At 38.4% G+C, this 121896-nt stretch overlaps 4 protein-coding genes across 4 annotated transcripts; 2 read left to right on the top strand and 2 right to left on the bottom strand.

The window, feature by feature from the left end:
* Positions 1-1373: 1373 nt before the first annotated feature.
* On the top strand, positions 1374-61352 carry LOC140245771 (stabilin-2-like). Its single transcript, XM_072325295.1, has 45 exons — positions 1374-1505; positions 2160-2363; positions 3407-3475; positions 4169-4327; positions 5034-5180; positions 5663-5797; positions 6411-6479; positions 7276-7404; positions 10342-10470; positions 10961-11053; positions 11711-11822; positions 12300-12489; positions 13249-13351; positions 13964-14131; positions 14817-14909; positions 15699-15794; positions 16102-16149; positions 16935-17069; positions 19559-19684; positions 20136-20228; positions 20549-20680; positions 21268-21396; positions 21861-21882; positions 22516-22592; positions 23392-23583; positions 24926-24976; positions 25319-25411; positions 25935-26093; positions 26717-26845; positions 27299-28030; positions 28185-28274; positions 29000-29143; positions 29567-29620; positions 30098-30227; positions 31114-31263; positions 31580-31783; positions 32248-32444; positions 33116-33248; positions 33789-33898; positions 34443-34562; positions 35392-35529; positions 35936-36064; positions 37145-37309; positions 53085-53189; positions 59310-61352. The coding sequence occupies exons 1-45, from the start codon at positions 1374-1376 to the stop codon at positions 59373-59375; spliced, it is 6081 nt and encodes a 2026-aa protein (XP_072181396.1). The 3' UTR covers positions 59376-61352.
* Positions 61353-61502: 150 nt separating this feature from the next.
* On the bottom strand, positions 61503-70964 carry LOC140246315 (ER membrane protein complex subunit 3-like). The gene is made up of 7 exons (XM_072325787.1): positions 70808-70964; positions 67193-67250; positions 66459-66552; positions 65425-65529; positions 64579-64740; positions 63328-63407; positions 61503-63048 (listed from the first exon to the last, which is right to left on the bottom strand). The coding sequence occupies exons 1-7, from the start codon at positions 70954-70956 to the stop codon at positions 62929-62931; spliced, it is 768 nt and encodes a 255-aa protein (XP_072181888.1). The 5' UTR covers positions 70957-70964; the 3' UTR covers positions 61503-62928.
* A 1342-nt stretch (positions 70965-72306) lies between these two features.
* LOC140246067 (protein UXT-like) lies at positions 72307-79427 on the top strand. The gene is made up of 6 exons (XM_072325512.1): positions 72307-72467; positions 74020-74101; positions 75022-75095; positions 75756-75863; positions 77066-77129; positions 77616-79427. Exons 1-6 carry the CDS (start codon positions 72394-72396, stop codon positions 77682-77684), a joined length of 471 nt encoding a protein of 156 aa, XP_072181613.1. The 5' UTR covers positions 72307-72393; the 3' UTR covers positions 77685-79427.
* Positions 79428-114242: 34815 nt separating this feature from the next.
* On the bottom strand, positions 114243-117967 carry LOC140246066 (uncharacterized). Its single transcript, XM_072325511.1, has 2 exons — positions 117707-117967; positions 114243-116144 (listed from the first exon to the last, which is right to left on the bottom strand). The coding sequence occupies exon 2, from the start codon at positions 116119-116121 to the stop codon at positions 114505-114507; it is 1617 nt and encodes a 538-aa protein (XP_072181612.1). The 5' UTR covers positions 116122-116144; positions 117707-117967; the 3' UTR covers positions 114243-114504.
* Positions 117968-121896: the final 3929 nt, after the last annotated feature.

Raw genomic sequence — 121896 nt, 5'->3', positions numbered from 1 at the left:
TCATGGTTTGGCGAGACCTTTTCCATACATATATGGAAACAATGTCTGCTATAATCGTAATCATTGTTCTAATGATACATAAACAGGAAAATGACTGTGAAAATGAACCTGTATACTACCTCAGGGACCTGTTCTACTGGACATTTTATGGTCAGGTTGCTTCTACAAATACATGATACATCCCAAAGAAAGATAAAGGAAGACATATGATAGATATGTTTATATTATATGTATCCCTAGTAATATATTAAATCATAATGCCCCAGATGAGACTATATATATATGCGTACTTAATGTTCTGCTCATCTCCACTGCCATGATAAATGCACCTGTTGCTGTGATCTCCCTCCAGAGTGTCCAGGGGGTGGTGGGGCCCAAGCCTGCTCCTCTCTAGGCCGCTGTGATGATGGTAGGCTTGGGACCGGGAGCTGCACCTGTGACGAGGGCCGGACTGGGCTGGCTTGTGAGATGTGCACGGGACAGGCGTGTGGTGGTGGTATGAATCCCTCATTCACAGCATACAGGTCTTTTGTGAAAGAGTAAACATTTCAGTCTAGCCTTTCACAGTCAGAGAGGAAAAAAAGATAAAAGCTGGAGGAGAGATCCTTTATGCCTTGTGGAAACAAAATATGCTTCACGCACACATATATGAACAAGTGGATGGAATTATTTGACCTAAATGGCATACTAACAGAGACTTTTCAAGTTGAACATGCAGTAATGACTTGTCTTCTGAAATGGTTGTTATTATTGAAACATGCCTGGGAATGTGCTTTTTATGTTGCAGGGAAAAATAAAATAATCAGGGGACTGGTTGAACAGTTCTTATTTTAGGCAAGGGTCCATTAAGTTATTGTTTTGTGTTCCTTATCCATCTATAAGTATAGACTGATAATAATCTTTGTACAGGTGTTCTTTTTGTCAAAACATTATTTTTGGACGATCTTTAAGATTCAACAGGAGACTACATTTGCACTCTACATTTTTTTTTCATTCATATTCGGGCAGTCCTGTCATTAATATTATGTTAAATGAAATTATAATATCTCTCATATCTGCGTGTAAATGAACATCAGAACTTTCCTGCTACATTGATAGATAGAGGTCTTGAAGAAAAAACAGATTAAGAAATAGATAAATGATGTACTGCCACTTTCAGATAAGGTACAGAGCACTAATTCAATTGTACAGAGAGACTGCCTCCACTGTGTCAACTAATTCATGGACCAATTAGGATTTACAAGAGCTGAACAAAATTTCCTTGGATATTCCGCTTCCATATTCCACTTTGACTGTTTTGATCCTGTACTCTAGGAATGGTTAGCTGTGGAGCATGTCACCCTAATGCATTCTGTTCTGAGTTTGCTCCTGGAATGTCTGTTTGTGAGTGCCAAGATGGTTACCATGGTGACGGTGTAGTCTGCTCTCCGATAAATCCTTGCCTGTCCAACTATGGGGGATGTCCAACCAATTCATCCCTCTGCATCTTTGATGGCCCAAATCAGGTTTGATTCCATCTGTTGTTTTATCTTTTTAACCATGAATTGCATTGTATTATTTTCTCTTATCAAATACTTGGCCAAACTTTAGGAAGCAACATACTTCTTATAACCAACATATTATACAAATATGTAGAAAAGAAATTTGCATGACAATTAACCTCTTTTTGGGTAAATGAAGATATTGCATCATGTTATGATTATCACATTCTACTGATTACTTGGTGAGAAACTTACCAGTAATACTGAGTAAAGGTATATTTACTCTTAATATTATCATCTGTTAAACTAGATGATGACAGATAATTTAGCAGTTTCAAGTTTGTCTGCAATTCAGTCACTGACTTTAGCTGAAAGTTTGTAAAACAAAAGAAAAGATGGCTGGGCAAGTCCCAAATTTACACATCAGATTTCCAAACATTCTTAGCCAAAGCTGTCATATGAATGACATATGACAGACATAAATATCATCCCAGCATTTTATCAATCAATCAATAGTTTAGTCTTTTAGTATGATGATGAAATGACCATAGTGGCCCTCAACTCAGAGTTATAAATGTCTTTTATTATCTCACAGAAATAATTGGCTTGTACGAAAGTTCTTCCCTTCCCTGTATAAAAATGATATGATAACGGATGATTTGAATGATCAATTCTCAGCACCACTGTGTGTGCAAAGATGGCTATGAAGACTTCCAACCTGGCATGGGATGCTCACTGATAGACATGTGCCAACCCCACCCTCCATCACTGCAATGTCACACCGGTGCTGAGTGCATCACGGATGCTCCTGGTCATCCTGTCTGCCGATGTTCTGTGGGACATGAGGGTGATGGGCAGACTTGCTATGGGAACATCATTCAGGTAGGGAGATGTAGCAAACTATGTCAGTGTTAGCAACAACAAATATATATATGCTGTATATATTTGCTGTCGCGTCATGCTGTATTTAACTGTGCTGTTATAGAAAAAAGATAAACTTGAGGCAACAGACTTCTTATCTGAATGGTGGATTGTTGAACCCACAAATGTAAAAACGCCCACAAATGTAAAAATACATCGCCCACAAATGTAAAAAACACCGCCCACAAATGTAAAAAATTTCAACCACAAATGTAAAAACGACAGCGCCCACAAATGTAAAAAACGCCCACTAATGTAGTAAAAAAATTCAAACATCAACCACAAATGTAAACATTTTTTTACATTTGTGGTTGACGTATTTCTACTAAGTGGGCGTTTATGTAGACCCTTATTTCGTGCGTCTTACCTGCTACTAGACGCGCGCTACTTAATTGCATGTATTCCGTGTACTGTGACCTGTCGAAGCCGATCCGTTTTCAGCTACGAGCGACATATATACGGGGACTGGAGCTCTAAAACTAAGGCCTTGTCACATCGTGTCTGGGGAAGCCTGCGGGTTGACTTGCGGGGAGGTTTTTTTGTTTTGTTTTGTTTTGTTTTTTCCTCCGGAGCTCCCCGCAGTGGTGTTGGCCCGCACTAGTACCCGGAGATGCGCACGCAAGTCTGATTTGCCAGTGTCGCTGGTCATCTGCGTGCATGTTGAGGGCCAGTTACTGCCTCTCTGTGGGTTAGTTGAGAGTATAATAGACATTCTGTATGACTTTCTGCCATTTCAAATTACTTCGAGAGGGATTCCTTTGCAGATAAGTCATGCAATCCTCACCCGCCACCCAGAAACAGAAACTTGCAGGAAAACATACACACACACACACACACACACACACACACACACACAAACTGACAGAAGACAAGCATGTTATCACAGTAGTACATGCAACGATACTCCATGGCAGGCCGGCGTGCAAATGGCACTAAGTGGCGGCACGCGTCTAGCAGGTAAAACGCAATACGGAACTCTTTAACATATCTTTGTCCACCCGCAGAAATTGTACTGCTCGTACTCGCAACAAGCCCGCGTAACTTGCCCGGAGGCGCAGCTGCCCGCCGGAAAGGTGTGACACGCAGCACACCGTAACACACAGACAGACACAGGCACACACATCCATCTCCCCGGCTCACTGAACTCTCCACGACTATACCACCGACTATACCCACACACACGCACTCGTCTCCGTACACGTACACATTATTTTACAAGAAGTGCACTACTATCGAGAAGTGAGTCTATTTATATCAACCTATTATAGTACTTGTCGTTTTTACATTTGTGGGCGACGTTTGAAATCATTTCTACATTAGTGGGCGTTTTCTACATTTGTGGGCGATGTATTTTTATATTTGTGGGCGTTTTTACATTTGTGGGCGTTTTTACATTTGTGGGTTTAACATGGATACTCTAATCTTGTGTGTACTTTTAGGATCGACATATTGATCAATACCAGCCCTGTCTAGCATCTTCCGAGTTGCTAACAAACATCATCAGCACATCAATAACATAAATGCCTGGATTCTTTTATGACATCATTGACTCATGACCATTGTTGTGACAATGTGTTTCCAACAGGACACCTTATGTTATTTTTGCCTATCAACCAAAGTTCATTCAATCATAACTTTGATCTGTGTTTTCCAGGTACACAAGCTTTGTAAAGTCCTCAAATTATCTCTGGCACTTCATAGCTCCAATTCAAAACGATTAACTCTAGAGAAAAACCTTTTCCTTTGATTTGAAAATGGATGTACAGAGACTTGAAGAGCTGAATGTGGATGATACCTACCTGTCTGGCAGACTCTGGTTTGCACTGGGCCTCTTTACTCAGGATTCCATGCTGCATCGTCATCTCATGGATACAGGTGTCTACTACACAGTCTTTGTACCCATCAACAGTCTCAACTCCTCACAGGTATGATATTACTGCCCCTAAATATTGTTGTATCTGGTAGCAGTGGATAACCAAATTCAGGTCAGTGACCACATTGTCACTTATGGGGCTAATATGGGGTAGAATCAAAACAAATGAAGAACATTTGTGGAATTTTGATGATCAAGCAACAATGAAATAGCAATAATTTGTTGTTGTTTTTTTTTTCTGCAAGCAGAATGCACTCAGGTTCCAGGTAATCAAATCAGTTGAAAGCAATTTAGGCATAATTTATGCATAACAGGCATTTTGTGTTATACAGAAAAAAAGTTTTGTGTTAATTATAGATTGCCCAGACATCTTTTTGTGTGTCACATGGCACAATGTCATACGCTCGATAACACTGGGGTGAAATGATTTTGTGGTGCCAGAAAGAAGTACCTATTCTGGTATCATTAAATTTTGGCATTCTCTCCCATACCAATATCTTTATGTGTAGATGATGTATTGTATTCAGTCATAGAAAGTGCCATTGACAACAGCAACAAAAACAGTGGCATTTTATCTTATAAAGTTTATCTTATGGCATATAATGGTGATATGTCTGAAATCTTTTGAATGGCTTCCAAACTATTTTGGAGTAAAGTCACTGCAACACAGGCCTATTCTTTCTACTGAAATGCCACCTTCTAGTTGTCAAAGTTGATTCATAAATTTAACCCCATTTTTGTGGACTCAATCTTGGCAGACAAAGCTCCATGTGGAGAATGGGATGTTGAATGGATACAATGAAACAGCCAGGATCCATGTTGTTCCAGGTTACATGGATGCACACCTGCTGAACTCCACAACTCACCTCTACACCTTGACGGGTCAGAGGGTCATTGTTGGTAGGGTGAGTATAATTAACCCTTTTGTGTCCTGAATTGTGAATTGCCAAGCTGTTTAATGGACAGTGGGTTAATCCTCCTAATATCAGTATGAAGTCTCAACCTATGAATCATAACCCATCTCAATTGGAATCAGTTTTATGTATGCACACAACCTTTGTACCAAATGCAATCTGTTTTTGGAGCGAACTCTCCAAGCTCTCAAATATCAGTATATATAATGATTAGCTATAGAAAGAGATATTTATTGTTACAATGACATACATTCAATTTTGGTATATCTATTATCACAATTTGGGAAAAGAATTACAAGTTAAATCTGTAGCCATGAATTATCATGAGTAAAGCAAAGTTAGCAGAAATCAGACATTGAAGAACTGAATCTTTTGTTTGCTATTAGGACTGATGGCAGCTCTGTAAATGCCAAAAAGATGTAGATGTGGTTAACAATGATGATATTTTCAACCCCCCCCCCCCCTCCCCATAGCATTCTTCTGGGATAACATTGCGGACGGAGGGCAGTGTGGAAGAGGCCAGGTTACTACAGGCAGATCTCCCTGCCTCAAATGGAGTCATTCACATCATAGACAGAGTTCTCAACTCGGACTCTAGGAGCCGACAAGTAAGTGAAAATTAACAAACACAATGTATTCATGAAATGGAAGAACTGGAAGGCACTTTGCAGGAAACAACCCAAATGTGGGGATTCATGGATTTGTTTAATGATATTTCACAAATATTTTATTTTGCAGTAATATTCTTTATTGTAAACTGGGAATATTGAATGATTTGTAGATCCTATTGTTATTGCCAGCTGTGCCAGATTTATGCATATAATGTTAAAGTCTTAAATCAATGACTGATCTCATCTGTGAGTGTATCTTGGTGACATACTAACATAGGACAATAATTATATCTTACCATCCACTTCAAATTTAAGATATCTCAAACCTGAGAAAAAAGACACATGTATAAAAATATATAAAATACACAATATATATGTGTATGTATGTATATACATGCATATATCTACTTTGATCAACTTTGAGAGCCTAATTATCAGTGCAGTGTAAGTATTTAGTGAAAATGCCAGAATATCATGAAAATAATTGGAATACTGTGGCAGTAAGAACGTTTATCAATTCCCACTAGTTCTTCTTTTCTGCTGCCTTTGTTGTCACCATGATATATATTTTTCATCCATTGCTGATTATGTTTTCTCTCCCAATACTTAGGAGTCGATTTGGAATACCCTGTCTGCCAATAGCAACCTCCATCAGATGAAATGGTTACTTGAAACCTTCGTAAGTTTTGATGTCACACTAGAAAGTGACATGTCTGACCGTTGAGGTCACTAACCCTCATGTGCCTGGGATCATTATATCTAAGGCAGTGGCTTTGTATCCATAGTAACCAACAATGACAACTCACTCTACCCGTGCCATCCCTTTTGTCAACCTCCCCTCCCCATCTTTTCTTTGATACCTATTATTGCAATGAAGTCATCAGGCCAAAATATACTACATAGTTTATAAAGCATGCTAGAGATGAACCACTTTAAGTGTAAATAGAAGCAATAAAGATACCAGAACTCAGATGACAATCTGGTGTCAGTGGAAATGCTGAATTTTTGTGACTTCAAGATGAATAACTTGAGATATCAAAACTTTGTGAAATTAAGCAGCATGTTAATATACTACCTTTAGGAGAAGTGCAAGAAAGATTTTCTTATCTCTAAGCTTTCTGAAGATGCAGAACTTTCCTTTATCATGTTTTCACTGTCTGTTGGTCTTAGGTCTCTGTCAGTCATACAAAATATTCCTGCCTTGCTCAATAATGGACCTGATATATTTACTATATGTTTGGGGTTATATATTGTTGGAGCAAATGTGGCAAAATGTCTCTGTATGAAGAGAATGTTATTAAGTACCCCCATGGACAGACATTCTGTATGTCAAATATATACATGATTCTGCTCCCACCTATGTTTTTGTTTTCAAGTTTTACATGAATTCCAGTTGTAGGCAATATTGGATGTTGTAAAACAAAAACTGAAAAACTAATGCGATGATGATTATCTTCTATGGTCCACCTATCCAGTCAGCCATTGATCCAAGGAATAGGAACACATTGGAGAGCACCCCCATTACAGTGTTTGCTGTAACTGATGATGGACTAAGGGCCTTCTTCTCAGCACTCAATAGAGAACACACTGATGCTTCAGAAGAGGTTTGTAAAGCCATCATACTTACCACTAAAAGTTTTTAGTCAAAGTCATCAATTGGATTGTCACACAGCTTGAGTTCCTGTTTCAGCCTTCAACTTGCTAAAGGGATGATATGGTATTGGTTGAGGTAAGGATTCAGCTGTTAACTTTTTGTGAAATGCACCTCTTCGTAAAATATTAAAGAGCACACAATTCTAAGAGGAATTCAAAGTTCATTTGATGAAAATTGGTTTTGAAATGGCTGAGATATCCAATAACAAAGTAAATCAAAGCAATCCTGATAAAAGGTGGGTCCCAACTTTTATTAGGATTGCTTTGTTGTGGATATCTCAGCCATTTCAAAACTAATTTTCATCATGTAAACTTTGAATTCCTCTTAGAATTGTATGCTCTGTCATATTTCTTAAGAGATTTCTCATTATCTCACAAAATCATAATCTGTACCATCCCTCTACCATCCCTTAACTTGGCATCCTTACCTGATGCTGATGTATCACCTTGTTTAAAGAAAGGGACAATTCACAGAGACTCATTTACCTTGTATAAACTACACGGAAATTGTCATATACACAGTCAGGATACAGCAGTTTTTGCTGTAATCGATATTGAAAAAAAATGTTGCTGTAATGTGAATAAAAGTAGCACTCTTAATACTTGTATATTCATCAAAAGAAAATCATACTTCACAATATTCCATTACCAGAAAGGAGGAAATGAAAGCTGAGATAGATAAATCTTGACAAATTCCCTTTTGTAGAAATTTGTAGTATTTCACTGCTAAGTCAAGCATTTGTAAATGGGAAACCCTTCTGAATTGTTCTCATGGCTTGGCATCATTTATCTACTGTGCATTACATACAAATGGAAATAACTCTGAAATGAAATGCTGTTAAAACTGAAGTTGATTTCCTGTGATATCAGTCTTTGGAACATGTTTTGCAAGACATATCTTGGTCGTGGCCAAGATTATTAACATAAATATATTAACACAAAAACATCCATTGTAAACACTGTCATAGCAAGATTAGTGTAACTCAAGTTGTTTCGAGGTATATGTTTGTTTTCAGTTTTGGCTGATGATTTAAGAAAATGTGAAATGATTACTTGATATTGATTATTGCTTTCTTTTTACCTCTGATAACTAACAGGTGGTGAGGAATCTCATAAGTCGTCATTCTATATATCAAAAGGTATGATGATAATCCTCTGCACATAATAGTCTTCTTTAAACTATTCGGACTTTTAATGTTTAAGATTATTACTCTTATAAATATAAATAGATGTTTATAATGATAATTGAAATACTCTATTAGATGGACTATTTTCCGTAACTTTCAAGATACATAAACACTGGGATAGGCATCTTTTGATTGATATGATTCAAGTGAATACTTTTTCATGTGTATATTTCAGTGCCAGATCAAGACATTTTCTGAATACACCAGTGATGATGAAGTAAACAAAGGCAATCACTCTTGACTACTGGCAAGATTGTACGCAGTTTATATCCAAAGATTGATGTTGCTTGTTATACGATGTTTGACAAGTTAAGTCCAGTTTGATTAGAAATAAGCCAGATATTTTAGATGCTCTGGAAATTATGCCACTGCAGTTTATTCAGTTGACTAATTTGTATCATAGCAGTCAATCCAAGTATTGCAACATCAGCACTTAATGATATCAGTTTTATTTGAAGTAAATGATAGTAAGTTCGTGATAATATTAAGTGACATTATAGTACTAAAGAAAATGGTTAGTAACAGTTACTTCAGTGAGTAATATATGAGCAAGTCTCTCACTCCTTGTCTTTATTAATTCAAAGATAATTTTGTCATTGTCCCTCTCAAGACTGGTATCTGAAAATATCTTTGATGTGGTAATTAAACAGTATGGTGATGATAATGACAGTGTTCATGCATTTTTCTGAATTGATATTTTTTAGCTCAAATATTGGATAGGCCTTTTTGCATAACTACAGGTCATAATGTACACCAGGAGAAGATTTGGCTAATGTATTCTCCAAATCAATTCAGTCCATGCTTTGTTGGCCTACTTAGAGGTGTACAGTCATAATTATATACACACAGACCAGTCAGTCAGTATAAGTATGATAATACACCAGATAATGGACTATACTCCAACAGGAAGAAGAAGAAAATGAGTTATTTATGTTCTGGTTTAGTACAGCACTGCAGATCAAATTCTTGCAATATGTTTTGCCATTTTTTTTAAATGATGACTCTGAGAATGAAAGGAGACTTTGTTTCTAATCCACTCTTGAATATAAACAGCTTTCTGCTCATGATATGATGAAAGCAGGATCAGTAGTCATGAGTGATGGTACAACAGTGAAAGTTGAAATCTTACAGGGGGTAAGTAATCCAACTAACTTTTATATTATTCATTATGTTTTTCAGTACACTATTTGGTAGTCATGAGGGAAATGATTCTTTTTATTTGAAGTGATATATGTTTCTTTGTTCACCAAAGACTAATGACTAAAAGACTAATTAGACTAATGCTATCAATAGGTGCAAAGGAAATTTATAATTTACCTTTGTTTTGTATTATCTAAAAGTATAAGCATTTTGTGTTATGCATTCCTTTATGCATTTGTTTACGTGTTTTGTTCACTTATTTATTATGTCTATCAGTAGGCCTATATGAATGTGCACATGTACATAATGTATGTGTCCTTGTGTGTACATGTGAATATCATATGTATGTTTGCATGCACTTATAAATCAGTATATTGATTGATAGCTTGATTCAGATCCCCATTATTCTACATAATATATAATTCACATTCTGTCAATGCTATTAATTTTTTTCTAAGATTGGCTCTTTTAAATATATATATATCCATATTTGTTTTTACATGTGAATAATTTCCAGTTTTTATCTCTTCATTGTCTCATCTTTGTCTCTTTTTGCTTCAGGGTCAGATTAGACTTGGAAATATTGCCAACATGAGGACCCTTGATGTCCAGTCTTCCAATGCAGTCATTCACATCATTGATGCAGCACTCTATGCAAATGATTCAGCCTATCTTGAAACATGCGTGAGGGTATGTGAAACTCTTGCTCAGAGCTCAAGTGTTTAACCTACTCAGATGCCATGAACGTTTGTCATTCAGTGAAGCAACAAAAGGAAATCTAAATTAAGAAAAATCAAAGTGACAAATTATCCACACAATTTTCAGCCAACATGCTTATCTGAAGCAAGGTTTCAGTTCCAAGCAGATTTTGGCCAGAGAGTTGCATACAGTTTTTTCACAAAGAAATGTAGACATCTGCCTCTGCAAGTTTGATGTCCTTCAAAAAGGAGACTCACTTTAGAAAACATTTCAGATGTTCTTTTATGATTTCACTCATTTTTCATTCTAATGTGCTCATGCAATAATCTTTACTTATCAATTTCATATAATTATTGTATGTCTGCAGAAGACAGTTGTTATTTGTAGGAGATTGTAGGAGAGTATATGGAAAGAATAACCTGTGCTTACTTTCTCTTTCTGTCCAACCATGCTTTTCTATCCTGGATGAAAACCAACCCAGGCCCAGGATGAAGAGTGCTGTGAGGGGTTCTTCTCTCCCCTCTGCATCCCCTGTCCAGGGGAAGCTGGTGTACCCTGCTCTGGCAATGGTCAGGTGGGTGACTCCTATATCTCCTATTGTCTGCCAGATGCCATGATGGCATGAGAATCATGGTGATATGCAAGGCAGAAATTAAACATATACTATATTACTGCACTTAATGTAGCCTTTGACTTCTAACACTCTCGTGTTCACGCAAATAGTGGCATTTTATGTTATCACTATCAATAATTTGTGATGTACAGAAATTTGGAAACTTGATGATATTTTGTTAAGGATGTTTTTATCCATTTCAAACCTTTAGCCTCTTAAAAGAATGCAAAACTGACTTTTTATATTTCTTAAGTTGTGATTACAGCAGATAAATGTTAATTAAATTGAGTTGACAGTAATGTTCATTGAAATGATAGAAGTCTCTATTACCACAAACATGAATATGGAAATGATGCAAATAAGTTATTAATTCATCCAATCAGAAGAGGTGTTGTCAAGTAGAAAATATTTCATATGAAAGCATACAATAAATTATACCCATTCAATGGTTTCAGCTGCCATTATTTTCTTGATCTTTGGACTTTTCATTAAATAGCATGTCATCCAGGTTGGTTACAATCATGTGATTACATTGTTTCCTTTCATTTTCTGTTTACATGCATGCATTGGGTTGTGTAAATATTTTTTTTTTGTATGTGTCTCTGATTTCCTTCATAGTGTGATGATGGTAAGCAAGGTACTGGTCACTGCACCTGCCTTGACCAATTCACTGGTCAAGAATGTAACTTGTGTAGCAACCCAACCATGTATGGACCACACTGCAACCAGAGTACGTACCTTCTTAAACATGTATCTCTTTTTTTAAAATGATGTGTCACATTCAAAAAATATGTTGTTTAAAAATGATACATCATGTTAAAAAGTAAATATATTATATTCTTGTTACGACTAGTTCATCTAAAATCTCATCTTACGGCAATATTTTACTTTGTTCACATACAAAGTATTCTAAAGACTCATTGAGTTGTGAAACTCATATGACTGAGGCATGCATCAAACTATTTTAATAGAAAACTGGTAGGTAATATTATGGTTTGCAATTTTGCTGGAGAGGTTTATCTTTAGATTTTGGTGCTACATGCCAAGAACTGACATGTACTTGTAATGTTTTGAAATATGACAGGTCTTTTTTCAACATCTGGGATTATAATGAACTGTCTGCCAAGTTAGCTAATGGCATGAAATATTATCTAAAAGTCATTTCACAAAACTTTGATACTGTTGCTTCATCTGATCAAAATTCTAGCTTGCTCCTGTCTCCATGGCCAGTGTAGCCGTGGTGACATCACTCACCTGGGAGCCTGTGCACCAGACACCTGTTTCTCAGGATACCAGGGGCGTCACTGTGACCAGCCCACGGCCCCACCCTGCTCCCCTCAGGAGAACCAGTGCCATGCCCACTCTTCCTGTGTCTTGTCAGCATCTGGAGTCCCGAGGTCAGAAGGAAATATTTGGTAGCATCATATGTTTGTATCCCACTATATCCCATTCATCAACCTGTTTGGGAAAACTACATAGGTCCCTACATAAATGAGTATATCAGTGTTTATATGTAATTAGTTTTTATTAGAGCTTGATAGCATCATATATACCCCCAACTAAAAAAAACAAAACAAACAAACACAAAAACAAAAACTAACTGTATTTTTGTTGGTGAAGTAATATGACTGAAAGTGTTGAGACACACTCCTTTTGATTTATTAAAGTAAATATTAGGAAAGGAATAAGGAATTTCAAAATGGCTTACTGCTGGCATTAATCGTGAACTAGAATTACAGGTGTTACAATACCATATTTTGTGGGTATTCGTGAAATTTTACAAAGTCTCTTTTGAGACACTTGTTAGATTGAGGTAGAGCTGTCTGTTCCTTCTTGACGGTGTCAATTTGTGTTCATCAAAATATGGGTATTGAGGCCTAGCAACACCTTTAAACTAGTCAGTATATGAAAATGCAAAAGTTTTTTTTTTTTTTTTTAAATCAAGCATTTTTACTGATTGTGCCATATGACTTGATTTTATCTGTCTTCAAACTTCAAAACTTATCTCTTTCGTATAAATAAGTAATATCAATGTGTATGGACTCTGAAGACATCAAGCAATTAATTATTATTATTATTATTTTTTTGTATAGCACAATGCGTCACTATCTTATGTATATCTCTGCCTAATTGTGTGTTTTATTTTTCCGACCTAGATGTGTATGCGATGCAGGCTATGAGGCTTCTGGGTTGGAATGCCTTCCCATCAACCCTTGCAACAGAGAGGAGTATGGAACCAGAGGCTGTCATCCTTTCTTGGTACAATAAGCTTTTGATGTACAGATGAATAAAGAGTGATGGTAGAAACACATCACACATCACTTCAACCTCTTTTAGAGTGATATAGTTTTATCTTGATACGGTAATTGATCTTCTTCTTGTGACAGGATGTTTTAAAATGGAAATGCTGCATATCTATACATGGAGGTCATACTAAAGTGACATAGTTTTCATATGAGTTGTGACCTCACCAGGAAGGCTAAGTGTAGATGCTGTAGATTCTTCAATCCTGCATAAGTAGTGGAAGTGAATTTGAAGCTCTCAATAAAAGCATCCTTCATTGAAATCAGGTACGAAAACTAGTTATTAAATTGCTGCACCACCCAGAACCTTGGACCATTCATAATGATAATTAATTGTTCTCCTTTTGTTTTTATTGTTTGTTTGTAGTTGTTTCTTTTTCTTTGTTGCTTTTCAAGCTAGAAATGGAAAACAGTTCCAAAAATGAATGACTTTCTGTGCTGTGTTGTAGTTGTTTTTTTTTTCTTTGTTGCTTTTTAATCTAGAAATGAAAAAAGTAAAAAAAAAAAGAAATGACTTATTGTGCTGTGTTGATATTTTTATGTATAATATATTTGCTTCTCTGATTAGGAAACATGTGTCTATGAGAGGCCTGGCCAGAGTAGGTGTGTCTGTCTCTATGGAAACCAGACTGGTGCTCTGGAAGACAGCAGGTGTCACTCCAAGAGCAGCTGTCTCCGGGATAATGGAGGATGTCATCCTAATGCCACCTGCTTCCATTCACTCTTACTAGATCAGGTGCACGACCATTGTTGGTCTCCAGACTTTGGTTGTCTTGATTCTCTACTTCAGTTAAAAAAGAAAGAATTATGGGTCAGGCATAGCACTGAAGTGGAGTTCTGCAATGGTAATGCTCAGTCTTTATGGAACAGTCTTTGATGTCTGTCATTATCAGATGGTTCTGTAACAGTTTGAGTCTGTTTTGTGTTGATCCATTCTTGTGGAAGTAGGTCAATATCTTCAAGAAATCATCTGAACAGACATAGCATGATGTCCCATTTCCTGCCATCAGTACCTGTGTATGCAGGAGGAAAACATACTGCTGATAAGAGAGATAGCAAACAAGGAAACAGACAAGCAAAAGAAGTTGTCTCACAATTTTGGACAAATATTCCTCGACGGAGTCCAGAGTGATTGCTGACAAAGTAACAAAATAAATCATTAGTTATGAAGAAATTTTACATGATGAAAAATCAACATGCAATGACAATCTGTTTTTATTGTCATCAAAGCTAAATTATTTGATAGCTGACATGTAAAGCTTGATCTGAACAGAATGTCAAGAATTTTGGAGCCGTGCACGATATTGATAACAATTGATCCAAATGTTCAGTAAAAGGCAGTCATTTGTGTTATGAATGTACCAAGAACTTGAGGTGTTTGTGGTGAATAACTGACTGATATTGGTGCCTTTGTTTCTCAGGTTTCGTGTTACTGCCTGCCTGGTTTTGAAGGGAATGGTTTTTCCTGTGAACCCATCAATGCCTGCATACCAAACAACCCATGTGATGCTTCGGTAGGTCATAATCTTATTTACACACATGTATATTGTCAGGCATATTGGGAGATGCCATAAGTCAGAATGGAAAGTGAACAGATTTTGACCAGGGTTCACTTTTGCAAAATTATATGCAATTCGTTTAAGTTACAATATACCTCGTTACCATATGACAGCAATGAACTAACCATAACTGACATAGAAACTGCTATTATGAGGTGCTTCAATTTATAAACTTTTTTTTTTCAACCTAATCAATCATATGCTACAGGTTGTTGCTGGATGAAATCTATGATGACAGGTACCTAAAACTCTCCTCAGCTTATATACTTGGAAGTGCATGAAAGAACATAAAAGTTGAATTATTCTCTGCTGAGATGATATGTTGGGAACTTGTCCAGAACTAAATTGTCCAGAACTTGCACAGAGAAATGATACTTTAGTTGTCTCTGATTTGATTGTCATTCAGGCCTTTAATGGATCATACCAAAAGAGCAATACATGTCACTCCATCATGTATCTCTAATTCTCATGTAAAACATCAGTTACTCATGACAACTTTCTTGTATTTGCAAAGTTTAATAAACTTGAGTTTTGTGATCAAGCATTATTTTCCTTCAAATGTACAATTGTCAAAACTGAAGAGGCACTTTTATCAAAAACCATCCTTTTATTTGCCCTCAATTCTTGGGCATAGCAATGCTGAGGGGTAGTGTGGAACCCTCTCAAAGAATTCAATACCATTATTATTACCTTGTCAAGTAAAGTGCCTAATGATGCCACCACCACAATTCCTCTGTACCTCAGGCACTGTGTGTACCAAATGGACCTGGGACCTTTGACTGCATGTGCCCACCAGAACTCCATAGACTAGGTCGAAGGTGCTTTGCTAACCTAGCTGTGGTAAGCATGATGATCAAAGTTATTGTCTCCTGATGTATTGAACAATTTTCTCTTCTTGAAAATGAGAAATGTATGTCTGGATACTGCACCTCGAAATGACTTTTAGAAGTTGGTGATATATTTTCGTAAAATAATTTGCATAGAAATGTATATTGAAAACAGTCACTGCTGCGTGGATCTATTTCTTTGTCATGCTGCTATATGTGTTTGACAAGTGAAAACATTGTTTAGTTTTCTGTTTCATGAATTGAAATGAGATTGGTGTGTATGGATCTTTTACCCTAAAATGTCAAATTCTGGTTTGTAGGAGCTGGAAGAGATGGATGGAGCTGAGCCATTCTGGAGATTAATTCAGGTTTGTGCAACTTTTTTTTTCTTTTTAGTATGCCCTTTAGAATAGACTCCACTGACACATGAATTAAGAGTTTAGGATTGATATAGCTAACTTGGTGATTCAGCAATATAGCTGATTGCATATGTATCATGAAGCTGATATGCAAAATATGCTGCCAAAAAACATTACGATTTTCGAGCACTCTGTAATATAGTGACAGTGGCGTTGGACTAGCTTTAATTTCATCCATCGCATTTGGCTGCGACAAGAGAAATAAAATTGTTATGATATCTCAAAGTGCTCAGAAAGAGAAGCCAGCTAGAATATGCTGTAGTGCCTCATTAAAAAAACCCAACAAAAACAAAAACCCTTTAAAAACTTTTGTGTATATGTTTTATAACAAATTGAAAATGTCACCAGTTTGCTGCAGAATACTTACGCTAACAGTAGATAGCACAGATAGCAATATGTAGAAGTGCTGAGTCTTATCATATACCATATAAATATGTCAGAATGTGATATGTTCTCAGAAACATGCTTGTGATAGAATGGGTTAGTTTTTTTTTAAAGTAATAATTCTTTATCTGCTTTATATTTCCCAATTCATACATGGAATCATATAATTGGGTTTTTTTTATAATTATTTCATATCATCATAATTTCTATATAATTTCAATCATCACTACTGCTACAACTACTGCTACTTTTACCACATTAGAGATACTTTAAGACATAGCTATTCATGCTAAATCCTTTTCTTTGGCATAGCTCCTCTATAATGCCATGTGATTATGTTCACCTTACAGAGATCTCACCTCATTGGCTACCTAGCAACAACCAATCACAGTGTAGGGATCATCATTCCACCTGCGGAGGCAATTCTTGACCTGGAGAACATCACTGAGGGCGCTCTTCAGTGGGAGCCTGCCGCAGCCTACTTTGTAAGGTAATCAAACAAACAAGAAAACAAATGAACACAGGTATTGTCTCTTCTTTGCTTGCACAATTTATCAGAGCAACATGCAGAATACCACTCATTGCTTGGGGAAAATGCAGATATACATACTGGCTGCCGATCTGTTGACAGAAAAAAAAAAGTTTATCCACATATTAGGTATTCAACAAAGATCAAGAAATCATTAATGTTTTGAAAATGATTTGATTTGTGTTGGTTCATATCATATCTTATTATTTTTTGCAAGCATATTATGCAATATATAACATGTATGTCTTGGTTCATATCAATCTTGTGTATGAAGGTCCCACATTCTCAGCACAAACCATTCAGTGCGGTTTGAATCTGAGTCAAGTCAAAACTTCTTGAGTCTACAACCAGGGGAGACTATTACCATATCACAAGTAAGCATGTGTAATCTAGACAATGTTTGAATGTGTTATATGTTTTATAGTTCTATGCACGTATACAGATAGTTTCCAAAGTGATTGATCTCTTCAATTTCTTTCTATCAATGAATTGTGCCTCATTAGAATAAGTTATATACTGTATGTAACAGTAAAATATAACTGCCGATGACAGCTCAGAAAATCACCATATATCATGATACATCTTGTCCTGATGTCACTGTGTCACATATTTTGCAATATTTACTTACATGATTTTTTTCTTTTCTTGATAAAGAGGAAAAGCACATCATGAATTTATGTCGAAAAATGTTGCTGCTATAGCAAGTTTGATGATTCATACTGTGATGTGTTCTAGCTGTGCTAATTCAAAGTTTTCATGTTTGTACTCTGATCTATCTTTTGTGTAGGATAGTTGTAATTGTTGGTGCCTATGAAACATTTTTCACATTTAATTTCACTTCTCTAAAAGTTTCTTATTTCTCAATGCAAAAACACATTAGATATAACACAAAATTTGAGATTTTTGAGATATTTGAGCCAGGAAGACGCTGAAACTCTTGTTCACGCATTCATTAGCAATAGGCTTGATTATTGTAATGGGCTATTGTTTGGTTTACCAGATTCACAGATAACCAAGCTTCAGCGTGTACAGAATGCATGTGCGAGACTTGTGTTCAGTTCGTCAAAATTTTCACATATTTCACCTGTTTTGAAGAAGTTACATTGGTTGCCAGTAAGACAGAGAATTGTATTTAAAATTTTGATATTTGTTTATAAAGTATTGTATGGTCAAGCACCTGGTTATTTATCAGAATTGATATCAATGAAATCACAGTCATATTCTCATAATTTACGAAGTACACAGGATAAGTTGCTTCTAAAGCAATCTCACTTAAAAACGAAAGTAACTTTAGGGGACTGTGCCTTCAGCTGTGCTGCTCCAAAACTTTGGAATAAATTACCTGAGAAACTGAGGAAGGCATCATCACTTGTTGTCTTCAAATCTTTATTGAAGACTTATCTTTTTTCAGAAGCCTTTGATTAATTTGTTATTTATTTTCGTGTGTCTAATCAGTGACAGGAGCTCTGTTACATCACAGCGCAGTAGAGTATATTTACATAGTAGCTGCGCTATACAAATTTGTCTAATTATTATTATTATTATAAAATTGAATGATGCAAGGTATCCAGCTTTGATGCACAATAAAACGTTACTAACTATGTAAAGCATAGCTGTCGAACTATGAAAATTTGAATCTAGGTAAACATTTTTAGAGAAATATGATGGAACCTATTTAAAAGCAAGCTTAATTTCTTATGTTTGTTAAGCGTAGGTCCGGGTAGAAACCAAGTGTGAAGAACAAGATAAGGAGCATGGATACATTAACTTACGACCAAACTATCAAATGAAAAATAAAAACAATAATATTTTGGGATATATAGCAAATATGCCACTATTTAAATTATTGTTACATTTTCTGTAAGATATGGGTTGACTACAAAATATATGCATATGTATTTTTTGTACCAAAATTAAGTGAAATTTTGATAACAATTTTGACTACTTGTGCTTTTGTATTCCTCAGCCTTTGAATGACACATTTGTAGTCAACACTCGGCCTTCTCAGTGCAGTCAAACAGTGAATGGATTCCTGTGTGTGCTAAGTGTGAGTTCATCTTCCTCCTTTTCTACTTGTTTCCCTACATGTCTTGTATCAGCTACCATTATGAAAGGTTCTATGTTGGCACTCTGTGAAGAGTTTATGGCCATCTTTTGAAAACATCATCAGAAAGATATACACTCCTTCTTCAAATATCTGATTAAATTATATTTTCTTTGTTGATGAAATGTGCCTTCTCCTCTCTTTTAAACTTTGATCAAAGCATCTAATTCTTATTAAGTTTAAAAAGGTTGTTCAATAGTGGGTGTTATTGTTCTCAAAAAGTATTACTCTGATAATGAATAGACTAGTTACAAATATTAACAGAGATTGAAGTATTAATACTAGAGAGAAGCATGTACATGAGCAGAAATGCCCATTTGTATCTAATTCTGCCCATGTAGGACTTTGATGTGCCATATTGGGTCCAGAGAATTCAAGCCATTAGAAGGAAGACTGATGTACTGGCCTCAACTTCACGAGATGTACAACACTACCTCATGGCTTGGTCTTGGTTTACAAAGTTGAAGGTATAAATCAATATTTCATCAGACATTCACAAACTTCACAGAAATAAAAGCATCAAAATGATACAAAACAAAGGATAGCCAAAAAACCCCAACATATTATGAATGTATATATGAATATACAAAATATATGTTCCCGCATCATTCCAAGAATGTTACCGTAGAATGTCTTCATCTACTTTTTTTTTTTTCATCTCAGCATTTACACTGTAATTTTCCAATTACTTTGTGCCAGAATAAACACATGCATGAATTGTCATAATGACTGCACCTCTAGTAACTGGAACATCAATTCTTTAGTTACTTTAAATAATCATTTTGGTAAGCAAATATCTTAAAGTTACTGCAGATGGGAAAACATCAGAATTAGATTTTTCTCACAAGGTGAAGGAGTTACTGTACTTAATAATTTCATGTGGAAACTCTATAAAACATATTTTGTTTCTCTCCCCAGCCACCGCAGCTTCCGCCATCAGACTCGGATCTTCCATTTACCATATTCCTCCCCAGTAACCAGGCACTGTCTGAACTCAACTCATCAGTTCTGGTAAGCTGATGACTCTATGATTATTGTCATGGATTAGCCTGAGGGAGCTCTAAGCTGTTGCATCATGTACTGATTATAAAGTAATCTTTTTGTGCTTCATCCCTGCAGTCAACTTCTTGCTGATGAATAATTTTTGTAGTTCATTCTCCAGACTCCAATTTATGCTAATAAAGTCCTATGTAATATTGAAATATGAAGAAATTTGTTATTGATGTTCTTGTTGTGATGATTATTCATTCTTAAAATCTTCTGTAGCTGTGTAAAACTCTTTGATCATTGTAATCTCTGTTTGTGTGTTTGTTTGTTTGTTTGTTTAACAGATGGATGGAGGGGAAGTAATGAATCATCTTGTCATTGGTCAGACATTTTATCTCCAGAATTTGACAGGGACAGATCTCCATTTGACAACAGTGAATAATGACTCATTACAAATACACCGGCATAATGGCCAGGTAGTGTACCAAACCAGGACTGAATGCATATTATTATGTGCTATATCCTTTCTTCTTACATTTGGGTTTAAGCCTTTCATATTGAAGTCATAATCTCCCCTTGTCCTTTTTCTTTCCATCAAATTTATTTTCTGCTAACGCAAATAATCAATAGTTTCAAGATGAGGAAATGTATATTGATGCCCCAACTTGCCACATTGTCATAAGTTAAAATCATAGTTTTTGATACGTGTATACCCAGCAGGCCAATGATTACCCCCACAAACTCCCAATTTTTCCTTTGATTCCAATAACAGGCAAAGATAATCTTGTTTGCTCAATTCAGTGAACTTTTTGCAATTCTGATAGTCTTGTTGTGCTTGAGGTTGTCTGTTCTTTGCATGACATGTTACAATGGACTTGAGAAGGCTGTGCAAATTTTTTTTTTCATGGAATAGTTGTGCATGGAAAAAGTATCAAAAAAGAAAATAAGCAAATTAAAGCTCCATATTTAAATAAGAAAATACACAAATCTCAGTGATTTATTTCTTTATAAAGCACATAGGGAACTAGTTCGCTTGGATGACATTTTTTTTTTCTTGGAACAGACATACGTGAACATGGTTCCCATAGCAGCACCTGATATTCTCATCTTACCTAACGGTGTGGCACACGGCATCTTGCGTCTGCTGCAACCTGTCGAAAGAGGGCGTCCTTCAAATGAATCCACACCAACGGTATGCATGGTCCATCCACAATCTCTCCCTGGCCGTTCATTCATTCAAACTTCTTTTTGCAGGAAACCAAACTCCAAGATTTATATCATATGTTACATGAGTATGTGAAGGTATGAGTGAATACGGTCTTCTTTTTGATTGAGCACCAAATCGTCTTATGCAATGTTGATGGAAGCTAGATTAGTCTACAGACTTACAAAGAATGCAAGCTAAAAGGTAAAGTTTTTGTGATATGCTTGATTAATAAAGAGGAGAAACACAGTCATTTTATGCAAAGGTAATATCACTTCTTTGTGTTAGGATGTTTTCCACATATCTGCATATATTGGTAGATTGCCTTTGCTCCCTATCATTTGTTAATATGAAGTGTATTTTTAAAGTCATGTTAAATATAAATATTCCATGTTGCACTTTTACTAAAGCATGTATTATTAAAATAAAATATTTCTCATGCATTGTTTCAGGATGAAATCACACCATGTGATGGTGAGTATTACAAGTTACCTCCACAAATTTTGAATTAAAGAATTCATTAATTTGGAATCAATACATGATAAAATATAATGTGGGATTGTTTCTTTCAATACAAATTTTTCACTTTTAGATGGTGTCTGTGTTGTTATGAATGCATACTTCTGAAATGGATTACTGAATCAGAGAAAACCTGATTTTTATCCCTACATGTTTGAAGAAACACATTCATTTTCTGTTCACACTATCCTCGGGTTCCGTTAAGCCTGCACTATTTATCTTGAAACAATTCCTTCATTGTGAGTGGTTAATATGTGATTCGTAAACTGATGTTGTCTGTGCAAGGAGCAGTTTTATTTGTGCTTATTTATTTGTTTGCCAATGGATAATGAACATTTATTTTTATGTCATATATTATTATTATTATTATCATTATTATTATTATTATTATTATTATTATTATTATTATCATCATTATTATTATTATTATTATTATTATTATTATTATTATTATTATTATTATTATTATTATTATTATTATTATTATTATTATTATTATTATTATTATCATCATTATTATTATTATTATTATTATTATTATTATTATTATTATTATTATTGTACAAATGATTTTCTTTATGATAACAGGGCCAATGTGCTGCATGTCTGCAAACCATGGAGGCTGTAGTGATCATGCTATCTGCATCCAGGAATCACGAACACAGGTGGTTTGCAATCAGTTATTCTTATTTTTGCCAGTGTTTTAAGATTGCAAGACAAATGGATTTAAATTCAAACTTTCTGTATTTACTTACCTATTACCATGAGATTGTGATGACAATTTTTTTTTTTATAAGAGAATGGGAATAGAAAGGAAAAAAACACTTTAATTTTCTTTTTGTGTGATGCACCCCAAATTATGTCTCCAGTATTACACTTCATAGTTCGAAAGACAGAAGTTTGTGTTTGATGTGTTTGTTGTACAATTGTGCTATTATTGCAGGAAAGATTGCTAAAATATAGTGCCTGATCATGAGTTACCAGATGTTCAATTAATCCACCCTGTGTTTATTGTATATTCATTCTTTTGCACAAATGTTATATCTTTATAAAACACTTTCATTGTGCTTAATAGTAGAACCTATGTGTACTTTCCACAATATTAACCCGTTGAGGACGAGTCCTGAGTATACTCAGGCAAGTGTCTATGGAAATTGTGTTTTGTAGCAAAATCAGCCAATCCTCTACCGGTTAAGGCTCAATCAATAAATAATGTAGTACAAACTGGTTACCAGTGTAAGAAAATCTAAAAATCCCAGTGTGCTATGTTTAGAAGTAAAATTGATTCAAAATGAAATCATAGTAATTAAAGGTAAAAATTGATAGATATTTTACTGAAATAATGAAATAATTCAACAGAAAATGCACAAATGAATGCATAAGACACATATGCAAACAAATTCTTTTGAAAGTGCCAAATGTAGAAATGGAAACAATATCTTGAATCTTTCCTTCTCATCAAAGCGGAGCTGTCAGTGTGTAGACGGTTACTATGGCGACGGTATCTGGTGCATGGATATAAATCCTTGTTTGATTGACAATGGAGGTTGCCACCCCAGGGCAGAGTGCATGCAAACCGGTGTGCATCGGAGAGGGTGTTACTGTGACATGGACTCCGTTGGAAATGGCCTTGTGTGCTATAGCCATATCTATGAGGTACTGTCATATTGAACACAAAGAAAGTCTCAGTTGTGCGATGGCAAATAAATCACAAGTCCTTTGATGTTTAGTAGTAGTCTATACTATTCAACTATGGTAGAAGTGAAATATTGTAAGCTATACAAACTCATTCTTGCATACTTCTCTCGCTCATTTTGATTTGTTATTTTAGCTGTCATAGACAGATATTCTTAATTGCTTACTTATATAGATTTTGTTTTACTCTGTTACTTGAGTATTGTATCAGCTGTGACGTACAACTCTACTTCTTCAGTTGTGACAGAGTGTACAAGAGCAGTCAGATATAAGATCCTTGTGGAAAAAGACTTTCTGGTTAGGTTATCAATCTCATTTCTGTGAATCATATATACCTGTCGATAAATTTATCAATCTGTCTGTCTATATTCATAATCTTATTTCAATCTATCTATATTTCTGTCTGTCAACTCAGCTGTATCTGTCTATCTAATCATTCATCACACAACCAATTTATCTACCGATCCTATGCCCAAAACTTTGTATTCGGAGTACCATCCATCTGTAGAAAGTCTTACGGGGAGAGGGCTTTTTCTTATGCTGCACTAACACCTTTGAATTCTCTGCCAGACCCACTGAAAAGTCAGATGCCGATTGACAATTTCAAACAAAAAGTCAAATCTCATTCGTATAAAATGGCATATGTTTGTCAGATTTGACTTTATTTATGTAGTTATGTCAGTTGCATTGACAATTTTGAGTCTTATGTACATGTATTTACATGTATGTAAAATTTGTTTTGCAATTTTTGTTTGTATGCTTTGTATAATGTTATTACCTCCGCCAAGGGAGGAGGTTGTGTTTTCGTTACCATTGGTTTGTTTGTTTGTTAGTTAGTTTGTCCGTGTGCAAAATAACTAAAAAAGTAGTGAACGGATTTGAATGAAACTTGCAGGAAATGTTTAGAATGATACAAGTAACAGATGATTAAATTTTGGTAGTGATCCAGGAATTTTGGGGGAATTTATGAAGGATTTTTGATGTTTTTTTGCAGGTAGGGTCAATGAACTTGGGAGTTCATGCTGCGCGTATTTGAGGTTTGCGCGCACTAAAGTGCGTGCTCTAGTTTCTACTAGGGCGAGGCGCGCTGTGCAGCTGAGGGTTTATGATGTAACAAAGGCTTCTATATTGGGAAATCGGGCGATGTTCAGCACACAGTGCTATAAGTACGTATGGGTGGAAATCACCGATGTGATTATTATTACTATCTATTTAATTTCTATCTATCTATCTATCTATCTATCTATCTATCAATCTATCTGTCTAAATGTTCATCTGTACACCTGTTTGTTACCCTGTTTAGGAGCTAAGGGGTATCCCAGAGGCCAGTACATTTCTTTACCTCTTATCAAATGTGAGTATATTTCATTGAATTCTCAGAAAGCTCCTCTTTCCTAGATTTTCAGATTGACAGGCATGATTTTTTTTTTTAGTTGCACTTTTAGTCTTTGCGATTTTCTTTTAAGCTGTTTGATGACATGATGTTAAACCACAATAGTTGATTTCTTATTAAGAAAAGTTGATGTGTTTTACAATATTTTTGAAATATATCAAATGGACCCCCCCATCAATTTGATTTTTTTTTAATGTTCACATTCCAGCTTAAATTGCTATGAGTGTCCATGCTGAGTATCAGTGTATTGCTGCAACGAAAGTTCTATAATCATGCCTTTCAAATTTATGAATCTTTCTCTAGCTTCGGTCTGCTGACATGTTCCTGAGGAGGAGGGGTCTTTACACTGTCTTTGTGCCTACTAATTATGCAGTAGACACCTTTCTGAGGCAGCAGGTAATGTCAGCTTTTGCATCATTAATTTCTAGCACTTACTTCCACTAATGAGTAATTCCTTGCAAGTAATTGTGTAAATTCATGTAGATGAAATGCATCACAGCGTAAAACCTGCAAATGTTTCCACAAAGCAAAATTAGTGTTTTGTGTGAAGGATTAAAAGTGCAAAAAGTTTGTGGAATAAGGACAAAACTCATGCTGATCCCTGCATAATAAACTCAGGTTTAAATTAAACATATGCATTTAAAAGATTTAATCCTTCAAACTACTTTAAACTCAGTGTCATCAAATGTCCAAACACTACTCATCACAGATCCATTGTTAAAAATCTCTCGTACAATATTATCATAACATTTTGTAAAGTCAGGGGATTTAGCTGTGACTGAATGAGGATGGCTGTTATCATATAAGCTTGAAACATAGGACAGTATTTTTTTTTTTAAGGATCCGGATTGCTGATGACATAGTATACTGCCTCCTGTAAAAAGTTTTCATATTTGATATTTGTTTTCATTCCATGAAGCATCTATCGCTGGCTGGTCTTCAACAATCCTGCTACCTCCTGACTCAGTACATCACGTACCATGTCATCGGTGGCAGCCGATTCTCGTGGGATGACCTCCGTAACCGCACCACTATCGGGACCATGAATGGCCAGGATTTACGTATATCTACCACCACTGTGAGTTTAGACTCTCTCCAATTCTTGCTGTCACATATAAATGTTCAAAATCCAATGGCAGCAGCACTGTTTGATTTCTGTATGAATGTGTTGACTTACGCTGCGCCAGTGCACAGCGCATGCTTTATTTTGTCCATTGTTCTGCAGATTTTTTGCAGCAATTGTTATTTGTTAGGAAAAGAGATACTGAATGCAAGCTCTGAAAATGTGTTTCTGTTGTGCAGTTATAATATTTTAGTCATAAAATAGGGAACACTTAGATGGGATTACTTGACGCCCCTGCTCAGCTCACTTGCATGACTGTGACTCTGATAGTGAGAACAGAGCTAAGCCATAACAATTAAAATCATTACAGTATAAACTTTCAAACCAAGTAGATTATTTATTGAATCACAATGATGTAACAGTAAAATAAACAATTTTATTTTCCTCTCTCCATCCTTATAACACCTAAGCCCTCCATCCACCCATATCTCACCTTCTCTTTCTCCCATTCTTAATTTATCATATCGCTTCCTTGATCTCTCCCTTTCTCTTTCAATAAATTATTCTTTTCTCTATTTATCTCTCACTCGTTTTCTTTCTTCTGCTCTTGTGCTCTTTCTCTTGGCATGTGTCCACAGGAGGGTGATGTTATCTTGGGAGGTGTGAGTCAAGTCACAGAGGCAGAGATTCCTGCATCCAACGGAGTGATCCATCTAGTTGATACCATGCTAGTGCCTCCTACGGTGTATGACTGGCCTATGGAATGGGTACGTCAGTCACCAAGCACTGTAGTTCAAATTTTAGAGAGAATACAATCTTTCATCATAGATGTTGATGTTGCTTTCTTCTTCTTTTTTCCACCCTGATTTTGATAAATGACATCAATTTGCATAAGAGGATAGGGTGATATAAGAATCTATATGAGTGGTTTTATGTGTGCATCAAATTCTCTGATCACTTGTGATATGGACTTCTGGTCTTTCCCTGTCTTACTGATATATTGTTTCCTGGTATTCATACTCATTATAGATATCTCTATGATGCCTCTGGATTAAACTGATAGAAATGTCATTTCAAGTTGAACATATAATGTGTGAAAAGTGTAACTATGAGTGTATTGATAGGCTGCAGACCTGTATTGTTTAAATGGTCATTTATTGTTATTGAAAACTGCAAGTACTTGCCATCTTATATTATTTATTGTTTCTGATTCACACCAGGAATTTGGATGTGGCTCCCATGGGAGAAGGCCACCCCACCGCAGGCGGAACTCCAGTGAGATGCTAGACTCTTTAGCAGCGAGTCACAACCTGACCATCTTCCTACAGCTGATGCGACAGACCCCCATGCTGCGTGATCTTTTCTTCAACCCAAGCAGGAGACCCATGGGCCCCTCTGGTCCCATCAGGGGACCCAGATTTCCTCCGGAACGTCCAGTGTGGGATGAGGACATTCAGGGAGTCTCGGGTGACTTTGGGATGGGCGACTCCTCGGAAGAGGTGATGGAAGATGTCCCACCGCGTGGGAGGGGTGTAGACATAGGCATCCTGTCTAGAGGACCCAATGGTCCTCCGATACTAGACAAAAGGATGGCTCCCCCAGGATTGAGGTTAAGTCCTGGTTGGCCAACACGTAGGGATGGTAATTATCAAGGCAGAAATGGATATGGATCGATCCTGCGAGGAAATGATGACCGTGGTGTCAGAGGTCAAGATAATGATGATTTGAACAAAAAAAGGCAACGTCGACGGATTTCCCCTCATGGGCCCCCCAGACAGAGCATGCATGGCCATAGTCCCAAGGGCCGGCCTGGTCACATGGACAAAACAGTGTTTGCACCCACAGACGAGGCCTTTGACCTACTTCCTCCTGGTGTGATGGAGAAATTGGTTGCCCCCGGCAACCAGCTGCTGCTTCAGGAGTTCATTGCCCACCATGTCTTGTTGGATGAGGTGAGATGGCAACATCAGTGTCAATTTTTAAAATTTTGATGTCTACATACCATGTTGTCAGAAAGAGCTGTTGGGGGTTAGCTGGGAAAAACAAGAAAACTTTGTTTTTTCAATATATTTAGATGACGATTTATTTCTATGTGTCTTCCCACAGATCTATGTTGGTACCTTGTGGCGTGTCAGTAGTCACTTTGATCTCCCTACCCTCTCTGGCTTGGATCTTAGGCTCGAGGTTAACAGTGAGGTGAGGGCATAATGTATGCTGAATTATAATCCCTATTAAACAGCGTTAATTACTAGTACTTAATATTCCTCTGAATTAAGTAATTGAATAGTTTTGATCTCCTTGACAGGACACCCAGTAGAGAGAAAATATGTGAAATAGGATTCCAACACTTGACAAGGTTGTCAACTCCCCTGTTTGAGATATTTGTGTGCTCGTTCTGAAGCAAAAGCAATGAAATGTGTTTTTCTAATGAGATTTTTAAAAAAAGAAATATGATTTAAAGTGTATAGGCCTACTGTGGTATGAGCAGTTGCCCCATCTTAAGCCAGAGTATGACTTTTGCTTGCAAAATGGTTTGACTGTGTACCAGTGTGTTTTTAGATGTGCAAAGGTTGGCAGCCCTGCATCTGCAGTAGATGTAACATATGTTTTTACAGTATCTGCATCAGTTATAGTCATTGGATACTTGTAATATTAAGAAATATGTTTTATTCAGTATTTCCAGTGGCCGCTTTCATGCATACCAAACAAATCAAATGACATAGAACATGTTTTTGTTGTTGACGTTTAGCTTGATGTCTTTCCTAAGTACAGTGTGTGAGCCATCAATCATCCATTCATGATTATTTTGTTCATTAGATCTCTTGCAGATGAGGTATAGTTTACTTTGCAAAACCCATATTTACCCTTGTATTTTCTTCAATCCTCTTAATTTGGGGGATTCTTCATCTTTTTGCCTGTAGGGGGAGCTCCTCTTGAATGAGAAGAGTCGAGTGATTGGCGTCGGGATGGAGTTTATGGGCGGCATACTGTACCCTGTCACTCGAGTCCTCTCTCTACCTCGCTTGGAGGGAAGATGTGACAGGGAAACATCTACCATTGAAATGGTGTGTAACAGAGACTCTGACTCTCCCGCTTTGAGACCATTTTTGCAAAATATCCCACTCTCTTGCTCGAGTTTAAATTTCTCCCCTTCTAGCTGTGTGTCTCCCATTTAAGATTAAGTTTCTCCAGTGTAAGATTTAGTTTTCTCCTGAAGAAGTTAGATCATCAAGACTACCATAAATATGTTCATCCATATTCAATTTTACAGTGCTTTCTCTTTTAGTCAAAGTAAAAGTATGACCAACACTTACATATTTCTAGCACATCAATTAGATCCATGAAATTTGTTTGCAGGAACTTAATGGCCATAGCTTAGATATTGCATCCAATTACTGCATTTTTTTCCACATATATATATCTCTAGGCCTAACAATATGAATTTTATGAAAGTAAAGTAATTGTCTCTAATAAATGTCTCCCTGTAGGGCCGCTGTAGGAGATGTGGTAGTCCCATGTGTCCGCCCAATACTCCTCAGGTGGTAAGTGGTCTTCTGGGATTACTGGAAGTATTGGATGTACTGAAATATTTTTTATTTCTTTTGGTTGCTTCTTCAAGCACCATTGATAGTGGCAAGATTCATAGAAATTATAGGTTTTGACTTGCATGATCTCATAAGTTGGAGGGAGTTTTTATAGGAGCTTTGGAGCCAAGCCTTTTCATGTGGTGTACATTGGTAGGAATAACAGGATATAGATCAATTCAATATAGTGTGGATATTGTTCATGGCAAGCATTAGTAAGAATTGGCAGTATTTAGTCATCAGGGAGAAAAAAAAAAGAATTGTTGTGCTGATGTTCTCACCAATTAGTTGCCGGCAGATTACGGTAATGCTCATCAAAACAAGATGGAATATTGTAGCTTTTCATCTTCATTTATACTCTGTGAATACTTATTCTCGGTTATGATTTGTGGATAAGACTGCGTCACTGTAATTCTGACTTTGTCCCGTGAACAGGGCAAGGTGGAGAGGGGCTGTAGGTACATAGGAGGCTGGTATAACAGCATGGTGGGCTGCCACGCCAGATGCAACTTTACCTCCACGAGGCCCCTTTGCTGTCCGGGATACTATGGCCCCAACTGTCTCGGTAATGTTTACAAAAGGTGGACTGTTTGGACAATGACGATAATGATAGTGGTGATAATAAGAAGAAACTGATGCTTACAATGATGAATAAGAAGATTATGTTGATTGTGGTGGTAATTATCAAGATGATGATGATGATGATGATGATGATGTTGATGATGATGATGGCAATGATGATGATGATGATGATGATGATTGTGATGATGCTGATGATGGTGATGGTGATGGTGATGGTGATGGTGATGGTGATGTTGGTGATGATGGTAATGATGATGTTGATGGTACTGACGATGATGGCGATGATGATGGTGATGGTGATGTTGGTGATGATGGTAATGATGATGTTGATGATGGTACTGACGATGATGGCGATGATGATGATGGAGATGATGACGATAAAAAAGGAGGTAATGATGAAAGAGATAGTCATTGTAATGGCAGAGAAGATGATGAGGATGATTGTGATGATGAAGAAGAAGAAGAATAGATAATAATGAAGAAGAAGATGTCAGTGATATTGATGGCGATGACGAATGCAGTCATAGATATTAATTGTGGTATATGTTGAAAAAAAAGATGGCCGTTACAGTATTAATTGTTAATATATTAGCACTACAAGTAACAATAGTTTGGAAGCAGAAGAGAATGGGAAGATATGTTCTTCGGCAAAAGAAAATGCTTGAATCCAAATCATTTGCAACAACAGTATTTACATCATGGTATGCTTTGATCAAAGAGATTGTATCACTCTGTAATGAAACTATCATGCCTTCCTCCATATTAACCAGAAGCATCACATGGAACAAATCTCTCTTTTAAATAGTCTTTGTCCAAGAGGAAGTAAAAGATGGGGTGTATTTGAGTTTCTTTGTCCCATCTGTTTTCAGAATGCCCAGGAGGGCCCACCCATCCATGCAGTAACCATGGCAACTGCCTCGATGGCATGGAGGGAAGTGGAAAATGTCGTTGCAACGAAGGCTACACAGGGACAGCATGTGAGAAGTGTTCACCAGGAAGATATGGTCCACTTTGTAAAGGTGAGAATTATTGTGCACATGATAGAACATCTCTAAAGAAAATAATTTTATCCCAAAAGTGATGAATAAGGCAAAGAAATTTGTCATTACAGTAAAACAGGTCAAGAGTAACTAAATGAGAAAATATATAGGCTGAATTATTGGTCAGTGCACAGTTCATATGATACGTATTGTAATGATGATTTATAGTCAGAATGCAAGAGTACCAAAATTGGATTGAGTACCAAACTCGATTTTATATGATTTGAATTGTTAGAATGATATATAACAGCTCTCATATATTCTCTGTTCTTTATGTATTAACTACCTCTGACAGAGTGCCGCTGTGCTGAATCCTCCATCTGTCTGAGGCAGACTGGGGAGTGTTTCTGCCCTGCCAACAGGACCGGTCTTCTCTGTGACACACCCCTTGACACCCCACCCTCGTGCACCCCTACCTGCCACCAGAATGCTGTGTGTCGACCAGGCAACATCTGCCAGTGTCTGCCTCAATACCATGGGGATGGTTACTCTTGTATTGGTAGGTCTTGCAAAGCCAGAATATTGACCTTGTACTACTTGGTCTTGTGGCCCATCTTTCAATAGAGTTCAAACAGCAAAATCTGTGTGCTCTGTGGGGAATAATGGATGACAGAAATCCCTCTAAAACATGACAAATCTGCTGAAACAAATTTTGTTTCATGCAGGCATCTGTGACTGACGACAAGATGGGAAACAGGCTTCATTTTTGCAAAGCTTGAGACAGAACCTGGGCCCTCTGATCAGGCTTTGTAGTTGCACAGGTGCAGAAAGATGAATAGAGTTTGGCACTGCTATATGTTTCTAGAGACTTTATTAGCACTCTTTGCTGAGGCAAATGAACATGATCTCCCAGACCACCTTTAGATTCCATGCAGCTCCATTATCTTTCTGTACAATCTTTATGCCCTCGTCTCGATCATCTAACAAATCCATTTACTCTGTCATGATTCATCTTCCCTATAGTCACCAATCAATGTTTCCATGACAACGGCGGCTGCAGTGTCCATGCTTCCTGCTCCCATGATGCCTCATCATTGGATGCCACCTGTGAGTGTCATGATGGTTACTATGGCGATGGCACTGTGTGTCTTCCCGTCAACCTGTGCATGGAGAACAACGGAGGCTGCCATCCCAATGCATCCTGTCGATTTCATGGCGCTGTGAGTCAAACTGAGTGAAACCATCAAATCTCTAAAATTTCATTCTTGCTGGACAATTAAGCTGTATTTCACTTCAATATTACTTGGACTTTCATGCCCATGGTTTTAGAAACAAGACTTTTATGAAAATTTTGAAGTGTAGCATCTCATTAAAGTTGTGTGAGATTGAGAAGTTTATTTCAGTAGTAGTGATTTACTTTCATGCATTAAATCAGAGAAAATTAGCAAAGTTTCTGGCATTGTACGTCTTTCAAAACTGACAAGCTCAAGTTCAACTTGCTTTGCAGATAGATGACCTTGTTGTGTGGCCTTTCTGTAGAACACAGAGTAGTTCTTGAGATGTGTTAAGTATAGTCATATTTCACATTTAAGTCAGCAATCATGGGATAGCAAACAACCATATTTCAAACGATTTTTCAACCCTTTTCTATATGATATTAGGGATTCACTGCCTCCTTGAAGCGATATGAATTTCACAGCATTCAAATGCGAGTTGGAAGCTTAAAATAGTGCTTTGAAATACTAGTAAAAAATAAACATTTTGATTCAATAAAATTAGATAATACCATCTTATCGCTAAACTGAATGTTTAATACTTTCATCTGTTTGACTTGCATCTTCTTCTCTTTGTTCTTCCTGTCTACGCTCTATTCTTGACTTCACGGATGTAGAACTCTAGGAGCTGCTGGTGTAAGCCGCCTCACTCGGGGAATGGGTTCGAGTGTCATCTGCCTACCGCAAGTTGTCTCTCCAATAATGGAGGCTGCTCTCCCAATGCCATCTGTCTGGAGGGAGCCGATGGGGGTGAGTGAGTCCTTGCCATACCCTCCACGATGGTCTCGTCTCATCTTTCTTCATCTTCATGGTATCATTGCCATCTGATAAACACCTCAGACAGACCTCCCAAACTTTCTGATTGAAAAGTAGGGATGATTTGGCTCAAAAGTTGGAAAGGAAGAGCAATCCCATTGGAGTGTATAGTAGAATCATCAAGAAAAATGGGAAACTGCTATTGAAACAAAACAAGGGAATGGTGAAAATTCAGAATCTTCCCTCCAAATTCAGAATGGTTGGGTTGGGAAGTCTGCCTCAGGGATTAACTCAAAAGTTTTGTCATGAATGTTGCCCCACTGCACATTCGTGAGATCAAACTTGTTTGTGTGATAGTGCACATTTTACACCCCACAAAAGAAAAAAGGGTATGTAAAATGAAAAACATTTTCACTTCATTTACAACAATGATCGAGAAACAGTTGTGTTGTTATAGTAACGACAAGTCAGAATGTTTCATGAAATAAACTGAAGTCTGACAAATAAACGTCTTTATTCATTTGAATTTTTTAGGTTTCAGGCGGTGCCAGTGTCTGGATGGATATGTTGGAGATGGAGTGATATGTAATGGCAACCTGTTTGACACAATCAGTAGCACCCCAGACTTCTTCCAGTTTAGTCAGGTGAGATTTGGCTGCATGTGTTTTTCAAAGAACATTTATCATATTTCAGACTGGTCCATCTGGCATGTTGCCAGTCTTCACCCACATTTGACCTAACCTTCCTTTTTGTTGTTAATTGCATTGCATCTACCGTGATCTGGGGACAATTGTAGAAGCATTCCATCATGATCTTTTGCTGTGTGGTATGAATATAGTGGCTTCCATTATATTGAAAAAATAATAATAATAATATTTTTGTAGCTGTACTGATGTTAAATTGACTGTACATACAACAGAAATATCACAGATCAAATAGTTTGCATGATGACTTGTACAGTAATAATTACTGGTAGATACATGCCCTGGATTAAAATGTAAAGCATGCTGCAAGAAACTGTCACAACGTACATCACAGTTTTACTGGTACTTGTGCTTGACTTTAATTTGCATTTTTCTCAAGGATGAGATATCTTGTGCTCATGTGAGAAAAGTCTTTTTAATACTCCACCGATACTCAGATTCTGTGGAAAACCCCTAAGTGCTGAATTTCTCTCCCTTTCTTAAGGTCCTGGCAGAGTTTTCAGATCTCTGTACCAATCACAGGGACTTGGTCCAGGACCTTAGGAATGCTGATGATCCTGTGACGGTTTTCATCCCTCGTGTTTCTGAAAATGGCACCGAACTGGTAAGCTAGCTCCTATCACCTTCTCTCTTGAATACAATCTAAATTGGCACCCAACTGGTAAGCTAGCTCCTATCACCTTCTCTCTTGAATACAACCTAAAATGGCACCCAACTGGTAAGCTAGCTCCTATTGCCTTCTCTCTTGAATACAACCTATCTCTACAAACAGCCAACTACTATTGATCTTTTTTTTTCTTTTCCATCTTCAATGTGTTTTTAAAAATGGCACCAAGAAAATGTTGAAGATAACATTAGACACTTTTTTCTGCCCATAACAAATATTTTCTTCAGTGGAATAATGACTTTGCATAGCCATGTCACAACAACGTACATGCCCTGGATTCTTTTTTTTTTTTTTTTTTTTATTATTTTTAGAAAAATAATCTGTTTGTATGCAAGCTGTAACCACAGTTACAAAGAAGATAATTCTTTTGTGTGAAGGGTATGATATACTCTCTATATAATACCAACACAAACCAACATCAGCACTAACTGGATTACTTATTGAACTGATTAAAAACATCTATACATGATTGTAAGACAAAATTGAAATGTATCATGTTGAAATAACTAGAATCACTTTAGGGGTAGTCATGTAGATTAAGAATAATCACTGCATGGGTTTCTAGAGTTTGACAAACATAATTCTGCACTAAGACATTGATGTGTGCCTGATTGTTAAAGCGGAATGGCAGATACATGGAGATGACTAATGGAGAGATAAAATGATATTACATAGTGGTACTTGATAAAACCTCTTGTAGTCTGTGTGATGATCATCCCTACATTGGCATCCCAAGATGAAGACTTGTCATCTTTCTTGGCCCCAGACCTTCTACCCATCCCAGGTCCAGTTCCACATCGTGCACGACCGGTGGAGCCGGGAGGACCTCCTGACCGCACCCAGGCTGGAGACGATGCATGGGATAGGGCTACGAGTGCAGCAGATTGAGAACCACGATCATCAGGTGATCTCATATATTGATTCATTCGTACCAATTTGCCCCTCTTCAGTGGAATGTGATAATTATCTGTGAACGGTTGAAGCATCTGTGATAGATCTCTGTACGCACTCCTGAAGGGAGAGAAAACTGCTCAAGTTGCTGCATGTCAATGGCAGAATTTTGTGCATGAAGGATACAAATAATTTCTGATTTCCTCGGCCTGTGTGTTAAAGAAGTAAGGCCAGTATAAAGTGATGTTCAGAATTTTCATCTCTCTTTAACGTCACAGTATGAATCAAAGAGAAAGAAAATGATGTATGTTAAGCATGCTGAACAACTTAATTTGATATCATTACTGACAATTCTGTGCCAGCAAAAAGACTGATATCATAGTTGATAATGGTATGCTGTTACTTTGCACATACCACAGATCACATTGAGAGTAGAGGGGGTAAGGATTTTGACCTTTGACATCCCAGCCACCAATGGACTCATTCACATCATTGAGCAGCCGCTGCCAATCTCAGCCAAGATGTGCTCCAGCGAGACAGTTTCAACGGTAATGCTCAACAGAGTGTCACAGTAATGTCTTCATATGTGACTAGTTATATGGATACAGTGCACTCCCGTTATAAAGAACACGGTTATAACAAAATTCTGGTTACAATGAAATACAAATAAAGGTCACAAAATTATCCGCGCTATGTTTTTGTATTGTTCATTTGTTCGGTTATAATGAAATCTTGATATAATGAAAGAAATCTGCTGGTCCCGAGGACTTTGTTATAAAGGGAGTCCACTGTATTGGTTCCAAAACATATATGCTGGGATTTATGCAGTTCATAGACGAGCTAGGTGAAGAGAAATTCTTTTACTTAGCAGTCACTGTAGTGGTGGCATAATTTTGGAGAAAAACAGAGAAAACTAAAAATCAAAGTTTGGAACCAGTTGTAGACATACAGTAAACATGTTGCACTTGGATTTCTTACTTTCTTTCTTTTTTCATAGCAAAGACATATCAATGTCAAAGGCATAATTTACCATTTGCAGATGAAATTAAAAAAGAGCATTAGCGCTTCAAAATAGTTCTAAAATCTAAGTTAGGGATAGAAACAACCTGTGTATAAATCTGAATTTATATAGTATAATCAATGCTAAGTATTGTTTAATATACAAATGTGAACAATGGTTATAATGAAAATGTTTCCAGACTAAATCGTCTACAGTTAGGGTTTACTGAGAAAAATAGTGATATTTCCTTATATCTTAGGTTTTATTGCAAAATTCTTATATGGTAGGATGTTTTGTGATACAACTGACCTACACATATGCATTAAGTGTGATTTTTTAAATCACTGCTCCCAATGGGAAACAGGACTTTTAATGTATATTCACTGGTTTTCACAATGTCTTGTAGGCTGTAATATATGATGGTAAAGGACATTGGAAAATAGTATCTGCCTTGAAATAAAATTCCAAAGTAAAGTACTTGCTAACCTTAGCGAATTAATATCATGTCCCATATTTGTACCTATTTGAGCATGAGAATATTCAAATGAATGCAAGTTCATGCCTCTGAGAATTTGTCTGACATGAATAGCTGTTGTTAACTCGTTCTTTTTTCTCTTGACAATGGCAGCCAAGCACTTCAAATATTTCCGCAAGTCACATATTTGCGGGAATTGCCATTCCTATCGCTCTTCTTGCCTTTGTGGCCATCGTGGTGCTGTACTGGCTTCGGGGGAAGAGAATACGAGAGTTGACTGCCATCACAACCGGTACAGCAATGCCTCAACCTCCTCGAGTAAGCTACACGACAAGTATTTCCCTCCCAGCAATGTTTTTGGCACTGACAAGTTTTTGGCTTGATACGATCCAACTCATTTTGTGCTATCTCTGCCTTACAGTTCAAGGTACTGTATATGCTGTTACTTTCGCGTGCAGATATTTTCGCGAATGAGGAGGTCATATACATTTTCGCGAGATGTTGTTTTCGCAAATTGATGCTGATGCTAACGTAAATGCACTACATTACCTTAGTGCATGGAGACATTTTTGCATGTTGTTGAATTCGCGATCCAACTGTGATTCGCAAAATTAGCAAAAATTAAACCCGTGCAAAAATAACAGCTTATGCAGTAGTTATGTTGACTAGGCTGTCAAGGCAGACTTATGCACAACCTCCGAGGGGGAAAAAAAAAAGAGAGAAATAGTGAATGAAAATACAGTATGATTAGAATCGTATGACTCATTTCCAGACAGCTAGATTATTTTTGTGACTGTGGCTCTTTTCCTATCATTATTTGTCATTTTACCTACAAAAATCTCATGATGGTAGAATTTCTGATTTTTTCAGGAGAGGTTTTCTCATTTTTTGCTAGCTTTGCTATGAAAAAGAGTTAATTCGTATTAATCTTTTTTTAATTTGCTTGTTTCATAGTGATAATTCTCTCCCAATAACAGCAAATGAAAGATAGAGTGATAGCGGAGTCAAGGTTAAAATAGTCATATGAGTCATACAGTCAGACCATTAAGTTATGTTACTCCCGCACGCACTGCGCACGGGGCTGCTTCGTGCGGCTGCGTGCGGTTTCGCACGGGTGCGTGCGGCTCCGTGCCATTTCATACGGCCTCGTGCGGGTGCGTGCGCTTCTGTACGCCCCCGTGCGACCCCGTGCGACCTCGTGCGCCTCCGTGCGGCTGCGTGCCAGTCAGTGCGCCTCCGTGCGGCTGCGTGCCACCGTCGAGTGCGGACCATCTGGCACGCTACCGTGCGAGGTGTTGGCACGGTACCGTGCGTGGTGCTGGCACGCTACCGTGCGAGTCCGTGCGAATCTAGCATCCTGCTAGTCCCGACACGGGACTCTTATCTTTTTTTCACTCTCTCATACGCCCTCATTTGCGGTATACGAAGGCAGTCTACATTGTAGGCAGTGGACTAGTAAGTATCCTGCGTGCGAATCCATAGGAGGCCGTGCGTGCATGCATTGTAAATAATAATATCCCCTTTGTAAGTGTGTGCTCATGACTATGTGTGCGCCTGCGTGTCCATGTCTGTGGATCCGTGCCCATGCCTGTGTGCCTGCAAGCGATCGCGAGAAGACGATACGATGTACACACTGTACAATGTTCAATGAAAGCCCTTACAAGTCTGTGCAACTGCGTATTACATGTAAACACTCATGCCTGTCCAAAATGGACAATTTTCTACATTGCAGAGATCACTTGCAATCTTTCTAAGAATATGGAGTACCATCACCGTGTGTACATGTATCTCTCCTTGCAAAGAAATTAGAAAAATTGTGTGGTTGTATGTGTGTCTTTATCACTCGATAACTTGAACAGTGTAGAAATAATTATGGTAATAATGACAATTAACAACAACAGAGAAAAGCTATTGTATAATTACATCAAGGGAACCATTTGTTTATGATGATGATGATGATGTTGATGATCACTCAAAAGGTAATAATAAATGTACATTGTAGATGTTCCATATTGTTACATTATCAGTATGGTGTATTAGTATTTTTACTATTTTTGCCTCTCTTAAAAAAACACACACACACACACACACACACACATTCTTTGTCCTTTCTGATATTCCCCCAAAGCCTTGAAATATATGTAGAGCTTACACATTGTCAAAGCAGGAGATAAAAAAAAAAAAACATCGTCGCTGCAGGATAGGTCGGTATATTAACAGTTTCCGTCTCGATAGGTTTGTAATCTTGGCAAAATATATATATATATATATATACATAGATTAAGAAATATAAACATACAATTATATATATATATATATATATATATATATATATATATATATATACATATATATATATACATATACATAAATATATATTGATATTGATTGAATCGTTTCTTTATTCAAGAAAATGTTTTACATTACACCACCGGTCTAGTTATCCAAAGGTTTCTTTGAAAATGCTGCAAGCATCAAAATATCAAACATCGTAATTTTTATATACAATTTCCCGTGAATGCTAAGCGTATGAGAGAAAGAGATAGAAAAGAACAAAAAACTTCTGCCATATGTCTTGTTTCTCGCTTTATTGCAGCGTATGTCATTGTCGAAGTATAAATGCTATGATAAATGTTGGTAACAACCACATGAGAACTTGCACATTCGATTCCCAACAACCATTAAATCATTGGGGTCCGTAAAAAAGGTTACATAATACATACGAAGCACCTCATTATAATGTATTCGATGGACCGGTGCAGAAAAAACTGGCTGTCTGTAATCGGCCTTTGAACATCTCTATTATGCTCATAATCCCCGACTTTTCAGATGGCGGCTACGAGCGCGTCCAGGGATGTTTTTGTATCAACATTCTGACTATTCATGGAGGTACAATGTAACCTGATAATCTGGCCACCTGGTCTATTCAAAGTATTCTTGCGTAATACACGCGCGTAATTATGTTGGGCTGTGTTTCACCATGATGAATATATAGGACCCCATAGTAGCAATATCGGCTCTTGCGTTGTATGAATGCTATACAGGGATCCTCCATTTGGTTCGTTGGTCAAGTATATAGATTCTTTTAACGATCTTATAAGCAGGCTGTCATTCATAAGTATGACAGAAAAACAAACAACAACTTCAAGCAACATCGAACTTGAGTTTCGCGAACTAATCTTCCATTTGAGTTGGTTTCTCGGTTTTGTTTCAACAATTTTTATAATGTTGACAAAAGCCTGATGGGATGTTCAATATTCAATTAAATCATTGCACCTTTCTCGCAATCTTTGACAACTAATGATGACTAAACCTGTGAAATCCACGATTTATTTATTTATTTATCTATTTTTTTTTTTTGTATAGAGACATTTTCTTTTTGAATTAATCTATCATGACTGCCTCCAGATTTCGACCATGATTATATGACTTATGACTTAGGTTTCCATGGGATCAATAAAGGAGATCAACGAGCGCATTTGTAGGTTTCCTGTCGGGTTTAATGTTGCAAAGTTTATGTGCAATCACGATTCACTTACAACCCTATATACACCTTAATGTCGGGATGAGATATTGTTCACTACACATCAAGTGAGATTAAATCTTACACAGTGATTATCACTGTGTAATATATCATATCACTGTGATATGATATATATGATAAAAGTCATCAGCAAACGGGATAGATTATTGTTTTGTCTATGTGTGTGTGTGTGTTTGCGTGTGTGTGTGTGAGAGAGAGAGAGAGAGAGACATGAGAAAGGGTGGAGAATATATATATATATATAATAATATATTCACTTACAACTATATGATCTTATAAAACACATGTTCAAGTCAGTTGACGGAACATTTTTTATAAGCTCTTCCGGTCTGCATATGAAACATCGGAGTCTATGCGATAAGAAGAAAGATTGAGAGATAGAGAGAGAAAAATAAAATAGGCTGGTCTTCTAAATTTTGTTCGATGAATGGTAATCTTAACACACTTTTGCAAACGAAATGAAATATTATACACGGCTAGGTTTGCCTATAATCTGTGTTATGGTGATATCTTATTAGATTATACATAATAATACGGGCAAAGTATCTTGGATAAGTGATCGCCACCATCGATGAGGATATTCAATCTAGACGACTAATTGAAGATGATGAGAATAAAGAAGACATAGTGGATAGCTGGAAAGGAAAGTAATGTGATGCAATGAGATAAAAATGAAGGAGCACGAATCGAGGCAAATGTATTACAAAGGAAAAGAAAATGGCATATTCGAGTGTTCAAAATGGTTTAACATTATGCGAAGATTTCATAGTCATTTTTTTTTCTGTGTGTGTGTGTGTGTGTGTGTGTACGTTTGTTTTCTAATTTTACAGTTATGTAATTCAAACTCGTCGACAAAATAAAAGAAAAAAAAGATAGCGCAATGAATATGTTCATAATTCAATCTCAGTTTCCTCTCACTATATCCTATCACTTCAAAAAAAAAAAAAAACCGTATTCAAATTAGAATGCCCGTAGACAATTCAAATTCGTCTCCATGTGAGAGAGCGTCTTTTCAAACAGGGTCGCAGGTGACCATTCCCGAATTCGACGCAGAAGTTGATTCAATTTAGCAACAACGAAAAAAGGCTGGCCATCGCGTATACTCCAGCAGCTGTAGAAGAAGCCGACATGATCATAGAAGTATGACAAGCACAAGCCACACAGGCTTGAAGGCCTAAAATTATTACATCACTTGAGAAAATAAGGAAAAGGCAATATCTTTGTTGAAATAAACAACATTTCTCCTGGCATTCTTCAATCTCTCATAACAGACGGCTAATTTTGCTGAATTGTTCTTCTCTTATGTCATGAGTGTAAATCAATATTTGTTTAATTGTTTATACAGTACCAGTCATCCCCCGATAAAAGACAAGAAAGAAATGAAGAACTAATCTCATTCAATAAGCATAATGTATATAGTCCAGGCGCAGCGACCCAGAAAAACTGACTTCGTTCAACCCACCCCGCAGAAAAGGTTTGACTGCATGGGGTGGTCGGTTGGACCCTCTGGAACACCCCTAGGTAGTATGTGATATCAAATTGTGGTATCAACGAAATTTTACAGGCCATTTTAGTTGCGACATGACCATATTCTTTGAGGAAGCGTCTGCGCACAGTAAGACTAATACACGTACCACTAGCACTGCTACAGGCGCCAATGCCAGTGGTGCCTGTTATAGTCTTAGCGTACAAAGACTTTTTCCGCGACAAACATCGGTTTTTGCCTGCAAACTAACTTTTCACGCTAAGCTGGGGTCGGTGTAGTGTAGTTTCCAGACGTTTTTATTTCGTCTTTATTTCTCCAAGTTGAAGCAAGCCAAGTGAGAGTGCATACCCAGCGATTGTGACGCCCGAACCGATTTTTGTGGCAATCATTGAGCACGCACCCTCACTCGGCTTAGCGCAATACAGCGGGCTTCTGCACAATACACAGGCTGTAACACAGAGAAATAAAGGCGAAATAAAAACAGCTAGAAATTAAGACTAGGGTCGGTAACGCTTGTTGCTATTGGGGCACTGAAAATGACAAAATTATCACAGTTTTTGCATTTATTTCATGAAGGATTCATCGAAACTCCTTAAAACTATATATGTGCATGTTGCTAGAGATGTCAGCAATACAATGGGATACATTGTAAGGTATGAAATTGTGCATGGTTACCATGGTAACCGGATGCCTACAGGTGATTGGTAACTCCCAAAAATATCTGGAATTTAGACAGATTTGTTTCTTTTGCCTTTCGTGCACATCATTCATTGTAGATGAGCTCTACACTGTAAAATTAGTCTGGATAAAAAGGGAAAAGACGCCCAAGATTTTCCCTCATTCTCTCCTCAGCATTAATTCATTACTGCACGCTTTGAATAAAATTTACATATCATGATATTTCATTTCATTATATATATATATATATATATATATATATATATATATATTATTATTATTATTATTATTTTTTTACAATAGCTAACGAACACAAAGGTACGCTTAATTCTTTGATGGCTAATCCATCGCACGTGTATATTCCTTCTTTAGAAAGGAATTTATCGGTATTCTTGAATAAACTTCCTTTAAGAACATAAACAATCAATTGCTTTCCTCTGCTCTTTTCCAGGATTGTTTTGAATAACCATCGCTCTGTAAATACTCGAAAGAGCTACTATAGAATATTGGCTTTGCTTTCTGTATTCATCTTATTTTTAAGGGAAATTTGTGTCCATACATTATTAAAAACTATATACATTTGCCTATGCTTTGAAGTCAAATTTGTGTTGAAAGTACGACGGATGCTACTTTTTCATGCATTTTACTATTTGAAAATGATATCTTTCTTTCAATGGCTGTTTATTATGCCTTTGCTTACAAATTTTGCTGTAACTTGAGAATGCTTCAAAATATTCTTCACATATACCTGATGTCGTACACTTTATGCAGAAGGACATGCTTATTGAGCTTTTTGAAATTACGGGCTTTAGTTTTTGAGTTACTGACAACTAAATTCTGATTGGATAATACTTGTTGCCATGGCAACAGGGAAAACTTTTTTAACGAAAATCAATAAAAAATTGTGTGTTTCTTTTATTGCATCTATAAGATTTAAAAAAAAAAAAAAAAAACAATGTTTGCAGCAGCAGGAGGCATTTGGGGGTTACCAGTCACCTTTAGGCATCCGGTTACCATGGTAACCATGCACAATATTATAACTTACAATGAATCCCACTGTATGGATGACATCTCTAGCAACATGTACATATAAAGTTTTATGCAGTTTTGATGAATTCTTCATGAAATAAATGTAAAAACTGTGTGAGTTTGTCGTTTTCAGTGCCCCAAATAGCGACAAGCGTTTACCGACCCTAGTCTTAATTTCCAGCCGTTTTTTCGTCTTTATTTCTCTGAGTTGCAGCTTGTGTATTATGCAGAAGCCCGCTGTATATATTGCGCTAAGTGGAATGAGAGCACACACCCAGTGATTGCGATTCGGTCGTCACAATCACCGGGTATGCGCTCTCACTCGGCTTGCTTGAACTCTTGAAATAAAGACGAAATAAAAACGGCTAGAAACTACAATACACCGAACCCAGCTTGGCGTGAAAAGTTAGTTTGCAGGCAAAACCCTTGTTTATCGAAGAAAAAGTATATGCGCGCTGAGACTACTACACGCAGCATTGGCACTGGCGCCTGTAGCAGTGCTAGTGGTGCGTGTGATAGTCTTGGCGTGTGCAGACTCTTTTACGTTTGTTCCAACAAATCATGATGAAAAGTGGCCAGTAAAATTCTACTGACACCACAATTTGGAACCACATACTACCTGGGGATGTTCATAGAGGTCCCATCTACCACCTTGTCTGGTCAAACCTTTTCTGCGGGGTGGGTTGAACGAACTCCTTAATTAAGCCTCTTACAGGAATTAGCGCCTTACTATTTCTACGAAGGCAAATGCATTCTATGGACCGGTGCAGAAAAAAAGAGACCGTCTGTAATCGGCCTTTGAACTTCTCTATTATGCTCATAATCCCCGACTTTTCTACGAGCGCGTCCAGGAATGTCTTTATATCAACATCCTGTCTATTCAATGAGGTACAATGTAACCTGATACTCTGGCCACCTGGTCTATTCAAAGTATTCTTGCGTAAAACATTCGCATATGTGAGGCTGTGTTTCACCATGATGAATATATAGGACCCCATAAAGGCAATAACCATCGGCTCTTGCGTTGCATGAATGTTATACAGAATATCCTCTATTTGGTTTGTTGGCCAAGTAGATTATTTGAACGACCTGTAAATGACATAATCAGACTGTCATTCATAGGTATGAGAGAAAGGAAAAAAAAAAAAACAACTTCAAGCAACATCGAAGTTGAGTTTCGCAGACCAATCTTTCATTTGAGTTAGTTTCTCGGTTTTGTTTCAGCAATTATCCCATTCATAATGTTGACAAGAGCCTGATGGGATTTTCAATATTCAAATAAATCATTGCATCTTTCTTGCTTTCTTTGACAACTTATGATAACTAAATCTGAAAAAAATCCATGCTATTGCGGTACCTGCCATCCACACAGAAGTTTCTTCTTCTTTTTTTTTTTTTTGTATAAGAAGTTTGCTTTCTGGAATTATCCACTATGTCTGCCTACAGATATGACTTAGGGTTTCCATGGGATAAATAAAAGAGATCAACGAGCACATTTGTGATTCAACAGTAGGGGTTAAATGCTGCCAATTGTATGTACAATGTTATAATTGACTTAAAACTCTACTGCCAAGAAGTATTGCTCATTACGAATCACATGAAATAAGATTTCACATAGTGATAAGACAGAAGTTATTTGTTATAATATTATTATGATGAAAACTCATCACTAACCGGAAAGACTATTGTTTTGTGGAATTTGTATATTTGATAGAACATTTATGAGGTCTTCCGGTCTTCAGGCGAAACACTGGAATCTATGCGATGAGAAGAAAGATTGAAAGGGAGAGAAAGAGAGAGGGAGAAAAATAGGCTGGTCTTCTAGATGTTGTTTGATGAATGTACATATATTAGATATTGTTGTATATATATATATATATATATATATAATACAGGCAAAGCATCATCGAGAAGTGATCTTCACTAATGATATTATTCAATCAAAGAAATGGATAACTGGAAAGAGAGGGAGAGAGATCAAAGAGGGTGGGGGGGGGGAGAGAAATATGATGGTCTTCTAAATTCTTTTTGATGGATGGTAATCCGATCACACTTTAGCAATCGAAATGTAATGTTACATCCGGTCAGGTTTGCCTATCTATGTTATGGCAATATCTTTTGAGATTGTATATACGGGCAAAATATCTGTATACGTTTGTAGGCGGGAATGAAGTGGATAGCTGGAAAGGAAAGTGATGAAATGTAATGGGAAAGAATAAAGGAGCACTAATCGAAGGAAATGTATCATAAAAGAAAAGTAATGGAAACTTGATTATAAATAATGGCCCATTATGCAAAGATTTTGCAGTCGTTTTTCTGTATGTTTTTATTTCAATTTCATAGTTAAGTAATTCATAATCGCCAACAAAAAATAGCTTCCTGAAGATGGCCATTCAGGTTTGTTTTCCCTTCGTTATTGGCTATCCCTTCAAATGTAGCATGAACACACTTCAATTTATAGTCCATGGGCCAAGACCCGAAAAATGGGTTGTTGGTACCACCTGAGGTGGCAAAACCTTTTTGGTGTCAGTTTGTTTGTCGGGCAGAGATATGCTTATGAAGCTATGATAGCATTTCCAAATGAGTAGCTTAGTCATAAAAAATGATTTTTTTTAACCGATTTGGTCTCGTTTTTATATCCCTATACTTCTGAATCGAAACTAACCGCTATAAAAAGAAGAGCACTGTCTTCCGTACGTCCACAGGTGTTCTGTTGTAAACGCGATGCGCTTAGTCTTTATTCAAGGCAGCGAAGGGAATATCCAAAGGGTTATGATGTCCACAGCTGTCACGCGGTGCGCTTAGTCTTTATCTGGACCAATGTACCGTTATCATATCTAAAGTTCCTCATATAAGGGATTATCTATACTATTTTTATACTACCCTCTAAACAAATAAATCAATTTTAAACAAAAATCACTCTGTTTATTTACAATATTATTCATTATAATGCATTGTAGTGTACCGGTCCATTGTTTTTGCATTATCCTTTTTTGTTGGATGAAAATAAAGCGACATCGGCGTGGTGTTAGGGTTTTCACACTAGCGTTTTTGCCGGAAAATGATAGATAATTGCAAAATACGGTAAAATTCAAGAGGAATCTTTTTTTTTTTGGTTGTTGTTGTTGTTGTTTTTAGATAAAAGGATATACACTGTATCAAAAGCTTTGGATATTCCCTTCGCCGTCTAGAATAAAGACTAAGCGCACCGCGTTTACAACAGAATACCTGTGAACATGCCATAGAGCTGCATTTTACAGCTCTACGGAACATACAGAAAACAGTACTCCTGTGCTTATTTTTTAAGGATGTGCCTCTCTTAATGATTGCGATTGATGTTCAACTATTTTTTTCACGCAAGCTTGAACAGGAAGAAGCTAAAATTCAGGCAAGGAGACGAGTTTTCTTCCATGAGATACAATCATTAAGACATACATCTATTCCCGAAAGTTGTGTGATTGCTTATGTGCTAAAGAATTGTGTCCATTACATGAATCAGGCACTATACAAAACGGTTGAAATCTACTGAAAGTCGAACTTGGGTTTTTTTTTTTTTTCATTTTGTGCGTCACATCAATCACCACTTCATGAAATGGAGGGCATGTATCAAACGAAACTCGCTGGTCATGCAGTCGATAGCCTTGGTCAGCTCACTATTATTGCGTAATTCTAAAGCCCTCACCGCTTGACCGCCGCGCGCACCATGCTTTGTTTTGTCTTCAATGGGGTCAAGAGCAATGCCTCATTAGCATACACCCTAGAAACGGAGGTGGAGTCTCAATCGGGCAAGAACAATAGGTGCGAAACGCAACGCAAAGGCGAGCGTTCGAAAAAAATGTAACCAAAAAAAATTGTCTCAGAAAAACTGTGATTTGGGACACTTGTACTCATTTTTACACGCTGAAATTTTCTGTACAAACAGATAAAACATCAAGGAATCAAAATCCGTATAAAAAAAATTCGACCCGAGCACTGCTTCCCCTTCATTTGCGGCTCATTACGGGAAAACTCGCCGTGCGACTTATGACTCATTTTGTCGGAGCGCCACACACGTGATGCGCTCCGTCGGAATGAGTCAAAAGTCGCAAAAAATGAGATCGTAGTTATGCCTATATGTGAATTCTACAGACACTAAGCTTTACACTGATATGTAATACAACTCATTTGGACATCCTTATGGATCATAGAAACGAATATTATCTACGCTTATGATGTCAGTCCATTTTCTAAATAACGGAGAAAATCGCTCTTAAAGTTCGGGCTATGTTCAAGCTAACAACCTGTTTCTTTCACTATAGGCGAAACAATACAACAGTCCTGCTTAGCGACGGCGTTTACGCTCAATCGCACGCACTACCGTATACGGCATAGCTTGGATGTGTAAGATAATGACCCAATCGCAGGACAGGTCTATCATTAACTATTCTAACCAATACGGCAGCCCGAATGTAAACTGAAGTGCGTTAATTTGTGTCCGTGCCGCTGCCGCCGCATGAATGAGTCGGTAAGCGTTGTGTGTCGGCTGCGGTGACTTAGTTGCCGCAAGTTTTTAACTCACAAACAATAGGAAACAGTAGAAAGAAAGAAAGAAAGGCACGCAATGCGTATTACAACAAGCGTCTTTTAGCGAGGGCCTTGATCGCTTCCATTCTCCTCCCATATTGTTGTCAATGGAAACTAAAGGAGATGCGTTTAGCAAGTACCAATACCTATAGTCCATGGGCCAAGACCCGAAAAATGGGTTGTTGGTACCACTCGAGGTGGCAAAACCTTCTTGGTGTCATTTTGTTTGTCGGACATAGATACGCTTATCAAGCTATGATAGCATTTCCAAATGAGTAGCTTAGTCATAATAAATGAATTCTTAACCAATTTGGTTTCGTTTTTATATCCCTATACTTCTGAATCGAAACTAACCGCTATACAAAGAAGAGCACTGCCTTCTGTATGTCCACAGGTGTTCTGTTGTAAACGCGATGCGCTTAGTCTTTATTCAAGGCAGCGAAGGGAATATCCAAAGGGTTATGATGTCCACAGCTGTCACGCGGTGCAATGCGCTTAGCCTTTATCTAGAACAATGTACCGTTATCATATCTAAAGTTCCTAATAAAAGGGATTATCTATACTGTTTTTATACCACCCTCTCAACAAATACATCAATTATAAACAAAAATCACTCTGTTCATTTACAACATTATCAATTATAATGTATTGTAGTGTACCGGTACATTGTTTTTGCATAATATTTCATTGTTTGAATGGAAATAAAGCGACATTGGCATGGTATTAGCGTTTTCACCGTAGCGTTTTCAGCGGAAAATGATAAATAATTGCTTTGCTGTTGTTGTTGTTTTTAGATAAAGGGATATACACTGTTTTATAAGCTTTTATAAGCTTTGGATATTCCCTTCGCTGCCTTGAATAAAGACTAAGCGCACCGCGTTTACAACAGAACACCTGTGAACATACAGAAGACAGTACTCTTCTTTGTATAGCGGTTGGTCTCGATTCAGAAGTAGAGGGATATAACAACGAGACCAAATTGGTTTAAAATTAATTTACTATGACTAAGCTACTCATTTGGAAATGCTATCATAGCTTGATAGGCATATCTATGCCCGACAAACAAAATGACACCAAAAAGGTATTGCCACCTCAGATGGTACCAATATCTGGCCTGGCCCATGGACTACTAGAGTGAATAGAACCTGAGAACCCATTGTAGGCGGGGATTCAAAAGACAGCATCAATAGAGGAAGTTAATGAAGTTAATTAACGATAGTCGTCTTTTCAGATCGTGTTCTTTGCGTGTACTAAAAACCCTCTAATAATGCACATGGTCGTAATGTTGCAGAGCATCAACGACTGCTTTCGTGCCTGCTCTGCTGCAGCTGTATACAGCCGTAACATTCTGAATTCCCGCCATATTAGGCACATTTCCCTTATAGGCGTTGCGTCCACATTATCTTTTATCGCGCTTGCCAAAGCTGCACATAATTGATACTATACGTATCAGAAGCAAATGTTGATGTATAGGCCTAACAGCTTCATGTTGTTTTTTTTTTTTTTATAATTATGATTGTATCATATTAATTTAAAATTATAGTGCTTCTTATTCTCGGTCACTTTTATGATACCATAGCATATAAAGAACCATTAACTTGTAGCTTAAACCTATTTTTTTTTTTTTATTTTTTTTTTTTTTTACAGAACACCACATTTACAATTGCAATCTTTCTGCATTTGAGAAGTTGAGTATAGACCGATAGTCATATTTACAATTATATTCGGAATTAATGCTTTAAAGGCCGTCGTCGTATCGTTTTGTATTCACAAATCTTATACTGAAATAAGTGATTGCTTGATTACTTTCGGGTAAAGGAACCACGGGAAAAGGAACGCATTTATCTGTTTATTATTTTTTTTCTTAACGAACCTAAGCTAATAGCGAACCATATGAATTGTGTGATCTATGAACCTTCAGAATAATCAATAACCCCCCCCCCCCCAACAAAAGGAAGCATTTCGTAGTGCGTCTCAGTACTCCTGTGTTCGTTTTTAAGGATGTGGCTTCTCTTTATGATTGTGGTTGATGTTCAACTATTTCTTTCCCGCAAGCTTGAAAAAGAAGAAGCTAAAATTCAGGCAAGGAGACGAGTTTTCTTCCATAAGATACAATCATTAAGACATACATTTATTCTCAAAAGTTGTGTGATTGCTTATGCGCTAAAGAATTTTGCCCATTATATGTATCAGGCACTAAACAAAACAGTTGAAATCTACTGAAAATTGAACTTCGTTTCCTTTCTTCTTCTTTTTTTTTTTTTTTTTTTTTGGTGTGTAATTTCATTTCCATTTCAAGTGGGGATAGACGACTAGAAAATAGTTTGTCTATACTGGTGGGAGACACTAGTGTTCCAGTACATACTCCGCATTTAAACAGTTGTCATATTTTCGTAGTCATAATCAGATAATGGACACGTGATATATTATAAAAATGAAAATACAAAACAACGAACACGTCATATGTACAAACATTATTAGCTTCAATGAATTATACTTACCTGAAATATTCTGCATAAAAAAAAAGAAAACACGCGTGCCAATTAAACAATATCAAATTAAAAAATATCATAGAATTAATAGAACACACAGCGATATCATGCACGGCAGATCAAATCAAGTTCAGTTGGTGAGAAAGCTCATTGAAGTTATAAAGTTGACTTATTTACGTTTTCCTTTCTATTTATGAAAACAGAATTATATTGTATATCTATTGAAGCGGATTGTCTCTGTTGCAAACTATTGCCAAAGATAGCATTGTTAATCTTCTGAGCAAATCCGAATCCTTAAAGTACTGTAATTTTTGCTTGAATTGATAATGTAATAACCCATATGACTTTATAAAGGACTCGCAAATTTAAAGTTTCAAACCGAATACTAAAACATTACATTGTACACGGTCTATTTCGAAAAATCATTTGAATGCGTTGTGTTAGCATTTAATAGCATCAATCTGCCTTTTATTTTCCGTACGTAAAGCGCACAAAAACGTAACCGACATTACCAAATACAGTGGAATGCCTTGTACGGCGTGATATTATCATTAGAAGTATATCCCATTCCTTTTACTTTTCTTTGCTTGAAGCAGTAGTCAAACCACGTGTCATTTTCGAAGCGACATCACTTGGGAATTAGAATGTATGAAGATGATCGTTACTCGTGTATTTCGCGCTATTATTATAGCATTTGCATTTTCCAACTGTTATTGACAGTATTTTGTTACTGTATGCTTACGATTACGAATGTCGGTTATCAATTCAAAAGACTAGTTCATCAATCGAACTATAAAGGTAATACTGTTGTGTTGAAAGTAGTTCGGTACAAGTTCAAAACGCAATCGAAGTCATCGTCACAGGGTGAACTAATAGCTCTCTAAAAAAACTTGTTTAGGCCGTAAAGATTGGCGTATGCAATCTTTGTAGAAAGTTTTGACTGAGGCCATCTTTTGAGTATTTTGAGAAATTATATGAAGATTTTTTTTAATTATGTAAAGAATTAGTTTGATTTCGACTATGAGAATAAAAAGGCGCGGTTACCTCAATCATGTCGTAGTTCGATTAGGCATGATGGGTAAAGTGAATTCATGACTTGTTGAGAGAGAGAGAGAGAAGAGAGAGAGAGAGAGAGAGAGGCCAAGCAAGAGGCAATAGGCTACTTGTACATAATGCCCACCGACAGACACAAACACAGATTATCACAGCTAGTAGACGCTTATAATTGACCATGTCAGTTACGCTGGGGTCGCTCATAACACACAAAGGGCCTCCATGGAACACGTCAATTTCTATATGTGGGACAGTACAATATTTTCGCGATTTCGTGCCGAGTAAAGGAATGATATCCTTATGATTTCAGCTGGCGCTCGCTGCTGACCCATCTAATCATCACGTTACACCTTAGGTATCATCTTATAGCTGGATAATAATTTTCCTTTTACATGGTATGCGTTCGTTAGTGCCCTACAATGAAAAAGAAGACTCTTAGGGGAATTTTAGACGAGTATGTGAACCCATTATTTCCGGGACATCGGTAATGAATTAGCCATGCACGAAGTCGATGACCTTTCATGTCTCTTGGAAAATTTAAACAATATTGCATTCAGGTTTTAACCTTAACCTGTCAAATTAAAAAAAAAAAAAATCATGTGAAACCGTAATTCAGTGATCATGATCTGCGGGGTCAACTCGAGGTCACCCGTGCGAGAACTTAGATATTCTAGACGGGGTTTTTCGGCTTGCCGACTGACTGGCAATAAGCAAGCAAGGGTTTGAAGCTCCTTGGCGCAAGTAACAAGCCTTTCGTATTGTCGGGAATCGTCTCATTTCACGCTTGCGCTGAAACTGTCGGCCGGGGAATGGCGCATGGACTCGCACGCGGTATACACCTGATACACACGTACCGTGTAAGCACTGCGGGAACCAAGCACTGGCGGCACGGGGCCGTGCGAAATCGCACCCAAAAGCCGCACGGGTCCGTGCGCCCGACCCGCACGGGACCGTGCGCCAGACCCGCACGGGTCCGTGCGACAGCGTGCGAGGGAGTATGGATCCGCACGCAGGCGTGCGGATCTGCACGGGGGCGTGCAGATCCGCACGGAGGTGCACGACTACGCACGGGCGCGTACAGGGGCGCACGGAGCCATACGCTCCCGTGCGAGATCGCACGAACCTGCACGCAGCCGCACGAAGCGACCCCGTGCGCAGTGCGTGCGGGAGTAACATAACATAATGGTCTGACTGTATGTTGATGAGTCAAGAGTTAAAATGGTCATTCATGATTGTACAACTCTGTAGAATGGCAGCGGTTTAGCAGCAATAACACTAGCTCCAATGGACACTCTACAGCCACCTTGTTCCCCGTCATCAACTGTACATCAAGAAGAAGTTCGCTACACAGAGGTGAGACATGAATGAATGATAGTGACCATTTTATGAGAGAAGCACTATTTTCAATACAATGTGGAATTCTGATATACTAATATACTTAATGCCTCGTGCAGAAATGCCAACTGTTACTTTTTTGCAGGTACAGTGCACTCCAACGGCGTAAATCCATACTGAGGAGTGGGGGGGATGGTCACTATCACCACGATTACAAGCCCATAACCAGACCGGCGCAGCCTTTTTTTTTGGGGGGGGGGGGGTGGGGGGGGGGAGAAGCTTTGTGCCCCCTCCCCCCCCCCCCCCCCCACACACACACACACACTTAACAGGGATCGGATGCCCCACTCTTTTGCATGAAATATAAAGTGGGAGAAAAGTGGCAGCAACAACAAAGACTCTTTGTTCTTGTTGCTTTTTTTGTGTGTGTATGGGGGGGGGGGGTATCCCTCTCCCACACGAGGAAGATTTTGCATTTTCAGACCTGAAATTCAGCGATCTGGTGCTCACTTGTGGTGAAAATTTTGTTTTCTTTTCTTGAAAAAAAAAAACAATAAGAAAATGAAATATTCACAATATATCATTGAATGACAAAATCGTGGTATTTCAGCTCTTGCTGTGCGACATCACTGTGAAGGCCTACTAAATAATGGGCCTATCATCGGCGTAGACAGGATTTGATCTTAGGAGCCTAAGAGGAGCGGTTATGTGAGGGAACGAATCAAGCGAGGGAGGAGGGTATGGTAGGGGGTTTCCCCCTCCTACGGTGAAATCTCTTTGCGTTGAAAATTTTGACATTTTTCAGTCCCAAAACTGCCGTTTGTAGCTATATTCTTCGCTTTGGAAATTAAGGGGGGCACACCAGGCGCAACTGCTGTCAATCACTGGCAGCAACGTCAGGAGAATGGCATAGCGATTAAATGCGAGCGAGCGGAGCGAGCGAGCATGAAAATTTTAACATTTTACAGTCTAAAAACTGACTTTTTTCGCTTTGGAAATTAAGGGGGGCTGCATCAGGCGCAACTGCTGGCAATTACTGGCAGCAACATCAGGAGAATGGCATAGCAGTTAAAATGCGAGCGAGCGGGGCGAGAGAGCTTAAAAATTTTGACATTTCAGTCCAAAGACTGCCGTTTGTGGCTGTATTTTTTCGCTTTGGAAATTATGGGGGCACACCGGGCGCAACTGCCGGCAATCGGGCAGTAACATCAGAATGGCATAACGATTAAATGCGAGCGAGCGAAGCGAGTGAGCTTGAAACAGTGGCGTATCTGGGGGGGGGGGCAAGGGGGGCACGTGCCCCGGGCGCCACTCCTTGGGGGCGCAAAAAAAAAACGAAAAAAAAAAACGAAGAAGAAGAAGAAAAAAAGAAAAGAAGAAGAAAAAAGAAGAAGAAGAAGAAAAAAAAAAAAACTCGCCCGGAAGGGGGAGGGAGAATGGTGGGGGGGGGGGGGGCAGAAAACCAAATCAAACAAGATAAAAACAAAACATGATGATGACGCGGACAAAATGACAATGTTTATTGTGTTCACACAAAAATTCTATGTTCTGTGAGTTGAAATACAAAAATTTTCGGCTCGCTCGCTGCGCTCGCTCGCCAAAATTTGTATAAAAAAGAAGGTAAGAACAAAACGTGATGATGACAAAATGGCAGTGTCTATTGTGTTCACACATGTCATTTTATATTTAGCAGGCAAAATGTTTCACGGAGCAGCGGCTGCAATTTCATTCGTTCTGAAGCGATCGCCCATTGGATCAAAAGAGGGCGTCAACCATTGTCAACGGTTTTGAACATACGGGGGGGGGGGGCGCAAAAAAAACAACAACAAATCAAACAAGATAAGAACAAAACGTAATGATGATGCGGAAATATACAAATTTCGGCTCACTCGCTCGTACTAATTTAGAGTATTTTTTTAAGTCCTCACTTTGTTGGTATAAATCGTTATCTGTAAGGCCGTCACTATATCTTGATTAGAATTGTAAGATTTAATAAGCAAAAAATGACAAGAGCTTCATGATTTGTAAGCTGAAATACAAAAATTTTCGGCTCGCTCGCTGCGCTCTCTCGCCAAAATTTGTATAAAAAAGAGAAGAACAAAACGTGACGATGACGCGGACAAAATGATAATATCTATTGTGTTCACTCATGTCATTTTATATTTAGCAGGAAAAATGTTACACGGAGCAGCGACTGCAATTTCATTCGTTCTGAAGCGATCGCCGATTGGATCAAAAGAGGACGCCAACGGTTTCGAACATACGGGGAAGGGGGCGCAAGAAAAAAATCAAAAAAGATAAGAAAAAAACGCAATGATGACGCAGAAATATACAAATTTCGGCTCACTCGCTCGTACTAATTTAGAGTATTTTTTCAAGTCCTCAGTTTGTTGGTATAAATCGTTATCTATAAGGTCGTCACTATAATTGTGAGATTTTTAATAAGCAAAAAATGACAAGAATTCCATGTTTTGTAAGCTGAAATACAAAAATTTTCGGCTCGCTCGCTGCGCTCGCTCGCCAAAATTGATATAAAAGAATATAAGAACAATACGTGATGATGACGAGGACATTTACAAATTTCAGCTCACTCGCGCGCACTAATTTAGAGTATTTTTTAAAGTCCTCAGTTTTTTGGTATAAATCGATATCTATAAGGCTGTCACTATATCTTGATTAGAATTGTAAGATTTGGTAAGCAAAAAAAATGACAAGAATTCCATGTTTTGTAAGCTGAAATACAAAAATTTTCGGCTCGCTCGCTGCGTTCGCTCGCCAGAATCTATCAAAATTCATTACATTTTAATCACCCTCAAAAAGATCCCTTTTAAGTGCTTGAAAAAAGCATCATATGGACTTTGTTTAAAGTCCCTACCGGGATGGGGTTGGGGTTGAACACTTTTCAGAAATTAGGGGCGCAATTTTCGTGCTTGCCCCGGGCGCCGTTTTCCCTAGATACGCCACTGGTGGCCTTGAAAATTTTGATATTTTACAGTCCCACATGTCCTTTGTGGCTGTACTAGTATTTTTTCGCTTTGGAAATTAACCCTAAAAGGGCCGGGGGGCGGAATCGCCCCCCCCCCCCCCTCGACGTTTCGCGCTATAATTCTGTAACGCGAGAAGGCCTCGTCGCGAGGCTTCTTGGCTTTCTTCATTCAAGTCTCGCGCAACTTTTGAGACCAAATTTGCAACGTCCGCGCATACCTTTGCGAAGCCACGCCCATTTTTGTAACGGAATGTCGCCCCAAAACGGGCAAAATTTTGTGATTTTGTGTACATTTCCTATGGAAAACAGTGCTCTGTCATGAAAGTCATAAAAACCTGATTATTTTTACAATTAATCACTTTCATTGATTAATTTTGTGCTAATTATGGTAGAAAAGTGGTCAGTGACAATTTCCGATGAAAAAACAAAGAAAAAACAAAAGTTGAAAAACAAAGAAATACATAAGAAATTCTGAAAACAATAAAATACATAAGAATTGAAATGAGTTTTGGAAGTTTTTGTGATGCACAATTGTTGAATATGCTAAAACAGATTTACAGATCAAAAATTAGACTCTCAATGCTTTCAATTAGGCTAAAATATCACCTTGAGCTTAATTTGCATAATTAATTAATTAAAATTAGAAATTGATTGTTTCAAAAAATCTTATGACACAATCTTGTAGATTATGACGCGGGTCTCACGCATGCAAAATTTCATCGCGATCGCACCTCCGATGGCCGAGATCTCGGGGGGGGGGGGGGGGGGGCGGAATCTATCCCCCCCCCCCCCCCCCCCCCCCGGTCTGAGCATAGCCAAAAAAGCCCGGCCCCTTTAGGGTTAAGGGGGGGGGGGCGCACCGGGCGAAAACTGCTGGCAATTACTGGCAGCAACATCAGGAGAATGGCATAACGATTAAATGCGAGCGATCGAAGCGAATGAGCTTGAAAATTTTGACATTTTCCAGTCCCAAAAACTGTCGTTTGTGGCTGTATTTTTTCGCTTTGGAAATTAAGGGGGCGCACCGGGCAAAAACTGTTGGCAATTACTGGCAGCAACATCAGGAGAATGGAATAATAATTAAATGCGAGCGAGCGAAGCGAGCGAGCTTCAAAAATTTGACATTTTACAGTCCCCAAACTGCCGTTTGTAGCTATATTTTCGCTTTGCTCACAATCACTGGCAGCAACATCAGGAGAATGGCATAGCGATTAAATGCGAGCGAGCGGAACGAGCGAGCTTGAAAATTTTGACATTTTACAGTCTAAAAACTGCCGTTTATAGCTATACTTTTTCGCTTTGGAATTTAGGGGGCACACCGAGTGCAACTGCCGGCAATTACTGGCAGCAACATCAGGAGAATGGCATAGCGGTTAAATGCGAGCGAGCGGAGCGAGCGAGTTTGAAAATTTTGACATTTTACAGTCCAAAGACTGCCGTTTGTGGCTGTATTTTTTCGCTTTGGAAATTAAGGGGGCACACCGGGCGCAACTGCCGGCAATTACTGGCAGCAACATCAGGAGAATGGCATACTGATTAAATGCTAGCGAGCGAAGCGAGTGAGCTTGAAAATTTTGACATTTTCCAGTCCTAAAAACTGTCGTTTGTATAACTATATTTTCGCTTTAGAAACTAAGGGGGGCGCACCGGGTGCACCTGCTGTCAATCACTGGCAGCAACATCAAGAGAATGGCATAGCGGTTAAATGCGAGCGAGCGGAGCGAGCGAGCTTTAAAATTTTTAAATTTTACACTCCAAAAACTGCCGTTTGTAGCTATATTTTTCGCTTTTGTTTGTCCCACTTTTATTTGAGAACCATCCCCCCCCCCCATCGACGCCTCTATACATATTAGGTTGCTTTTGTTAAGTGAAAGATCTGCTGCACACTCTTTGATAAATTAGGGAATATACGTCTATGTCAAAAGTGTACAAAGTTTATCCCTTATCCTGTATAGCGGACCTTTTGCATGTTCATGATTGCAATACATGTACAACGATCTGGTGCATAGTTCTGGCGATATTTGGACGATTCAGGAAATGGAGGGGATTCAATTATGGCGATAAAGTTGTTGTTATTGTTTGTTTGTATGTGTTCGTACATAATTTTGCAGATGGTCCCCAGTTACTCGTGTCATAGCATGTTTATATGTAGACCTATACTATTTGACGTTGTCAACGCCTGAGCCATACCTTACAGTATATGTCGATGTTACTTTCTTCGCGAGCGAGCGAAGCGAGCGAGCGCTTGAGAAAATTATACATTTTCCTACAAGATAGAATACTGTTCAGCTCTGTTACCTGTCTGAAGGCCGGCGTACAAACGTCATGCAATATGCCAAAATTTATACAATCACATTTCTGCTTCCTCCATTTTTTCCCCTCAAAATTCAGGGGGGGATGATTGTACAGGCCATCCCCCCCTCCTCCATTTCGGGGGGGATATATCCCCCCCATCCCCCCCGGGATTTACGCCCATGCACTCCCGTTATTACGAACACAGTTATAACAAAATTCAGGTTACAACGAAGTGAAAATTCAGGCCGCATCATTATCTGCTGTCTGTTTTTATTGTCTATTTGTTTGGTTATAATGAAATTCAATATAACAAAAGAAATCGGCCGGTTCCAAGGACTTCATTTCCAAGGGAGTCCACTGTATCATGTATGTTGTTTGCTTGTTGTTGTTTCTTTGCCAAAAATACTGCAGATTTCATGCAAAATACTGTTTACTCAAATTATATTGCTAAATAGATATGCTGCAGGAAATGTAAAAATAGTGTTTTCCTACCAAAAATACACCCTTTTGCCCTCAAAATACTGCAATTGTGTTGGCATCCCAGCTCTTGATGTATTAGACTACACATGGTATGCAGAACCTAATAATGATGTCATCCAAAACAAACTGTGGAATAGTAAATCCAGCTCAAGATCGCTATGCAACGCCTCACTTCATCAAATCACACATCATGCCTTGTTTGTATTTGAATGCCTGATAATTTTTTTATCTGAAGTTGTCTGACTTGTTATAGACTTGCTGGTATTCTACATTGTACACACCAGGTAAATATTAAAACAATATAGCATGCAAACACGTTTAGGACTGAATGAGAAAAAAACAAGAATGTGTTTTTGTTCTGTTTTGCTACCTCTTAGTTTGATCAGCTGATGTCAAGAGAAGCGAGACAAGAGACAGTGAGAAATGGAGAAACAATAATGTGAGAAAGCCAGCTTGTGTGACCCAGCATTGATCAGTCTTCATTGTATGATGTATGATGATGCAATCTATGGTAATTAATGTGTAAAAGCTCTAATCATTTTCATTAATGTTACCTTCTTAGCATGTGCATATAAAGTGGCTTTATTTCTTTATTGTTATCAAGTAGTGAATAAGTAGTCATTTTTTTTTTTCTTGTACCTGAGAATTGTGCAAAACATGGATATGGGGGTAAGAAATGTGGATAATCCTTTCCTATGGGGTTGAATATAATATAGTACCAGTGTTTCAATGAGAGATATCACTAAATCACAGTATTATACAAGGGTCAGTACTTGTTGCTTTTGAATGCTTACCGGTACTTCTCTGTAAATCAGCTTTTGTTTAGAAGCACACTGTTGATAACCTATTTTCAGCATGAAGCTAATGTAGCTCTGAGTAAAAAATACACATGTATTATCTGAAATATATCTTGTCAACAAATTGTTTTGCATTTATGCTGTATATATGTAATCCTACTGAGCAATAACTGTTCAAAAATTTATAACTTGAGTACATATAATAGGTAATAGAGCTCTTTCAGAAAAATACCTATCAGGTCAGGTTGCTCAATTACCTACTTGTGAACTGCACGCTGCTGATTTGAAAAAGTGCAGAAAATGAAGTGAAAATATTCATCGTATTTTCCCTCACAGGCTGTACACAATTATGAAAAGATGAAATACAATATGTTTTATATTGGCAGCTCTAATAGCAGGTCCTGGCCTATATGTGTTGATGTGCATGTGTGCTTGCATCATAACTGAAATACTGATTTAATAATGGCTGATGGATATGTAAATACTTTAAGTACTTCATGAGTCTGGTATTAATAATGTCTCACTTGATAAGCAGATGGCTAGGTTAGGCAAGTGTGGTAGGATGGCGTAGTAGGATAATAATGATTGGCAAGAGTACATTGAACTCTCAACACACTCCTTGGGACCATGACAATCCAAATGTTATACTTAAATTTTGTTACATCAGTGTTCTTTATATCAAGAGTTCACTCTATTTGCATGCATACATGACCTGATGTCTATGCTGAACTTTCAAAATTGTGAGGGTCGAAGAAAAATCTTTAAAATGTAGTAGTCCGAAGTGGATAGTCATTATACCAAACAACTGTTACATGTACAACAAATCACTAATACATCAAAGTAATTTCTTCTTTGTATTTAATGTGCCATGACAACATTATTTAATAGGTCCCAAGGAGTTTGATATATCACAAATCTCTGTTTGTCATGAGATATCCACAAGATTTTTGTGCATACAACGTTGTTGTCTTTGATGCTAGTATGGTATTTACTCTATTTTGAAAATTCTTCAAGATCAATGAGACAAGCTAACCTACAATGTGTTCATGTTCTGTGAAAATTCCATCGGTTATTATTTTCTACACATGCCTTTTTATTTTTGTGCAATATTTTTGTTGCAGTGTTGGCTCAAACTTGCCTGGGTAAATAAAACTTAGAAGTACATGTACTTATAGTGCATTCCCATTATAACGAACACACTTACAACAAAATTCCTGTTAAAACGAAGTAAAAATTCAGGCCGCAACATTATCCACTTTTCATTGTTTATTTGTTCAGTTATAACGAAAATTTCGATATAGTAAAAGAAAACTGCCGGTCCCAAGGACTTTGTTATAATGGGAGTCCACTGTACTGGTATACATATCTTTGTACTTAATGGGGTTTCTGTTTAGTTGTTGTTGTTGGCTTTTTGGTTCTGTTTGTTCTGTTGTTCTTTCAAGTACCCATGACAAAATATGTGTGATATGAAGGTCATGGAGGTCATTATGTGAAGGTATTAGTACCACTAATCTATATGCTGCTGTAACAAACAAACAAATGTTCCCTCTGAAATAATTTTTATTTTCCAGTACTCATATCTATATTTTTTTTTACGTTTGATGCAAGACAATAAACTTTTTTTTTTCCTATATAAAAACAATTGTAAATGTGTTGTTGGTTGTTCTGATTCAGTGTAAATAACAATGTTCATTTCTTTGAAATAAAAATACCTGGACATTTAAATCAAGACAAGAAACAAGAAAATACTGCACAAAGTCAGTATGTCACATATATTGGACAGTCAGCACTTATTTCACCAAACACATATTTTCAATTTTTATTTTAAAGTAACACCAAATTATGATGTAGCTAAAACAATCTTCCATTCACAAAACAAAGTGTAATCCGAAGAATCAATCACCGACTGATATTCAATAGTCTACAAACATTGATATTGATACTGACTGAAAACAAACAAAAATAAGGAAATACATCCACTTCCCTTACGACAGACAAAAATATACGTCACTTACCATAAAATTATTTGCAATTCATTTCCAATACATTAGATCCTTCACCCTAAAACCGTAATCAACGGATGTCGAAACAAGTCTTGACGAGTCTACACTATTGTGTGTGTGCCATGTACCTTTACTTATGATGAAAATTATTTGAACAATTTCACAGCTTTGAATACCCATTCTTGCCAAGCTGCCTGGGGAAAAAAAAAAATCACTGATAAAATAATGGTACAGTGTACTCTCGTTATACACAGTTATAACGAAATTCTGGTTACAACAAAGTAAAAAATTGGGCCACAATGCTATCCACTCTGTGCTTTTGTATTGTTTATCTATTCGGTTATAACAAACACACTCGGCAATTGACCAAGAAATGGTATTCTGGCTGAAGATCACTTCATGCAATGACTTGCCCACACACCTGATGTGTTATTATGTGCGATTATGAGGGCCACATCCTTATAAAAACATGTAGATCAAACACTAAATCTGCAATACAGCACAGGAAATAACCGTTGGGCTACTCACCACATAGATATCTTGTACGTTAGTGTGTTACATAGCCAGGATACGGCAAAGTTGTGATATTATGGACAGTTTCCATGGCAATGAAGAGTTATTTTTTGAAAAAATCCACCATTATCTGCCAAGGCATGCAATGGCTAATGATAAGAGTACATAGGGGCAGGTTTTATGAAGGAGTGTAAAGAAAATGACACAATTGTTGCTCCTTCATTTACAAACAAAGTGTAACATGTTCTTCCCGTCTCATTACCAATTATATTACTAAAATGTGTTTCATTCAGATGATTACTTGTACAGCACCTTATTTTGAATGTCTGCATTTAGATTTATATTCATGCCTTTATACATGTAGAATGTACAGACACAGACAAAACCTATTCAATATAAATATTTGACACTTGAGAAGGTTAGAAATTTATCCACAGTGCTGTTTACAAGGCGAACTCAAGCGACGTTACATATTTAAATCGCCGCTATGTCACCAGGAGTTATGTCTTCATTTTTTTTTCTCCTTTTTTTTTTGGTGCCATTTTGTGCATTTTCAAGCATCAATATCAATGCAGATGAGTGTTCCAAAGACAATGAAGTGTTTTTTTAGCCTTGCCTTGCATTGGCTTAGACAAAAACAAAAATATATATACCACTGTCCATTGAAACAGGTTGCTTTGTACTCATATATACTTGTCCTTGACATAGATATCATCAGGGGTAGGGGTCCTGCCAATAAGCTCTTCCTCCACATTGCTGAGGGCCCAGCGGTGGTCAGCTATCTCTAGTGCCTCCCATTCAGCCTGTGGGTAGCCATGAAACAGGTAGCAGACAGGACAGTATTAAATAGGGAAATAATAAACCATTGAAGGAATGACTGAGTTTGTTTTGTTCTTTTAAAAAAACAATATAAAACCACAAGAAAGAACTGTAGTACAGTAGAACTAGTTAAATGCACACATCTGCAGAAAAGAAGTGGCTTATAAAAAGGTATACAGTAGGTCCTATGCATGTAAACACACATATACACATGGAGAGAGAGAGAGAGAGAATGTAAAGATTGAAAAGAGGTCAGTACACACCTTGAAGGCCTTGGCTGGGTCAGGAGACATGGCCATTCCCTGATTCATCTGTTGTTGCATCAACCGTGCCTGGTCAGCAGCTGAAGATATCAATACATCGGGAGGTTAATAGAGAATTCCTTGTCTCTTGGAGGCTTAACCCTTACTGTACTGGGCTATTTGGCTCCATGAAAATACTGGGGGGGGGGGGGGGGGGCTGGGAGGCCCCCCATTGATCTCAGAAACGCGATGTCCGATGAACTTGAAAATTTGCATGCTGATAGATCTTCGCATGCTGAATCTGATGGTGTAATTTATTTTAATCAATTATGCAATTTTTTTTGCATGATTAGCTAATTAATTATTCTTAATGCATATTTTATGCATTTGGGGGATATTTTCATAATTTCAGCCTAAGGATAAGAGTTATTTGAATCATCTATGAGGATACAAACTCAATTTCCCCCTCAGAGAGAGAAAAAAAAAACGAGAAAAAAAAACAACTTTTTTGTTATGTTTTGTATTGTTTTTATTTCTTATGTTTTCTATTGTTTTATATTCTTTATGTATATCATTGTTTCTAAACTTTGCCCAATTTATTTCAGAACAATATAGAAGCATGAACCAAGTGGAAAACCAATTCCTGAGCAAAATTTATACAGTAATGCAAGCCATGGTCTATTGACAGTATGTAACTGTACACAAATATATGCAGCAATTAGCTGTTTTAATGACACGCGCATACTAATTGGCCCATAACACCCCCTAGGTAGGTCCGATATGGACAAATGTGGTATCAAAATGTGCGCAAGACTTCAGGGGAAAAAGTCATGAAGCGAGAATCCGAAATTCCCAGCGGTCGCAATGCAATCGCCAAAAGAATGGAGGGGGGGGGGGGGGCCTCCCAACCCCATAGAGGTAGCATATTACAGTGTATAATGTGTTGAGAATAAATAGCAATAGCCCACTATCACTCTCAATTCAGACATTGTTCTATAAACATTATGAATGCCATTTTCACCAAGTTAGGTACTTCTTCCTCCACTATCTTTCTTTGCTTCTAAAATTTACCTTTTCAGCCCGGATAGGGTTAAATGCTACTGTAACAGTTTTTTTTTTTTTTTTTTAAACTGAATTTGCAATTTAAGTGAAAATGTACATTTCCACCTAAAACTGTAGTGACAACTTACTTGGATACTGCAAATACATAATACAGCAATTAGCAAGACAAAGTTGTACCCAACCAGGGTAGATGCTTGAAAGAAGTCTCACCGTTATTTTCTCCCAGGATGAGAGAGTAGACACTCCTGAGCCCAAAGACGTTCAAAAAATACCAACTGGCTGATGACACCCATGAGGCATCTAGTGATGCGAGCTCTACCCCTCGCTGAAGCATGGGCTTGAAGCGTAGTGTGAGGGGAAACGGCACCTTGGCTGTCACCATGGAAACGAACAAGTGATGAAACGTAGTGAGGTGTGTCTAACTTACATCTTTGGGCAGGTATCAAAGCACATGGGCAAAAGAAATACACAACTCCTACTTTCTGTCAGATCAAAATCAAGCACAGATATCATGATCAACTTGCACACCTTGTCTTAGTATGGGCAATTGTCTCAATAAGAGCTCGTCAAGCCCCCCTGTTCTGCTTGCTGTTTTTTGATTTGGAAAAACAAAAAATGTGTTGGGGTAAATCCATCTCACTCACTTGTTTAAATAGAATTGCATCTCTAGTGCATGATAGTAGTAAATTGTCATAGGCAACAGAAATTTGCTTCTTTCACATCTATCATTCTTATCTCATAATGAACATGTTTCCTCTTTATTTCTACAAATCTAATTAGATTTAATTCATATAACTGAGTACAATACACATACTTTCTAAAATTTATTCAGATTTCACAGTATTCAAAACTGCTTATTCTTCCTCAAGCTTCTGCACAAAGTGGTCTGAGCTTGGTATCCTTGTGACTAAATAAACACTGCTGTTCACAAAGTATGTATACACCTCGGGTCAGTGGCAAATTAATGAGGCATGCACCTACAAACTTATCAGTCAGCAAATGGGCAAAAGACGCAATAGTAGATTAAAAGTCAAGAGACTTTACAAAGCGACTCACTTATGACAAAGCCTGAGAATGTCCAGTTGATCCAGCCACCGATGACAATCATGGGAAGGATGTTGGTCAGATTACCCTTCAGCATGTCGGTCATCATCGATGGATCTGAATGTATACATGTCAATGCAATACAAAATGTCAGAGAGCTCAAAACTAATTAATATTCACACAATGGTTTCAAGGAAAATACCACCAAAGGTATTAGCACTCATCTAGATTGCACATCGAGTGATTTGTAACAAAAATACTGCCATGACATGATGACAACTCTGGGAATATTCAATATGTTATATCTTCTGCCAACATGCCATTGGATGGACAAATACAGGCGATTATCACCACCATCTGATGCCTATTCAATGTTTAACACGGAAAGAATACCCAAAAGGGAAGACAAAACCATGTTTCATTATACCTAAACAAAGGATGAAAGTGATCAATGTAGCTAAATGCATGTTACTCTCTTTGGCAGCAATGCAAAACTATTCAAAAGCTCTGCTTTTACCGCTCTACTACTTAAAACCTAAATAGAACAACTTATTGTCAAATGACTCTACATGTACATTGACAGAAAGAAACACTGATTATTCAGTGTTTGAAAAGTAGGTAGGATAAAAATCATGGGCAATACACAGTCAGGAGGCCTGGGATAACTTAACTTCTTGAATGTGAGCAAATTCATAATACTGTAAAACATGATACATTCGCGGCACAAATTTTTCGCGAATTGGAGCCGACGGCCTTTTTCGTGGCATGAAATTTTCGCAAATTGCCACTGGTGTTCAATGCATATAGTGTAGACAAGAAATTTCGCATGCATTTTAATTTCGCGAATCTTGGCGCTCTTGAAATTAAAATGCACACGAACATTCCTCATTTTACAGTAGTTGATGCTCTGTTCACCTGAATCAACACTGTCACCTAGCCATGTAATCCATGGTGTGTTTCTGTTCTAAATAAGACAATGCAGTAAACACAAAGCATGATAAAACAAGGATTAGTCATGAATAGGACTTTGAGATAGCAGCACATACCTGCCATTGGATTGGGTGGAGGACCTTCTCTCTTCTGTGTCTTGAAGAATCCACTCTCTTCATCGTTGAAAAAGTGTTTCCTCATCAGGAAAGACTGAATAATAAAAAATAATAATGATAACTTTTAATGATGATGATAACAATAATGATAATGGTGATAATAATGATAATATTTGTTGTTATTATTATTATTATTATTATTATTATTATTATTATTATTATTATTATCATTATTATTATTATTATTATTATTATTATTATTATTATTATTATCATCATCATCATCATTATTATGTTGTAGCAATAATGATAAAACTACAATTATAAAACAATGGATGGCAAAGTATTTGAAACTAAAATGTAATGGTTTACATGAATGAGACAAGAACCAGGCAGTTTAAGGGCCATAAACAAACATTTTAGGCAACTGCACTAGCATAAATGAAATATACAATACAATTGCATGAAATATTATTAGAAACTGACTCAGAAATGGAGCAGAAATGGATACAAACCACCGTATAAAGATTTTGAAGTGTAAGAGAAAGTGAAGCTTTGAAAACAATACACAATAAGATAAAAGGTTGCACCTCTGACAGAGGTGCATGCAAGGTGCACCTACAATATAAAAGGGGAGGAATCTGACATGAAGCTACAGCAGGCCAAGAAGTGTGGCCAGTTTTCATTGCTAACTCTGAATGTGCTAGTCATGTCCAGCTGATAAATATACCAACCTTTCTTGGCAAGTACTTTCCATTTTCCCTCAGCAGTCTACTCCTCATCAATGCTTGGCTGATGGGGTAAACAAGAATGAAGAAATTTCAATGTTAACCGAAGTATTACAGATGATATAAACACACAAGTATACATTAATATGCCACAAAGTAAACCCAAAGGAACATGTATTTACATGGCTTGAGGAGCTACCAGTCTTCATGCAGTGTGATTATTATCAGCACAGTTAGCCTAAAGTGCTACAAGTAGTACTATTAACTTTTACTAGCAGTGGAATATTTTGAAAAAAAAAAATTATCATTTTTATTTAGCATAGGGAGCATAGGGCCTACAATATACAATGTATCTATGCATGAAAATATCTACTAACAGTCTAAAGATATCAGCGAAACACATTTTGAGTACTTTTTTATTTCTAATATTTCTGGCATGCACAGAAGTCAGACTCATATAAATCAGAGATAACACAAAACTTTGAATGAGTGAAGTGAAAATCACAACATGACTCTCCCGACACACCATCCAAGTGGAAATATTGACCTGACAAGTTTGCCTCTGCTCAGTGTCATGACCAGTAAAATTACCTCAGCTCAGTGAAGTTAAAAGTTATATTGTTATTTCAAACTTAGTCAAATATTACAACAAGGAAAAGTAGAAATTACGCGGTGCGTAATATATGTCCCCGCCGGAAGTAGCATTTTGTAGCAAAATGTGCAATATAGGTAAAAAATCAAGGTCAAAGGTCAAAGAAGTCAAAGGTCAAAATTCTGTGTAAAAGTTTTGAAGCCCTCACCTAGTGCCATCACATAAAGCAAACGGAATCAAAATCGGGTTAGAAATGGCGAAGGAGTAGCATTTTATAGCCAATGTACAATACAGGTCAAAAATCAAGGTCAAAGGTCAAAGAAGGCAAAGGTCAAAATTCTGTGTAGAAGTTTTGAAGCCCTCACCTAGTGCCATCACATAAAGAAACGGAATCGAAATCGGGTTAGAAATGGCGAAGGAGTAGCATTTTGTAGCAAAATGTACAATATAGGTCAAAAATCAAGGTCAAAGGTCAAAGAAGTCAAAGGTCAAAATTCTGTGTAGAAGTTTTGAAGCCCTCACCTAGTGCCATCACATAAAGCAAACGGAATCAAAATCGGGTTAGAAATGGCGAAGGAGTAGCATTTTGTAGCAAAATGTACAATATAGGTCAAAGGTCAAGGTCAAAGGTCACGACTGAAATTCTGTGTAGAAGTTTTAAAGCTCCCATGTAGTGCTATCATATAAAGCAAACAGAATCAAAATTGGCTCATAAATGACAGAGAAGTAGCAAATTGAAGATTTTGATCACACACGGACGCACACACGGACGCACGGACGGACACACGGACGGACGCACGGACGGACGGACACACGGACACACACACGTACGGAGCCCGTTTCATAGTCCCCTGCTCGAACTCGTTCGGCGGGGACAATAAGTCCATATTTATCTTTCTTTTTTTTTAATATTTATACCTCAGATTTTTCAGTGTGTAATTCAGTGTGATTTTGAATCATTGTAAAGTATAAAACAGCAATTCAGCCTGTTGACTGCTATTAATTCAATATCGCCTTGTGTTATAGGGTTCTAGGCCTTATGAGTGCAAAGTGTAAACAAGTCTGCGATGCTGCAATTTTTAACATTCAAGCAAGCTAGCCACAGCAATCACATATTGATCTTTATCATTATGCACTTGTCAATGTAATGACTCACCCCACTACCCCCCACTACCCCCGGACATGGGTGCGTCATTTCCTCGTTTGGTCCGTCAAATTTGTGACCCAGGTGTTCGTCATTTTACCAGCTTTGTCCGTCAAATTTTTGACCGAGGGGTGCGTCAAAATCCCATCATTGTCGGTCAAAATTTTGACCGAGGGGTGCGTCATGGTATGTCACTTGGCTATGGAAAATAACACGCATTATTTTGAACCGAGGGGTGCATCATGGTACATCACTTGGCTATGGAAAACTGCACGCATTTTTGCACGCTACCAGTACCGGATACACGTACCGCGAGTGAAATTACAGTGAGCACTTTCCCGCGGCAAGTGAAAATCACAGTCGGGAAGCGTTTTGGAATAAGAGGGAAAAATGCTTGCCAGAATCTGGCAAGCAAATAATTTAAAAGCCACCCTTTCTCCTTACATTTTCCCTCCAACAAACCCATGAAATCATGCATACTCAATCACAAACGAGGGACTGTTCAGCGATGTAACAACTTAGTTCAACTTTTTACTGTCGAACACTTACTAGTGCCTATTGCATATTGCGCGCGATGCAACACCAACACACATTGCTATCGAAGAAAGTTCGTTTACATTCCAATACAATGTGTGTGTAAATGATGTTCTGTGGTGACAAAGGCCAATTTTTGACAGTAAAAGAAGCGGCAGCAGAAGAAACTGCCTGCCGCATGCCATTTTCTGCTCGCGTTATAGCCCGACCAGCAGACGCGCGACGCTGTCAGCTGTGCGAATCTCTACATACAGCGACTGGGCTGTATGTAGTTACTCGCGGGAATGCCGTGGCGCGGCGTGGTGTGTACCTGCGCTGCAGCACTAGCAGTATGCATCCACCGGACTAGCAATGGTCGGGCACACACAGCGCATCTGCACAAATGTGATTGTCATGTATGGATTGCATGCACAGAATACATACTACTGTATACGGAATATCGCAGCAGCAGCGTGATGTACGGTGAATGACAGTACGGTGCTTACAGGGCCATGGTAAGGGAAACTTGCCGAAACTTTTACAAATTATGTTTACGAACCAAAAGAAAATGAAATTGCTTGAATAAAACGTATGCAAAAATCGTCTCAGTATTTATGGGGGTGCGTCAAATGTACCGAGGATGTCCGTCAAAAAAGTGACCGAGGTGTGCGTCACTTTCAACGTGATGTCCGTCAAAAAAGTGACTGTGGTGTTCGTCACTTGCAGCGTTTTGTCCATCAAAAAAGTGACTGTGGTGTCCGTCAAAAACCCCGTGTGGTCAGTAAAAAAATGACCATGACGCACCCATGTCCGGGGGTAGCGGGGTGCGTCATTACATTGACAAGTGCATTATGCCTCCTTCATCCATCTCTCTGCCACACATGCATGCACTCAGTATCGGAACAAAAGCTATCGAACCCGTATGACCTGCACTGCTGATAGTCATGATAGTGAGAACGCTGATAAGTGATACAGTGTATAGTGACAGTAGATTTCTACTCAGCTCAGTAGGTAGCCTAATTTACTAAAATTAAAATTCACTCGAAATCGTGGAATTCGCATGCACTGCTTGGCCTTGGAAGCTTGTCATCTGGTCATGCTTGTTCAAGTTGATCATCTAATCGATAATCACAATTGCCAACATTCGACACACCACTATGCAGACTATATCTCAGATCAGTATCATAGCATCAGCCATATCACATAATCATTCTGTCTCTGCCTGCTTGTCCATCATGCTCTGCTCTGCTCACTCTCAGCAGCCCTCTGTTGTCAAAGTAGGCTATTAGAACACAACATAATTTGTAATAGGTGGGGCCACATAATTAGTCACAGTACATACTCATATGGCAATACCTCAGACGAAGCTTACCTGTCGCCAACTTTCTGCAAATCAACCTTTTTCTGGCTTGCAAGGAGTAAGCTAACATAGTGTCTGATAATTCCTACGAAGAAAGTTATGAATACTATAGGCAAAACTACCCAAATTCTGATATTTGGATCTAGTAATAACTCAGCCATGATAAGATTTTTTTTTTTCTGTGAGTAAATTGCATCCGAGACAACTTAAATTAAAGCGTAAAAAATTGTGCTCAGTTATATCCATACTAAAATACTTTAAAAATAATTTAATATTTTTATTAAGCCTAAAATTATTTATTTAAAAGTCTTTATTGTGTCTATATATTTCAATATTCTATATAACTGAACTCTGAACGGGTCCCAAAACGGCCACGGGTAGTGGATCATATCAGTTCGGGAAACCCACATTGTAGATTGATCAAGCCCATTCACAACCCACGCGTAGCTTTATAGCCAGTTGCGCGCACATTACATGCCGCCATTTTGATTAGTCTTTTGTTACGTCACGGCTTGCGATGAACATGGGGAGGTAAAAAAGAAGAAAAAAAAGTCAGCGTAGGCCTGGGCGCGCTATACCTACCATGCTGCAACTCTGCAAACCCTGTTGCGCACGCTAGCCGTGACGTAACAAAAGACTAACCAAAATGGCGGAGATCGCGTGCGCTGGCTATGCTTTCAGACCCCACTTGATCATTCTACCTATATAGTTCTGTGGGGAAACCCACTCACAAGGGGGGCCCCTCCTTATAAGTAACCTGTCCCCCTTATAAGTAACCCCGTCCCCCTTATAAGTAGCCCCCGGGGCACCCCTTATAAGGAGTCATCACGCTTTCTTGCAATGCAACGCGAAAATGAAAAGACTGCGGCAATTCGCTTGATTATGTCCATAAAGCTTCACAAGTTTCCTAGTTACTCACGAAATTTGAGCAAAATCGGTTTGAGGCATCATATCTAAAATCATGGATTTAAATGCGATGTCAAACGACCCATGCGAATGCTGAAATGCGAGCGATTACTGGCGCGAGTGTCGCCAGGCGCGGCGGCGCGGCAATGTTTGAGTGCAGACGTGGCGACTGACCTCCGTACTCAGTCGCCACGTCTGCACTCAAGCATTGCCGCGCCGCCGCGCCTGGCGACACTCGCGCCAGTAATCGTTCGCATTTCAGCATTCGCATGGGTCGTTTGACATCGCATTTAAATCCATGATTTTAGATATGATGCCTCAAACCGATTTTGCTCAAATTTCGTGAGTAACTAGGAAACTTGTGAAGCTTTATGGACATAATCAAGCGAATTGCCGCAGTCCTTTCATTTTCGCGTTGCATTGCAAAACAGCGTGGAGACTCCTTATAAGGGGTGCCCCGGGGGTTACTTATAAGGGGGACGGGGTTACTTATAAGGGGGACGGGTTACTAATAAGGAGAGGCCCCCCTTGTGAGTGGGTTTCCCGAACTGATATAGTATTAGCAGCCTACGCTTGATGCAATGCACAACGCAGTAAACGTGACAGAGCCACAGTGCACAGGCCATGAGTGACGTTGTGGTGGTACTCCAAACCAACATTATACACCTATAATTTCCTGTAAATGGCACAAAATGTCTGACGAGATACCGCAGAAAGTGGTTGAATATGAGCGGTTCATTAACGAAGTGTTGAGGAAAGACTTGGAGTGAGTAACTTGCTGCATTTCATACATTCACATGCTAGATTTTCTTCTCTTTAACGCTTAACAATGAATAAAATTACTTAATTTAACAAAAAAGAGAAATGCCATTGACATTGTCAAATGAACTGGATCAAATTGTGTGGCCTGATTTGACTAAACTGCAAATTCATCTTTTCTCCCACTGGTGCAGTTGAACTTCGAGATAAAGTAGACCTAGGGACCATAGCATTTGGCCCGGATCGGATGGCCATGCCCGTGGTAGACTAACTGGTGTAAATTAGACATCTAGTGCATGGCATGGTAAATACTGACAGAAATGATGTCTTTTATCGTAAGACGTAGTCTTCATAGATTTACATATCATGATATAGATTGTCTAGGGTATCTAATCTGGTAGACCCTATCCCTGGCGCGGGGCACTGTAACCAGTAGCAGCTTGTTACGGGTTGGGGTCGCTGGTGCGGTTAGACCCCATCCTTGACTGAAAAATCGGTCTTTATCTGGTCACTAAAAACAAAACAACAACAATATATCTGATCATATTGGGGATATATTCCACAGAGACTGCATCTGGCTTCACGAAATCCCCTTGGAGGAGAGCCGACGATAAAGTGAAAAAAAAAAAAGATAATACTGGTAGTACTCCTCCGGACAGATGAATTGTTCTGTCTAGGCCTGGCCTAGCTAGAATAACATGAGTTTAAGTTAACTAGTCTATACACAGCCCTGTTGCTGTACACAAACAAGTGTTTGCACAGCGTCTGGTTGGGCTAGAGTTCAGGTAGATTTCAAGATGAGAAAGAGTAGTGTTTGAGATGATAATATCATGACTTAGTAATGTGCTGATGATGCTTGGCTGAATGATTTCAGGTGATGTGAAGAGTATCAAAATATAAAAAGCTCTTGGCAAGACTCCCCACCACCCCCCCCCCCCCCCCCCCCGCAGTCTCTGCAGAACATATCCCCGACAACCAGATAGATACAGAACAATCTTTCAGTCAAGCGCGATGTCTTGTTTAAGTGGCAGAGCTTGCCCCAAGCCCCAATTGCCCCCGCGCGCCTTGCAGCTCGGGAACTGTTGAGATAGCAGTGTGGACGGTCAGTCGTAAAAAAAGCGAAGCAGGGTCTTATGTGAATGTAGGGTCTGTCCCCCCACTCATACCTCACCACTTGCCAGATGTGTGTGGGACTGATGTGAGTGCAGCATCTGTGGGTAAGCTAGCAAAGGGTAGGGTACATGTAGTGTAGAGTGGTATGGAAAAAATAGTGCGGAGTGGTTGGGGGGGCATAAGGTCGTCTTTCCCAGCTCTTTAAATAGTTTATAGTCATATTGGCAGACTACTTCCAGATAATGAGTGTATCAGTCCAGTGGTACCAAAATTATATCTCACACAACCAAATGAGCCATGCATGGACTTCTTCCACAGCACAGGAGGTGAGGGAGTCTCATTTAAGAGCTAGGATGTATCAGGGTGTACAGTAGTACTTGGGGCTCTATGCTGTGGCACAATTTTGGGATGCATGCTCAATGCCTCATCAATTTTTGATTTTGCAGAAAAGTCTTGGAAACTCGAGACATGATATTCTCACAGATTGCAGAGTACCTCCAGCTGAAGACGACTATTGAAAAGATTCAGGTAAGAAACTCAAGAGGGCCTTAGAATGAGGAAGAAGAGAATAGGATCAAGAATGTGGTGGAAAAGTGCAAGGAGAAGGAGGCTAGACTTTTATTGGTAGGATGTTACCAGATTATGCAAATTGGTCATTCCTTTTTAAAGTAATGATCCTGAGTTAAGTTGAAAAGCAAAACAAAGACATTTTGGACAATTTGCAGGTCCACGTTTCATGCTCACCATTATTTCACACATGAAGCAAGAAATAGCTTACAAGGTACACAGAGGACTGGGAACTATTCAGCTGTGCCGGAGGTTGATGGAAATGCTCAAAAGTACACCTTGAATGTTCCTTCGCTAAAGGAAGCTAATCTGCCTTCATACATTGATGAAACCATTACACTTCTACACTCTTTGTTGCATTTTGAATATGAAAAACATGGTGGTGATGATGATGATGACAGTAATGTTTGGTTTTAAAGGGATCGTATCATTTTGGTTGAGACCTAACTTCAGGTTTCTAACATTTTTTGGTGAGATAATAAGAAACCTCTTATGAAATATGAAAGAGCATGTAGTTCTATGAGGAATTCAACGTCTATTTGACGAAAATTGGTTTTGAAATAGCTGAGATATCAACAAAAAAAGAGCAATTCTAATAAAGTGTGGGACCCACACTTTATTACGTTCGCTTTGTTTTACTTTGTTTTTGGATGCTTCAGTCATTCCAAACCCGATTTTCATCAAATAAACATTGAATTCCTCTTAAAATGGTATGTTCTGTACTACATCATAAGTGTTTTCTTGGTATCTCGCAAAAAGTTAAATGCCCAATTCTCATCTCCACCAATACTGTACCATCCCTTTAAATGCCTGTTGAAGTATTTTTTTTTTGTTTTTTTTTTTGTTTGTTTTTTTTTTTTTTTGTTGCCATGACACACCAGGAGGCAGGCTATGATGAAGGGGAGCTGAAAACACAGGTGGATCTGGGCTGCAACTTCTATGCCCAGGCAAGAGTGTGAGTGTTTTCTGTCATTAGTCATTGTAACTTTCTCTTGAGCATCATTCATCATTCATCAATTTTTTTTTTTTTTTTTTTGCCCTTATTATTGTCTTTTAGCTCTTTTCAGCACCAGTGTGTTATTTATATTGGTAAGCTGGCATTTTATATAAGATTCTCGCTCTTCGAAGCCTGATAGAAATAGTGCACCAAATGTTCATTGTTTGTATTTATATTCCTTTTTTTTTCTGAATAACTGATGCTTTTAATGCACTGCAGAAATTTGGAGAGATATTTAAGAAATCACAGTATCTATATTCACCTTATACTCCAGAGAGATGGAACAGATGGAAATTGTAGAAAAATTAAGTGTTTCTAAAACATAACATGACACCATGTCCACACAGCATGCAGTTACAGGCTTGGGTAACTTAATGTGATGCAGTGCACTCCCATTATAACAAACACGGTTATAACGAAATTCCGGTTACAACGAAGTAAAAATTCAGGCCCCAACATTATCCGCTCTATGTATTTCTATTGTTTATTTGTTCGGTTATAACGAAATTTCGATATAACGAAAGAAAACTGGCGGTCCCAAGGACTTCGTTATAACGGGAGTACACTGTATGAAGAATTGATCATACAATGATCCTCATGCTGTTTGCTTTTATGCAGGCCTGACTCTTCCAAGATCTTTGTCCAAGTTGGCTTTGGATTCTTTGTAGAGTTCACTCTCCCCGAAGCTTTGGCCTTCATTGAGAAGAAAACCAAGCATCTGACACAGTGAGTTTGTTTTCTTAATGGCCAACATAAACTGCCTACGTGACACCTGATATAAGTAACGGACAAGTTCATCTTCATATCCGTAAGGATTGAGAGAATGCAGCAATATTAGTAGAATGCATCATTGAAAGTTTGAGGAAAGTTGGAATATCTATTCAAAAGTTATGAATTGTTGAAGTTTCAGTGCCACCATCGCTGGATGAGAAGAATACTACAGCTTGTGATTTGACAAGCATTGAACTATATTTAAAGAAAATATACAGAAAATTCAACATGTTTTAACTTTTTGTGAATAACAAAAGAATACCTTACTTGCCTCTTTCTGATGGCAGGGGGAGTGATATTAGCCTTAACATACATCAGTAACAAGTTGAGGGAGTGTGCACTTTTTTTCCAAAAATGAAATTTTGTGGAATTATCTTCATATTTAATTGACATCGTTCTATGCATGTGACATACTGTAAACATGATATAAATCATAAGCTGTTGTAGTCTTCTCATTCAGCAGTGACTGCACAGAAACTTAACAATTTCATAGCTTTTGAATGGATTTTCTGATCTTCCTCAAACTTTCACTGATGTGTTTTACTGATATTGCTGCATTCACTCAATCCACATACTGTATATATTATGGAGAATTTGTCCTTTAACACCCTTTAGCAGATTGTAACAGCTATACTTGGGTGGGTTTGCAGTGAGATGTGGTGGCATATGCCTGACCACATTTCAGCTTTTCATTCTCGAGACATTTTCTTCTCTGAATGTCAGCTCTGGCATTATGTAAGGCAATACTGTTGTGATGAAATGAAATTGATAGAAATTTGTCTCATTTGCAAACCTTTCATTACTGTTTTGTTTGTTTATTTGTTTGTTGTCTATAAGACTGTATAGATTAGTGTATTGATATTGCATTATTTTTCTTTTCTTTTCCATAGTTTTATTTCCAAGAAGCCTGCACATAATTCTGAGGTTCCCAGCAAGCAGTTTATTCACATTAAATCCCCCATATGCATACACCGCTTCTAAACAATGTAGTTCTTTAGTTTAAATATTCTTTAATTTTTTGCAAGGGAGGGATTCTTGTTGATGAAAGCCAAGACTACATTAAAACAAATATTCATGTAATCCTATATCGTAACCCATGTGTGTTATTTTTTTTTCTCTTTCTTTCTCTCCCACCCCCCCCCCCCACCCCCCTGCAGGTACAGTGATAAATTGACACAGGATTCTGCCAAAATCAGGGCCCACATCAAACTAGTGTATGAGGTATGTGAATGAAGAGTTATGGTACATTTGTAGAGTAGTGGTAACAATGGCAGTGGTGGGAACAATCTGACAGTACTTGAAGCATTGAATGAGAAATTAGACACATGTAGAATGGAGTAACAAAATAACAAGAATGAAGTTGCTACTCGCATAACTTTAATTCTTTCTTGAGAGGAGTGGGAATTTAGGAGGTTGGGAAGAAAATGGAGACTATCTGTTTGTTCTCTTTTCTTATGTAGTGAGACTGGGCCAAATGAGACCCATTTACAGCTCACAAGCAAGTCTTTTGTATCATGAAGGGGGAGGGGGCAATTGATTAACTACTTGTCAGAGTAAGTGTGGGGGAATGCTTGACTGTGAAGAATACTACCAAAAATTTTGTACATCCTTTAAAATAGTCTGCATGTTATGTTTGTTATTGTGTTCATGGTTCGCCGAGTCCCTCATTCATGCAATGTATACCTATCATGTTTTGCCTTCTTTTAGGGTCTGAGAGAGCTCCAAAATCTCGATAAGGACTTGCCAGAGGCACAGACCCAAACCCTTTGGCCTTGATCCATGGGTCAGGACAGTGGACATACAACAAGAGGTCTGCAGTAGTGGTCGGCAATGACCAGCAGCATGACGTTATGGAGGCCGGAGAGTTTTGCTGCAGTCGAGCTGCTGTGTGAACGCTTCCCCATGCAGGATGGCCCGGGCAGGTGGTAGCTGTGGTGACCAGATAGAGTTCATCGACCTTCAGTGCATTGTTTGCTGAATAAACTGTGGGCTGCGCTGTACCTCGCCCACCTCGTCAGTGACTGGATGACCAGAGGAGCCATACTGAGTGTGAGGTTGTGTCACAGATCCTCGGAGGAGCTGTTTCCTATAGCACAAAACAATTTTTACACTATGGAAGCAAGTAAACTTTAGATAACATTTTCTTTTGAAAGATTTCACATGCTAAAGAAAATGTAAGTGGCATCATACATTAGGTCACTTAAAAGAGAGAGAGAGAGAGAGAGAGGAAGGGAAAGGTTATCATAAGTGTTGAGTATTGCAAAGTTAGATTGTTGAAATTCATTCTTCTTTATTTGACACGAAGAATAAACTTTTTCTACATTTACATACGGGATATGATTATGAAGGACATCTGACGGAATCTATAAATCCTTGCTTATAAGTTTGATTTCTTTGTAAAAGCTCTTGAGCCCCAGAAGGTTTCATAGCAAAATAGGAGATTTGTTGTCATCATTTATGAAAATAATTGATGTATTAGAGCCATGTCACTTACTGAGAATGTGTGGATGCTCGCTCATTTCAAAATTTTCTAAAAACAGTGTTGTAACCACCCGTTGAAGCATTTACGGCTGGTTTTGCAGCTAAGTCCTTAAGCACACATCCTTTAATCACCTACATTTCAGACAGTTAAATACATCTGTTTACTGTCGTTTGTCTTTGTATGCCATGACTCTGTGTTGAGACTTTTTAAACACTGATTGGTATCACATGACACTCTGCTCCAGTGTTCAACTCATTTTCTTTCCCAACATAGTCTCATGGACATCCATCATCACCACATAGCATGCCAGCTATACCACCAAATGAACTCATTTCATCATCAGAAGATTCACTGGCATCCACTTCATGCATTTTTTTGTCCTATGTACTTGACTCTATTTAAGTACTGTATACGCCATATATTTCGCGAGTCTAAATTTTCGCGAATTGGGACTTCCCGACAATTACGCGAGTGGTTAAATTCGCGATCATGGAGTCATGTACTTAACAGACAAATGTATACACGTACATCACATTTATCTCGGTATTAGAGTCAATATTTTCGCGTGTTTTTAATTTCGCGAATAGCAGCTGACTCACAAAATTTTCGAAAGAAATATTCGGCGTATACAGTACATTTTAGCATTATTCTTCTATTTTCCATCAGTTTTTGAAGTTTATAAAACATATTAGTGGACTTTGATTTCCTTCTGGATGTGTTTTGTTTTTTTCCTCCACAACACTGTCACTTCCTTGCTTATTTTCCTGATACCATATGTCATGGTAGGCTTTTGATAAAGCTAGCATTTGATATTGTCACTGTTTGACCAAACCCTCATGAACTGTTTGCACTCATAAAACAGTAATCATTGCTGCCATTTCCTCAGAAATATATTGCTCTGAATCATAGATTATGTATTACATATACACTGAACCTGTAATTGTTCAATCTCTCAACCTGTGTGATTGTAAAGGTCAGCCAGACATTTAATTAGCTTGTTTCGGACAATATTCAATTAAATATATATGAAGGTAACTTTTGCAGTAATGAAGGGGGGGGGGGGGGGGGAGGGGGTATTGATGGAATGTGTCATCATACATGTATTATTTGAATTGAAATGAATTGAATCATATTAACAATTTGAATACTCATTGTAAGTTATTACCTACCGTATTTATTAGTCTGAATCTAGCGTACCACAAATATCAAAGTGGTTTTGTCAAGAAACTATACAAGGAGGGTACAAAGCTTTGTGATGCACTGTTGGTTCTTATACATTTTACATCTGTGTTTGTGCCTCATTTAGTTGGAAGAATTCTGCAGGAGCTTCACAAGATCATGGATTTCCTCTCAATCATTAACAATGAAGTGAATCTGTTTTTTAGTAATTGGAAATTGAAGATGCATTCTGAGAAGTAAATTAGTACAATGTAAATCAGAATCCCAGATATCTTTCGGTGGGGCAAAGTCCTTGCACAATTTGTGACAGTTTTATTTATGATTATACCGGTACAATATCTCAATTTTTTTATTTGTATGTGAGTTTGTTTTCTTCTAAGATTGTAGCATCTCAGCTCACAATATGACTTTACAACTCTTACCAATTACCAAACACTATAAACAATAAAGGCAAAACAAATTGCAAACTAAAGGAAATTTCCATTCTTTCTTTTGTTATATGGTGTGTGCGTGTGTGTGTGTGTGTGTGTGCGTGTGTGTGTGTTTTTAGTTAAGAATTAATTTTATCTAAACTCATGGAATACAGTGTACAAAATGTATTTACCACCAGAGTGGCAGACCATACCTTGTCTCTGTGAATTTTTCTCTCATGCAAATGATAAAGTAACAGTTTACAATGTGTATCGGTGCATGCAGAGGGCTTGAATCTCCACTGAGCCACATTTTAACCTGTTGAGGCTGAACTGATTTTGCTATAGCACTCATTTCCCATAGAGACATGACCTAGTATATGAGGGACTATGGTCTTCAATGGGTTAGAACTCCAGATTCTGCTCTCATAGATTGTGTGAAATTACACAAAAAGAACACAAATAGAAGTTTCATTGATACTTGACATGAAATTAGTAGATTAGTGGAGATTTCACAAAACAGTAATATTAGATATGAAAGGTTTGACTGCAAACGAGCTAACTCCATTTGTGTTAATTTGAGATATTTGTGATTAAAATTGCCAAATGACAAAGAAATGAAGAATTTTGGGGGAAAATAGTCGTGATTTCAAGAATATTCCCTAGCTGTTATGTAACGAGTGAGGTATCATTGTAAAGGTTTAATTTTGATTTATCTGATGATGGACTAACTTTGAAATGTTAAAAATGGCGCTTAAATCGTTTTGCAATCAAACTTTTCATGTGCAGATTAGATGAGCTGATGTCATTGCATATCACGTCTCCCATTGGCCTGCAAACAAATCTTTACTTGTTTCCTTTTGTACATGAAATCAGGGAAAAGTAGATCCTCATCACATCTAATCTGCATATAAATGTGGTTATGACCAGTTTTTGCAATGAATATCCTGTGAACCTAAAAAGTTATTGTTTCATAACTTTCTGAAGTCATGTCCAAGTTTGATGAAATTTCTAGCATTCCTGTTTATTAGAGTCAACTTTTAACGTGGAGTAGATTCTTGAATTTCGCTGTGCCCAAGAAGGCAGAGACTCGGTAGACAGATGAATCAAGGGAATGGCTCCCTCTTATGGTCATATTTTTGTACGATCAGGTTTGCTCGATGTAAGAAGAACAGCCTTGAGAAAGCTATTGCAGGACATTGTATCTTCTTCTCAAGTGCATGATGTGAGATCATTTAGAAAACATGAATACAATCCATTATTAATTTGAAAATCTATATTTGTAATCATGACATCGCAGAGTATCTCATAGAAAAAAAAAATGGGGCATTGATCGCTATTCACAGGCAACAGTAGAAAGAGTATGCACCATCCATCCGGGAATGCTTGCAACATGGAACATGAAATGTATGCATGCACACATACAGACGAAGTTTTATATACTGTTCATTGCCTTTGATTTCTAGCCTGGGAATTCTGATAACGGATTCGATTACCAATTTGTGCCTTATGATGTCGTTATTTCTTACTAGCAGGGATACAATGCGCCCTGGATATGAAGCCAGCATTCAATAGTTACAAGTAGAGTGCCAGAAAGATGAGGGTCATTCATAAAAATTTATTTATAACAGCGTAATGAAAATTAATGTACTGTGTATGAGTTTGTAGTGGAAAAGGGGTCATGTGCCTTTGTTGCATAACGACATGCATTTAACAATTGGGCCAAACTCAGTAAAGACGCATAATAAGTGTTTGGAATTTAGATGTCCTGTAGAATAAGCAGGCAGACCCAAGGGCAATTTACAGTTTTGATGGGGTGATTTCGTCAGATATTTTGTAGACTGTTATGTTTCTTTATCACTGATGTGAACACGTGGAGAGCAAAGTGTGTTGATATCATATGCTACGATATGACAGTAATGTAAACACTATACAGTCTGTATTACACTCAGCGACCCCTGCACTGTCTTTACATATAGACCGGTAATCAAACACAATTTGTAAAGCAGAGCAGTTCGTGGCGGTTCAGCCAAGACGAGATAGAGAGGCGAACAAGACTTTGCTATGTTTATTTCATCTAGTAAGTAAGATAAGAATTTTTTTATACGACCTACTTTTCGTACAATAAACATGTTTATCAAAGTTTGCTTCCCTTTCCGAGAGATGTTGTGGTTGTATTTATTGTAATGGCTGACATTGGAACGACATCACTGAAATGCAGACATTTCTAATACAATAAACTTTATAAAGGGAACAATGCTGGGCGCGGCAATGACGCGCAAGTACAGCTTATATCCCCATTCTGCATGAAGAAAACTTTAGACGAACAACATCTAAATTTAGGTAGTTTATGTTCAACGGTTTCGTGATGAGTTTTCAGGAAACGGTGATTTACTTCTTATAGTTGTTTTTGAACATAATGTGAAATTGCACTGTAAGGTTTCAATTGCACATTCAGAGGAGAGAAAAAAAAACCGTCATAAATCATCATTTTAGTGACGTGCGTGATTGTTTGCTATGAACAAGCTAAAAAACGTTAGTTATGAAAGCTCAGAACTTGAACAAACTGACTAAACACTCGAATCTATTGCAAAATTGCTGGGCACAAATTCACGCTCATAGGATGTTCATCAGATCAAAAATTATAGACCCATTACAGGACCCTGAGGGTATCCAACAGCTCAACATTGGTGTCTTGCGAAAGAATCATACGAGAAGGAAGAACTGTCCAACCGATATATATTACAAGCTCCACGCACGTGACTTACGGCGTCACAGTTGAAGTTTAAACTTTACTCTGATTTATCCTTCCTTCCACTTTTCTCGTGAACAACGGAAAGGAAAGGTAGTTCTGGTGTGATTAGATAAATATTTTGTTCTACAATAATACCGCAAACTTTGAATTCTAGCGAGGAAGGGCGCTAATCTCATCCTGTTAGGCATTAGCATCCAAGCGTCGAAAACCGTAACATTGTATTGTTGATGCATTTACCACATTATGTTGAATAGCTTTCGTGGTCAAAGTTAACGAAATAGTAGGACAATGTCTTAGTTCTACGTTTATTTTTCGTCCAACCCTGACCAGAATACAATAGTGAAATTACGTTATAGTTTTCCTCTTCTCTCTTCCGACATTCACGTCCACGTCCGGCTACACACACACATACACACATACACACACACACACACACACACGCACACACACACACACACACACACACACACACACGCACACGCACACGCACACACACAAATAGTCTTGTGACTGAGACATTAATGCCCTATTTAATCGCTTGAAATGTTTTAAAGGGGAAGTCACTTGTCCAGAGAAACCAACAATTAATAAAGCGATGTTAGGTTAGAAGAAGCTGAGGTTCGCATCATTATTCGTATGTAATTCTTTGTTTTGTTTTGTTTTGTTTTGTTTTGTTTGTTTTGTTTTGTTTGTTTGTTTTGTTTTTTTTTGCTAAGTTCTGTTGATTTATTATATAATTATATCTGTAATATTTTGCTACGGCAACCAGCACATCAAATCTGTATGCGCGTTTTCCGGTTGTTTGCCTGTTTTCTTTTTTTCTTTTTTTTTTTTCACTTTGTAAGAGAGTTTTCTATGATGTTTATCCATGCCATGACCGACACACTCACCATCTGATGCAAGTCTGTAGTCCTTTGGGTGAGCAAAACTTGTCAGCGTGAGTGACGACGAAATATAACCGGCATTCGAACATTGGTCCAAACATACTAGGATACAAAAAGAACGTATATGCTGTGTATAATATCACCCTCGAGTCGTGCCCATTGCGCTTTGCTTCATACAGAATGATAGAGGACAAAGCCACCCGAAAATTCATGAGAATGTGAGAGAAAACAATCTCGCAAGGTATAATCACAAACATTTTCGGTTTTGAATAGTATGGCAGTTTTTCCTTTCCATCCATTATGGGATAGTCAAGTTGTTATTCAAATGCAGCGTACTGCGTCAGCGATGAAAAATTCCCCCAGTTCCACATATTATTATGATATTATATGATATTATATGATAGTTATTTTTCTGCGAAAAGAAAAAAAGTCGTGTTTCACATTTGAATTGCTCTACATGTTCAGTTATGTTACAGTGTTATATCTTTAGTAGTATACATCCTTGGTTATATTGTACCAAAAAGGTACACATTGTACTAGGCGAGGACAACACAGGTTGTAACACTAAAATGACGCGAATTATGTAGTTTTGACCCTGATCCTTTCCTGTTCCTGATCTAACCAAGGAGGTATCTTGTCCTCGATCTAATAACCAATGAGGTCCCTGATCTAACCAAAGTGCATATTTTATGGTTATTTTGTTTTACTCTTGGAGGTGTGGGAGTTGCCCTGAAGTATCGTGAAACCCGTGTGATTTGTGTTCAGCTCCATTCACCATAATTATAGATGTTGTTCATAGCACAATAACGCAATAAATCTCGAAATGGCGGAATCATAGTCTACAAAAAGCCAGTTCGGGGTTCCAGTTGGCACATGAGCAGCAAAAGGTCATGTGTGTTTTTTTTTTTTGTTTTTTTTTAAGAATTCACTGAGATAAGCACCAAAAATAATATCATGATTATTCTTATAATTCCAATTGCGCTTGCCGGCACATCCACGTGACGGCAAGCCTTGTATTTGCCAATATTGATAGAAAAAAAAAGTTTGTAAATGCATTCAATGCTATAAACAATGAAATGAATGCTTCCCCCGAGTGTTGATCGACGAACCATTCTGGTCACATGTTCATTCTTCGTTTTTACATGAATTACATAAATTCCTATGAGATAAAAGCTGATGCATTATGTCGCTTTGAAACGAATGAAGTGCCTAACCAACTAAGAGAAAAAAGAAAGATAATTTGTACCGATGTGCACATGGGCTTACTCAGAACTTGCTTATCACTGAGTGTTAAAGGTGAGCTATTTGAAACTTTGAAACAATAGCAAGGCAAAGACAATAGACAGGTCACGTGAGACTTGTCACATGATATCGGAGTTGTCAGTCATGTGATCAGAAGTTGTGAATACAGATATCCAACATTACAACACGGTCGACAAGACAGAGGAATAGAGAGCGACAGTGTAGGAAGCAGACCTCCTGTCGGGACACGTGAGGATTTCGTTCAAAGTTCCTCGGCGAGCGGTTTGCAGACTTTAATCACAATAAGATCGCTATTGCAACAGGTCCCTTTGATCATAAGGTATTGTCCCAGCTCATTCCAACAGAATCTTCTCGTGTTTGATAAACACCGTGCATTTGCGATAAGAACATGGTCTGATAAGAGTTCTTGTTTAAATTGATGTCAATGACCCACTAGTAGGAATGTGATGATAACTGTATCATGTTTACACTGTCTGTGAATGGCTTATCACTGCTTTGATATGTCCAATAATGTAATTATGTATAGGACAACACGTATGACATTAATACACGTTGTAGTTTCATTCTGTAAGTGACTGACACTACGAACACAAAGTTTTATCCATTCCTGTAAAATTGAGAGGCAGTCTATGTAGCCAATCCATTTTTAGCCAAAATTAAAAAAAAGACATCGTCGTGTTAAGAGCATTTCTTCTCATGATTATATCCATGAAATTGAAGACTTTTTTTTTTTTCCAACGCAGGTAACAGATAACCAGGGGCGGATCCAGGGAGGACCGCAACCGGCGCACGCCCCCCCCCCTTTATTTTTTTTGTTGAAACAAAAGAAATAAAAAGAAAAAAATGGGGGGGGGGGGGAGGGGTGCGTGCGCCCCCCCCCCCCTTTAATTTTGTAAACACGCCCCCTCTTTACGGAATTCCTGGATCCGCCCCTGGATAACTAAAAGGAGACAGAGAGTAAGGGAATGAGAGTAAGAACATACACATAGCATGATCTTGAACATGATAAGCGAATAAGTATATAAATAAATAAATTGATTTATTTATTAATTAATTAATTGATTGATTGAACGATTAATTAATTGTTTAATTAATTAATTAATTAATTAATATACATGCATAATATACAACAAACATGGAGAGAAAGATTGAGGTGAGAGAAGAAGGTATAACGATCATGATCACGTGCGCCAATGGGCGTGGCTCATGCTTCGTCATTGATTTCCTCAATATACCGAAAACCGGAAAGCTTATAGCCACAGTTACGCACGTTTTGCCAATACAAAGTAATCGTGCAATCATAACGACCGCGTCCATGAACCCATCGGAAGTAACATGTTTTCAGGGGTTTCTATTGTTGTTTGTTTGTTTTTTTCAGGGGGAGTTCGTCTCTCTCATTCTATTCGGCTGATTTGCCGCCCTTGTTTTGTTTTGTTTTGTTTGTTTGTTTGTTTGTTTTTTCAGAAGTTTGGATCACAATGACTGCACGATTTCGCACTTCCGCGCTTTGGTCGTTTGGTATTTTGATATGATACTTTTCCACAATATATACGTGTTTGTATTTCGCAGTTTTGGCGGTCTCCTTGGTTTTAGGCTCTTGGCTTCACACGCAACCTCATCATATCAGGCACGTTGTGTTCTTGTACGCCTGTATTGTTTTAGTCACACATTATTGCTGGCTATTCATACATCTATCTTGTTTGACTATACAAACCCTGTGTCATCTTACGCACGAATTACCATAGCTACTGATGTCACTTCTGGTACCATCGCAACTTTGTTTTTTCTTCCGCTTTTAGTAATTCCTTTGTATCATCACTACTGTTCAGTACGTCTGTTGATGAGGATAACAGTAATGATGATAATAACGATGATACCTGTTATGAAGCAGAGAAAATAAGTGATAATCAGAATCCAATTATCACTGATATTGATTATGAGGTTTTTATTGTCGGCATTCAATATTGTATAACCAGGGAGGTAGTATAATGACAAGGCCGTAAATATCTTTATTGAGTGTAAATATTGCGATGAATATTATCATATTACCATAAAAGCTAAGACTAGTTACAACAATCCAACTACTTCAGTTTTTTTTATTTGTAGAGTAAGGTTAGATGAAGAGAATGGAAGTCGTTTCATCAAGCTTAGACATGAAGTCACGCAAGAAAGTTATGGAACTTTTTCCAGCATTGAAGTTTCATATATTTTCACTAGATTATGTCAAATCGGTAGCAACCTTGGCTGCAACCCAGTCGAGATGGAACTGTCATGGCCTGGAGAGTATTCCACTGATTTACAAACAAAACTTCACCAAATTCTACTTGAAAAAAAAAAAAATGAATTCAAAAAGAAGAACGTATAGATCCCCGCATAGATCCTTACTGGAGATATAACTCACTTCTTTATTTCGTTGCATTTTGTTGCTACATAACGATAGCAATGAAGCGGGTAACGTTTTATGTGGTCGTTAGCTATACACCATGTGAAAACATGAGTTTTACATTGTTGCAAAAGTCATTGAAAGTGTCGTGAGGTAATCAAATCCTCACTTTGACATAGTGGTATAATGACCAATTCTATACTCATCATCGTCTCTCGAAACATCACTGCTATACCATGCACTGCTAACAAACACAAATGAAACAAAGCTATCCTCTTATTTCATCCTATCTTAGTTATAGAACAATAACAAGGATAATAAATAATGTAGGCTAACTAGTTATTGCTTCTCAATAACATTGATAAGTTATTACGCGCTGATCCATCAAGTGCCATATAGGAATCGTGCTCCAGATGTCATTATTACTTGGTACATTAGAACATAGTAATTACAGCATGAGCAAAGAGCTGAAAGTAAAGATTTTTTTTCTCTCTGTAATATGATACATATAATGATAGTAAAAACCATGATAAAAAGGCGTTGCATAAAAACCACACAATGGCTTTTAGGACTTGACATGGGTAGAATGTACACACCTGAACACATCTACATGTTTTAGATTATGTTTTAGTCAAATTGTCTTCAATTCAAATCCGCAGCAAATTGTTACAAATTGTGAAAAGTCATTCATAGAGCACAATAAAAGAAAAACACACAATGTCGGACAAATAATGGATAATAACAATGGCGTATGGATTTCCCCTTAACACCGAAATAGAATCTTATCTTCATTCAAACACAAAATGCTTGACCCTGCCTCTGCAGGCAGGTAAGAAACCTCTGCTCAAAATGGTGCTGACGATAATATTATATACGTGATGACATAAGCAAAATAACTTAAAATAGAAATGGAAAGAATAGGGATGAAGGAAGCAAGCACACAGGTAAAGAAATTCTGTGATATCACCATCATTGGATCTGATTTAATTACATGGGTGCTAAGAAAACTGGGCCATCATTCTATTTGTCACGTATGAGCTGTGCATCAGTCTACTATCTACTACACTGTCGGACATTGTTATATGGTGTTGGTTAAAGTATAAAGAATTGAGTATATCTCTCCTCTCCTCTTTGTCAGACTATATAGGGCCTACTGTCATCAGAATTGCGGAAATTGTTTTCTATACGTGCATTTCTGCATCGATTTTGTCATTTAGGAATAGAGCAGCAACTTGTCACGATCAAATGTGTGTATGATATATTTTATTTTTTTATTTTTTTTATTTCTTTTTTTTTTGTTTTGTTTGCCGTTTATTGTTGCAAGAAGAAGACATACATCATACAATATGCATCCGAGCACACGCGTTTAAACGTTCCGCGTGCCTGAACGTGATTCTCATTGAGGTATTTACGTAAATGCTACCAGGTCTGGCAAGCAAGTACACGTGAATCGTGTGCTCATTAATTTCACTAGTCAAAATCACCGCCAACGCATAAAAAATAAAATGTGTGCTTGTGTGTTTGTTTGTATGTGTGTGTGTGTGTGTGCGTGTGTGTGTGTTTGTATTTGTGTTTATCGCACAGATTGGACTTTTTTCTTACTTTTTTTCCTTCTGACTTGTGAAATTTATTGGAACGGTGCCATCAACCTATCAATGATTGTATAAACGAGAAATTTGTATGTAGTTCCCAGAGTTCTAAAATGATGAAAAAGGTAATTCGAAATCATACTCCCACCCAGAGTTAGACTGCCAAGCCTTAAAAATGTGTTTTGTCAAATAAGAACAAGTGTCTACAATCACATTTGTAATATCTATTAACTAATTATTGATTTCAATGCTAAACAATATCAACTTCAGATTAGATTAATGTCACTTCCAATATAGAAAATAGGACAATATCGGAAACGATCATCAGTGTTCGTGTGAACTATACAAGAGTTTTTAATCAATCATTGTTAAAACTGCTGTTATAGCGATGAAGGTAATAACAACGATGATGGGAAGATGAAAAATTGGACTATAGTGAACATAATTTCTCTATATTTGGATTTTTTTTTAATAATAAGAAGAGGGTGAAGAAGTTGCTGTTTCCATTCCGAATGAGGAGTATGTTCAAGGAACACAATGGCAAGCGGTAAATAGAATTGGAAACGAGTGCGGAACTTTTCACCTATAAAGCTACATGAGAAATTGAAAAAAACAACAACCCAACAACAACAAAAAACAGAATATCACAAAATCAGAAATGACGAATATCACACTGCCAATGAAAATTTATGCTCGAAATAATTACCTTATTTCAACTGAACCTATTTGGATATTGGTTCTTGTTTCAATTTCTATGACATCAGCTTAAAAAAAAAAAAGATAAGGGAAGAAGGGAGTATCACTTTAATATGCCAGATTTTGCAGGATATAATGCTGAATTCAATTAAGATCGCAATGTATATAGACTATACGGGGATTTGAAAAGTTTTAAACGTTATATTTTGCTGGTCCCCAAACAAATGCCAAACGAAATTAGCCAAAAAAAAATCAACAAATTTAGGTTTGATAGCAACTGCAATTAATGCATCACCGATGCATGGATTTTTTTTTTCTCCAAACTTACAACGCCTTCATGCACAAATTAAGTCTTTGAGAAAATCGTTTCCAATCGATGTTATCCTGTCATGTGTGCACGGCCACGTGATAATCCATGTCACCTTCCAATGTACATAATTTGCATAATTTCTTTGATGTTAATTACTTTGCCCATGCCAATAGATAGTGTCTGGCACTAGCGCTGCATGTGCTGCGGACCCCTGCTTCCTCTCAAATAGTCCTTCCTTCCTTCCTTCCTTCCTCCTTCCTCCTTCCCTCCCTTCCTTTCTTCTCCCTCTAATCTGCCCCTTCCTAATGTCTCTTGTTGTTTGCCCTATATATGTCTTTGTTTTTTCCCCAGCGTCTCTGTGCCTGCGTGAACTTCCGTTCCTTTACTTTTCTCTTGCTAATGTAAGTTTAAATTATAATCTCTCCAAGCTTGTCTTTCACGTGGGCCTCTCTTTTCCAACAACAATTGTTTTGAACATAGAGTTTGTAATATATATATATATATATATATATATATATATATATATATATATATATATGTTTAGATATTGTTGTAATACATTTTAGTTTTGTTTTCCTTGAATTTGAATCGAAAACGAAGTTCGTTATAAAATTTGAACTGAATTGAATTGGATTGATTTGAATGTCATAACACATTGCATTTAGCATAATGGGTCAAAAATGTATCACGACCTTGTTGATCCTTGCTTTTCGCTCTGAAGTGGCAGCTATTAGTGTGTCGAGAATATTTTCGTTTATACCAGAAGCATGTTCTACTATGTGAACGTGAGTCGAGAGCATTTTCTTTGAGAACATTCTATATCTGTGTGTTGGGTCACGTTTGGCTTGGCGTGTTTCTTACGAAAGGAAGGTGTCATAAGAGGCTAATTCGAGGACATCATGACATGCATGGAATAAGTTTGCGTCAGAGGGAGAGGGGGGGGGGGGGGACTGAGGAGGGAGATGGGTGGTACATGTATAGACACAAATGGTTGATATATTCTTCACACACACTGTCTGGTATCTTGGTTACGTCAGTCGCAAATGTGCCTCATTCTATAATGTCTTGTATCCTCCTTTTCCCCTGCCTCTCTCCCCGTCTCTCTCTCTCTCTCTCTCTCTCTCCCCCCCCCCCTCTCTCTCTCTCTCTAAATGATGAAGAGATAGAGGAGAATCTCGAGAGAGATTGTTGCATATTGCTGGTATTGATGATATATAACAATGACAATAATTGTGATGAAACCAACAGAATGGTAGTCAATGTGATAACATCGTTTAGATCCATTACCACAATGACCATAATTATCATAATGTATGCATGCTCTATGTATGTGTGTATGTGTGTTTGTATGTATGCATGCATGTATGTAAGCATAATTATGTATGTGTGTGTATGTCTGTGTGTATGTTTGTATGCATGAATATAATGTGAGTATTAGTATATTTGCGTGTTCTCTTCTATATCATTCATCTTGAATTTCATGGGTATTTTGTACTCATTTCAAAGGGATGTTACAATACGGTTTCTTTGAAGCGAGAAGATAAAATTAAGTGCATGTATAAATACTAAAGAAACCGTTTGATTTCATTTCGTTGCATGCGATATACACGGCAGCACATTGGAGAATAAGTAGCCTGAACTCATTTGTTCAGTCTTCTGAAATGATGTGATTAAAAAAAAAAACAAACAAACAAACGGAGGGAAAGTTTTATTTGAAGCGCACAAAGATTATGTAAGTACAGGTGAGATTTGTGATTTGAAGGTTTTTAAATGTTCCCGTGAAGTGTAGTGTCATCTGTCATGAGTAGAATATGTCTTTGCCTTTCAACTTTCCGATGAATTTGTGCACAAAAGATGAAAAAATAATTTTCAGGTCAATAACTCAGTAATAACTCAGTACCTAACTTTCTCATTCTAAAAAAATCATCGTTGCTTGTTATCCCGCAAGTATACAATGATTTTGATGTGATGGGTTACTATACAATAATTATGTTAAGAGGACGCGGATTCGTCCGCAGAATGGATAATTATTTTTGTGAGACGATGACACTTAAGTATGTGACTTCGTATGTATGTTTAAGTAACTTTCGTTTTTATATATTGTCGACTGCCGAAAAGCAAGTGAGAATTAGAAATTCAGGGTTCATGAAATTCTTTAATAAGCGTTAACAATATGGCGTGAGATCCCGTATTCTGATGAGAGTCGCGTGCATGGACGCAGCACCGAGGTCATAGCTTGGAAACTATAATGGTATTCCTTTCCGAGGCAACGTATACTGAATAGTGATGTCATAATGTGACGGAGTAAGACATGCTGTTACAGGTAGTAAAGAAACTGGTGTTAATGAATACATGGACTTGGGGTCTTATATCCACTTAATCCACACCGGCACACAGTTGGAATGTTTGTTTTCTATAAGCGTTGATGGGCTTAAAAGAACCTAAATAGTCAGGTATTGATAGTTCCTCAACAAAACGTTTGATAAAAACTTGCAGTACTGTTCAAGGTTGCTGCCTGTAAGTTCCCTCTAATATTGATGCCCTTGATATTCCTAACAAGGTTTTAATGTGAACGTGATAATAAATCAACTTGTCTAAATACCAGACAAGACCCAGTGAGAGACTGGTGGATCGAGACCGATGGTTGGGAGGATGATGGGAAGAGGAGCACCCTTCCAAGAAACATCAGCGAATAACCCACTTGGTATACATTATGTCATTTCACTTTTACCTCATCTGCACATTAGATTTTGGGGAAATTACTTGTCTTCTTCTGAGTTGGTTAGTAACTCAGAATAAGGCATATTTCACTTTCATTTTTTTTTTCATAATTTCATCACATTTTGCATTATAAATGCCCCTTAAACTTGACTCGGTCTTTTCGAGCAAACAAAGACGATCAACGCTTTTCATTGTTTTTGTTAGTTTCTGTGTTTATTTGTTAAAAAGTTTATAAAAGTGCTCGTTATGTAAAGGTTGGTAGTTTCGTTGTGTTTGGTAAGTTGTATGTATGCAAGTTATATTGGCTGTGTTGCGTTCTAAGTCTACACTGTAACAGCAAAATCCAAAATAGTTTAAGTGATCATCATTACCTATATAATTGCTGATTTTGCTGTCGTTGTTGGATCTTTTATCCGGTCATATTCGATTATTAAATTCTTTCAAACAGAATGTTTGGACATAAATTGCCGACCGACTTCTTAAAAGAAATAACAAAGGTTTTCAGTAGGCTTAACATCTAAAATAATTAATCATGTAAATATAATGAGTCCAGCTCAGCACGTGTATGCACGTGTGTGCGATATGCAATCGTTATACGCACCCCTTCTGCCATAGCCATAATATACGCTTTTATGGTTTCCATCGAAATTAAGGAAGTCTCTTCCTTGTACCCGGGCATAACAAACGTCTCTTCGGAGGCCCACTCAAGCTCTTCCCTCTCAAGCATTCCAAGGACTACTTGAAAGCTGCCTTCGACCGATGAGCTTCACGTACTATTATAGTCTTGAAACCTTCAAGCAACACATATTATAGTCTACCCCTTGACGGATGAGAGACCGAAGCTGCTTTCTCCAGGGTATCCAATCCTTCGAGGACAGACGTCTCCAGACGACCGGGAGTGGCGAGTGGGAAAGAAGACCAGAACCCACTTCTGCTGTCGCATTCCGATGTCCGCAATCAATGCGGCCGTCTGTGTCCGTCCGATCAAGGAGGTGCTCTCACCTCCCTGGTCCGATCAAGGAGCTTTGAAGCTTCGTACTTGGTCCGATCCGTTGTGCGGTTCCATGACGTATTCGTCGTTTGCGACGGACATCTAACCATGCATGTAACCAGGGAGATGGACTCCTTTACCTCATGTAACCTTTCAGTGGCGTAACTACGGGGGGGGGGGGGGGGGGGGCATGTGGGGCACGTGCCCCCCCCCCCCAATCCGCTGGTAAAAAAAAAAAAAAAAAAAAAAAAAAAAAACCTACCAGAATGGTAATTCAAGGTTAGTAAACTGCTTTTGAAATCGACATGAAAGGATGATCAAGAAAAAAGTTATTTTTCTAAGATTTCTTTTAACCATATAATTAAAGAGGTATTATAGTGAAACATTGTTCAAAAAGCCCGGAGACGACAAAAGATTGTGATTCAGTGTGATTCCTGGTTGGCATTTTGAATACAAGCAGGATGTGCGCAGTGTACTCAGAACAATGGAATGGCAAAAAGAGTCGCTGCAATGTTGCGCAATAGGTTGTACACATTTGCTATCAAAGCTTGATCATTGATTTTGCAGTGTTGCTTTACATACTAATCTACCTTAAAATGCCTTGCATTGCCAATAATAAGACTTGACCTTGGTTATTTCCTAACTTTTCCATCTATATGAAACACACACACTCACAAACACAACAAATTAGAGGATGCTCTATATAAAGTGCAAATTTTGGACATCCTTCTCCCGCTTGGTCACTTCGACGCCCCCTCGCTGGTCATACCTCCCCAATCTTGAACATAAACCGACACCCTTGACTACCAGTGGCGGATCCAGGGGGCGCACCGGGCGCCCCCTCCCTCCAAAGCGAAAAAATATATATGTAGCTACAAACGACAGTTTTTGGACTGTAAAATGTCAAAATTTTCAAGCTCGCTCGCTCGCTTCGCTCGCTCGCATTTAATCGTTAGGTATATTCTCCTGATGCTGCTGTCAGTAATTGCCAGCAGTTGCGCCCGGTGCGTCCCCTCCCCTTAATTTCCAAAGCGAAAAAATATAGCTACAAACGGCAGTTTGGGGACTGTAAAATGTCAAAATTTTCAAACTCGCTCGCTCGCATTTAATCGTTATGCAATTCTCCTGATGCTGCTGTAAGTAATTGCCAGCAGTTGCGCCCGGTGCGCCCCTTCCCTTAATTTCCAAAGAGAAAAAAAAAATAGCTAAAAACGGCAGTTTTTGGCCTGTAAAATGTCAAAATTTTCAAGCTCGCTCGCTTCGCTCGCTCACATGCTATTCAATTCTCCTGATGTTGCTGTCAGTAATTGCCAGCAGTTGCGCCCTGTGCGCCCCCTCCCCTTAATTTCCAAAGCGAAAAAATACAGCTAAAAGCGGCAGTTTTGGGACTATAAAATGTCAAAATTTTCAAGCTCGCTCGCTTCGCTCGCTCGCATTTAATTGTTATGCAATTCTCCTGATGTTGCTGTCAGTAATTGCCAGCAGTTGCGCCCGGTGCGCCCCCTCTCCTTAATTTCCAAAGCGAAAAAATATAGCTACAAACGGCAGTTTTGGGACTGTATAATGTCAAAATTTTCAAAATCGCTATGCAATTCTCTTGATGTTGCTGTCAGTAATTGCCAGCAGTTGCGCCCGATGCGCCCCCTCCCCTTAATTTCCAAAGCGAAAAAATATACCTAAAAACGGCAGTTTTGGGAACATTAATTGTAATGTCAAAATTTCAAGCTCGCTCGCTTCGCTCGCTCGCATTTAACCGTTACATGCCATTCTCCTGATATTACAGCCAGTAATTGCCAGCAGTTGCACCCGGTGCGCCCCCCCCCCCCCTGAATTTCCAAAGCGAAAAAAATATAGCTACAAACGGCAGTTTGGGGACTGTAAAATGTCAACATTTTCAAGCTCGCTCGCTTCGCTCGCTCGCATTTAATCGTTATGCCATTCTCGTGATGTTACTGCCAGCAACTGCCAGCAGTTGCGCCCGGTGCAACCCCCTTAATTTCCAAAGCAAATATATATATATATTATATATAGCTACAAACGGCAGTTTGGTGACTGTAAAATGTCAAAATTTTCAAGGTCGCTCGCTCCGCTCGCTCGCATTTAATTGTTACGTTATGCAATTCTGATGTTGCTGCCATGAGGTGCCCCCCCCCCAATGTCTTGACCCATGGTACGCCACTGAAACCTTTTATGATCACGCCTGGCATTTTAATTGAAGCACTCTCATCAAGAGACGAAGTAGATACGCGAATAGATTTAGCATCAATAAAGTTCAGTCCTCTTGCAAAATGTTAAATCTGTCAGAGAAAAACAAGAGGCCGTATGTAAGGTCTCTCCTTTTTCCTTTTTTTTTTCTTTCTTGTCGGCTCTCTGCATTCATTATGGTCGGCACCCGCAGATGCCTTGAAGTAGATTCATCGAATCACAGACGTTGCTCATTCTTCGGGGGCAGCACGTGCAGCAAGAAGACGATTACTGATATACTCGCGTATTCAATAGGCGCCTTTTTCAGGACGAGAAGGCTAAGTCGAGACTTCTTTTGTTTGGGACGAGAAAGCGTCTTGTCCAAGCTTATCTCAGGACGAAGGTCGCAGAGGTCAGACACGTGACTATATACCTTCACGAAATGCGGTTTAACAGCCACAGGATCTCTTTCAGTGTGTCCATAATGTCATTTTCATTCATATTGTAATATGATTTGGACTGTATTCTACTTTTATTGATTCACTGTGATTACTCTGAATCAATGAAAGCACGTTTTTGTCAAACATAACTGCTTCCGAAAGATTATTTTGTCACTATCAGGGGACCGTTTCATGAAAGTTGTCAGCCCCGACAAGATGTCAGTCTCCGACAGTTACCATAGTAATTGTAACAGTCAGTGAGCAGAGCTTCTCAGTCAATCAAAAACAAGGATTTTACTGAAATTGTCAGAGACTGACACTCTTGTCAGGGCCGACAACTTTCATGAAACGGTCCCCAAATGACATGTAATATTTTCTCTCGAAAAGATACATCATAATTACATGAAAACCAAATGTCTTTCGCTGCCGAGAGGGCCCTATGGATTCAAGAAGCATTAACATTGTATCAATAATGATGTAACCTTAATTCTCGTCCTCCTCCCCATCCCCCCCCCCCCCCCCCCTTCCCGGCAAGAGAGGGATTTTGTATCGGTCGTGAAATCACGTAGAAAGAGAGAAAAAAAATATTATGTTCACTCCCTACTTGCTATGAGTTGCCTGTCACGTAGGCCTGCCGGTACTGCCCAATTACAACGCTTTAAAGGGATGGTGTAGTTTTGGTTAAGATGGGATATTCAGATTTGAACTTTTTTTTAAGAGATAATAAAAAAACCACATAATATCGAAGGGCATACAATTCTGAATTCAAAATCATTTTTAAACAGTTGAGATATCCAAAAACAAAGTAAAACAAAGTGGTCCTAAAGACAGAAGGTGAGTCCCACCTTTTATTGGGACCTCTCTGATTTTGGATATCTCAGCCATTTCAAAACAAATTTTCATCAAATAAACTTTGAATTCCTCCTAGAATTTATGCTCTTTCATATTTACAATTACATACGGAAGACCAATCTTGCCACAGGGAGGTGTTCTCCCTGCTTGCCATCTCCCTGTTCTATAATCGACCTTATTCCGCGAATAGCTGCGGAAATTTTTCAACAACGAAGAACCTTCATCCTATATGCATACGCAAAAACGTGGCGGTATTAAAACGCAAAAAGAATGCCGTGTGACACAATGTGCAATGACATTGAAATCTCAGATAACAGGTAACGAATCCCGGAATGAATCAAACGTGTGTAAATTATCTCTGATGGGAGTCCGCAGTAACAGTACAATGCAGTATGTTGCACGTATTTTGTCCGTGCAGGTCCGTGCCAACGCCTTGCAGCACGAAACAAAAGCCTAGGCAGAAGGACAGACTAGCGGTATGCTGCGGGTACTCGTGACCTTATCACGTGCCATGCATGACAGTCACGCACGTGTCTAACCAGGCGGTTTCTAGGCACTCCATTTATCTACTGTCTTGGCACGCACGGTTTGGCAATGTGGTGTTGTTGTGGCGGGGATTGCAGAAGTGGGGAAAGGGGCGGGGAAATAATTCGTGGTAAACACCCTTCCATTTTCGCTCTTCCACCTCCGTATAATCATCGTTGGTAGCTCCATGGTATAATCAAGGAGCTATCACAAGTGATAGGTCTTAATGGTGTAATCCTTCTTTGATGCAGATTTTAATGCGGTGGCAGCCCTCTATTTATCCTCTCTGTTTCTAATCAAGTGATGAAAAGTGCCAAAGCATGAGTTGTTTACCCCACGCGACTGCTTCGCCTATAATAAAGATAAATGCGAACTAATGTTAGAAAGTCGTGTACCAGATTGTACCAGATACTCTTGCTTTTCCTTCTACGGTGTTGGATTATGTTAATTGTTCCTCTGCGCTTTTTTATTTTTTATTTATCTTTTATTAATAGATGTTACACATAAATTGCTCCTCGACGATTTTCAAGTAAAAAAAAGGCTACACTTAGTAATTAATAAATGAGGCATACTCCTCCACGTCTATCAAAACTGAATTCAAACATCCCTCATTCTACGAGCTTTGAAGCTATTCATGACAACCCCGTGGTTACATGATGTTTATACGAGACATGCTTGCAAGAGGTATGTCACGAAAACAAATATTGGTTTTCAGAAGCCAAGACAGGTGAATAGGAAGGCTACTCACGGAGGCAAGGCAAGTGTTATAGATGGGGGGGGGGGGGGGGAGAGACTACTCACGGAGGCAAGGCAAGTATATAGGTGGGGGGGGGAGGGAGAGGGAGAGAGAAGACATTCAAGTACTTGTATTGTCGTGTTAGCTGAATATGGGCGAGCATCCCTGGAAGCTCGCCAAAAGGTACCAGGATGTTTATCATTGGACGACTTTAAAGGGAAATTCCAGAGCAGTTAAAAGTTAGCCTGAAAAGAAGGAGTAAACTTTTTATAGCACAACAAGGAAAATAAGGTTGGCCTACTTATGATATTTCGCTATTTTATTCGGGAACACTTCCTGAACAGTCAATATGAATATGCACATAGTGATGTCATCCCCTCACAACTTGCAATATACAGTATTTCGTACATAAAATTCAAACGCAATTACGCCTCGGTCTCAAATCCTGATATTTATGTTGGCCTATGTATACGTGTATCTATAAAGTGATCGCTATTATATTCTGAAGCTATTCAACAATCAAGGAATAATATCAGGGATTACACTTTAATGACATAAACATTGAATTTCGTCATTTTTTCACACGACCAATTGAAAATTATGAGGTGATGACATCATCAGCTCACTCATTTGCATATTTATATCAACTTTACGAGAACGGTTCTGCATACATTAGCGAAGATTACTTCCTTAAAGGGGGTATCTCACTGAGCGGCGAACGTTTGCGAACGTAGCGAATTTGGGAATTCGCCAGGGTTCGTAAACGGTTGCAAAAGGTTCGTTAACATTCGCAAGAAAGTTCGCAAATGGTTTTTATTGTCGCAAACAGTTTTTCTTGTCGCAAAGAAATTTTGAACATGTTCAAAATTTCTTTGCGAACCTTTGCGAATTTGTATTTTCACAAACAGTTGCAAACATTCGCAAACATTCGCAAAACACTCGTAAGAATTCGCAAACGGTCGTAATACGGTGTCGCTAACATTTTTATATGATTCGCCACTGCTAGCGAACAAGTAACCACATGGTTCCTATATAAAAGCTTCTGAAACAGACAAGGTTCCACTCTAAGAAAGTTCTTGAAGCTCTTGACATCTCCATCATGATTGTAATTGCTTCAAAAGCTTTTCATATTGACTAAAGTCTGTCCTCTGCAACAAGCACTCTCTGACTCTCTTTCTTTTCTTCTTCCTTTCTTGTTTTTCTTTATTTTATTTCTCTTATGCTGCACAACTCTCTAAAAGAGAAAGAGTGAAAATGTTCACTGTGAAAATGTTCACTCTTGAAGGAGTGAATTACAGAAAAGAGTGAGTTTTGAGTGAAATTGGAATGAATTTTGAGTGAAAATATCTATTTTCACTCATTTTGGAGTGACCTCAGGGATCACTCGAAAATCTTGGAGTGATCCCTGAGGTCACTAAAAAATGAGTGAAAATGAACATTTTCACTCCAAAATCACTCTAATTTCACTTGAAACTCACTCTTTTATGTTATTCACTTCTTCAAGAGTGAACATTTTCACTCTTTCTTTTTTAGAGAGAATATAGCTGTATAGCAGCAGCCTGACAAAGCAGCTCTTCAAGGATAGCAACACCTTGAGCCTCTTCTTGGCAGAAAATTTATTTCCATATCCTGGAAATCCATCTTGAACGGTTGTCACAAGAGATCTGAATTCAGTGGAAGGTTTTATGTCGTTTTATGGGTATTACTATACACAATCGCCTGGTACTTTTCTAGGTCCAAGAACATTCGCAAAATTGTCGCAAAGGATTTGCAAACAGTTGCTAATATTTGCAAAACTGTCGCTAACATTTGCAAAATTGTCGCTAACATTTGCAAAATTGTCGCTAACATTTGCTAACATTCGCTAATAGTCGCCACCTGTGTTCGCAAACACTTTCGCAAACATTCGCTAAAGTGTTGCTAATTGTCGCTAAACATCGCTAAAAGTCGCTAACTGTCGCTAATGGCAGAAGCGAACTTTGATTTTTCGCAAACATTCGTCAGAAAAGTTGGCGAATCTCAAATTCGCTACGTTCGCAAACGTTCGCTAACGTTCGCCGCTCAGTGAGATACCAGCTTAATTTTCATTCGATTTTAATCAAATTTTCGCTGTTGTACTAGTAAGATTTTACTCCAACTTATCAGAGCAATATGGACCGGAATTCCTCTCCTCTCCGACAAGATGCGTGAGACACAAGAAAAAAGAAAAAAAAATCACCATTGGTTCAGACAAACCCTGTAGTCGGGTCACTTTTTGGTAGCGTGACAGAAATTGGTTGACAGTATATATACGAAACGTCTCATTCCGTGAAACACTGACACGATTTGGGAACGTCCGCCAAATTAATAACCTTGCTCTGACGCATAAACTGTCTGTCCACAAAATGCGTGTATGTGATTATGTGTGCGTATTTTGTTTTGTTTTGTCTTGTTTTGCCCTTTTTTTCCTTTTTGAGGAGTATAGATCCTCAGAGATCTCTCACTAGTTACTGGACAGGTACCCTTCTTCTCCTTCCCTGAACACTCTCTGGAACCTGCCAGACCCTGGTGCGACTAAATGATTACACATCGATTTTCGCGGAGCTTTCCTTCATAAAAACCAGAGACATGGGCGTACTGAATGTCGAGAACATAATTTCTGTATGTAGTGGGTGAAAAGTCCAGATGGCGAAGGCAAAAATGACAGATGAATGGACAGAGAGGGGAGCCTTTACCCCCACCCCATCCCCCCCCCCCAAAAAAAGGTAACGGTTTGAAGGCATTCTACAAGACTAGCGATAAGTATAATATATACCATCACAAAGGCACGTTATCCATCGTGTATAAATTCACAATTCATAAAGATTTTGCATTATCATCACAACATCTAATATGCATACTGTACGGTCCTAATAGTGATAATTTTTACAGACTTGTTTTTATTAAAAGAATTCTGAAACGATAAAACGCCATAACTTTCGTCATTCTTGAATATCATATGATATTAATGAAAATTTCACTGTCCTGTTATTTTGGTTTCAAAGGTTTTTTTTTTTCAACAATCAAAGACATCAACTAAAGCTTCAGAGCTTGTGGGATGATGTTTCATTTTGATGGAAACCATCATCTCAAATTTGAAAATCGAAAAGAGGACCAACTGAATCATTTTGTATGTCATTCAAACTAGATTGCATTGGGAAGAACCCTTGGAAGAACTGACATTCCAATGACTAGACAACACAACTTTATCGGCACTCCGGACATACATGGGTGTACGCATGGATAGGGTCCGTGGCTTACGTGATAACTGTCATGAGTGGCACGTGCAGTGCATGGAGAAACTCTCACCCCATTCCACCCCACCCCTCCCCCACCCCCACCCCCCCCCCCTCACACACACACACCCGACGCACGTACACACAGTACATGTACACACATTCTCAACGTCTACACAGAGGGGCCTCTCTTTTGTTCTTTCCTGCCAGATCACGTGTACAACTAGGCGTGCTTTTAGCCCTCGCTTCGTCACGTTTTCACACTCGAGTATAGTATTTTACGAGGGTGTACTATTCTGCTCAGATCAAAATATCGTAAACCCCAAATTTTCAAGCTTCGGCCCCGTCTATACTCGTTAGATTTGACTATATCGTAACTCTGTTCCTTAGCAACGCTTTGCTTAACCACAGACTTCTGGTGGTTTCCCCCGCGAAAGGCATGTTCACGAGAAACATGAACATACCCAACATTGGCATAAACAAAATTGGCTTGTCTGTTGTTACAATCATTCACTAATTGGTACTCGACGAGGTTTTTCCAGTCCTGTGCCAGCACAGTGCGTCCTTTGATCTCAGATACAAGTAATAGGCCTACCTTATAAATATTACCCCCACTGAATAGTTAAAAAGAATGGCTAACAAACGAAAATTCTCCTTCTTTTGTTCACCGACTTGTTTCTGACATTATTATAAGAGAACTCCTATTTTTCCCCCTGCTTTCTGAAAGAAGTGAGTCAAATGCTCTTTTATAACGCAAGAAAAGTGAAAATAATTTATGTTGAATAGTATACTTGCTGTAAGCCGATATCGTTGTTCATGCGTGATGTCACAAAATAAAATGTAGTCTTCTCATCCGGCAATGGTGGCACCAAACCATTAAAAATTCATAACTTTTTAACTTTTCCAAAAACTTTCATCGATGTGTTCTACTAATAATGCTGCATTCACTCGATATGGATTGGTTCCATTGCCCTTTACGGGAAATTATCAACTGTGATAATAACGTTTTCGTAAAAAAAAAAAACAAAAAAAAACAACAACAACAACAACAACTTCGTAGTACATGTAGGCCTAGTTGAATATGTACTGGAATATTTGAGTTCAGATGAAATGTGTCCGATGTTAGGTAACCTTGCTTCTCCCAACTTTGTATCATACTATCAATTATCTTGAGATCTGTAGCATGATTACGGTGTGTACAAAATGATGCATTCATTTCAGCTGGTGTCATAAAGGCATACCATCACCACAGAAAGATAAGACTTTCGATATCAAAACGGGAAGCAATCGCGAAGCATAGTACTACTACATGAAATGTCTAGAAATTTCGGAATTTAGATTTAGCTATGTATTTCATCATAAAATACAGGTGAGCTATAGGTTGAACGCGTAAATAAAGAATTAGATGAGAGATAATGGAGGTCATTACACTGATGCGTCACCGACCGCAGTTACTGTATCACACCATGGACCTTTCACAGGGTCCATGGGATGATCACACAATGAGATTCTAATCTCTTTGCCGGAACATGCGATTACACGTGACAGATTAATGCCGGGTTCAAAGTCAGTATCATGAAGAAGTATAGGCATACTCAAAAGAGGAATGTTACGTCTTGTTTTGAGTTGATGGTTTAAGAGTCTTTTACCTTCGCAAACTGACTCTGTCACTGCGGAAATATTGGCAGTGACAAGAACGAAAGGAGGGAAAACAATAATCATTTTCATGACTTCGTGCGTTTCGTGAACTTGTAGACCGGCGTTTCAACTGATTGACAAATTGCCCTACATCGACGTAAATAAGCACTGAATTGATCAGTATTTTAGTAGTAGCCATGATGAAATCAATGGCGTACATACTCGAGCAGGATTCGAACCTACGAGCTCCTGATCCCCGGACAGGCGTCATCTCCACTAGACCACCGAGCTTCCGCCCGACACGAAGTGTTGGTTCTAATCAGGGAGGTGGCCACCATTCGAATCCTGCTAGAGAATGTACGCCCATAATTTTATCATGGCTACTATTAAAACAGTTAACACTGATCAATTCAGTGCTTATTTACGTCGATGTAGGGAAATTTGTCAATCAGATGCAATGAAAACATCTCGATGGAAGAATTTCATGAATTTGAAAACCGGCGTTTTGCTTTAAAATCACTCATTTTGTGTATGAGGAAACCCATGCACATCCCCTCATATGTGTAGTCCACGTGGGGGTGTCTGAAGGGTCTGAATTAGACGACTGAGCGATTGTAATCGACCCAATAGAACTCTTGGAGGTGGGTGAACTTGACGTCTGGTATCTGTGGAGTGCGGCAAGAGCTCTGCGTGATGACTTTTCACACGTGACACTGACGTCAATGTTCGCCACACCAAAATGCGCCATCCACGGCTCCGAATGAGTGACATGTACATCCGTTTACTTGTTCTTCCCTCCCCCCCCCCATCTCACGTTATAAGTACTTAGAAATGAAAGGTCATTTCCTCTCATTGTCCGTTATCAAAGTGCGAACGTAAAGAATAGCCAAACCGATACAATATTCCGCCATCAACAGCTCACGTGATATCTAGAGCGAATGGCACGAGGCGAGTTTTGGTATCGTTATTGGTGGTGGTGGTCGATTGTTGCTGTTGTTGTTGTTGTTGTTGTTGTTGTTGTTGGTGGTGGTGGTGGTGGTGTGTGTGTGTGTGATTATCTGTGTGCGTGCCTGTAGGGTGTGTGTGCGTGTGTGTGTGTGTGTGTGTGTGTGTGTGTAACTTGCAATCAATAAAATACTGCGTGAACACGCTAGACTTCTTTCATGACATGCTTGTGTACGCGTGAATTCGTGAGATCTGCATTGGATTTTTTTTTTCAAAAAAAAAAATGCGATACAATTTGTACTGTATAGGGAATTTCCTTGAAACTGTACGATTCATGGTGACTTTCAGCGTTCAATGTATTTTGTTAAGGGTAAATAAATCGTGTCGGAATGAGGTATGAGTATATTAAGTGACTGTGTAGGCCCTCATAAAACGGGCGACTAACATCAAACTATACGTACAAAATTGATATACTTTGCCTTGAGAGCTTCTTGTTAAAATTATGGACAGAGATGACTCCAAAACAGAGTAGTTTTGGAGGCACCGGGGCCCATACTTTAAACCAGAAACTCAAAATTAGAGTATACTTTCTTTTATCATGAATTTAAAATTCCACGAAAAAAGGAGGGGGATGAGACGAGAAGTCGTGTGATGGATGGGATGTTGCGTATAGGGGTCCTACCATCTCTGTGTTTATATGGAGTTAGCAGAGCGCAATGTCACGATTGTTTTGTGATGTCACAAATCGCGAATTACACAAGCGTATTTGCGACTTAAAAGTGACGTCATTTTCCAAATAGTATAATACCATGAAGTCTCTAAACAGGTCAAAATTCTGAAATTGTTGAAAATACATATACAAATTGTAATTACGTGAATCTCTTTCGATAGATTACGAGATGATTTTTTGAATTCAAATCATAACACAAAATATCATTGAGTGAAGTGTGCACTGATTTTATTGACAATCAAATTGTCCGATGACAGAGAGAAAATTTATCTTTGAAACATTATATAGTTACATGTCGTTGGAACAAGCGAAATCTGAGCAAATGCTGACACAATATTCTTGTTGTTTCTGTTCCAGTTTTAGTTCCACAGCCCAAGAGCAAAATATTCCATAGATATCAGATGGAAAAGTAAAGATGAAACATTTGGTACAAACTGGTGATTTGAGGAAAAATTAAAACTAAGAACAACATCGTTTTTCATCACCTCCCTACTGTACATCGTGATCTACCCGCCGGATATAATAACCGCTTACTAACCGCTGTATATACTCCTTGAGTGCGTAATGGTGCGTGACGATGTCTTGTGACTACAATACAAGCGATAATATCCAAATCACTCCAGACTGAAATACGAGACATCAAAGGAATATTGTATGTAACTTATAGGTAACGATACATATATCTCATGATTCGGCAAGTTGTTCTTTAACGTTACTGTTAATAGTGTTCTGTTAGATCCTGGCTACAGATATTTACCGAATTGTGTGGTTATGATATAAAAACTTGGCTAAAATGAGCTAAATGACATCATCACCTGCTACTTGGACACAAGAGAATAAAAGCATGTAATAATCCACCTTATTACGTTCTATCACGCATGATGGTACGTTCGTTGTGTAAATCATTTATACATAGGCAAGTTCTTTTATTTTGAAACACACACAAACAAGAGTGACATCAGTTCACGTATGAGCACGCACTGCATAGTGTTCTTTCACCATAACATGGGCGAGGAAATTCTGGGCTAAAAATCCCAGCTTCCGATGACGACATAGAACCCGGCATCGGAATAAGCGGGAATAATCGCAATATTCTAAGAACGGAATTGAGAAACCCATATTTCTGACTTTCTTGCTCTTCGATTGTCAGCTGAGCTCGAATCACAACGTTACTCTTTCACCGGCATTGTCACGACCTTGATTACCTTAACTGGTTTGAAATAATATCAGATTTGACGTAAGTCTTCATATTATGACAGCAATGAGCACTCGGAGTTGCACCACCACCTGTCATTCAAACCCATATTAACATTATTATTGAGCCATATTGTGTCAAGTACGATCCTAGGCAACTACTGAAGAATGCTTGCATCAAAGCGACGGATAGCTAATGACAATATGTCTCAAGAAATACAAAAATTTCACGGGCTAATTCTGGCACTCACTACATTATACACTCTAAGAAAAAAAGGTTCTCAAATGGTTCTCGTCGGCTCCAAAATGGTTCTCATCAGATGGTTCTCGCAAAATGGTTCCGATGAGCACCTATAAATGGTTCCCAATCGAAATGGTTCCGTTCGTCACCATTTGCTAGTATGCGATCCAGTCCCCGAGTGTTATTCGTGGTACTCCTGCAGGTCAAACAATATCTTTAGGTCCACTTTCATTTTTTCCCTTGCTGTATATTCGAATGCCAGATGTAAGAATCACCAAAACTGTGGTATTGGTACAAAAATATTGTATGTGTTTCTACTGCTGTGATAATAACAAGTACATATTGTTTTTTATCGTAGACTAATGACTTCTCTTGGCTGCGTGCCAACTGACAGCTGCCACCATCCAATTTTAGCGCTCGATCAGATATGCGTACGCGTAAACGTACACATACTAGTTCTGCACTGTAGGACTATGTAACCGCGGCGGCACGCGCCGCTGCTATATGTAGCCCTGTGTTGCCTGCCTGCGCCTATGCAAACCTACCACCGCTATACCACAGCGGCAGAGTGCCAATGCAATACCCATGCATGCAGCTAGCAGCAGACGGCTAGTGTAGACACACACACATTAAACACATACACACCCATTAACGAGCGGCACCCGGTAACGTTAGACATTAATTTTGACAAAGTGGACTGGAAACGTGTCACTGTCAATTCCATTTTCGCCATGGCAGTCATCACAATTTAGGAGAAGAGGTAAGATTGTTAGTTTTAATGTGCTTTTATCTCATTTTTAGATGACATTCGTTGGTACAATTCCCCAAAAATCAAGTTAGAATGTTACGTGTTACTGTTAGATTCATCACTCAGTTTTCGTTTTCAGTCAGTGATTAACCTTAACGGTTAGCTAGATCCTAACATGTTAATGTTAGATCTAATTTGATCGAAGCTGCTATCTTGTGTAATGTTTACCAGGTACAGTAGATCCAGATCTAACAATAACATGTTAGGCCTGACACTAACCCCGGAACGCTCCGTGTACACAGTTACACACTGGTTGGGGCTGGTCGCAGTTAGCCTGACACTTATCCCAATTAGAAATTTGGCATACCGGTAGCAATGGCTCATGGGCTAGCCCGAACAGACGCCGTGCGGGGCCGGAGCAAGGCTGTCACGTTTTTACAGCGACTGGGCAGGGCTAAGTTACTTAGCTAGGTATGCATGTAACGTTTAGACATTTCTATGCCTATTAAAAATAGAGTCTACTGACTCCGAAACATAGCCCAAACGCCGAACGCAAAGATAACTGTGTATAGTAAGGGTACTAGGTCTCGCGCAGGGACCTAATGATCGCGCATAGCGTAACTGCGTATAGCAAGCGATATTACGCGTAGGACTAAGCGCAAAATTTGCCGATACGCCCATGAAATAAACATACCTGACTTACCGCTCAACATGAGAAGGAAGCAGGTAAGAAATTTTGATTTCCAACAAATTTTCCACTAAATTTCCAATTTTTTACCTTGTACAAACCTACCTTCCCTTAAAATCTGTTCTAAGGATGTTGTAGCCTATAGACGTGTCGTCTCGCTTGTCTCGTTCGGAGTCGATAGAATTCGTAATTTGTTCGATCGATCGTTTACCACGTGACGTCATCATACACAAGAACAATGTATGCTGCCAGCTACGCTGAAATACTGTTAATAAATGATGTTTTAAGTCAAATTTTAACACAACGATTATAATATTACAAAGGAATACATATTTCAGTCTATCGAAGTTGAAGTGTGATTTCAATTTGAATTTGCTTGTGATTTCTTGCGCTAACTTGTGATATATTTGTGACAGGGGAGGGCCATAATGATACTGAAGAAAACAAATTAGATGAGAGTGTGACAAATGGGTGACGAAAATGAGAGGGTGACGAATGGGTAAGCACACACACAAACACACACACACACACACACACACACACAAAGTATATGTTCATATTTTACTTTTTTCCATTCTATATTACGTGTATATTATTGGTTAAAGTGATTAGAAATATTGTAAGAAAACTTTATAAATGAAAATCATTAACGATTATGAAAATGTCAATGATAAAAATAATGATAATAAGAATGATAAAATGATGATGGTGGTGGAAGTGATAATAATAATAATGAAAATGATAATGATTATGATGATTATGATGATCGATGATGGTGGTGGTGATAATAGTAATAATGATGATAATAATAACAATAGTAATAATAATAATAATAATAATAATAACACATATAATAATAATAATAACAATAATATACACAAGTTAGGTAAAACTGCTGTTGCTTATAACAGGGACAAATGTCAATGATAAAAATAATGATAATAAGAATGATAAAATGATGATGGTGGTGGAAGTGATAATAATAATAATGAAAATGTTAATGATTATGATGATCGATGATGGTGGTGGTGATAATAGTAATAATGATGATAATAATAATAACAATAATAATAATAATAATAATAATGATAATAATAATAACACATATAATAATAATCAAGTGAAAAAATATTCTACGAAAGCCGGAGCACGTTACAGCCGCAGAGGGGCAGACACTTTCACGCATGAAACTACAGAGGGCAGCTGCGCGATCTTTACATACCCCGAGAAATTGAACGCATAAAAAAAAGTCCGACATACAAACGGCGACAGCGCACTACTCCGTCATCGTATCATCAGGAGATTCTGGGAGGTGATTTTTCTGCTTTTTCGTGATATTCATTGAGAAATTCAGGTACGATTATAGAATAACTTCTATTATAAGAGCATTTCAAATTTACGTGCGCGATATCTAGACCCCTCAACCATACAAGGACTAGGAGCGCCCCGGGGTAAGGTCTATACCGTCTACATGCAATAAGGAAATTTGTTCTATATTCGCACTTATAAGTTATATGTTATAACTGTCAGTGTTAACGTTAGAGCCAATAGAGGTCTGTCTACAGCCCAGTAGGCCTAACTGTTAGGTCAAAATCTCTTCAGTGTGTTTTCAGGCTTGTTCTAAGTGACGAGTCACGTCATGTAATGCCGTGTTCTGTTTATCGAATTATAGCAATGACATTGTTTTATTAACGCGGTGTAGGTCTATTGTATCTTTCAATTCATATATCAGGGAAGTGGACACACCAACATGCACAGAAACCAGGGAACAAGTAAGTCTGGCCGGGACAATGAAGCAGTACGTACGTGTTCGGGTCGCTGGTGCGATTAGGGAAAAAGGTAGACTCTACACTGATCAGAGAGACAGCCCGTGACAGACCGTTGACAACATCCGCCAGAACCGTAGGCTTAACACTAGCCAAGAATGAGGTGGGCGGCCACAAGAATTCATCGATCAGAATAAGAGCCCGGGATAGCCCATTTGCAGCATCAGCCAGAACCCTGGACTAGTCAAGAATGAGCTGTGTGGTTAAGACGATACATCGATCAGAATGACAGCCTGTGATAGCCCGTTGACAGCATCAAACAGAACCGATGGCTAGTCAAGAATGAGCTGGGTGACCAAAAGAATACATCGATCAGAACGACAATTTTAGCCCGATAGCCCGTTGACAGCATCGACCAGAAACCTACGCTAGCCAAGAGTGAGCTGAGTCAAAGAAAAAACACTGATGCTGCCAGAGAAAACCTTTGAGAAATATGTAGATGGGGTAGGTAAGTCCGTTTGCATTGACTTATAGTGTATTTTATATCTGCTCTTTCAGAATCTGCCGTCAACCAAATATTCATGTCAGGTGACTTTTTGTTGGTTTGTGTTATGGAGGGTCACATATGTTTTGTTATGATCCCAATACAGTATTTGCAACTTACAATGTACCAGTGATAATGTTTCACTATAATTTGCATTTAACAGCTTTGAATCAACTGTATTGGGGGGGGGGGGGTAGACGTAATGAGATGCCAATCTGAGAAGAAGATGAGAATCTGAGAATCTTTAAAAGCACAAACGGAAAATGCTCTTTATACTTCTTCGGTCATTGTGTGGTCGATTTCTGCACACTTTTAAAGTTTGCATCTAGACTGGTAAAACTTATTGCATTTATACCCACGCAGGAATTACATATTGTGTAGAGAATTGAAGTTTATGTAATTCATTTCAAAGCACTGATGCACCTCTTGTCACCAGTTTATATTGCTGTTGCAGAAATACAAAATGTACTGTATGTGGTGGTGGTGTTTAAAAGACTGTTGGCAAATTTGGTGAACAAAATGACAAATGCTAACAACATATTATTGTCATAGGCAGGTTATAGGACAGCAAATTCAAACCTCAGCTTTAGGCCTGCAGTGTATATAGTTTACTCTAATGAATGGAGCCAAATGGAGATATTTGCGATTAAAGGTCAAGAAATATAAGAGAACAATAAGAAAATTGTTGCTTCTTTTTACCATAACTTAAAAAATGTACCTTTATATGTAGTAACCAATATATAGTTTAAAAGGTATTATTTTGTACTTTATGACAGAGACCGTACTTCAAAATCTTCAAAAATGGACTTATCGGTTTTTGCTATCAAACTCTTCAATTTTTTTATCGATTGCCAATGTTATATATTTTAGATCTTTATGGTTGAGGAGTTTTGTTCATTCATGCTTGTGAAACTGTGTGGGTGTGGTATCCTAGCTCTTTTCCCCTTTGGATTCTTATTATCCTTCTCATTATAAAACAATGTGTTCTTTTCTTTTCTTTTCTTTTTTTGTGTTTTCGTAGGACATGCTGTAAATTGTCAGAAGTCATGATTAACCTGAATTGATACTCTTCTTGTATTTGCAGTTGTATAGATGTGTCTATGGTGCTTTCAAATTGCAGAACAACAACAACAAAAAAGGTCACTCGTATACAAACAAAGATAAGTCAATTCAAGTACTCGACGTTATGAATGTGAAGTGAAGTGAAGCGAAGAAGTGTAAAGCTTATCCTATCCCAAGTATCATACCAGCAATATAATATATGTTTTCTGTGACAATACCAAAGGTCCTGTTTAATGGAATTGTTTTCCTGCCCATTGTAGTTGCTTTTAGGACAAATATGCGTTAAAAGAAGAAGAAAAAAAAAAACAACAACACCGAACAAACTAGCAAATACATGTATGTGGAAAAAGTTCCTCATACTACTTAAGCAGGTAATGTACTTGACTTCTGCCTATCTTAAGACTTACATAATTACTGTATCTCATCCATGCAGGAATTATTTCACAGAGAATTAGAAATTTTGTTATGTATTTCAAAAGCCTGATGCACCTCTTGCTATGTCATATCATCTGTACAGAGATGTGTGATGGTGTTTCAAGAACTGCTCGGTACACAAATGACAAATATTGTGGGAAAAATTAGTGAACAAATGAAAATATTTTGTTAAGAATATTTGGCAGATTATAACATGACAAATACATACCTCAACTTTAGATTGTAAAAGTGAAGGTGAATAAATACATTTCTGCGAATTTGTGAAAGAGCAAATTTCTATGATTTTCAGTTATTGAGTAATGTTTCATGAAAAAATATTGGTGAATGTCATGTACATGTATTCATGCTTGTGAAAGTGTGTGTGCATGGGTGTGTTATCCTTGCTCTTTTTTTTTTCTAGTGTCAATTATAATGTATGATATGCTGATGTATTGCTAATATACATGTTTTGAACGTATGTTTGACTGATCAGATGAAATTCAGATGAATTCATTTCATTTCAAATGAGTTTGTGATGCACATTTTTAATGCAGATAGGTAATGTACCTTTAAGAATGGTGCCAGTGAAGCACCTTACCAGCACTGCATGTGAAACACACCAAAAATACACAGACATCAATTCACATACTACATTCTAAGAAAAAAAAAAAGGTTCTTTTGAGCACCATTAAATGGTTCTCAGCACTGTCACAATAGCGACACCTTTTTTGGAGCCTGTGAGAACCTTTTTTAAATGGTGCCTGTCAGCACCTTTTAACATTGGTGCCCATTAGAACCTTTTCCAATGAAATGGTTCCCATGAGCACCTTTTGAAAAGAGTCAAAAAGGTGCCCATCTTTAGTCAAAAAGGTGCCCATGGGCACCTTTTAAATGGTACTTACGAGCACCATTTCATCGGGAAAAAGGTTCTAATGGGCACCTTTTGCAAAAGGTGCCGACAAGCACCATTTAGAAAAGGTTCTCACGAGCACCTAAAAGGGTGTCGCTATTGTGACAGTGCTGAGAACCATTTAATGGTGCTCAAAAGAACCTTTTTTTCTAAGAGTGTATCCGCTGTCCCTCATTTTTAATCTGTCATTCACATCTTTGTGAATTTTGTCACCCGTGTCCGCGCACGTGAGGAAGGTTCACTTTATCACGAACTTAGAATGATTTAACTATTTATAGTCATCAGAAAGTTGAAGGTGCTCTTTCATTACAGTTGATCCCTATCGCCAAGCGACTTCTATACATATACGATAGGCAAGACATGAAACATTGAGCTGAGTATTATAGTACTGTCCACAAAATAACGATGATAAGACATGTCAACATTAACAAAATCGTTAGTATCATCATCTTTGGGTTTACAGATTATATAAAACTAAACACAACGTTAAGATTTGAAACATCTGTCCATGGAGATTATGTCAAATGCTACACAGGTGCTTTCAACAATGAACTGTAAACGTTCGAAATTCTTATAACACGGATAGGAATGAATATCAAAGACTTCCACAACGAGTAGGCCCACGCCGTATACCTCGTGCAAACACATAATTATGTGTCAGTGCCAGTTACTTTTGATGCCTTCACGATGTTTATACGATCATTGTGTGACGTGTTGATGTATGCTGTAGTACATACTACATCAGTAACATGAACTCAACGCTGGCTCGTGTTTACTGATGCGAGACGTTAGCAGGCTGAACAGACACTGAACAGACATTGAACTAACACTGAACAAACATTCAAGAAAAAAAAAGGCGACAAGATTCACAGGCACTGTGTATTCAATAGAAAGACATCACAGTCAACTTTTTTGTTTTGTTGTTCTGTGACCATGACTGACTACGATTGTTCCGAGCTAAATGTGCCCTGGCGCTCCTCAGCTTTTGTTTGAAATTCATTTCGTGTGTTGTTTTCTATTTTCAGAGCCATCCCAAATTTACGAAGCCCCATAAGTGCGAGGGGACACATGGTTTCACATGCGTTAAACGGCAGCACAAACAAGTTGGTCAATAAACTATACGTGACTGTATTACACCACGCACGGTTTCGTCGTGAGCCGCTGAACATATCATTGCATAAAGAGAGGTGTATGACCCATTCATGATGTGAAACACTCATGAATTTGTACCATAATGAAAATAATATGTTCCCGTTTCATAAGCAGCTAACTCGTTATTAGGGATCCCTGAGACATTAGTTTGTTTTCGTTAACGAGCTTTCGAAGCCGAAAATATCGCAGTAAGTCGTGTACTGCTTTTTCCACATCTATTCAATCCGTGCCATCAAGTTCCCACAACAAAAACTCCGGCAGCTTCCATATTCTCACAGAAAATGCTACGCTTTTCTAAATACTTTGAAAATACATTCTAAAAGATATGATCACCATCTCTTGCCACATACGTAGGTAAGAAAGAAGAGCTTTTCTTCATCCATCTAATTTTGATTAAACCAAACACGTTTGAATGAGAGAGATCAATTTCGCATTGTCATTCACGTACTTCAAGAACTGAGACCAGACTGTACGATGGAAATATGGGGTTGAAAGACTTCTGGATCCAGTATGGTCTTTGTTATATAGTTGAAGATTTATTTCTTTTCAATTCCATATCACACATTCTGAGTTATATATATATATATATATATATATATATATATATATATATAAATGATATAACTAATTGTTTTACTTTTGTTTGTGTTCATCAAAGAATAAAACGTAATCAAACTATACATAGAATGACTGTGTTCATTATAAACAAGACTTTTTTTTTTTCGCACAAATAAAACACATTTTGACGCATATCAATTTACAACATACATGTAGCTTTCTTGCTTAGTACTCTGTTGTGCAGTCTCGCAAACGATGCAGTGATCTTTTTCTTGAACAGAACCGTAATAGATACAGTGACTTCCAATGTAAATCGTTTAAAGACACTAGCGTTTCGCGCGCACTGACAACTTCACCTAGTCGGTACGTGCTGGCTCTGATGCCGGTGGACCATTAAACTTTTCAACTTCATTGACGAGGCGGTGTTCGGAAAACATCCTCGATGTCGGCTGCTGGCGAAACTACTTTCGTTATTGTTGTCGGCGTCTATTTGGTGGCAGAGGTTGGCAAGATAGCGTTTGCTAAACGGTCCATTCTTCTGAAAGCAGCCGTTGACAGGTCGCGGAGGATGTCCAACGGAGGAGACGTCCACCACCCTGCCAGCTCTCTCCTCTGCGCAGTGTTCTCCAGACTCTGAATGCTTAGGGCCAACCCTGCCATCGCTACCTGCAATAGATGCCGAGTGAGAATACTTGTATTGGGGCTCTGCAATGGAGCTCATTTCGGGATAAGTGTCCTGGCTAGTGTGGGTGATGGATGCCAATGACCGTTGAGGATTCGTTCCAGGACGATAGGATGAGTTTTGAAGACGAGGAGGGACATCCGGAACAAGAGTGACAGACGGAAAATCGGTGCACGAATCAGGTCTGGCATTAACCGGAGATAACTCACGGCTTGAAACCGCATATGATTCTTTGTTGTTCGGGCAATCGGGTGAGCCGTCGGAGCTAGGTTTGGAGTCTGCAAAGCCCCCTTTGCCAGAAATTGGAGGTGGGCATGAATGTATCTCTGCGTGTAGGGTGACGGGCGCGTTTAGGTTGTTTGAACCGCTGACCCCTGAAGGAGTGTGCAGTACGATCTTCCCTGAAAGAATGGGTAGCGTGAATGTACTTTCTGGGGGCCATGCGAAGTTGGTTAAGCTACCATCGGTGTTCACCGCTTTATCTACACAAGGAAGTTTAGTGTCACGTGTAAAATGAGTGTCCCTAGACAAATTATAAGATCGCGTCGCGGGTTGGGTGTGCGCCGCTGTCATGCCGTTTTTGCAGCCTTCATTTTCGAATGAGTATAAATGCAGCGATTTCTTGCTGGAATCCGACGAGTTACTCGAACTCGAGAAAGAGTCATCCCAACGGTCATCGACGCCGCTGTGATTGCTCGTCCTGCACTCTTCATCTGACGACGTTGTGGCGCTCTCCGAGGAACATCCCGAATCATTCTCCTGTTTCACCAAGTCCGTGGACGGGTTGGCCGTCGACATCGATCCGCTGTTCCCCGATGTCTGCTGGCTGGCCACAACTTGAGATGCCGTCTGCATCTCGGAGTCCAGGAAGCTGAGAATGTCCTTGGTGAAACTGGCAACATCATCGTGCTGTTCACCTTGCTCTCGTAACCACTTCTCTAGCGATGTGAAGAGACCAATCTGCTGGTGGGCCGCGGTGAAGATATCGGGCACGCCTATTCTCTCTAGGAACTGATTGATCATCCGCAGGTAAATGATGGCAAGATCGAGAAGGTCCGCCTTGTCTACCCGTCTGTGGCGGGGTAGTTGATGGCACAGGGGTACCAGTGAGCGAATCGTCTCAAGACATGTATTGATGCGGTCCCGACGCCGCTTTTCGACATCCTTGTGACTGTCCAGGTACTCGCGCGACTTCTTCCTGGAGCTCAGGTCAAGAGGGTTTTGCTCGGAGTTTCGCCTCTTTCCCAAGATATGCTGGATCTGGGCAAGCTCTGACTGTGTTGCCATGGTGATATATTAGTACAGATAGCCTGGAAGTGGAAGAGAGAAAAACACACAGCAAACTTAGAAACTGCAAATAATTGTTAGTGACCGTCGACAAGTGCAAGTTATGTTTGATTTGAAATGCAGACACACATTGGTGGACTCTGGACACCACATGCTGTGTACCGAATGAACATTCAGAGATTATTAACTAAGTGATCCACAAGACAGAACTTGTAATGTACAGACAGTATACAACCAACTCTATATAGCTCAAAGGCATGACCGTCAGAAAGAATTGACTTCAGACACACATGTATTTCAAATGACATCGTGAAAATGGCTTCACAAACTACTAGTATTAAAAAGTGATTTTTCTTGTTTGATTGGAAGAAGCAAAAAGTCTTAATCACGTTCTCATTAGCTGTTGATCCTAATTATAAAAGCATTATCGAAAGATCCATTTTCCAGTACACAACGCATGTATACGCCCAACGTACGCATTATATACATGTACTTTGTCCCCTAGTAAAGTAAAATGACCGGATTTGTCTGACAAATACTACAAAACACTAACGCATTTAATATATTTTCACTTTAAAATAGACCTATCATAATTTTATCTCAAAAAAGTCACAAACTCGCCCAGTTAAAGGGAGTATAGGCCCTAATTGATAAAGCCGAGAGCAGACAATTTACAATCAAAGTTGTGTTTTACAAGAATGGCTAGAATCAACAGAACACCTGAAGGTTTAGATGACTTTACTATCAAGCCCTAATTATAAACGTTCCACGCCACATACATATACACGCATTCAATATCTGAGCAAATGATGATTTAAGGCGCTTATATTATTTCTGTATCTGAAACGAACAACGTCAACACATAGTATCCCAGGAATGTGAATGTAGGTCGTTGTTGTTGTTGTTGTTTGGCGTTGAATTCAAATTTTGAAAATTTTACGCCAAACATTTTTTTTTAATACACCATTTTGTTATTTTCTTCTCTCTTTTTTTTTTTTTTGCAACTATCACAAACACAAACGCGAACGTGAATAGGCGTTGACAACAGAGTTTTAGAAGCCATGGACACAAGCTTTTCTTTCAAACAATAGGGCCTACGTAAATCTAGCATAATTAAGAAAATTGGGAATTGCATATAGGCCCAGACGTAAGTAAAAATACACCCTTACCAAATACAGCTACATTCGTGCAAGTAATGATGTCGACACATGTGTCCTCTAATAGCTTTATGGCCACCCTGCCCCTCCCCGAAAAACAACAACAGTAACACGAAAGCATTGTGTGAATACAGACAGAAAAACAAGACGTTGGCAAAATACATCACAGCGACATACAGTTCTGCGGCAACGTAAGGAAAAAAAAGTCTCAACAAGGTTTGTTCTCTTTCTGGTCACACGACGCGACGCGTGACTAGCGACCTCGTTGTCGGATAGAGGTCGCATGGTTTCTGGACGAATGGCATTATATCCGCCGAGAGACTGTTGAGTGTTATTCTTCCTGCTATCTAAACCTGCATAGATATACCTTACCTACTTGAAATACTTGTAGTGAAGGGACGCCGAAATGAAAATTAAATGAAACTTACCGGTTGGTATCTCGGAAGTCATCAAGGGTTCTTGTGCATGTACTCAGAAGATAAAACAGCCAGGAAAATTTCTACTGTTCACACGATAGCTGACAATCCACAATAATGGTCGACAGCTGCGAATACAACACGTCTCTGAATATTTCACACAGTAGGGTTCATCACAAGCACAGATACCACAGTGCGGCGCTTGTCTGGATTCTCATATTGCCGTTGAATGTATGCTATCGAGATATGGGGCTGCGCCTGGCACGTTAGAACGGGTAATCAATATTCATCAGACACGTAGGTGTGTGCAATGTTCCATTCTCTGATTGGTTTGTGTTGAAGGCGGAACCAATAGAGCGGTACCCCAGTGCGCACATGTAACGTCATGTGAGCTGAGTTTAGAGTATCCTCGCCTAGTAATGGCGTCCACAGTGTGAAAGGCAGTAAAAAACAACTACGTTTATACTGTTGTTGTGTCTGTTGAATGTGGTAGAAGATAAGAAGAAGGGTGAGGGATGTGCTGTCAAAAATATATATGTGCTGAAAGCATGAGTTGATCATGCATACCGCGCCCGTTTTTTTTTTCTTCTATCTCCCCACCCTTGTTTACGATTTGCGATGTGGCAATTCAGAATGCGCTTGCGCGTTTGAGATTGTGCGATGTGGAGTATCGCTCGTGCGGCCGCATCACGTGTTTTCGTACGTGATCCTACACCTCTTTCCGAGTCAGGCACGCATTGTGAAGATACACGTGACACAGTGCAAGTACACATCCAATCTCTGCCCCCCCCCCCCCCCCCTCTCTCTCTCTCTCTCTTCTCTTCTCTCGTTGCAGATTACCGCTGCATGTACCATGACCTTGGCACGATTGTTCTGATCATGGAGTGTATTATTTATGCTGTAGTAGATTTGAGCATTTGAGACAACACCACGCTAGTTTTCTCCCCATTCTTGCGCTGAAATCTTGCGTTGCAGTCTTTTATATCAAGGGATGTTAACTGTCGCTGCTTTCTCATCATAATTATATTAGTGCATATCTCTTCCCACACCCTGCCCGTCGAGATATAATACTAGTTAATAATCTATACAATATACATGTATCTTTATGGTCCTATATACCCCCTTTTGTACACTCTGTACACTAAATAGGCCCGAATTCACGAAGGTGGTACAAATGAAACCATGGTTTAAACCATGGACAAAAACCATGGAACGCCAAGAGTCGCATGGAATATTTTCTAACGAAATCAGTCATTTCGTCGATGAAATGATTATTTTGTAACGAAATGACAACATTTTGTAACTAAATGAACATTTCGTCCACGAAATGATAATTTCGTTAACGAAGCAGTCATTTTGTCGACGAAATGACTAATTTCGTAACGAAATATTCCATGCGACACTTGGCGCTCCATGGTTTTTGTCCATGGTTTAAACCATGGTTTTATTTGTACCACCTTCGTGAATTCGGGCCTTTTAGTCTATCTATACCACAACGCACGTATGTATAGATTATCATGCATGTGGAAGTCTGCGGGCCTATTGTTACACTACTACCTTTAGACCTACACAGGAGCTGCAAATACATAATGAGCGGTTCCAGACGGGCTATTTTGATTTTTTCCCCCGTTACAATGGCGCGACATGCGATCAGCAATGTGAAACCATGGAGCTATCTCTGTTGTACATAGCGTACATGTACTATCGACATTGTAGTTTGCGTCGCGCTATTGCGACGGGGGGAAGGAGGGGGGGGGGGAGGGAGAGGGATCTAGGTCCTCTTGTACAATGAGCCCCCCCCCCCCCCCCGCAGCGCTTTTGCTCAACAAGAGTATGGAGATATAACATTTTGTTAGCTCCATGCAGGATCCCACCTCCCTGCCCCATGTCCAGAGAGAGGGGAATTTTGTTTCGATCAACATTATCACGCCCCGTTTTTGGAAAAAAATACTCTCCAGGACCTCTGAGCGAATGATTTAATTTAGGGCACTATTCCATAGGTCAACTCCTTCATTTTCTGGACTCATGGAAATCGAAATTGTCACGAGTAATGTGAAAGCTTCTTTAGAGGCATAACAATGCCATCATGACTACTAGTAGGCCTATTCATCATTTATATTCATCAACGCATGGAAAATACAGTGAACTTTAATCTGTGTTTGATATCTTAGAGCATCAATCAATACTTTAAAAAACAGATTTCAGTGCTACAAACGTACATGTAGAAATAGGATGTCTTTTTTGTGTACCATAATTATAGTGAGAATATAGGTCCTATACGATCATTATGTAAAACAAAAGCAACAAGGGTTAGTAGGCCTACATATTCACGACAGTTAATTTTGAATTTGTGAAAGTGCAGTGTAGGTCCTCTGAATACATGACTGCGGTCACGTGACTACGACTATATGTTACAGCCGTATCTTATTTGTATTTCTCGCTTGTGCATGTTGCGTCACAATCTTATTTGTTATCTTTTAATATATAGGTGCCTATCGAATTTCTTCAGCTCTCAAATCATATCGAGGATAATCCTCAGGAAATTGTCAACTTTGTACGATTTCCTGATTGATCGCAAACAAGACTAGTGTATAGTGAGTATACCGGTCGGTCTCTCATACCTCCTCTCCCCCCCCCCCCCCTCCCCCAATGTTGTTGCCCTGACCACGGAGCTATACCTCCATGCTGCCCTGCCCTTGACAGGGACAGTGCTGTACCAGGAGCTCACGATATTCGGGCGATTCGGGCGATGAGAACAGGACAACAGTCATTTCCGGGTATAAGGGGGCACACTTTCCCTTTAATTTCCCTTTAATTTCATAGCAATCGTCATTTATAAGCAGAGATGTGTCATCTCAGTTTTTAAAGGATATGAGATGACTGAACCAAAGACATAAAGGTAGATTACAACGACAGGAAGTGATTCTGTGCGCAGCAAACATTACGTGGCATGAGTCGTGGAGCATGAGTAAGATGTATATAGAAGACGGTATTAGGTGTTTTCCTATAGCATAAGCATTGATTCAAACTATTATAGACTGCATCATGTAGCTTCATGACTGCACATTCTATACTTCCTATAAATATCACCTAGAAAATAACCATTTTATCATAGTATCATAGGTTGTATAGGTCCATGGTATTTGTCAAGTATCGTTGGTTCGACAAGCTGAATTTGACAGGGATCTTTATGCGAAAAGGGCCTTAAAGAACTTCCCCTGTTATGCCAAAAGGGCACTAATAGTGTACAAAGTCTATAGCGTTAAGGGCCTTTTGGCATAACAGTGGAAGTGGTTGACCCTTTTGGCATAAGACCGACGAACAGCCAATTGATGTACAAGGCAAGCTCGCCCAGTACATCCTCTTTGTAACAAAAGTTGTTGTGATTACCACGCGAATGTTGAAGCTTCACTTAAATTAGGTCCTTTATACAGTAAATGACAGTTCACTTTCAATTTAAGAATTGTTCTTACGCGCCAGAAGCCTTAGTTTTGGTTGAATGAGGCATTCAGAATGTAACTTTTTACAAGATGATTAGAAACCACTAATGGCTGAGATAACCAAAATTAAAGTTAAAACAGTGGTCCTAACAAAAGGTGGATTCCACCTTTCATTAGGACCTCTTTGTTCTTGGATATCTCAGCCACTTCAGAACCAATTTTCATCAAATAAATTTTGAATTCCTCTTAGAATTCCACATAGAATTCCCCTTAACTCATTTCAACCAAAACTGCAATCATCCCTTTCACGTTGACAGCGCCCATCAATCGTTTCATCAATCACTCTCCGAGAATCGTAGTAAAGAACCCTATAATTCTGATGGCAATGGACTTCGTAATTTAATGTGAATTCTTGCTGCTGTATATTCGTGACTTGTGAGGGATAATGTTGATAACACTGTCAAATCAGTGTCAAAAATAGTCCAGTCATCGTAGAGGAAGTAGGCCTCCTAACCACCCTTGCTAACTCCACTCATCTAATATACAGTACCTGCAAAAGTTGAAACAGTTGGGTCTCCCTGTCTGAGACTGTCACTACTCTCGGGGGTCAATTGTTTTCTGGAACAGCGGCCTTCTATTTTTATGTCTATAACAGAAAGACAGGGTGAATCGTGCACGACGTACACAAGTGATGAAACCAAATGAATTTTACTTGTTAGATTTAAAGAAACGACAACCGACGACGACAACAACAACAACACA

This window comes from Diadema setosum, chromosome 2 (assembly GCF_964275005.1).
Source record: "Diadema setosum chromosome 2, eeDiaSeto1, whole genome shotgun sequence".
Classification (NCBI taxonomy): Eukaryota; Metazoa; Echinodermata; class Echinoidea; order Diadematoida; family Diadematidae; genus Diadema; species Diadema setosum.
The sequence above is the reverse complement of the archived record's forward strand: the minus strand, read 5'-3'. Positions and strand labels throughout refer to the sequence as shown.

Coding starts and splice junctions, on each gene's coding strand:
- LOC140246066 (XM_072325511.1), bottom strand. CDS start 116,121: ATGGCAACACAGTCAGAGCTTGCCCAGATCCAGCATATCTTGGGAAAG.
- LOC140246315 (XM_072325787.1), bottom strand. CDS start 70,956: ATGGCTGAGTTATTACTAGATCCAAATATCAGAATTTGGGTAGTTTTG. Junction 65,530..66,458: donor TCCACCCAATCCAATGGCAG/GTATGTGCTGCT, acceptor GTATACATTCAG/ATCCATCGATGATGACCGAC. Junction 64,741..65,424: donor ATTCTCAGGCTTTGTCATAA/GTGAGTCGCTTT, acceptor CCATGGTGACAG/CCAAGGTGCCGTTTCCCCTC.
- LOC140246067 (XM_072325512.1), top strand. CDS start 72,394: ATGTCTGACGAGATACCGCAGAAAGTGGTTGAATATGAGCGGTTCATT. Junction 75,096..75,755: donor TTCTATGCCCAGGCAAGAGT/GTGAGTGTTTTC, acceptor GCTTTTATGCAG/GCCTGACTCTTCCAAGATCT. Junction 75,864..77,065: donor AAAACCAAGCATCTGACACA/GTGAGTTTGTTT, acceptor ACCCCCCTGCAG/GTACAGTGATAAATTGACAC.
- LOC140245771 (XM_072325295.1), top strand. CDS start 1,374: ATGTCTGTTTGTGAGTGCCAAGATGGTTACCATGGTGACGGTGTAGTC. Junction 10,471..10,960: donor ATCTTGAAACATGCGTGAGG/GTATGTGAAACT, acceptor AAACCAACCCAG/GCCCAGGATGAAGAGTGCTG. Junction 34,563..35,391: donor CTGAAAATGGCACCGAACTG/GTAAGCTAGCTC, acceptor TCTTGGCCCCAG/ACCTTCTACCCATCCCAGGT.